This window comes from Lemur catta, chromosome 16 (genome assembly GCF_020740605.2).
Source record: "Lemur catta isolate mLemCat1 chromosome 16, mLemCat1.pri, whole genome shotgun sequence".
In the NCBI taxonomy this organism is placed as follows: Eukaryota; Metazoa; Chordata; class Mammalia; order Primates; family Lemuridae; genus Lemur; species Lemur catta.
The window spans coordinates 1,564,599-1,708,048 of record NC_059143.1 but is presented as its reverse complement, the minus strand read 5'-3'; the positions used below and the strand labels follow the sequence as shown (position 1 = coordinate 1,708,048).

The window sequence follows — 143,450 nt, the reverse complement described above, 5'->3', positions numbered from 1 at the left end:
GAAGATGAAGGCCCATGGGGTTGCCTAGAGATTGCCCCAGTGTGGGAAATAGAGTGGTAATGCCCTTAGGGGCCACTCATAGCCTGTTCCCATCCCTTCTCCCATGCCTGACCTACTCTAGAGGGTGGAGGAGGTAAAAATTCAATTTTCCTATATGAGTGTTACTGCCCAACTGTGTTCTTATGCCCACTGCACAGAAGGAAGCTAATACACTGAGATAGCAGGGATTCAGTGGAGAAAGAGTTTAACATTGCAGAGCACTGAGCAAGGAAATGGGAGAGATTTCTCAAATCTGTCTCCCAAGAATGTGGAGGCTATGTTTTTAAAGGATGGTTTGGCAGGCAGGGGGTTAGGGAATCAGTACTGCTGATTGGTTGGGTTGTGGGTGAATTCGCGGGCATGTAGAAATTGTCTTCTTGTGCTGAATCAGTTCCCAGGTCTCAAGACCAGGTGAGTTGGTTCCTTGGGCCACTGGTCTGGTTGGGTCAGCTGGTCCACCGGAATGCAGGGTCTGGAAGGTATCTCAAAGACCAGCCTTACGATTCACAAGGGTAATGTTATTATGTATGGGAGCAATGAAGAAAGCTACAAATCTTATGACCACCAGCTGTGTGACTCCTGAGTAGTAAGCAATTATAGGAAAGCAAGCTAGGGGACAATGGCTGGTTATTATTATTTTTAACTATGCCTATACCTTTGCAGAGTTCAAGGCTCTACCACAGTTCCCACCTTGTGGCCTTTTATTCATTTTATAAAGGGCAGTTTCATGGACATCCATCCATTCATCCACCCACTCACTCATTCAGCACATTTTTCTGGAGCAGCAGTTCTGGGTACTTAGAATACATTAGCAAACAGCCAAAGACCTCCACCTTCAAGATACATTCCAGCAGTGAGAGATTCTGGCTGAGGCACTGCCTTCCATCTCCCCTTCCCCTCACCCACGTGGGGTCGTGAGGACAGAAGCCCTGCAATAAGGACAGTGGAGAAGCCAGGGCAAAGGAGCCTGGGTCCCTGAGGTCATTCCTGAGAGCTGAGCAGAGAGCACTCTTTTGCATGTCTTTGTTCAAACCAATGTGTGAAAGATTTCCTGTTATTTGCATCTAAATGCAGACCTGAGTGAGGTAAGTAGAGACAAAGGCAAGGAGGCACAGAAACACTCCTAGGCTGGGCGTGGTGGCTCACGTCTGTAATCCTAGCACTCTGCGAGGCCAAGGTGGGTGGATCGTTTGAGCTCAGGAGTTCGAGACCAGCCTGAGCAAGAGTGAGATCCCATCTCTACTAAAAAAATAGAAAGAAATTATCTGGACAACTAAAAAAAAAAAAAAAATATATATATATATATATATAAAATTAGCCAGGCATCTTGGCACACGCCTGTACTCCCAGCTACTTGGGAGGCTGAGGCAGGAGGACTGCTTGAGCCCAGGAGTTTGAGGTTGCTGTGAGCTAGGCTGACGCCACGGCACTCTGCCACAGTGAGACTCTGTCTCAAAAAAAAAAAAAAAAAGAAAGAAAGAAAGACTCCCAAATTAGGCCTAGCCTAGGGAAAGGGGCCCAGCTCTGGAAATGAAGAAGAACTGGGACTTTAAGCTAAGAGTGAAGAAGGGCAGTGCAGAGGGCCCCAGAGCAGTCCGAATGGCCCACAAGCTCAGGGTGCCACACACTGATAGGGCCATTTTAGTCTGAAATATCAGAAACCCAATTCATTCAGGAGAATTTACTGGGTCATGTATGAAAAATCTAGGGGTTTATCTAACCTCAGGCACAATCGAATCCAGGAGGTCAAAAGATATCCTTGTCATGTTTCGGGTTCTGAAATGTTCATTATTGGAGCACCCATGGACGAAGAATGACCAGATGTGCCAAAGTAAGGCAAGCACGAAAATGAGTTTTATTGAGGAGAGAAAGATAGGAGTATAGAGCAAAAGCAAGATATAGGTTTACAGAGTGTGATACACATGCCACAGATGACAACCAGGCCCACTGTTGTAGCAAAAGAGGGAGAGCAAAAGGAAGGGCTTGGTCATGGTCTCCATATTGCTTTACAGCATCCGCATAGGGACCTCCCTCATGGCTCAGAGGTCACCATGGAACCACTTTGATCGGACAGTTGGGAGTTGCATGATCTGAGTCTTACTATGCATGCAGGGTGTTCTAAGTCACTTCCCAGACTCTATGGTACCTATGCTGCTTGGCCCATGGGCTAGAGAGTCCTCTGCATTCTTTTGGAGTTGGTGTGCTAAGTTCTGATTGGCAAATTTGTAGGGTGTTCCCTCCTCCCCCAGGTATGGCAGTTGCTCCAGGCAGTATCAAAGTGGGGCAGAACCAAGATGGGGGCCTGGGGCCCACCGTTGTCCTTCTTCCCAGGTGGGGCAATTGCACCAAGGCAAAGGCCCCACTTTTTTCCCTAGGAGACCTGGAATCCCTCGCTGTCTACCTAACATCCTTAGAGTTTGGCTTCCTCTGTCCCTCCCTCAGCCTTGCTCCTTGCTAGGTTGCCTTCATTCTTTCTCAGGTGGGCTCTCCCCATGTGGGTGTGTTAACTAAAAAAATACATAATGAGGTTTATAATTTGGAAAAATGAGAGTTTTATTTCTCATAGCCTGCAGTGACCACAAGCCAGGAATATGTGCTTCAAGGGAGAAACAAAGGAAACAGGATTTTATACTGGGGGGGGGGATGGCTAAATATACATATTTAACAAGCTATAGGAGGAGTCATGAATATTTATGAAAAGAGAAAACATGTGCATGTATAATTGTGCTTTACATCTCCCATCCTGTCACGGCTGGAAACTCAGTTTTAAGGTTTTTTCTGGCATCCCCTTGGCCAAGATGGGATCTGTTCATCTCAGGGGGCTTAGGATTTTTTTTTTTTTGAGACAGGGTCTTGTTCTGTCACCCCAGCTAGAGTGCAGTGACGTCATCAGAGATCACTGCAACCTCGAATCCCTGGGCTCAAGCAATCCTCCTGCCTCAGCCTCCTGAGTAGCTGGGATTACAGGTGCATGCTACCACGCCTGGTTAATTTTTAAATTTTTTGAAGAGATAGGGGCTCACTTTGGTGCCTAGGTTGGTTTTGAATTCCTGACCTCAAACAATCCTCTTGCCTCAGCCTCCCAAGGTGCTAGTCTGGCCAGGATTTTATTTTTATTTCACAGGTGCAAGATGACCCTCAGCAAGTCCAGGAGGAACATTCTGTTCTCTCAGTATCCCAGAAGGGCACAATAGGAGAGAAATCCCTTCTCTTTTTAAATGGAATTTCCATTCCGTATTTTGAGTCTCATTGATTTATCATGAGTCCACCATTGAGCCAATCACTGTGGCCAAGTGGATAAAACGCTCTGATTGGCCAGAACTTTCCTACATGCTTACTACTGGAGGAGGAGGTGGAGACCTCTTGACTCAACCCCATGGACTGAGAGTGGAGAGATTTTGTCTTGGTCCCTGGTTGGTGGAACACAGCTCTTAAAACCCTCGGAATCTCTGATTATAGTGTCTTTTGTATGCTAATGAGATGACCTGTAGCTGGTGGCCCCTAGATAGTTTTAGGATGGGGGCTAATTACCAGAGGAACCAACCTTGTGATTAGAGGGTTGGAACTTTGAGTCCTATCTCCAACCTCCAGAGTGGGGAGAGGCTGGAGACTGAATTAGTCAACAATGTCCAATGATCCAATCAATCATGCTTATGTAATAGAACCTCCATGAAAACCTCTATATGACAGGGTGCAGACAGCTTCTGGCTTGGTGGACACATGGAGGTTTGGGGATGTCCCAGAGATGGCGCGGGAGTTCAGGCCCCTCTCGACCCCTGCCCTGTGCGTCTCTTCCATTCGGCTGCTCCTGAGTTGCATCCTCTTAACAAATCAGTAATAGTAAGTGACAACCCAAAGTAAGTGACTGAGATAAAGATCTCAATCAATGGAGGTTCAGTAAGCCAACATTTGGGGATATGCCCAGGAAAAACACACACCACAGACAAATCTGTGACTATTTTTCCACAGGGGAATTTGGGAGCTTCAGCATTTAAGGGAAGGCTTGCAGGAAAAAAGGAGTGGGGGTGAGGCACATGGTTATACCCTTGAGAGGTCCAGGAAACCTTCATTTTACAGAAGATAAGGTGAATGTTTGAGGAGAAAAAGGGAGTAAATAAAGAATCAATTGTGTAAATGTCTTTGGGTGGGTGGAGGAATGTTTCATCCTGTCTTGTCTCTGTTCTGCAACTGGGAAGATAAGCTTGGAATCAACATTATTAGTGTGGAATCCAACAGCCTTCAGTTTTAGAAGTTAGGCTTAGATTACAGACCTAAAGCTACAATTGGCATGTCCTTGTTTATAGGAGGCCAGCAAATAATTTCCTTATGAATGATCAGGTAGGAGCAGCCCTTGTAGACGTCTGAGGCCTTTTACCTTTCCCTGGGGATCTGGCTAATGCCTAATATTGGTAACAGGTACTCATTTGGTAGGGAGTGCTGTGCAACTCAGCCTCTGGGCTTGACCTTTCCTTTTGCATAAGGAGTTGGGGGTGGTGGTCCTGAGATTTTTATTTTCTTTTGCATAAGTAAAGTGTTTTCCCGAGTGTTATAAGTCATTCTAGCAAATTATAGAACCTGAAGTGGGGGAGATTATGGGAAACCCCAACTTTGTAGTCAAGTCAGACAGGAGTGTGGGTAATGCATCTAAGTGTGGGCAGTCTTATGGGACTGAGCCCTTAAACCTGTTGAGTGTGATGCTGACTGTGGGCAGTTAGTGTCAGCATTGGATTGAATTGTGGGACACCCAGCTGGTGTCAGAATTGGTTGGTGTCTGCAGAGTCAGGGAATCGGTGTTGGTGTGAAGGAAGAAAACATAACAGGGGTTTCCTAAGGAAAGCGAGAGCATGCTTACAAGCATAAGGGACGTGCATCTGGGCAGGGACAACAGGCTGTTAGTCCATACTGCCTTGCTATAAAGGAAATACCTGAGACTGAGTAATTTATAAGGGAAAGAGGTTTATTTGGCTCACGGTTCTGCAGGCTGTACAAGAAGCATGGTGCCCGCATCTGCTTCTGGGGAGGGCTTCAGGGAGCTTCCAGTCCAAGCAGAAGGCGAAGGGGGCAGGCATGTCTCACGGGAGAGAGGAGGAGGAGTGGGAGGAGGTGGTGCCAGGCTCCTTTGAACAGCCTGCACTCAGGCATCAGGTGGAGGCCACCAAGCCGCTCAGGAAGGATGCGCCCCCATGACCCAAACCCCTCTCACCAGGCCCCTCCTCCAACACTGGGGATCAAATTTCAACCCGAGGGTAGGAGGGGCCAAACGCCCAAACTACAGCGCACACACCTGGAGCCCACCTGTGGCCAGAGGCGGGCTTGCTCTGATCCTGAGCTGGGTCTGGAGTCTCTGCACGGGGCTGGGGACAGGGCTCCTGGAACATGCTGGGAGGAGCCCACTGAGGGCTGCCAGTGTCAGAAGTCCTGACTTACACTGGCTCCCTTGACCTTGAGAAGGAGATCCAGAGGCAGCACAGGTTTCAGACAGGCCACCCAGCCACCCACAGGCTTTGTCCCCGGGACCCCTGTCCTCACCCTCGCGGGAGCAGCAAGTTTCCCTTCTTCCTGTTGGGGTGGGGGGGAGAAAACGTTCCCTCAGTGATAGAATAAAAATCCTCATCTCCAGCCAATTTGGATACCTGCTCATCTGCCCTGGGCAAACAGCGTCAGCAGGAGATGCAAAGGCTGATTAGTCAAGGCCTGGGCCCCAGCTGGGAAGCGGCTGAGACCGCGTCACTGGCTGGTGGCTCACACCAACCTCCCGGACAAGGGGGCGTGTCAGGGGCTGCAGTGCCCAGTGCAGAGCTGCTGTCACCTGGTGCCATCCTGACCCACTGGGAAGGAGGCCTCCCTGCCCCCTGTGTTCTCTCCTTTCCCACCTCTTCCCTTCCTTTTCCCTCCCATTTCACCCTTCTCCTCCCTCCCGGGCTGCTCCATCTCCCGCTGCCTTGTCGCCCTCCCCTCTCCACACACCTGTTCCCTGGCTAAGTTTAAACACAAACCTTAGCATTGGCTGTACAGAGTGGGGCAGGTGACTATACCTCATTAAGCCTCAGGTTATCTTTAAAATAAGAGAATCTATACTGGTCTTGCAAGGCAATTGGGGAGGAAAAGTTACCCTTACAGGTTCCGCAGGTGGTCAAGGTGGGGTCGGACCACTGCCATCGACCTGTCTCTCTCATCACAGCAGGGTCTCCCGACAAAATAAGCAGGTGGCCAGCCGAGGGCTCTGGAATGGTGGCAGTAGCAGGTGGATTGGGGGGAAGAGCCAAAGCTTGAAGAATGACCCCTTCCAGTGTAAGTTTCCCAGTTTCTCTTTTTCTCTCTTGTCTCCCAGTTTTGAAGGGAGGTCGCCCCAGTACAGCGCGTCCAGCAGGTGTGGGCAGAGAGACACTGGGAGAACCTTCTGTGAGTGGAAAAACTCCAACTGTTTCCCCTCTGCTGTCGCCCTACAATCAACACAGAAGGCTTCTGTGACCAAACGTGGGGGGGGGCTTTCCCCACACAGCAGCAAGCAAGCCACTCTGCAACAGACACCGGCTGGGTGTCCTTTGTTTCAGTTCCGACACTATCTACCTGGAGACAGCACCGGATCCCAGAGGGCTGGGGCCCCAGGACTGCCCCTCACTCCGATGGCCACCGCAAGCTCTCACCGCCTGGCTACAAGTTGGGGTTCCCCCTTTGGGCTTGATTAATTTGCTGGAGTGGCTCACTGAACTTACAGAAACACTTACATTTCCTGGTTTATTATAAAGGTGATTAGGAAAGATACAGATGAAGGGATGCACAGGGAAGGGCGTGGAACTTCCAAGCCCTCCCTGGGTGCATCACTTTCCAGGAACAAGTTCAGTTAGCTGGAAGCTCCCGGAAACCAGTCCTTTTGGAGAGCTTCAGGGCATGGACACAATTGATTAAATCATTGGCCGTTGGTGATCAACTTGACCTTCAGCCCCTCTCCCCTCCCTGAGGTAATCCTGCCTTCTGGGGGAGCAGCCCCTCCTAAAGCTGCCTAGGGCTGCCAGCCCACAGTCAGCTCATTAGCGTAAAAAAGACAGCACTGTGGAGATTCCAAGGATCTTAGGAGTTGTATGTCCAGAAACCTGGTGGAAGACCAAATGTGTATTTTACAATATCACACCATTTCTCTAGCCAGAGGGCTGGGAAAGTGTTCATTTTGTTTTCCCTTTTCTCTCTCCTGCCCCTGGATAGGGCACCCAGGTGCAAAGCTGCACTAAGATTCCCTAAGCACGAGCACCTGAAACCCATGTGATTGATCACTGAGTGTGGGGTGAATCCTAGAGATTCCCAGAGGGCTGGAGAAGGGGGTCTCTAATTCTGTGGATGAGCTGATACAAATCCCACACTTTTCTCCAAGCTGTACAGAACAGACCCAAAACAGCATAGCAAAGTCTTTTTAAAAGCATTTTATTTTGAAATAATTACAAATTCATAGGAAGTTGCAAAAATAGTGCTGAAAATCCTTTGTACCCTTCACCCAGCTTTCCCCCAATGGGGATGTTGACCTAAAAGGAAGAGGCTGAAGCACAAGATATGATTTATAGAGAGTTTACTTGAGCCAAAGTGAGGACAGCTGACTGGTTGGACTCAGACCTGAGTAACCTTGGATATGAGCTCAATTAGGCCTTTGTTGTAAGCAGGTTTTTAAAGGCTAAAGTAGTGGACAGCAAGTGGGACGATACAAAGTTGTTTGCTGGGAATTCTCATTGGTTTACAGAAATAACACTGATTAGTGATTGGCTGTACACTGCTAAGCTATAGAGCATGGGTTATAGTGTCTGGTGTGGCATTGTTAGGTTAATGTATAGCTACCTGTGGCAATAGCAAGCAGTTTCAAGAGATAAGTACACAGCTCAAGGGGGCAGTGGGATGGGATCGCTGTCTCATTTTACTGCCTCTCTGGGCCTGTTAAATTAAAAAGACTTGCATTCCTCTGATAAAAGTTCTTTTTTTTCCTCAGAGACATTGTATATAATTATATAAGATATTGTAGTACAATAGCGAAACCAGGAAATTGACATTGGTACAATACTATTAACTAGACTGCAGGCCTTATTCAGGTTTCCCCAGTTTTTGCACACGTGTGTTTGTACAGTTCTATGCAATTTTGGTCCAGACTGGTGTAACCAGCACCACTGTCAAGACACTGAACCACTCTGTCACCGCAAACTCCCTTGTGCTGTGCTTTGCAGTTGTACCCACTTCATTCCCTTCTCTGTACTCTGGCAGGCACTGATCTGCTCTCCATCTCTGTAGTTTTATCGTTTTGAGATACTATAGAAATGGAATTAGGCAGCATGCTACCTTCTAAGATGGGCTTTTCACAAAGCTTCATGTCTATGAGATCCACCCAACTTGTCACACGTATCAGTTTTTGTTATTGTTATTACTGAGTAATATTCCATTGTATGACTGTTTCAGAGTTCATTTCACCATTCACCCCATGAAGGACATTTGGTTTGTTTCTAATTTTCAGCTATTAAAAATAAGGCTACTATGAAAATTCGTTTCCATGGTTTTGTGTAAACATAAGTTTTCATTTCTCTGAGACAGATGCCCAAGAGTGCGATTGCTAGGTCACATGGGAAGTCAAGTCTAGTTTTATAAGAAACTGCCAAACTCTGTTCCACAGTAGCTTTATCACTTTACATTCCTACCAAACAAGGTCTTCGAAAACTAGGGGAACAGTGGACCTACCCCTCGCAGAAGGTGGGACAGAACGTGTGGTCTGAACCTAACCGGCATTGAGTGCTTGCTAAACCACCACGATAGAAAGTCACTCTTCAGAGGATTTTAACATATACCCACGGCTTCACATGTGATATTCAAAATGTCCAGGGCATAATCCAAGCTTACAATAATCAAGAAAATGTGACCAATCTCAAGGGAAAAGATAACCAACAAAAGATGCCGACTTCCAGATAACCCAGATTTTGAAGCAGCTTTTGCAGTTGTGCTCCAGGAGGTAAAAGAAAACATTCTTGAAAAAAAGAAAGTGAAAAGATAGATGTTTTCAGTAAAGAAAAAGAAACAACCAAATGGAAATTTTAGAACTGAAAAATCCAATATCTGAGATCAAAAGTCCATTGATGAGAGTGGAATGATAGCGAGCGAGTGGGCTGGATGGAGGAGCAGCGGAAATGATCCAATCTGAGTAATAGAAAGAAAGAGTGAGGCCGGGCGCAGTGGCTCGCACCTGTAATCCTAGCACTCTGGGAGGCCGAGGCGGGAGGATCGTTTGAGCTCAGGAGTTCGAGACCAGCCTGAGCAAGAGCTAGACCCCGTCTCTACTAAAAATAGAAAGAAATTATCCGGACAGCTAAAAATACATATAGAAAAATTAGCCGGGCATGGTGGCACATGCCTGTAGTCTCGGCTACTGGGGAGGCTGAGGCAGGAGGATTGCTTGAGCCCAGGATTTTGAGGTTGCTGTGAGCTAGGCTGACACCATGGCATTCTAGCCTGGGCAACAGAGTGAGACTCTGTCTCAAAAAAAAAAAAAAAGAAAGAAAGAGAGTGAAAAAAAGGAACAGCCTCAGGAACCGTGGGGCAATATCAAAAGGTTCATGATTCATGTTATTGGAGTCCTAGAAAGAGAGGACAAGGTGATTAGAGCAGAAAAAAATATGGAAGAAATGGAAGATTACCCAAATTTAACATCTACACAGATTCAGGAAGCTCAGCACATGTCAAACAGAATAAGCTCAAAGCAAACCACACTCCAACACATCACAATCAAGCTGATAAGAACTAAAGATAAGAATAAATCTCAAAAGCAGCCAGAGAAGAGCGACACACTGTGTACAGGAGAAGGACAATTCAGACAACTGTGGTTCGTTCCTGGGAAACCACGGAGGCCAGGGAACTGGGAGAAACATCTTTCCAGTGCGGAAAGGAAATGATCGTCAACCCAGTGTCTTAGTCCATTCAGGCTGTTATAACGGAATACTATAGACTGGGTGGCTTAAAACAGCACACAATTACAGAAGCTCACACTTCTGGAAGGTGGCAAGTCTAAAATCAAGGCACAAGCAGATTTGGCGGTGTCTAGTGAGTGCCCACTTTTCTGGTTCATAGACACACATGGTGGAAGCGCCAAGGTTGATCTCCAGGGTCCCTTTTATAAGGATGCTAGTCCCAGCCATGGGGCTCTGCTCTCATGACCTGATTGCCTCCCAAAGGCCCCACCTCCTGGTACCATCATTACCATGTAGCTTAGGTTTCAGGGGACACAAACATTTAGTCTATACCACCCGGAACCCCATAACCCATGACAGTCTCCTTCAGAAATGTTCTCAGATGCAAGAAAAGTAAGAGATTTATGGCCAGTCAACCTGCTACAAAAGAAATGCTGAAGGAAGCTCTTCAGGTTGAAGGGCAAGGATACCAGAGGAAAACTTGGGACTTCAGGAGTGAAAGAGGAACAACAGAAATGCTAAATATCTGGGTAAAAATACTATTTTTCTCCTCTTAAATTCTTTAAATATATGAATGACTGTTAAAAGAGAAAACTATAACATTGCTTGATGGAGTCTGCACCATATACAGATATCACAGTATGACCACTATTACTAATATACATAGGGGGAAGGGTGAAAGGACACTTAGAGCAGTAAAGGCAAGTAATTCCAAGTTGATGGAGACACTAAACATAGCACAGCACAGACTCTGTCCTCCCCTCTGGTGTCAGCACTGTGCAGGCCTTGTCTGTGCCTCCCATTGAGACCAAGGGTTTTAGCACTCTATAAAAATGGACTGACTAAAGGAAAGAATGAATGAATGAATGAATGAATGGAGTCAGCCCCAGGTCTGCTGTCCAACCATCAGTTTCGGAAAGGGCCTCTGGGTTTTGCTGTCAAACAGGTGATCTCAGCCCTGAGGCCAGAGCTCCATCTGCCTTTCCCCTGTATTGGCCCCGAAGCTCCCAGCTCCCTCTCCCGACCCAGGCTCAGATCCGGGCCTGGCCTAGGAAGTGTGGATACGAGGAGGGGCACCAGCCACAGAGGGCTGTGTCCTCAGCTGTGAAAGACCCTTGCTTTTTCTCTGTGGGCCCCTGGCTCTGTCCCTTGGTCCACGTGGTTTGGGTTGAAGAACGGGAATTGTTTAAAAAAAAAAAAAATGTGCTCTCTTTGATTCTAAGGGATGCTAATTGCTTCTGTAAATATGGTTTGCTGACCTAGCTTAAGTGGAGCCCAGACGGCCGTAACAGGCCCCGATGGTCGTAACAGGCCTTGCTGATAAAGGGCTGGAGAGTCCAGGGGCCCTCCAGCCAATTAACCAGATAAGAAGGGCAAGGCATAATCAGAAGCCTGTCCCGCAACTTAAAAAAAAACCCAACCAATCAGGAGCCAAGACAATCAGCCACTTTTGAAAGAGCAAATGAATTAAGGGAGGGAGGGGGGATCCATCGCCCCCTGCACATACTCTGCTAAAAAAAAGGTATAAAAGACATGCGCCCCGCTGTGCGGGGTCCCTGCCCATGGAAAGAGACCACTGCGTTGGTGCTCGGGGCTTGGACCCTAGCTCGAGCTAGTCAATAAAACTCCTTTGCCTTTTTGCAGCCTCAGTGACTCTGTCTTTCTGTTCCCGGGGCCGAGGGGAACCGGCTCTAAGAGGGTGAACTCACCTCCTTAGGTCCCAGGCGAGCACATGGCCCCAGCCTGGCCAATGAAGTCACCCCCAGCAGTGCCAACTTGTCTGGTGGCGCAGTAGGGCAGTGCCCAGGGCCCACAGTACTCGTTGGTGATCATGGAAATGTTTTAGTTTCTCTTAAAATTGAAAAAAAAAAGACCCTTTAGAGCCAAAGAAGACTTTTGACATGCCTTCCTCACTAAGGTCTATCATTTCTTGTTTTTAATTTAAAGTGAGAGACGGATGGGTGTAGTTTGTGGCTCCCTGAAAGAAGTACAATGATAATGTAACTGGCTTTATGAACAAATTTCAATAACCCCTATACGGTTTTTTTAATAGTCCTTTCCGTTAACTAACTCCTTTACCTTTTGAGTTGTTTCCCAGAAACGGTGGATTTTCTACAAGACAAGGAGCTGAGACTCTGAAGGCCCCTGGGCAGACTTCTGACGCCAAGACTGGCCACCTGCCCCAGTGCACTCAGGCTCTTGTTCGTTATACCATGACCTGCCCCAGGGCACGTGGCTCCTCCTTTCAAAGCCCAGGAGCTCGGTTAGCTTGTGGAGAGAGGGATTTGGGGGAGCTCCGCCCTTTCTCCCATCTACCGTATTAAAAATTCCTTTCCTCCTTGGCAATCCTTGTTGTCTCAATAATTGGATCTTTGTGCAATGAGCAACTGGACCTGGGCCAAATACCCCTTGTGGTTTTGACAACAGTAACATCAAAGATCACTGATCACAGGTCATCATAACAGATATGATAATTATGAAGATGTTTGACATACTGAGAGAATCACCAACATGTGCCACAGAGACACAAAGTGAGCACGTGCTGTCGGAAAAATGGCGCCCATGGACTTGCTGGACTCGGGGTTGCCGCAGACCTTTAATTTGCAGAAAAGGAAGTGTCTGTGAACACAATATAATGAGATGTGCCTGTACTCTGTGGTTTCTCTCTCCCAACTGGATTCAGACTGATATATGTGTTTGCATTTTTTATTCAACTTTTGTTTTATTTTTAAAAATAAGTAACCGTGTCAGGGTTCAGTTGTGCTGTGGTAACAAACAAAGCCAAAGTCTGCCTGGCTGTCAACCTCACTCATGCTCCACGTCCATCCCCGGTATTGGCAGCTTTGTCCCATGTAATTCTCCCGCCAGGACCCTGCCAACAGCACCTCCGGTGCTTGGACATTGCTGATCCACAGGGCAAGAGGAAGAACCTGGCATCTGTCACTTGCACTCTCATGTCATTGACCAAACAAGTCACATGACTGCATCTGACTTCCAGAGGATACAGAACCGCAATCTGACCATGGGCCTAGGAGGAGGAAAACCAAAACTTTCAGTGAGCATCAGTGGCTCGCAGATAACATTCCGGTGGGCTACAGCCACACGGAAACGTTCACAGGGCACACAGCCCCACAGGGTGTGCTCCCCGGGGCACACTCACACAGACGAGTTTACAGAGGATGCGCTGCAGGGGATGCCGCCACACAAGCTATATTCATGTGGGACACAGGGCATGTCCCCCTGGAAGACTTTTGTGCAGGATGCATCCATGTGATTCAGAGACCAAGCTGATCCTCCCCACTAAACAGGTAAGCACTTTCATTGGTTTTTATGTAAACTTCCATTTTTAATATTTATTTATGCAAATACAAATTAATGTTCATGTATTCTTATTCCTTCTCTCTCTCTTTTTTTTTGGACAGAGTCTCACTCTGTCACCCTGGCTAGAGTGCCGTGGCGTCAGCCTAGCTCACAGCAACCTCAAACTCCTGGGCTCAAGTGATTCTCCTGCCTCAGCCTCCCGAGTAGCTGGGACTACAGGCATGCGCCACTGTGCCCGGCTAATTTTTTCTATATATTTTTAGTTGTCTGGCTAATTTCTTTCTATTTTTAGTAGAGACGGGGTCTCGCTCTTGCTCAGGCTGGTCTCAAACTCCTGAGCTCAAACGATCCTCCCGCCTCGGCCTCCCAGAGTGCTAGGATTACAGGCATGAGCCACCACGCCCGGCCTCCTCTCTTTTAACATGGGTGAAAATACAGTACGCTATACATTCTGCTCTGCAGTTTGTTTTTTAAACTTATCATCACACTCTGGACACCTTGTGCAGGCCGCTTGGCCTTGAGTCGGCGCGAGTCGGTGCCCGGTGCCGGGCCCTCCCGCCCTTCCCTAGCGGGAGCCAGGCCCTTGGCTCGGAGGCCGGTCCCCGCCGATGTCACGCTGCAGCCTGATTCCCAGTGCTGGAGGTGGGGCTGGCAGGAGGAGCCCAGGAACGACTCCGTGGGAACGAGCCGGCCCCTGCCCCTTCTGTCCCCAGCTCCCTCTCTCCTCGCGTGACGCGCCTGCTCCCTGCGCTTCCCGCCGTCGCTGGAAGCTTCCCGAGCTGCTTACCGGAAGCAGATGCCTGCACTGCGCTTCCTGCACGGCCTGCAGAGCTGTGAGCCAAGCAAACCTCCTGCTCTGAGTAAATCGCGCAGCCCTATTCCGCTCCAGCGCGCAGGGACGAAGACAGCGCCGCAGTGAGCAGTTACTACGCGGGGGCTCCGCGCCTGTGCTACTCTACTGTTTCTCTGGGGATTTCATAGCAAATACTACAGATTGGGTAGCTCAAACAGCAGAAATTTCCTTTCTCTCAGTTCTGGAGGCATGAAGTCTCTGAGCTCAAGATGTCGGTGTAAGGTTTTTTGGAGTGGCCGACACCAGAGAAAGAAAGAGGAGCAGAGTTGAAAGGGATAAGTAAAGAGGCTTTATTGGGGCGCTCCTGGGTGGGGGTAACGGGTCCCAAGAGAGGGGCCTGGGCGAGATTCTCACATCCTGGAAGAGAGAGAGAGAGAGAGAGAGACCCGGGAAGTCACCTCGCCCAGAAGTCTGAGTGGGTTTATATATGTTTTCAGGGCTGGGGGTAGGGGTTTCTTTGGCAGGAAGATTTATGGTGGGGAGAGCAAGGAATTGTCCCTCGCAGTTTTAGGGTGGGTATTGAGAAATAGGAGGGGCTGGTGGTATGTGTGGACTCCAGGAACCGAGACTCTTATCAGGGTAGCCATCCAGGTGTGGTCATCCTTTAACTTAGCTGGGCCTTGCAGGCTTGTCCTCGGCAGGTCTCATGGGCTTCTTCTTTTTCCATTAGGGAGGGGAGGGGTGCCTGCCACCAGCCTTACAGTGGGCAGGTTGATTTCCTCCTGAGGCCGTTCTCCTTGGCTTGCAGAGGGCCGTCTTATCTCTGTGTCATTATGCAGTTGTCCTTCTGTGTGTGGCTGTGTCTCTATCTCCTCTTTTTATAAAGACACCAGTCAGATTGGATTAGGGCCCACCCCGATGATCTCATTTCACTTCAATTACCTCTCTAAAGACCCCATCTCCAAATATAGTCACATTCTGAGGTACTGGGGGCTAGGACTTTAAAATGTGAATTTTGGGCAGACACAGCTCAGCCCCTAACAACTGCTATAGCAGCAGGCAGTGAATGGCTGGGTCAAAACGTAAATGGAATGTGAATTTCAGTAGCTATAACCAAATTGCCCACCATGGGCTGCTGTTACAGACTGAATGTTTGTGCCCCACCCCCCCACAGTCGTGTGTTGAAGTCCTAGCCCCCAAAGTGATGGGTATTTGGAGATGGGGCTTTCACAACGGAACTAGGGTTCAGTGAGATCATGAGTGGGGGCTCTGGTCTGATGGGATTAGTGCCCTGTGACAAGAGGCGTGGAGAGCTGCTCTGCTTGCACATGTGTGACTAGGAAGGGCCATGTGAGCACACAGGAGAAGGGCAGCTGCCTGCGAATAGGAGGAAACCCCTCACCAAGTGGCACCTTGACCTTGGACTATCCAGCCTCAAGAACTGGGAGAAGATACATTTTCTCATTGAAACCATCCAGTCAGCCCAGCTGACTAATACAGGTGTCTGCTTTACCACAGATGTGACAACAGAGTAAGTTGCCAACATGCGGGTGAAAAATATATGTTGGTGTAATTTAATGAGCAATTCTCTTATTATGAGTGGAGATGTGCACTGTTTCATGTATTTAAGCATTTCATTTTTTGTGTATGTGAATTGTTTGTTCATTCTTTGCCCAGTTTTCTATTGGGTTGTTTGGTCTTCTTTCCTAATTATAGGGACTCTTTGCTAGCACCAGTGTGCGGTGGTGCAGATGCTGCACTCAGGAGCCAGGATTCATGGAGGCCTGCACTCTGAGGGTCACGTGCTGGGGGGCTGCCCGTACTTTCTTGTGTGGTTATATATGAATTTATCAAATATTGAAAGAAGTATGTTAAAGTCTTTCTCTATGACTATGGATTTCTCTTTTTGGTTGTCAAGTTTTGCTTTATATATTTTGAAGCTATGTTATGGGGTTCATACAAATTTAGAACTGTAATATCTTACTGTTGGATTGACTTCTTTATCATTATACAATGTCTTTTTTGATTTTTAGTAATGCTTCTTGCCTTCAATTCTCCTATGTTTGATACTCATATAGTTACACCAACTTTCTTTTGGTTAATATTTGCCTAACATATCTTTTCCCATCATTTAAATTCCAACCTTGGTGTTGGAATTTGGTGTTCTTATTTTTAAGGGCTATCTCTTTTAAGCAGTGTACATGTTTTAAAAAAATTTAGTCTGAAGATTGTGATCATTTACTTGGGATATTTAGCTCATTTATGTTTAATGTATAATTGTATTGATATCTACTGCCTTGTTAATTTTTTATTTTTGACCCATCTGTTTTATATTCCTTTTCTTCTTCTTTATTGACTTCTTTTGGTCTAACTAATCTTTTTGATTCTTCAATTTTATAGTTAAGCATCCTTTTTTTTTTTTTGAAACAGGGTCTTGCTCTGTTGCGTGGGCTGGAGTGCAGTGGTGTCAGCCTAGCTCACAGCAACCTCAAGCTCCTGGGATCAAGCAATCCTATTGCCTGAGCCTCCAAAAGTGCTAGGATTATAGGGGTGAGCCACCACTCCTGGCCTAAGTATACTTCTTTAACTATTCTTTTAGTGATTAACTTAGAGTTTGCAACAACAAGCATTCTTGTTACATGCAAATTGCTACTTTTTACTATTTTCCTATTAATGCTGAATGCTTAAGAGACTTTAATTTCATATACTTCTGGATTTTGCATTACTTTTGGTATGTGTTTTATTATAGAGCATTACTATTATTTTGTAAAGTCCCTACTCAGTCAATATTAATTTATTTTAGCCTAAATATTTATCCTTCCTGTGCTTTTCACTCCTTTCTTCAATTCTGTAATTATCTCTGGGATCACTTTTCTTCTGTATCAAGAACTTATTCGTAAGCATTATACAGGATATCCATGTAATAACAACACTTGTACCCCCTTAATTAATATTTTGAAATAAATAAAAAACAAAAACAAAAAAGGAAAACAAAACAAACAAAGAGAAAGTATTGGATGCCCTGGGGGTATACATAGAAGGGATATGTTGGTGGAGGGGTGGGGAGAGGAGCCGCTGGGACATTCCAAAGTCAGTGAGTGACCTGGACTGTCTGAAATTGAGTGTTAAGCTCCTTAGCCAAAGAAGAAAAGAAAACTGGAAGCAGCACTTCTTCTGCCAGAAAGCAACGAACTGTTGACCTCACCTGACCTGGTGCAGCCTGCTAGTCTGCGTCCCTCTTGGCATTTGTATGCTCAGGGCAAACTCTTAAAATTTGCATTATATTTTCCACGGCTTTTTGAAAAATGCTTTTTTGAAAAAAGTTATACACAAGTACTCTTCAACTAGATTATAAGCTTCTAGAGATTGGATCTTCTTTTTTTCATGCCATATACATAGTGTTCAATAAATAGTAAAATTAACCATCAGAAAAAAAGAACCTTTGGGGGTTTTAGCATTTAGTATAGGTTTGCTCACATTGAATTCTCTTGTTTTTTTGTATGTTTAACCTCCTTTTTTGAAAGACATTTTCTTTGGGTATTAAATTCTAGGTTGGAAGTTATTATAGTTCAGTATTCTTTTTTTTTTGAGAGACAGGGTCTCACTCTGTTGCCCAGGCTGAAGTGCAGTGACCTGATCATAGCTCATTGTAACCTCAAACTCCTGGGCTCAAGCCATCCTTCCACCTCAGCTTCCAAAGTAGGTGGGACTACAGGTAGCACCACCATGCCTGGCTAATTAAAAAAAATTTCTTTTAAGACATGGGGTCTCACTATGTTGCCCAGGCTGGTCTTAAACTCCTGGCCTCAAGCGATCCTCCCACTTTGGCCTCCCAAAGTGCTGGGCTTGTAGGTGCAAGCCACAGAGCTCAGCCCATGACATACTGTTAAATGAAAAATTAGCTAGTTTCAAAACAGCCTGTATGTTATGATGCTACTTAATGTGTGTGTGTCCCCAGTGAAATGTCTGGAAATTAAAAAGAACTAAATCTTCCCATGCTGTAAGGATATGCGGAACAGGTTATCCTCCGACGTGGCTGGTTGGAGGAAATCTGGCAACATCGGTTACAGTTTAAAAGACGTGCTCTTCAACCCAGCAATCTCACTCCTGGGAATTTATCTCATAGGAATAAAACCAGCAGTGTGTAATGATCGTGTATAAGAATGTTTATTAGAAAATTATTTTTGTGGCAAGAAGAAAACAACCAAAAGCTAAATGAATACTCACAAATAGCAGAATGGCTGAATTAATCACATGCATCTATACCGTGGAACATTATGCAGCCATTAAAGATAACGATTTAAAGCTTCTCTCTTGACTTGGAGGCATTGCCAGGATATATTGGTGGGTGAGAAAAACAAGATGCAGGAAAGCGTCTATCATAGGATCCTATTTTTGTAAGTGACTAAACCCTGTGTGTGTGCTGAAGATACGAAAGTATAGAGGAAAACACAGAAGGGCACATGTTAGGTTACCTTGGGGGTGGGGTTAGGGGTGTTAGGGGGAGTGGGGAAGAGAAGGGGAGAGGCCAGGTACAAAAGGAAAAGTCACATGAGAAAAATCATTAGCATTCTGCAAATGCATAGACATAACACTGTTCATGAGGAGGCAGGTAACTCAGGACAAATGTTAATAATTTCTGGAGAAATATTTGTTCAGAGTTTAACAGTGGTTATTTCTGGATAGTGGGTTTTGTTGATTTTTACTTTTCTTTTACACTTTTAAGTATTCTCAAAATTAATAATGATGTAATAATATATTACTAGTATGATTAGGGAAAACTATTTGATTTTGGAGGAAAGGAAGGAAGGAGGGAGAAGAGGAGGGACGGAATGGTTCCCCTCGAGCCAGGGCCCAGAGGGTGCAGGGCGAAGCAGTGAGGGTGCCTGGCATAAGCCCGGGGCCCAGGGCGCAGGGGTGGCTTCTCATTTTCCTTCAGTGGCCATGGATGTCCTGGCATCTGGTCCCTGAAACCAATGATGAAGCCCAGTGTGGCGCTGCCCTGCCGCTCCCATGGAAACCGGGGGGCAGGGGCTACCTTCCTGTCCCGGGAGCCAGTCGGTGGGCACGCAGCCCCAGGGCTGCCCTCCTGGAGGCCCAGGGCCAGATAGAGACTCTTCAGGGGGCCACGGTGCTGGTGGAGCATCTGGGGTACTATGGCCAGTGTGTGTCACAGAGGTCAGCAGCAGGTGGGTCATTTCCCGGGGGCCTTGGGCTATCTTTGCACTTCAGTTCCTGCCCAAGCCTGGCTCTCCCACCTTCCTCATGACCTGTGAGCTGCCCAGTGCCCTTCCAGTAAACCTCCTTTCTGCCTGAGTCACACCGAGCTCGCTTCTGTCCTTTGCAGGTGTGACCTTCCCTGGACGGCCGCCCTGAGAGCTGGAGAGCCAGGCCTGCCAGGTGAGGTGACCCCTGCTGTGCGCCGGCTCCCCTGTGCCTGCGAGCCCCACAACAGATGCCACCTCCTCCGCAGAAGCCCCTGACCCTCGTCCAGCCCAAGCGGTGTGAGACAAGGCCTCGAGCGAGCGTCCCGAGGTAGCGCAGGGCTGGGCGGACTGGAGATGTGACTAGCAGGGGCCCTTCGGGGCACCCCCAGGAGCCCAGTGATTGTTCTCTCTGCTTCCCTCCACTCCTGTCCTCCTCCGGCCCCTCTTTCCTCCCTCCCTGCCCCGTGCCTGCCCCTTCGCTGGGATGGGCTTGACTGACAGGGGCTTCCTCGGACGACACGGAGAGGGTGGGCTGTGCTTTTCTGCAAACAGGGCTGCTGGGACTCTCAGCTTCCGAGTCCAGCACCTGCACAGCTGTGGTCGTCTTTTCCCTCAGGGCCCCCAGAGTCAGACACGCTCACCCCCATGACTGTCGGCTTCTTTGGAGACACTCAGGCTGCGCCACACGTATGTGAGTCACTATGTGAGCTTCCCATGGCTGCCGTCACAAATTACCACAAGCTGTGGCTTAAGACAACACAAATTTATTCTCTTACAGTTCTGGAGGTCAGAATGTGTTTGCGGGGCTGAAATCAAGGTGTGGTGAGCCTGCACTGCTTCTGGAGGCTCTAAGGGAAATTTTTTTGCAGCTTCCAACTGCGTTGGTGTTCCTGGGCTCCGGGCCTCTTCCTCCAATCACTGTCCCGTCCTCACATCTCCTGCAGCCAGATCTCCCTCCGCCTCCCCTCATACGAACTCTGGCCATCACATTTAGGGCTCTCCTGGCTAATCCAGGACCATCCTCCCTTCCCCAGATCCTTAACTTAGTCACACCTGCAAAGACCCTTTTGCCAGGGCTCCGGTGCGGCTGTGCCAAGGTGGCCTCGCTGTGCCTGTGGTGCATCTGCCTCCCTCGGACCCGACGTTTTTCCCTGCAAAGGGTCCCTGTAGTAACTAAAAACACTTCTGAGGGTCCCATGCTCACATGGCGTCTCCAAGCCCCAAGTCACGCCCCAGTGGCCAGGGTGAAAAGTCCAGTTCACCCTGCACGCACACCTGCTCCAAGGCTCAGGCCAGAGGTTGCTCCTCACTGTCCTTGTCCCAGCACAACACCTGGTGTCTCGGCACAGGGCAGGAGTCCACATGCCTCTGCTAACTGCAGTGGAAGAGGCCTGTTCCCCTGTCCTGCAAGAACAGGATGGTTGAGCAGAAATTTGGGCCAGTCCCTCTCCCCACATTATGGCCTGGGCCCATGGCGCAGCCCTTCGCCCCCCTGGAGTAGCCCTCCCCCACCACCCAGCTGCTCCTCTGGAATGTGGGCAAGTGCAACCCGGGGCAGAGGGGACGTCTGCATGGCCTGGGAGCCCCCGACTTGCACCGTCCGGCTTGGCCAGCAGCAGCCCTGCCCCCGTCGCTCAGAGCCCCGCTGTCAGGAGGGCAGCCAGGCACACCTGACAGGCTCTTTTGGATGTAAAAGAAAAAGGAAAAACTTTTTAAGGAAAAAATTTTTAAGTGGATGGAAATTAAGCCCAGATAAGATCATACAGGGCTGAGGATAGATGTCATTTGAAACACGATGAACACCACCCTTGGGGCCCCCTCCAGGGCCCCAAATCCAACTGCTATAGATCGAATGTTGGTGTCCCTCCCTTCCATTCAGATCTATATTAATACCTTGAAACCTAATCCACAGTGGGATGGTATTAGGAAGTAGGCCTTTGGGAGGTCACTAGGTCATGAGGGTGGAGCCCTCTGAGTGGGATTAGTGCCCTTGCAAAAGGGATGCCACAGAGCTACCCCTGTCCCTTCCGCCACGTGAGGACATGGTGAGAAGGCGCTTTCTGTGAACCCAGGATCAGGCCCTCGCCAGACACTGACTCTGCCGGCGCCTTCATCTTGGACCTCCAGGCTCCAAAACTGTGAGAAGTAAACTGTGAGAAGCAATTGTTTCATAGGTCGCAAACCTGTGCTATTCTGTTACAGCAGCATGAACAGCTAAAGATGCCAAGGACAGAAGCCCTGGTGGCCACCGGAGTGTGTGCGCAGCCCCCTGGGGGTGGTGCCAACTGCCAGAGCCGGCAGATGACGCAGCTTTTCAAGAGCAGCCAGAAATCCACACTGTGATGTATAATCTCCCAATTTTAAATGTTTGCCATCGATTGACTAAATTGCAGCTACCATGTAGGCCAGGCTAAAGGGGTCTGGGCTGAGATCTGGGTCTACCACTTTGTGCTTTGGCATGGTCGGTGGCTTTACTACTGTGCTCTGCAAAGCCCAGGCTGCTGTTTCCTCAGTGCTAGGATGGTGGGCCACCTGCGTGAGCATCACCTGGGGACACATTACCAAGTGACTCCCAGGCCCACCCCGGATCCCTGAGCCTGAGTCCTAGGGGTGGGGCCCAGGACTCTGCCTCTGTCACAGTGCCACATCGATGGCTCCTTTGCCTGCTGGACTCCAGAACTCTGGCCAGGGTCCACCATGGGGCCCGGGAGCAGCCAGACATCCAGCGCTGTTTGGCCTCAGTGTGGCACCTGGGACGTGTGTGATGCAAGAGTTCCTTCTAAAAGCAACCCTAGCTGCTAAATACAGTTTGCTGTCTAGCTCTGCCAATCTGGGGGCTGGGGGCGTGGCCTTCACAGCAGCCAGAGAGAGCTTGGTGTTTTGAAAAGGAATCCAGCCACGCCTGGCTTGCCGGCCACGGCCTCAGGCCCTGGCCGGCCTGGCACCTCCACCTCTGCCGCAGACTGTCTTAGGCTTTCGCAGGCCCTTATGTAACACAGCCCCTCCCACGCTGCACCCTCTCCCCTCCCTGTTTCACTTTCCTTCCCGGCCCTTTGCCGCTTGCACACGCTGGCACTAGGGGACGTTTGCCCCCCGCTGTGTCCCCGTGAACAGTGCCCAGCACAGACGAGGTGTGGAATGGCTATCTGTGGGACGAGTGTGGCCACACAGAGGGGGTGTCTGCCTCAGGGCCTTTGCCCAGACTGTTCTCCCTCCCTGCTGAGCCCCAGCTGGCTCCTTCTTGTCACTCAAGTCACATCAAGCTTGTCTTCATCTTGGAGGGGTCTCATGGTCCCCCAGTCTTTCTTTGTCATTCTGCTTTACTTCTTTTTCTTTAAATGGGGCTATATTGCACAGAACATAAAATTGCACGTAACATAGAATTCATCATCTGGAAGTGTAGGATCGGCGGTTTTGAGTGCGTTCAGGAGGCTGTGCAGCCGTCGCCACTATCGAACTCCACCACCCCAAAGGGAAACCCCATCCCTGGTAATCATTAATCCTGTCTGTATGCAATCACCTGTTCTAGACATTTTACATAAATGGAATCACATGATATGTAACATTTTCTATCTGGCTCCTTTTGTTTAGCACAACGTCCTCAAGCTTCATCCACGCAGCTGCATGTGTCAGAACCCCATTCATTTTCATGGCTGAATAATATTCCACTGTGTGAATATGCCACTGAGTATGGAAAAACTCAGGCTGTTTGTTCTCTGCTTTCACACCACAACAATCAACAGAGAGGATTTCCGTGACCAAATGGGTGCGGGCTCTTCCCCCCACACCACCAAGCCGGCAGTCGATTCTGCAGCAGACGCCGCTGGGTGTGCTCTGGTTCGATTCCGACACGGCCCGGAGACAGCGTCAGATCCCACAGAGTGAGGCTCGGCCCCCAGGCCACCCTCACTTCAGACACCAGTCACAACGCTGGGCCTCTGGCACTTCTGACCAACTGGCTGCAAGCTGGGGTTCCCACAAGTCCCGCTTTGGGTTCAATGAATTTGCTGGAGCAGCTCACAGAACTCTGGGAAACACTTACTTAACGTTTACTGGTTTATTATAAAGGGCATTACAAAGGAGGCTGACGAAGAGACGCGTAGGGCGAGGTACGGGGAAGGGGCGCGGAGCTTCCATGCAGCCCTGCAGGCACCACCCTCAGGGGCCTCCTCGTGTCCAGCTGTCCGGAAGCTCTCCGAAGCCTGTCCTTTTGGGTTTTTATGGAGGCTTCGTGACATGGGCACAACTGATTAAACCATTGGCCATTGGCCATCAACCTAACCTTCGGCCCCTGCCCTCCCTGAGGTTGCGGGGTGGGGCTGGAGGTCCCAACCCTCTGAACCTGCCTTGGTCTTTCCTGTGACTGACACTCATCCTGAAGCTGCCCAGTGGTGCCAACCACCAGTCATCCCAGCGTACAAAGGACATCTCTGTGGAGAGTCTAGAGGTTTTAGGAGTTGTGTGCACCAGGAAACGGAGATGGAGACTAAGTAGGTATTTATTTTTACACTATCACAGCCACATTTGTTTAGCCGTTCATCCACCAATGCACACTTTGTTTTTTCCCACTCTTTGGCCATTGTAAATAATGCTGCTGCAAAGACCAGTTTTGTGTGAATGTGTGTTTTCATTTTCCTTGGGTTTATACCTAGGAGTGGAATTGCTGGATCACATGGTGATGTTTTTCTTTAGAGCTCTTATCACTGTCTGAAATTACTATGGTATTGCTTGTTTATTGACTGTCTCTCCTGGGGCTGGGACTGGGATGGGTGCCAAAAATTTCAGTCATTGACATAAATAATGCTTCAGTGCAATAAGAAAAATCAAAGACAAGGTCAAAGTCCCAGAGCCTGAGGCAAAACCAAAACCCTAATCCTGTCTTTTTGTGTGTGTGTATTTAATATATATTTTTTTAAATTTTGACTCATTTATTTATTTTTTAAATTTCAAAATATTATGGGGGTATAAACATTTTGGTTACATATATTGCCTTTGCCTCACCCAAGCCAGAGCTACATGCATGCCCTTCCCCCATACAGTGTGCTCCACACACATTAGTTGTGAGTTTACCCATCCCCTCCCCCACCCCCCGCCCGGCACCCAGTGAATATTACTTCCATGTGAGCACCTAAATGTTGATCAGTGAGTACCAATTTGATGGCGAGTACATGTGGTGCTTGTTTTTCCATCCTTGTGATACTTCACTTCGAAGAATGGGCTCCAGCTGCACCCAGGATAATTAATATAAGCAGTGATAGTTCAGCATTGTTTTTTATGGCTGAGGAGAACTCCATGGTGTACATATACCATATTTTATTAATCCACTCATGGATTAATGGGCACTTGGGTTGTTTCCATATCTTTCCTATAGTGAATTGTGCTGCTATAATCATTCGAGTGCAGATGTCTTTATTATAGAATGTCTTTTGTTCCTGTGGGTAGACGCCTAGTAGTGGAATTGCTGGATCAAATGGTATTTCTATTTTTAGTTCTTTGGGATAGCTCCAAATTACTTTCCACAAGGGTTGTACTAACTTGCAGTCCCACCAGTAGTGTAAGAGTGCTCCTATCTTCCCACATCCACACCAGGATTTGTTGTTTTGGGACTTTTTGATAAAGACCATTTTCACTGGAGTTAGGTGATATCTTATTGTGGTTTTGATTTGCATTTCCCTGATGATTAGAGATGTTGAGCACTTTTTAAATACGTTTGTTGGCCATTATTCTGTCCTCTCTTGAAAAGTTTCTGTCATGTCCTTTGCCCATTTTTTAATGAGGTTGTTTGACTTTTTTCTTGTTAATTTTCTTAAGTTCTATATAGATTCTTGTTATCAGCCCTTTATCAAATGTGTGGAAAGCAAATGTTTTCTCCCATTCTGTAGGTTGTCTGTTCGGTCTAATGATCATTACCTTGGCTATGCAGAAGCTTTTTAATTTGATCAGGTCCAATTTATGTATTTATTTTGCTGCTGTAACTGCTTTGGGGTCTTCAAGTGATATACAGAATTAATGCAATCCCTATCAAAATACCATGATCATTCTTTGCAGATCTAGAAAAAATAATTCTATGCTTTGTATGGAACCAGAGAAGACCTCGTATAGCCAAAGCAACCTTAAGCAAAAAAGAACAAATTGGGAGGCTTCAAGCTTTACTACAAGGCTATGGTAACCAAAACAGCATGGTACTGGCACAAGAACAGAGACATAGACCTTTGGAACAGGACTGAGAACCCAGATATAAAACCATCTTCATATTGTCATCTAATCTTTGACAAAGCAGACAAAAACATACACTGGGGAAAAGAATCTCTGTTCAATAAATGGTGCTGGGGAAATTGGATAACCACATGCAGAATATTGAAACTGGACTCCCACCTTTCCCCCTCACAAAAATCAACTCACGATAGATAACAGACTAAACCTAAGGTGCAAAACCTTGAGAATTCTAGAAGACAATGTTGGGAAAACTATTATAGACATCGGCCTAGGCAAAGAATTTATGAATAAGACCTCCTAATCCTGTCTTTATTTATATTTCATTCATGAACTTTTTGCATTCACTTTAATTTCTAAAAATACTGCATATTAAACAATTATTAATCTTGATGACTGAGCTTTTTGTTCCCTATGATATTTGGAGGGAGGTGAGGCACAATGAAGATTCTTTGTCCAGTACACACAGCAGGTCTCAGGAGGTTCAGGTGTGTGGCTGAAGAAAAGGCCTGTTTGTGAGCAGGGATTGTAAGGTCAGCTTTGATTTCAGGGCAGGCTTTTGTGCTGTGAGGCCTACCCTAAACTGGAAAGGTGAGAGCAGTCTTAGGAGGTGAGAGCAGCTGAGGCCAGACCTCAAGGAGAGCTGCAGGGTGGAACGAGGGAATAGATGTCAGTGCATCTTGGAGGAGAAATGGACACAGGCTGGTGAGCAACCAATGGAGGGGGGCTGAGGTGGGAGGAAGGTAGAGATGCCATCTGACACTGGCATTCGGGACACAGTAGGCACAGCATGGGCGCTCCTGGGTTGGCACCCCAGACATTTGCCTGGCTGAATGGGCAATGCACAGCCCCCGCAGTAAGTAACTTACCAGGGCTGTGACCCAGGCACCACATGTAATTGGCAAATATTTGCATGAAGCAAGCTACTGCCCACAGGCTGTCTGCATGTTTTAGGAAATAAAGTGTTATTGGAAACTGGGCAAATGTGCCATCCCATTACCTCTGGTCTCCACTGTCTCTGATGAGAAGTCAACTGTTAATCTTACTGGGATTCTCTTGTATGTGATGAGCCATTTTTCTTTTGCTGCTCTCAAACTGTTTTCTCTTTGGCTTTTAGCATTTTTACTATTATGTGTTTGTGTGCAGATATTTTTGAGTCTATCCTAGTTGGAGTTTGTTGAGTTTCTTAGATGTGTAGATTAATATTTTTCATCAAATTTGGGAAGTTTTCAACCATTATTTCTTAAAAATTTTTTTCTGCTTCTGTCCCTCCTCTCTTTCTACTATTTCCATTATGCTTGTGTTGGTGAGATTAATAGTGGCCCACATTTCTCTCAGGCTCTGTTCATTTTTCTTCATTCTTTTTTCTCTCTGTTCTTCAAGTTACATAAAGTACATTGTTCTATCTTCAAGTTGCTGATTCTTTCTTCTGCCAGTCCAAATCTGTTGAACCCCTGTACTTATATTTTTTTCATTTCAGTTATTGTACTTTTAACCCCAGACTTCCATTCAGTTTGTTTTTGTAATTTCTATCTCTCTACTGATATTTTCTATTTGATGAGACATGGTCACCATACCTTCCTTTATTTCTTTAAGCATGATTTCAATTAGTTTTTAAAACATATTTATAATGACTGCTTTGAAGTCTTTGTTAAATCTGACATCTGTGTCCTCTCACAGGTAGTTTCTTTTGCCTGCTTTCCCCCCATGCATGTTAAAATATTCCCATTTCTTTTCATGTCTTGTAATTTTTTGTTGGACATTGGACATTTTAGAAAATATATTGTAGCAACTCTGAGTACTGGTCCCACAGCCCACCTAGGCTAGCTGTTGTTATTACTTGCTTGCTTATTGTTCAGTGACTTAGCTGGGCTATTTCAGTGAAGTCTATTTCCCCAGCAACATGAAGCCTCTGATGTTGCTCCTCAGAGGGTGCAGCCGTAGGCATGCTCACCGCCATCCTGCAGGGACAGTGGCTTTAGCAGGGCTCTCTTTGCCTCCTTCCCTCACCTCTCTGTGGGATGTCTGCCTTTACTGGTGTCACACCCAGCCATTAGGCTCCACTAATTGCCGGGTGATTGTTCTACTGTTTGCAACAATGCCCTGGGACATAAATTGCTCCACAGTCTGATCCAATTAAATGCAGGGTCCTTTGCTGGGGTAGTTTTTCATGCCACTCTTTGTTTTTTCTGACTGCAGGAGGGCTCTCTGTGGCTCCTTTTCCCCATAGTTCTCTCTAGCAAACTAACTGGGTTATGGTTTACCTTATTGTTCTGTTGAAGCTACTAGTCTCCTGTCAATTGCTTACCACCCAGAACTCTAATGTTTTTGTGAGTGCCCTTAGGCTTGGACTTACCTACATTCTGTTTCAAATAAAGTCAGTTCCTTCGGGGAGAGCTTAGGAGCTGTCTGTCCTTCAGTCTTTCCTCTCTCCTTCTGAGCAAAATCTCTGAGTCACTGCTCTGTAGGGTGTGGTGGGGACAATCACCCAGTTTCCCCGAGTGACACCCTTGCTTTATGAACAGAGCACTAGGTGGGGACTGTAGTCGCTGATCCTCCTGGCTTGCCTCTCCCAGCATGGAACCTCCACCCCATGCATGAGCTGGAGTTGGGGTGATCAGGGCACCAGCTGTCCCAAACTGAAGCATCCAGGGAAGAGTCTCCATGCTATGAGTGGGGGCTGGCTGGAGGAAGGGGGTCCCCACTTCTCAGCTGCACTTGCTGACACATAGCTGGGGCGAGGGCCGAGACGTGCTGGCAGCCGGCCCTCCTGTGCAGATATTTGTCCTGGGCTGGGAGAGGGAGCTTTGTGTTCTGCTGCGCCCACCTGGAGTGGAGCTTCTTTCCCTCTGAGCTGAGGGTGAGCAGTGCGGAAGTGGTAATTGTTCCAATGCCATAATACTTACTGTTCTTACTGAGTTTTAGTAGATTTTCTTGAGTGAATTTTACTTCATTTGCTTTATGCTCTAAAGACAATTTACAGAGTTTTTTTTTCTTTTAATATTTTCACCACTTCACTTGTTTTGTTGGGGAATGGTTCCACAGAGCTCCTCCTGCCCCATTCCAGAAGCGGAACTCCTCCAGCCTGCTCTCTGAGGTTTCCACCCCTGACGCTGAGGGTGCCCTTCATCCTCACTGCCCTGTCCCCGAGCCCAGGGCATTTCCTCCTTTGGCAGTCCCGCCTGTTGGAGTCGTGTTGTGCCAGAGGGAGAAGATCGCAGCTGAGAGATAATCCGCCTTGCACTGTTTCCGCCGTCTCTCTGTTTCCCTACTTGTCACTCTGGGTGCAGAGTTCCCTGGCAAGGCCACAGGCCCTCTCGGGTTTGGGAGCTCTGCCCCACACCCACAGTGAGTTATTATGCTTTTTTTTTGTAAAATGCTTGAATATATTTTTATGATTTGGTTGAAAATTTTTTAAATTAATTTTTTCAAAATAGTACTTGATAATAATTTGTAGTGTTAAAGCGCTCACCACTCCGGCGGCAGCCCCTCGTTTCCCGTCTTTCCCGTTTTCCACTCCCAGAGGCACGCTCCGGTCCCCGTCAGGAGGCTCACGCCTGCCCGCTGGCTCCCAGTTCGGGCTTTCCTGGAGTCCTGTCCCCTACTTGTGCCCATCTGCCTGGGTGCTCTCTTGCCACCGCACAGCTGTCCCCCTGGGACTCCCTGTTCTCTCTGTGTTGGGTCCTGTGATTGCTGACGCTTGTCATCTTTCTTGGATTATTTCCTCATTTTGGTGGCACGTATCTTGCCACAGGAACATCGTTGTGTACTAAGTGTTGGCAAGCATTTGGTGGGGCCCCCTGAGCCAAGCTGGCTGGAGCATACACTGGTACAATCGTCGCGGGATGCCAGCACCTTCTCACATTGGTACACAAAGCATCCTCATGACAGCTGCAGAGTGTTCTAGGGGAGGGCCGTGCAGTGGTTTGTGTAACTGGTTTCCCAGTATGGACACTTGGGCTGTTCCTAATCCTGTGCTGCCAAACGGTGCTGTGATGCGAAGCTGCACACAGAGTTCATTTGAAGGTGTCTGAGTACGATGGTAAGATCAGTTGCTAGGGGCACAATTGCCACGTCCCAAATTCACACATTCGTAATTTTGATGGAAACGGCCAAATTCACTTCCATAGGAGTATATCAAGTTACACTTTCAACAGCAATGTCTGCTTTCCCAGCTTTGCCCTGAAAATGTTATTAATGCGATAATTTTTCTAAGAGGTAAAAACGGTACTTGAGCGTGGACTTCCTTCACGGCAGCTGAACGTTCTCATCACCCAGGAGCATCTTCCTGCACGTTGGGTCACATGCATTTCCTCGTCTGTGAGCTGTTTCTATCTCCCTCATTTTTCCATTGGATAGTTGATCTTTCCATTTTCTTTTGAATCATTTGCAGTCAGACTTTCACCCCCAGCACTTCACTCCAACTCCTTCCTTTGCATTGCCCAGCCCATGGTTGGCTCTTGTTCTCATACACAACCTTCTCAGCATCTGCCGCAGCTGATCGGGCCCTCCTTCCTGGATCTTTCTTCAACAGCTTCTGTGTCTTCCTTGGTTTTCTTCTTAACTTCTAGACACTCGTTCTCAACATCCATGATGGATTTTCCTTATTTCCTCTAAGCATCGGCATGTGCAGGGCTCAGCTCCTTCTCTGTGAACGCGGCTCTTAGATGCCTTAGCCAGGTCTCCAGCAGCCTCCGGGAGGGTCTCCCTGCTGAGGGCCTGGCTGTGCGAGATCAGATGATGAACCGTAAAGACATGCCCTGCACGGAGAGGTTGTCCACATCAGCATTAAGAGCTCTGAACTTCAACCAGCCTGTGCTGTGCCTTGATGCATTTCATTGATGTTTCAATCCAGAGAGGTAAATCGTTACTTGAATAAACAAGGTGTAACTGTCCACAAAAGCAATAGGAACGGGTAATTCATCGAGAAGCTTCTGTATCCCCACGGTAGGCCAATTTTCTTGTACTGGCTGCTGCCATCAGCCCGCCCTGCAGGCCTGCAGAGTCCCCCGTGCCCTGAGGCTGGAAGAAGGGGTGCAGGGCTGGCCCTGGGGAGGGCTTTGGCTCTCCAGGCGCTGGCTGGGCTGAGGAGCAACACCCACGCGTGGCACAGGAGTGGGAATAACAGCCACGAGTTACTTCTCCATTATGCAAATACTCTGCTAATCTCGGATTTTTTCCTTAGGCTAGATTGCAAAAGTTGAAGTATTGGGTCAAAAGGCATCAGAGAGATCTTTCTAAAACTGACCGTGTTACTGCCATCCCCAAAACTCTTCAGTGGCTCCCCCAGAACCTTTTGGGTAAACTCCAAGCTCCACGGTCTGTCCCGGGGGCCATTCGCTGTGTGGCCTCCGCTGCTCTTTCCTGCCACTGCTCTCTGCCTGACACGTGGGGTTTCGTCCCTGCCTTCGCCGAGCTGTTCTCCTGGCGTGCCCACCTGGGGAAGGTCTGTGGTGAGCAGTGGGGTTCTGGCTTATGCCTCAGATCTGTCCATCCCACCTGTCTGGTCCAGCCTGGAGGCCCAGTGGGAGGACTCAGGGAGACAGTGTCTGGCAAGGGCCTCTCGTGCATGCGTTCTGAGGTCTCCCGATGGGATGTGTCTCCTGGCCCAGGGCCCAGGACACCTACCTGAATCCTGGGGAGAGAAAGTGGAGCCATTTTCACTGAAGACCCTGTGCAGTCGGACATGGCCCACACAGCCGTGGGACAGAGGCTGGCATGATGGGGGCACCTGCTGCTTGCACGGGGCATGGCTTCGCCCAGCAGGGCCCCAGGGGCATGTGCAGGGGGGCACTGAGGGCCCTCCTGGAACACCAGGGGACACCAGGGGGCTCAGTGACCCACAAAAGAGGAGGGGTGGGAGCAGAGTACACATTTGTGTCTCTGTATCTGTGATTGCAGGAGGCCGGGCGCTGGCCGGAGCCCCCGGACTCTCACTGCCGTTAGGAGCAGCGCTTGGAGGCCAGTGGGTGCCGCAAGCCCAGGCTGGCTCGTCCCTGTGCGCTGGGTGCCCTTGGGCACTTGCTTCGCCTTTCTGAGCCTCTGTTTCGCCACTTGCCAAGGGGGACAGTGGCCACACCTAGCCCAGGGCGTCCGCGACCCCCAGGCTGCAGAGCTCTGCCCAACCCCCACCCTCATCCCCAGTCTGTGGAAAAATTGTCTTCCACGAAAATGGTCCCTGGTGCCAAAATGTTGGGGACTGCTGTGTCAGGCTGCACACAAAGCACCGGCCTGGGACCTAGTGCTTAAGGAGAGCATTCGATTTCAGTGGGAAACAGAGCAGCCCGGCTCCTCACTCTTCTACCTGTGATGGGGCGTGCCCGCCGCCGTCAGGAGCCACAGATTGGCGAGGGCACTGCATAGAGGCACCGTGGGCGGACGGGAGTGCCACCTTCCCTAGAGAACCTCCTACAAGCCCTGCTGAGGTCTGATGCCCGCCCGAGAGATCTGAAGGACCCAAGGGACTGTGCCAGCATCTGGCCATCATCCCTGAGTTGTGAGGGAAGGGGACTGTGACAGTCACCAGGATGGCCTTACCCTCACCTTTGAGAACTGCCCCGGCGTCAGCAGGGTCCTGCTCCGGAGGGCTGCGGTGGCATGGACAGGCTTCACAGAGGGCTAGATGCAGCCAGGTTCCCGGGCTAAGCTTCTGGCCACAACAGAGATGCCAGCTGTGGTGTGAACGTGGGTGTCCCCCCAAATCTACATGTTGAAATTTAATCCCCAATGTGGTAGCATTAAGAAGTGGGGCCTTTTGGGAAGCGGCTAAGTCAAGGGTTCTGCCCTCACGCGTGGGAGAGGTGTCCTCACGAAGAAGCCTGAGGGGCTCCTCACCCCTTCTGCCACGTGGGGACACACAGAAGGCACCATCTGTGAGGAAGCAGACATCAAATCTGCTGGTGCCTTGGTCTTGGACTTCCCAGCCCCCAGAACTGTGAGCAATAAATTTCTGTCATTTGTAAATTAGTCAGCCTGAGGTATTTTCAATAGCAGCCCAAATGGACTGAGACGGCCGGCTTCCAAGAACCTGCTTTGGACGGTGTGAATCCCCAGTGCAGTAGCAACGTGGGGGCAGGGCCTTTAGAGAGCCCCTGGATCCTCCCTGTGAGAATGAACCGATTCTGGACCCCAGCCAGGCCCAGGGCCTCTGAGGCAGACCCCAGTCAGGGCAGAATCTGGCAGTCTGCACGGCCACCCACCAGCTCCCTCCCTGGCAGGCTCTGAGAAACAGCGCCAGGCAACCAAGGTGAGCTGCAGCTGGGCCACCCAGGGGCCTCGACACGGCTGTGCTGTGCCAGGAGTCCGCATCACCTGGCGCCAGGCCGGGCCTCGCGGGCAGCAGTCTTGGGCACCACCTGTGCTGCTGACACCTGCTGGCAGGCACAGGCCTGGCCCGCAGAGCCCCGTGGCCCTCCCACCTGGCCAGCTGTGGGCGCTGGAGCCAGGACCACAGGAGGACAAAGGTGCCTCTGCAGGGAAGGGCCCTGGATGTGGCTGAGGAGCAGAAGATGTGGCCATGAGCAAGGCCCGCTCTGGGCTCCGAGGCTGCACCTGAAGAAGGGGCACTCCATGCCCACCTGGGGGCCTCCGGGCAGGTCTTCTGAGGGCCTGGCACCCAACAGCTGCTCAGAGAGGTGGTGAGCAGAGGGGAGGGCCCCTGGGTGACCCCCAGCCCGTGTTCTCCAGGGGATGGCTGCGGGCTGCCTCCTTCCCCCCCCCCCGTCTTGGGGAGCCCACGCTTCATCTTGCCATCCTCCCGGTGGCCTTCTGTGCCGGGCCACTGAGGCGCTGGCAGGCATGGAGAGCACGATGTCATGATGGCTCCCAGGCACCGGCGCCCTGCGCCTGAGGCTGCAGCTCTGATTGGATTGACGAGGTGGGGAACAGCATGCCAGGCAGCAGGAACAGCATGTGCAAGGCCTTGTGCAGGACACTGCACCATGTTCCTTTGTAGCGGGGCTGGGCCCTCCTCTTATCGACACGGACAGGGTTTGACCTGCCTCCTGGTCTTCTCGCTGCAAGTCCAGTCATGGGGGGGCGGGGTGGGGCTGCGCTGCTTTCTCCATCATCCTTTCCTCATGCTTCCCACGGCTGGGGAGGAGGCTGCTGACTGGCAGGACATAGCTGGGCCTCTGCTGTGGCTGCGGGGGTGACAGTGGTGACAAGGGCTGGCCCTGGAGAGAGCGAGGAGCCTGGGGCTGGGCAAGGGCTTGCATGCGGCAGGGACAGTCGCCCCAGGCCCCCCAGAACCCCACGGGTGTCTCCAGGCCCAGCCTCACTCCTGTGCTGCATGCCCCCGCCCCCGGGGGCAGATATAGGCCCTGCGGACCTACCTCCGCAGTGGGTCTTTCCTAACGTGGCCCGAGGGGTGCCAGGGACTGAGGGCGTGGGGTAGGGATGGGGTGGAGAGGGGGCTCCAGCCAGCTCCTGGACCCTCAGGACTCCTCAGGTTGGGCCCAGGGCCCTGCGCAGGCGCCCGTCGGAAGCAGGATGAGGTGTGAGGAGACGCAGGTCTCGCGCGGCAGGGCGCTGGCCTGGGTGCAGAGCAGATCCCGCCTGACCCGCGTGGGCAGCTCCCTGTGCCGCCGCCAGGCTGCTGGGCACTCCCGGGCCTTGCTGAGGTGCTGGCATCACCAGGCAGAATTCCCTGAGTCGGGTAAGGCACCTGGGGCCTGGGGCTGCTGGCTGCCCTGTCTCTGCCTGTCCCTGCTGGGACCCAAGTCCCTGGCTGGCTCAGCGCACCCCAATGCCCCCTCCCCACCCCATTCCCACCCAGCAGGCCCTGCCCAGGAGAGGGGTGCACAGCGCACTCCCTGCCCTCCTGGCTAGGTGATCTCGTCACGTGTCAGGCGGGGTCTCGCTGCTCCTCAGCTGGTTTGCTCCCTGGGTCAGTTCATGAGGGGCTGGGAACACAGGCGGGGTGGGGCCATGGCAAGGGCCTCCTGGTGGCCGAGGGACCCCAATTAGCTTCATCACCCACACTCTGCACAGGAGGTGCTTGGCGCGGGCAGGGCTGTCAGTATCTGTTCCCCAAGGTCAACTCAGCACCCACTCCGCGCAGGCTGTGTTAGCTCGGCCTGGGGGCTGGGGCAGGGCAAAGGCCACCCAAACCATGGCTGCAACGTTCCTGGGGCCGAGTTGAGAACGTGCCCAGCATTCCAGCCGAAGCTCATCTCAGGCCCTGGGGTCAGGGACATGGTGTGGACACGGACGCGCCAGATGTGCGAACGTGTGTTCATAGCGACTGACGTTTATGAGGGGATGGGCGACAGGACTGTAATGTACACACGTCGACCCTGAGTCCGGTTTGTCCTGGGGACCTGTTTCACAGCTATCACCAGAAAGCTATCCCCGATACCAGCAGGATCCACAAGGGGAGGGTGTGCGCCCCCCGGGAGGGGCGGGGTACGGGTCCACCGACAGAACTGTGGGGCCCTGGGCGGGCTCGGAGCTGGCACACACGCACCTCCCGTCACACTGTGATGCCTGCTGCACTTGCGGAGTTGCCAAGCCACCTGGTGACAGACTGTGGGCGCTGGCCAAAGAAGCACATGTCACTCAGTGAGAGCACAAGACTGCAGTTGCCTGACCCTTGGGGCAGTGCCGTGTCCTCACCGAGGACAGACAGACTGACCAGCAACATGACCCCATGGTCCTGAAGGCAGGGTGTCCCCGAGGTAGCTGGATGCCCTGGGCCCTGCCAGGGCACAGGTCCCACAAAAGGTCTCCTGTGCCCATGTGGCCACTGTGGCAGGTGTCAGGCCACGGAGCTGAGGTTTGCAAAGCAGTGAGGCGCTGCCTCTGCCTCTGCCTCTGCCCACGGGGCCAGCTGGGCAGGGCTGCAGCGGCTTCTGCTGCCTCCCCGTCTTCCTCTCCTTCAGCTCGCCGCCTCTCAGGTCTTCCCCAGCATGGCAGCTCTGCAGATGTACGCGTGCGGGAGAGCGTGAGAGCCCGGTGCTTGCTGCCTGCAGCCGCCGCTCTCCCCGACACGCCGCTGCCTGCTCTGCACGCTCAGTGCTCAGCGGGCAGCCTCCCGCCCCAGGGCTGCCACAAATCCCTGTAGCTCAGTCCTCAGAACCCACTGAGATGGAACATTCCAGCCTCCCCTTGGCCGTGTCAACATGCTGAACAAGCAGGAGGTGTGTGTGTTTCACTGCAGCATAAAAATTTGGACTGGGAGTCCCTGGCCCTGGGACGTGCATCTTGACTGCCCACAGAGGCCTCCAGCTGTGGGGTCTGGGGGGGCTCAGCCTCCTCTCCCCACCCCAGCACTTGAGTTCCGCCACCCACCCTCATGACCTTGGCTTGGTCCTGCCTCCTCCCCATGGGCTGGCCAGGCTCCCAGGAGGCTGATGACGCAGGTCTCTCTGAGACCCCTCGGCCCTGTCCTGGCCCCACGCAGCCCCCAGACCCTGTCCTGGCACGCAGACTCACCGTAAAGATTTCCACCTCTCTTTTTCTGTTTGATTCTCTGGGCTCTCACTTTCATAAGAAGCCAAATAAAGACCTAGACAAAAAACAAAGTGAAATTATGCAATCATGGTTGATGGTAATAACCTGTTCTACACCCAGAGCCTGACCTGCTCTCTGTATTTAGTTTAAACTTTTCATTTGGAGACAATTATAGATTCATGTGCAGTTGTAAGAACTAACACAGAGACCCTGTGTCCCTTCACCCAGTCTCCCCAGTGGTAGCCACCGGCAAAGCCACCGCGCGTACAGTCTAGCATGAACTGCAGCCAGGAGGTTCTCACTGCCACAGGCATGAAGCAGGGTATTTCCATCCTCGCCAAAGGACCCATCGCCAACCTCATCACCCTCTTGTCGCCCTTTTATAGACAAGCCCTGCTCCCCACCCCCCCTTTCTTAACCCCTGGCAACCACCAATCTGTTTTCCATTTCTATATTTTATAGTTTTAAGGAAGTTGTATAAATGCAACCTTTTGGGACTGGCTTTCTTCAGTCAGAGTAACTCTGGAGCTCCACCCACGTTGCGGCAGGATCGGCAGTTGAGCAGCACGTGGAATGGCCGTGCCATGGCTTGGTTAACCATTCACTCACTGAAGGACGGGGCTGTGTCTCGTCTTTGGCCATAACCAAAAAAGCTGCTATAAACATTGGTGTGCAGGTTCTGGCTTTTGTGTGAACATGAGTATTAATTTTTCTAGAATAAATAAATACGCGTGCAATTGTGGGGTCATACAATAGTTGCATATTTACTGTTATAAGAAACTCTCTGTCTAGCTCTATATCCTATAGATTTTCTCCTGTTTTTTCTGCCTCACAGTTGTACAGGTTGACATCTTACACTTAAGTCTGGGATCCATTTTGAGTTAGTCGTTTGCGTAAGGCGTGAGGCCCGGACGAGGCTTAGTTTCTGGTCTGTGGATGTCCACATGCTCCGGCACCGTTTGTGGAAAGGCCGTCTTTCCTCCATTAAATTGCTTATGCACTTTGGGCAAAAATCTCCTGGCATATTTGTGTGGGTCCCTTTCTGGGTCCTCTATTCTGTCCCAGTGAGCCACATGTCACCCTCCCTCAGTGCTGCCCAGTCTGGCATCTGGCTCGCGGTGGCTCGCAGCCTTACCGGCAGGTAGACTGGCTCCTCCCACTAACTCTCGTTTTCCAAATTGTTTCAGCTGTTCTAGTTCTTTGTCTTTCCATATAAATGTTAGGATCATCTTGTCTACATCTCACAAAACATCTTGCTGGGATTTTGATAGGAATTACATTCAGCCTGAACTTAGGCTCTGGGAGGAGAATGACATCCGCCGTGTTCCTCTTCCAGCGCATGAGCACCACGTCTTCGTTTAGATCTCCTTCGACTTCTTTCACTGGCATTGTGTAGTTTTTAGTGTACAGGTCCTGTACGTTCTATATATGTTTTATTTACACCTATGTATTGTATTTTCTTTCTTTTTTTTTTTTCCACAGTCTTTCATTTTAGTTTCAGGGCAAACTGGTGCTATAGTTTGAATGGTTTTGTCCTCTCCAAAATTCACGTTGAAACTTTGTTCCCAATGCAACAGTATTAAGAAGTGGGGCCTTTCGGGGGTGATTAGGTTATGAGGGTCCCACCCTCACAGATGGAATTAGTATCCTTATGAAAGGGCTGCAGGGAGCAAGTTTGGCCCTTTTTTTGCTTTTTCTGCCACATAAGGACATAGCACTTGTCCCTTCCCCCGTGGGAGGATACAGCTTGAAGGCTCCATTTTGGAAGCAGAAAGCAGCCCTCACCAGACACCAAAGCTGTTGATGCCTTGACCTCGGACTTCTGGCCACCAGAACTGTGAGAAACAAATTTCTGCTGTTTATAATTACCCAGTATAACCCAGTCTAAGGTATTTTGTTATAGTGGCTCAAACTGACTAAGACAACGGGCTTCATAAAATCAATTGAAAAGTTCCCTCCTCTTCTACTTTCTGGAAGAGATTGTAAAGAATTGGTGTTAATTCTTTAAATGTGGTAGAAATTTCCAGTGTAACCATCTGGGCCTGGAGTTTTCAAATTTCATCTTTGGGAGTTTTAAAATTACAAATTTAATTTCTTTAATAAGGTATAGGGCTATTCAAATTACCTATTTTATGGCAAATTGTAATGGTTTGTATTTTTTGAGGAATTGATTAGTTTCATCTAAATTGTCAAATTTATGTGTGTAGAGTTGTTTGTAGTATTCCCTTGTTATCTTTTTGATGTGTACAGAGTCTTTAATGATATCCCTCGTTTCATTTCTGACACAGAAGGTCCCTCTTTTCTGCAGGGGATACATTCCAAGACCCCCAGTGGATGCCTGAAACAGTGGAGAGTACCGAACACCATATACACTGGCTTTTTTTTTTTTTTTTTTTGAGACAGAGTCTCACTCTCTTGCCTGGGCTAGAGTGCCGTGGCATCAGCCTAGCTCACAGCAACCTCAAACTCCCGGGCTTAAGCGATCCTCCTGCCTCAGCCTCCCGAGTAGCTGGGACTACAGGCATGCACCACTATGCCTGGCTAATTTATATATATATATTTATATTTTTTTAGCTGTCCAGATCATTTCTTTCTATTTTTAGTAGAGATGGGGTCTGGCTCTTGCTCGGGCTGGTCACAAACTCCTGAGGTCAAACAATCCTCCCGCCTTGGCCTCCCGGAATGCTAGGATTACAGGCGTGAGCCACTGCACCCGGCCTACACTGGCTTTTAATGCCATTTCCATCTTAACTAAGAACTTATCTTTTGCAGTCTGAGGTGCAACAGCAAAACTAGCATGAATTTCTTTTTCCTTCTTCACAATTTCATGGATAGATTCATTCTTACCATTGATCTTAATAACCTCCACATACGATTTTTTTTTCTTTCCTTAAGTCGAGGACTTTCACCTTTCACTCAAAGGAAGGACTGTACAGCTTCTCTTTGGCAAATCTAAATTGCCAGCATCATGACTCTTGTGCTTTGGGGCCATTGTTAAGTAAAATAGGAGTTACTTGAATACAAGCACTGCAGTACTGCGACAGTTGATCTGATGACCAAGATAGCTGCTAAGTGACTAATGGGAGGGGTGTATCAGTGTGGAGGTGCTGGATAAAGGGACAATTCACGTCCTAGGTGGGACAGAGTAGAGTGATGTGAGATTTCATCATGCTATTCAGAATACTGTGCAATTTAAAACTTAGACTTGTAATTAGCTGGGCGTGGTGGCACGTGCCTGTAGACCCAGCTACTCAGGAGGCTGAGGCAGGAGGATTGCCTGTGCCCAGGACTTTGAAGTTGCAGTGAGCTATGGTGACGCCACGGCACTCTAGCCCAGACAACAGAGTGAAACATTGTCTCAAAAAACCACAACAAAACTTATGAGTCATTTCTGGAATTTTCCATTTAATATTTTTGGACCATGGTTGACCACAGGTAACTAAAATCATGGAACGTGAAACTGGTTAAGGGAGGACTATTGTATTAGTTGTGTCTTCTCTTTTTTGTCAAAAAGTTCTTTGCTAGAGGATGGCAATTTTATTGTTCTTTTCAAAGAAAAAACCCTTTGGTTAATTTTATTTTTTTCTGTTTACAGTTTCATTGATTTCTGCTCTTACCAGCTCTTATTTCCTTCCTTCTACTGGCTTTGGATTTAATTCGCTCCTTTTTCTAGATTCTTGAGGTGGGAACTTACATTATTGATTTGAAATTTTATTTTTTCTAATGTGTATATTTAGTGCTACAAATTCCCTCTCAGCCCTACTTTAGCTCTGACCTGCAAATTTTGATTGTATTTTTATTCAGTTCCATTATGTTTGATTTTCCTTGAGACTCTTTGACCTATGGATTATTTAGAAGTGTGTCATTTAGTTTCTAAGTGTTTGGAGATTTTCCTGTTGTCTTATATTACTGATTTCTAATTTGGTTCCCTTGTGGTCGGAGAACACACTCTATGTGATTTCAGTTACTTTACATTTGTTGCAGGTTGCTTTGTGGCTCAGAATATGGTATACCTTGGTATATATTTTATGGGAAATTGGGAAAAATGTGAGTTCTGCTGTAGTTGTATGGTGTGTCCTATAAATGTTGATTATATTCTGTTGTTTGATGGTATTGTTTGAAGTCTTTGTGTTTTCTGATTTTCTATCTAGTTCTATCAATTGTTGAGAGAGGGGTACCGAAGTCTCTGCCTATAATTGTGGATTTGTTATTTCCCCTTTCAATTTGACCAGCTTTTTCTTTGCCAATTTTGCAGTTCTGTTGTTTGGTGGGTACATATCATATGCTATGTCTTCTTGGGGAACTGAGCCTATTATATAATGTTCTTCTCTGCCTCTGGTAATTTTCTTTCTTCTAAAGTGGATTTTATCTATATTAATATCACCATTCCTGCTTTCATTTGATTAATCGTAGCATGATATATCTTTTTCCATCCCATCCCATGACAAATCTATATCATTATATTTGAGGTGAGTTTCTTGTAGATAGCATATAGTTGGGGCATTTTTGAAAATCCACTCTGTGAATTTGTCTTTTACTTGGTATATTTAGGCCATTTACATTTAATGTAATTATTAATATGGTAGGGCTTAAGCCTGCCATTCTATTTATTTATCTTTATTTTCTGTTTGTTCTGTTTTGTTTCTCTGTTTTACTTTTCTTGTCTTCCTGTGGGTTACCTCAACAGCTTTTAGAATTCCATTTTGATTTGTGTATAGTAAATTCCTGAAGCATGGTTTCACGGAACATAAGATTCTGGGTTGACAGTTTTTTTCTTTCAGCAATTAAAAAATATGCCACTGTCTTCTGGCTTCCATGGTTTCTGATGAGAAATATGACATCATTCTAATTGTTTTTCCCCTATTGGTAAAGCGTCATTTCTCTCCCAATGCTTTCAAGATTTGTTTCTTTTTCTTTAGTTTTCAAAAATTTGACTACAATATGTCTTGGTATGGGTTTCTTTGGGTTTTCCTGTTCAGGATCACTCAGCTTCTTAAATCTATAGGTTTATGTTTTTTCCAACTGTGGGAACTTTCCAGCCATTATTTCTTTGAGTACTTTTTCAACTCTGCCCTCTTTCTCCTCTCCTCCTCAGACTCTGATGACATGAGTGTGAGATCTTTCGTTATAATCCCACAGATGAGTCTCTATTCCAGTCTATTTTCTCTCTGTTGTTTAGATTGCATAATTTTTAACGTTCTAGCTTCCAACTCACTGATTATCTCCTCTGTCCGATCATTTTGCTGTTGATCCCAGTCACTCAGTTTTCTATTTCAATTATTGTACTTTTTAGTTCTAAAACTTCCATTGGCTCTTCCTTATGTCTTCTGTTTCTTTATTGAGACTTTCTATCTTTTCATTTGCTTCAAGGAGACTCAAGCTGACCGATCACCAGGGAGGCCCTGTCAGGGAAGGCCTGGAGCTGAGGTCAGGATCATGTTTCTGTCAGGAGCTGTAACCAACGCTGTTGGAACTCAATATGTCTTATGTCTCTTATCTTGCTTTCCTCCACTTTGCTAGGTGGGAGGAGGGACAGGAGGAAGAGAAGGTCAAAATGGGAGCTATTCTTCTCTAATGGAGCCCAGGAGGGCCAGGGTTTTGTCTGTACGCTCACTGCCAAGCTGCTGCCTGGCATGTAGCAGGCTCTCAGGAAACACCATTAACTGAAGGAGTGAATGAAATGTCCCCCTTTCCTCATTTCCCTGCCATAAGACTCCCCCTGTCCCTCTCCTCATGTGTCTTTGACACAAATTATTGCCCAATTTCCATGAAGAGCTCATTGGCTAATGACAACAGTCATCATAATAACTAGTATAGTAGGTTGAATGATGGCCCCCAGAGTACCCAGGTCCTCATCCCCAGGACCTTTGAATGTTACCTTCTGTGGCAAAAGGGACTCAGCAAATGTGATTAACTTAAGGATCTGGAGCTGGGGAGATTATCCTGGATTATCTGGGTGGCCCCTAAATGCAATCACAAGTGTCCTTATAAGAGGAATGCAGAGGGAGATTTGACTACAGCAGAGAGAAGGGGATGCAATGATGGAAGCAGAGATTGGAGTGATACACTCTGAAGATGGAGGAAGGGGCCACAAGCCCAGGAATACAAGTGGCCACAGGAAGTTCAGAAAGGCCAGGAAACAGATTCTCCCCTCATAGCCTGCAGAAGAAAGCAGCCCTGGTGACACTTTGATTTTAGCCCAGCAAAACTGACTTCTGACCTCTACTCTCCTGACCTATACAAGGATAAATTTGTGTTGTTTTGAGCTGTCAAATTTGTGTGATTTGTTGTAGCACCAAACTAATACACTAGTATGGATTGCGGGCTTCACCTCTGCCAACTTGAGTAATTCTCACCATGCCCTGAGAAGGAGATTCTCTCATTACCCACTTTACAGATGTGGCAGGGGAAGCCCAGAGGGGACGTGGCCTGCCTGGGGTCACACAACTGGCTGCGGTGGGAGCAGTTCAGGTGGGCTTATTCATCAGCAGCTAAGCTTCTTGGGGGGTACAGATATGGGTGAAACCTCCTCCAAAAAGTTCCTAGTTCCAAAATATAAAAAATAAAATGGCAAAGTTGAAATTATTCAAAAGCATAATCATTAAAAAATCCCTCTCCCTAATTTTTTTTTTTGGCAGCCTTTGGGTGTGGGTCACTGTGCAATATGCTTGCTGTGGTGAGGAGCCAGGCCTCCTGTGTGCTGAGGGGCCTCTCCCGGTGAGAGCAGCTGTCCATGGGCCACACTGCCCCGCAGGGACAGTCAGTTCAAGCCCAGCTGGCCACTTGCTTCCCTACCACTTCTGCTTCCTGAAAGACAGGGATCCTGGCATACACCCACTTAGCACATTTGCAAACAAATTTGTATGACAAATGATCATGTGGGAACGCTCATTCACTGGAGGAGACAGAAATTAATAGCACACTGGAGAAAAGAGGGCCCACCTCATGCCAGTGTACATTACGCACTTGCACATGCAGATTCAGCCCAGGGCAAGGCCATCCCCACGTGAGCCCTGGAGGGTGGTTCTTACCAACCCCCCCTCCTTTACAGACAGATGGCCCAGATTTGCAATGCCCAGCAGTGTCCAAACTGTGTCCAAGGAGGAACCTGGCCCCAGGCGTCCTTGAGGTCCCAGCCCAAAGCTCTTCAGGCCCATCCTGTGCTCCTGCGGTGGCAGTGGGCCAGCCGGGGGGAAGCAGCCTCCCCTGTCCCCTCCCAGAGCCAGCACAGGTGGGCATGGTGCATCCCTACTCAGAGCAGGAGGCCATGCATGGTGACTAGGGGGCCACCCAAGAGTCTCATGGCCCAGGGGGCAGAGAAGCTGTGGGGTCACCTTACCGTCCTCGCTGAAGATGGGGGCAGTGTACAAGTAGTGAGTGATGCTGGGGTCTTGCTTGAAGGGACACTCCACTTGTTTCCATGTGATAAACTCTCCAACCTGCTTGGCCAGCTCCAGAAATTTCTGCCAGGGTCACAGAGACACAGAATGGGAGGCACTCCAGTGCCTGGGGGTCCCTGTGAGGGTGAGTGGCCGGCCACGGCAAAGCCTCTCTCTCAACCAGGAAGGATTTCAGGGATTTGGTGAGGAAGGCGGGCAGCAAGTGAGGGAGGGAGCAGGCTTTGCCCACAGCCTTCTCTAGCAAAAGTGAATATTTTATTTTCACTGCATTTATTTTTGTGGTTATCCCCTATTTATGGCAAGTGATACGTGTTTATCTAGAGAATAATGCAAATACATTTAAATAAGATGCAAGTAAATTCTCTTACATATAATGTAAATACATTTGTTTAATTTTTAAGCAGTGTGCCAACTTTAAGAAGGATTTAAATAAATAGCGGCACAGTGGTGCTTGGTGGGAGCCCCGTTCCGTGGCATCCCTTGATCTGCCCTGGCAACTAGCTCTCACCCCTGCTGCCGCTCCCCGAGGCCAGGGCCCCATGAGCACCTTGCAACCGTACCCGCCCCTGGACTCTGCTCTGAGAAACAATTCAGGAAGGACAAAAGATGGGCTTTCCCACACCTGGCTGTGTGCTGGTGTCACTGGTGGAGGAAGCCCCCGGGCCCCACAGGCCCCTACAGTCTTGCCTAAGCCCAGTCTCCTCTGCGTCACCTCCAGCCTGGGCGGACCTGGGTGTGAGCCGCCTGGGACCGCCTGCTGGCTGGCCTTGCCCCGGCTCCGCTGGCCCTCGGGAGCAGCCAGGCCTGAGGGCAGCACGAGATGGTCCACTGGGGTGTCCATGCAGGGGGCCGCTCCAGGCCAAAGCGCCCAGGCCAGTGCGGTGGTCCCCATCCACAGAGCCCTTGGGGGGCCCCACTGCACATCTACTTTTCATAGCCCCTCTGTGTGGCTGGGGTTGGAGCCCCATTTTACAGAGAGAGAGAGACTGAGGCTCAGAGCAGCAAGCGACTGGCCCAGGACTTACTGCCCCTTGGAGTGGGGGCTGGGTGGGGCCTCACATCTACCTGTGACACTGCTGAGGGCAGTGTCCGTCCTTCCTGCAGACTGGGGGTGCTGCTGCTGCCTCGTGCACTCTGTCTGCCCAGTGCCTGCCTAGCCCATAGCCACGCGAGACATTTGTGCTGGGTGGGCCCACTTTGGGGACCAGGACACATTGGACCAGCTGAACTTGCTTCTGAGGAGCTCAGGGACTCGGGTGTGGTGACCGAGCAAGGGATGTCCAGCCCGCTTTCCTGTGGGAACCCTGACAGGTGGGCTCTCTCTGCCTGGGCAGTGGAGGGGCTTCCTGGAGGAGGGGACATTTGAGCTGACAGGAGTAAGTGTCTTTCTTTCCTTGTGCTCATTCCAGCCTCTGGCTGACAGCCTCTCCCTGCTGCTCAGGGCCCCTCGCTAGGGCCTGCCCTGAGCCCGTGCACTGGGCCCCGTGCAGCCTGTCACAGTTGCTACTGTGTACCCCACTGGCCTGGTGCTCTCCAAGGGATGAAATGATGCTGCTTCCTCTGCACTGGCCACAAGGCCTAGCCTGCAGTGGCCAGCCACATGTGCATGAGCCTTGGTCTCCCCAGCTGGCGGAGTGGGGGGTGCTGGTAATCCTGCCCTGAAGTCGGCTGTGAACTGCTGCACTCTGCCCAGAATCCCCTGTTAGGTGCCGGTGTTCCTGCTCTGGGAACTGCTACTGGCCTGTCTGATACGGTGGCAGTCCCACCGAGGTCCCAGGACCCTACCTCAAAGTTGACGTGTCCATTGGGGAGCCGGTTGGCACAGCCCTCGTTGAGGAAGTAGATGTCCTTGATGAGCAGGCTGAAGAAGGGAATGACCACCTGGAAGGGAGGGGCGCAGTCGGCCCCAGCCGGCCCCTGCAGCGCTGGCTCGAGGGCAGGGAGGCAGCCCCGCCAGCAGACGCCGGCCCCAGGGACCCGGCCCTGGGTGCTGCAGCCTAGGACGCCGCGGGCAGGGGAGACTCCAGGGCAAGCCGGAGCCTGGGGCCTCATGCGCCGTGCAGCTCACGAGCGCACTCTGTTGGGGGCGATGTGGAACCACAGAAGGGCGGGACAGGGCCGGTGACCCTGTCAGGCTGCCTCCTCCCTGCCGGGTCAGACGTCCTTCACGCTGGGGCTGGGTGAAGGACGCACAGTTGCGACAACCCGTGAATATCTCTCCCTTCGCAGTTCATGTGTGTGCTCACATCTGTGTGGGACAGGAGTGAATCATCTGTTCTGAAGTCCGGTGGCCAACTTTTTTATTTTTAACGTTTTTAACAATTTGTCACCCCGTGTCTTTCTTGATGCTAAAGAGCCAATCCTGATACACTCAGGGTGAGAAGAAAAGCAAAGCATTCTTGCTCTGCTGCCCGAAGGGAAAGGCTTGTGAAGCCAGCCTGTGAGGAATGGGGGTCACCTGTGTCCCCAGGCTCCTTGCGCCCCACTCTGTGCGCCTGCAGGCTGCCCCCCAGAACAGCGAGACCCACTGCAGACAGTGCAGACCACCCTGGGGAGCCTGGCTGGGCCTATGCTGCTGCTGCGGGTTACACTGCAGCCCTCGCACAGGTATGTTCAAGTCCTAACACCCAGTGCTTGCACAGGGGACATTATTTGGAGACAGAGTCTTTGCTGACGAGATTAAGTTGAGGTCACACTGGACAAGGGCTGTCCCTAATCTAGTGACTGGTGTCCTTATAGAAAGAGGGAAGTTTGGACACACAGGAGGCAGAGATGGGAGTGATGTGGCCACGGGCCAGGGAATATCTGGGGCCCCCAGAAGCTGGGGGAGGCGGGAAGGATCCCCCCTCGAGCCTTTGGAGGTAGCATGGCCCTGCTGACATCTTGACGTTGGCCTTCTGGCCTGCAGAACTGTGAACACTGTGAAGGAATACATTTCTGCTGTTCTAAGCCACTGCACACGAACACACGCTCTGTCCTCAGCCTCCAGAGCCGGGGCACGTGCTTTCAGTCCTGCCCATGGATCCCTGGGAACTGGGCCCCAGCCCCAGCATTTCTGGCTCAGAGAGTGCTAGGGTCATCCCCCACCCCTAAGTTAACAAGGTCTTTGAGGTGAGCGCCTGGGCTCTAACAACTCTGCAAAGCACAAAAGCACAGATGGCCCACCTGAGCAGGGCAGATAGGGAAACTGAGGCCCAGAGAGTAGCAGAGCCTGGCTGAAGGTCACCAAGTTAGTGACTGCCAGGGCCAAGACCAGACCCAGATTTGTCAGGGTGGCTGGCTGCCTGGTTTGCTCAGGACTGAGGGGTTTCCTGGGAAGCAGGACCTTCAGTGCTAAAACCGGGACAGTCCTGAGCAAACTGGGGCGAACTGGTCACTCCAGACTTACGTCAACCCCACAAACATTTGCACAGGTCTTTCCTGTGCCAGGTGCTGGGACTCCGGGGACACTGAGGGTGTGTGACACGCTCACTCCTGACCTCAGTGTAGTGGGAATAACAAAAAAAAACGAGGCAGCGTGGTCTGAGAGGTCTTTGCTTGTCCCCTCTCCCTGGCTGGGTTTAGTCCCCACCTGTGTGCTCAAGCGGCCTCTCCTCACACCCTTATCAAAGGGCCCCAGCGGCGGCCCAAGTGCTTCACTGCTAAGCTGCGTGTGCACAGGACCACACTTCATCTTCCACGCGGCCTCTGTCCCCTCCACTGCCATGGTGCTGAGTCCCCAGCCCCAGTGTTGGTGCCTGGCAGCTGGACCGTGTGGGACTGGGGAGACATGCGTGACAGGTAGGGCATTATGGGCAGTGGGACTCTGCACACAGAGACGGCTCCTCTGGGGCCTGGTCTGGGCTTCCTGGAGGCGGTGGCACTGGAGCTGGTCCTTGAGAGGCAGTGTGTTCCCTAGTGGGGACTTTTCATCCCTTCTACCATGTCCATGCTGGCCAGGCCACCCTCACATCCAGGCTGGTCTTCCTGCCCTCACGGCAGCCAGCTGGGCCCTTTGTATCCCACTGCCCTTGCTTTCCGGATCCGAGGAGCTCAATCAGGACCCAGCCCAGCTTTGAGGTCACCCACAGAAGTGGGCCCCATGACACAGACTGAGACAGAGGGGCAGACAGGAGCCGGCCACAGGCAGGAAGGAAGCATAAAGGGTGGTGACCACTGAGATCTCTGGGCCTCATCAACCCAGCTGGGGCGCCAGGGGGCTATGAGAACGTGTCCAAGCACCCTTCCTTTCTCCCTTCCCTCCTTCCTCCCTTCTCTCCTTCCTTTCTCCTTCCTTTCCATCCTCCTTCCCCCATCTCCTGGGGGCCTAGCCCAAGGCCCACAACTCTCTGGAAGTTAAGGAGAGTGCAGTTAAACTCAACACGCAGCTCTGTGAGTCACCCGCTGTGGCACCACGCCCAGCGTACGGCATCCCAGCACGCAGAGCTGGAAAGGGCTCAGACCACAGGCACGTGAAGTCCCAGTCTGTGCCCCGCCCCACAGCCCCTGCCCCAGCGGTGCCGTGGCTGGCGCCTCCCAGCAGAGGCTGTAGCCAGCCCAGCATCCAGCCCCGGCCCCCTGCTGCAGGCCGGAAGCCCGTGCCCCTGAGACTGCCACACGCACCTGTGCCCGGAACAGGAGGCACCTGCGGGTGCGCAGACCGCACTACCCAGAGCCAGGTGGGCAGGAGATCAGCCCCGGGCTCTGCCACCTACTCGCAGTGGAGCTGGACTAGCGATGTCTCCTCCCTGACACTCAGCCTTCTAACCTGGGAAACGGCAACGCTGAAGCCCATCCCACAGGGTAGTCATCAGAGTTAAGTCTGTGTGTGGGTCAAACGGCCAGAATGAGGTAGGTGCTCAGTGAAGTGAGGTTCCTGCCCTGCTGCCCAGCTCCACTCCCAGGGGCGGGGGAGGAGCCCACCTGCCCTGGGCTTTGAGGTCTTGCCGCGCAAGATGGTTCTCCCAGAGCAGCAGCCCTCCCGGGACCCAGAGTCACTAAAGCACTCATAGCCTGAACAAGAAAGGCCACCTGGACAGGACAGAGCCATCAGTGTGACCTGCATCTACCTGTTGGGTGGGGGGCCAGGAAGGCCTGGGGGGCACATGCGTGCATGTCTCAGCTCACTTCCCAAACCCGACCGCTGGGATGCGTCCGCTACAACTCCAGAGTGACTGACGGTTTCAAGAACAGCAGTTTGTCCTGTTATCCCTCAGGCCGGAGACAGACCTCCACAAGCCACAGCAGGGACCTGTTCCACAGATGCTCCTGCAGGAGCCCATCTTTAAAGGTACAGCAAGCCTTGGGGTTTCCTGTCTGTGGACAGGCACAACTCTGATCAGCAGGCTGGTGACCAGGTTTAAGCCAGAGGATCACTGCAGTCCCAGGGCCTGTGCATGATTCCCTGTATCAGGGGCCATGAGGAGAATTGGAGGAGAAATAAACTGGATCAGGATGAGCAAAGGCCCCCAAATGCAAGCGTATAAAAACATGACCTGCGAACAGGCCGTTTGGTGAGGAAGGAGCTTGGTTCAGTTGCTGCCAAAAATGTAAATGTGATCTGAGGCCACATAAATGCAGGTATTGTGTTTAGAATGAGGGAAGTGAAAGATCCTATGTACTAGGAACCACAATTTGAACTGAAACAGAAGGGACTCTGACAAACAGAGCTGTTCAGGGACCAAAGGGACCCACACAGGGAGGGGACTGGAAACTGTGGCATGGCAGGAAAGTGTAGCCCTGGGGCCACTGACTCGGGGGAAAAGAGGAAGGGGGCGTGGGGGCTCTGGAGGACTGGTGAGCAGAAGAGGAAGTGGCTTCACTCTCGTGGTTCCCCAGAGAGGACGGCGCCAGGCAGCTGGCTTCAGCCTCTCAAGGAGTAACTTCCTATTAGTACAGCTGCCTGAGGGGGAGCTGACCTGTTTAGGAGGTGGTGAGTTCTCCGCACTGGAGGCATGCAAGCAAGGTGATGTGGCTATAGATGCTGCAGAAGGGCAGGCCTGGACCAGGTGGTCTCTGAGCCAGTAGCCAGGTTGCCTGGTAAAGCCCACCTGGGCCAAGGTGGTCTGGAGCAGGGAAGAGCTCTGCAGGCGGCAGGCCTGTGACCTACCTTCTCCCTGCTGCTGTGGGCGGTCAGGGAGCGGTGAGCTGCCCCTCGCAGGGCCGTCCTGTAGTTGCAGAAGTTCCCCGTTGGGTCCATCTGGTGCTGGAAGGAGACAGGGAGGCATTGGGGCAGCCCTGTGCAGGGGATGGCCGGTGGCACCAGGCAACCCAGCTACCTCGCTTACCTCGAGGATGAAAAACTTGGCCGTCTTCACTTTGGCCCAGGTCTTCCTCAGCCTGGAGACAGGGCTCATGTTCATGCCGGCTACAAGAGGGAGGGCTGGGCTGGGGGCTGCTCCCAGGGCAGGAGGCCTCTGTGTAGCTGCAGCTGGCCCCTGAGACTGCGACCTGGCCAGGGCAGGTCTGCAGCGGCCCCGCCCATCAGACAGGGGGTGGGTGCTGGTGGGCACTGTGTCGAGGTGGGCCCAGCCTGGGTATGCAGAGCCTGCCCCCATCCTGTGGCCAGTGCCTGCTTTGGGCCCTGTTCTCTGGATCTGGGGACACACTGCCAAGCCCTCTCCAAGCACCCGGAAGGTGTGCCTCAAACAGGGTGCCCTCAAGACCTCCGAGGTGGGAACACGGGGGTGATGGCTGCCTGAGGCCTGTGGACAGCCCAGCCCACACCCTCCTGCTGTGTAGAGGAGGGCCCTGACTTGCACCCACTCCAACCTGTCTGGGGTCTTCACGCTGGGGGGTGCCAGGCCTGGCCGGCCCACTCACAGATGATGGCCATCAGAGAGTTGAAGTTGCCGATGTTGAAGCACTCTCGGGCCACGTCGATGAAGAACTCGATCACCTGGGCCCTCTGCTTCTTCTTGGCTGGCTGAGGACAGGGCACCAGAGCCTCAGCAGTGCTGCGCTCCCGTCCGGCCCGGCCGTTCCACTTCTCTGAACCCGTCTCCCAGCCGAGACACTCGAGGCCCAGGGAAATGTCCCAGGGCTCAGGGTCTCTGCGCTCTCCATGTGCAGAGCCAGCAGATAGCCCACAGCCATGGAGGGCTCGGGTGGGCCCCGCGGCAGAAGGCACCACCTGCCCCTCCTCCCAGTCCCAGGCGTGCTCTCCCCTCCCTGAGGGCTACACGCCGACCCTGAGGCCTGTCCCCTGAGCATCCTCTCCAGCACTTTCTATGGGAAAACTGCAAAGCCCCCTCTGGTGCTCAGGACCACACTGCGTCCTTGCGCTGGGCTGCTGGGCTGAGCTGACTCCCTGGTGGGCTCGGTGCAGGCCTCACTCAGGGAACCCACCTCAGCCCCGGACCGGTGACTCGAGGGTAGGAAGTGGGCTGGGCCAGCCACGCCCTGGGTTGTATTCCTTCCACACAGACGGGTTTTTCTTGCCTCCTAAACACACAGCGATTGTCATTGCTGCCACTGTGGTGCCCATGGAGACGAGCCGTGGACCTCTTTCCCAGGGCAGCCTCGGCTGCAGAGAGCTGCCCAGCCAAGGCCTCAGCCTGCGCTTGCCAGGAAGGCCTGGGTTGCACCTGTGACAGTGACCGAGCTGGGTGTGGGATAGAGGCCAACCATTTTGGCCCAACATGGCCATCGCAGACCAGCTGCCCCCCAGCACAGTCCTGCCTCTTCCCTGTTCTCCTTTGCAGGCACTGGCCCCAAATGGACATCTGTCCCCACACTGTCTCACCACCTGCCCGGGCTTCCCCTTTTGGTGAGAGAGTGGGCTCAGAGGAGGGTCCCTCTGCTGTAAGGAAGAGAAGGGGCTGGGTGGGTATGGCCAGGCGGGACTCAGTGAGCAGCACGTCCAGCCCCGGCAGCAGCTGGAGACCTGATTTTTCTGTACAACCCCCCACCGCTTACAGGCTGGGTCCCTCTGCCTCTACATCCCCAGCGAGCCGCACACAAGCAGCTACAGGCCAGGCTGCCAAGGCAGGCACGGGGTGGGGAGCAGACCCCTCACTCCTTCAGCAGACAACCCTGACCCTGTCTGTGACCGGCCAGCTCTACCCAGAGGAGAAGTCTCCCTGTAGGAAAGTCGGTGACACCTGGTGTCCTGGAGAGTGCCCAGGCTGGCCCTGGGCTTGGAGACAGGCAGGGCCCAAGATGGCCTTCTGCTTCCCTCCCCAGTGGGCTCCTGTCAACCCCTGGGCCGCCCTGGGTCGTGCCCGCCGCCAGGTCACGCCCACCTGGCTCTCCACTCACCATGCAGATCTCAGTTGCCACGAGGTAGCACAATCTGTTAAACCATTTCACGTAAGCCTCCAGGTTGTTAGTCTTGTCACTGAAACATGGCTAGAAAGACACACAGGACCACACTCTTGAGTAGTTTTGTCAATAACTTCTTAGAACATGAAGTCAGTTCATGATCCTTGCAGACAATCTGGTGTCAAAACCTCAAAACCATCCAGAAATAGCAACGATTTGGTGTGCGTCCCCTTCTAGTCTTTCTCTTATACACTGAATGATGAACTTTAAAATTACACACACACACAATCCTCATGATTCATGAACTCTGTATTTGCGAATCTGCCTGCTTCCTGAGAGCTCTGTGTAACCCTCAACTTGTGCTGATTGTGCAGCCATTTGCGCACAAACAACGGCAAAAAAACCTGAGTCACTCAGTGTGTGTGCACACCCCCAGCTGAGGCTGAACCAGTGACATTCTTGCTGTTTCAGCCCTCATACTACAAACAAGTGTTCCTTTTTTTGGCCTGATAGTGTCATGTTTTCTGTATTTCTGTGCCTTTTTGGATAATTTCACTGTTTAGAAAGGCCCCTAAGTGTAGCGAGGAAGTGCTGTCTCGCGCTGTGCCCTGCGGAGAAGGCGCGTAGCGTGAGCTTCATTCAGGCACCAGCGACAGTGCTGTCAGCTGGGAATTCAATGTCAATCAACAACATATGTTAAACATTGGCTTTAATGTGGCTTTAAACAGAAACAGACACAAAACAAGGTTACATTGATCAGCTGACAGAAGTGCTGCGAGGAGAGCACTGGAACCTCACCCTGCATTTGCCCCGGAGCAATGGTTTGGTGTTTGCTGATTTAGTGTTTGCGCCTCACAGAATCGGGAATAACAAGAATCAACTGTATGTATGTATCTATCTATCTATGTCCATCCATAACTAAATATATATTTGCCACATGAACCTTTTCCTAGGCCATAAAATATGCTTTGGAAACATAAATTTATTTTTTGAGGCAGTCTCACTGTGTTGCCCAGACTGGTCTTGAACACCTGGGCTCAAACGATCCTCCCACCTCAGCCTGTATAGCAGCTGGGATTACAGGCACAGCCACGGTGCCCAGCTTGGAAACAATTTTTAAATTGAGGTAGAACATTCCACTGTATATATGCAACACAGTTTAAAAGATTAAACTTAAGTTTACTTAAATGTAGAAGTTAAAACTGCCTTGGCAATTTTCAATAAATAAATAAATGGGAAAGATGGGATGGGGGACCTATTAATCCAAAAGAAAGGAGGAAAACAAAAAAAGTAAAGAAGAAAGCTAAATATTGCAACAGAGCAAATCTTTATATATCAGTAATTACAATCATTGAAATTAAAAAAGATGCAGCTGCTTGCATTTTCAAGAGACACATTCCAAACCCAAGGATATAAGTAAAAAATGGAAAAGCATACATGTGATAAATATCACATGAATATTGAACATGATAGACTTTAAGTCATAAAAAGACTCTAAGGCAAAAAGCATTAGGGGAGACTAAAGGCTGACTGCACAAAGACAAAAGGTTCAGTTCACCAGGAACACACCACGCACTGAAACTTGTCTGCACCTAGTAGCATAGCCTCAGAATACGGAGGCAAAAATCCTCAGAAAGGTGAAGTTGTGCATAAGGAGAAATTGAGTCCTACCGTCACAGTGGATGATTTTAACATATATGCCAGCAATTAATAGGTCAGGGAGATTTAAAAAAGGAAAAGCAAACCAAACCCAGGATGAATATTAATTCAACACAATCCAACACAATTTACATAGTTGAGGTAATAAATAAATATGGAAGCCTGAACTCAATTATTTGAGACTATATATTCTTTTCAAACATTTGGAAATTTAAAAATACATTTAAAAATAATCTACGGATGAAAAATGAAATAATAATGGAATTAGAATGATAATGAAAATGCTGAAAAACATAACTTGGAGGCTGTAAATAAAAATGTATTTTAAGAGAAATGAATAATCATTTATGCTTTTATTAGAAAATAAGAAAGGATAAATACAAGTTGAACATCCAACGTAAGAAATTAGAAAAAGAATAACAGAATAGATCCAAAGAAAATAGATGGAAGGAAGGCCAGGCGCGGTGGCTCACACCTGTAATCCTAGCACTCTGGGAGGCCAAGGTGGGTGGATCGCTTGAGGTTAGGAGTTCGAGACCAGCCTGAGCAAGAGCGAGACCCCATCTATACTAAAAATAGAAAGAAGTTATATGGACATCTAAAAATATATATAGAAAAAAATTATCCAGGCATGGTGGCACATGCCTGTAGTCCCAGCTACTTGGGAGGCTGAGGCAGAAGGATTGCTTGAGCCCAGGAGTTGGAGGTTGCTGTGAGCTAGGCTGACGCCATGGCACTCTGGCCAGGGTGACAGAGCGAGACTCTGTCTCAAAAAAAAAAAAAAAAAAAAAAAAAGAAAAGAAAATAGATGGAAGGAAATAATAAAGATTACAGAAATAGTAAAGAAAACTATGATATATACACTCAACAAAGCCAAAAGATCTTTATTTGAAAAAATTAATGAAATTGATGAACTTTTGGCAAGACAAAGAAACAGACAGAAGTAAATAATAAAGAATATTGGCAAAGAATCAATATGGATGTGAAGAGATTAAAAAGACAACTACATTACTGTGAATAATTTTACATCTATAAATGTAAAATCTTAGGGGAAATGGTCAAATTTCTGAAAAATATAAATTACAAACAGACTAGAAAAGAAGTAGAAAATGTAAATAGTCCTATAACCACTAAAGCAACAAGAAGAATAAGCAAACAAATAAGAAAACCTTGAATCAGTACATGAAAGTCATCCCTCAAAGAAAATATCAGGCCTATGTGGTCTCACTGGCTAGTTCTACCAAATGCTCCAAGAATAGGTAATTCCAATCTTTCACACAGAATAGAGAATAGGGAAAGAGAAACAAAGCCCACACAAAAACAGTGTCAGAAAGGAAAATACCAGATCAGTCTCACTCAGGATTATACTTGCCAAAATCTAAAACAAAATATTAGCAAACCGAATCCAGGGATGTCTAAAAAAGATAATGATTTTGTTTATCCCAGTTTCATTTATCCCAGAAGTGCAAGGTTGACTCAACATTGATTTTAAAAAACTATATAAATAATCACATAACAGGCTAAAGAAGAAGAGAACATGTGAGTAATAGATCCAGAAAAAGAATTCAATAAAATTCAACAATCATTGATGATAAGAACTCCCAGAAAACTAGGTAGCAATAGGGTACTTTCTAAAGCTGATGATGGGCACCTAAAAATACCCTGCAGCAAACATTATGCTCCATTGTGACACATTAAAACATTCTCTTTAAAATCAGGACAAAAGAAGGATGCCAGCTGTCAACACTTCTATTTGACTAGAGGTGCAAATTGGCACGATGAACAAGAAAAGGAAAGTGTCAGATTGGGCAGGGTTATCTGCAATGACCAACAAGCTCAACATTTCAGAGGTTTAAAATGATAAATCCTGTCATTTTTGTCCACCTCATATCAGTGACTGACACAGAACAAAAAGAATGATGATTCGACAGGAAGGAACAAAACTATCATTATCCTCAGATGATGGGACTGTCTACATAAAAAAACCCCAAAATACAGGGAAATTATTGGAATCAATAAGAGCTTACAAAATTGTCAGATAAAAAATTGATATACAAAAGCAAATTACATTCCTTAAAGCAGCAACAAGCAGATAGAAAATACAATAAGTACACAGTTGAAATAATGCACAAATATGGAAGCTATGCTCATTTATTTGAGAACATGCATTTGTTTCAAACATGCAGAAATCTAAAAACACATTTAAAAATAAGCTATGCAAATAGATTGTTTTGTATACAATAACAAAAATATGCATAAAGTACCTAGGGAAAAATCTAACAAAACCTGTATAAGACAGGAGAAAATGATAAGACGTTAGAAAGACATTATAGAGCAGACCTAAGGAAGTGGAGAGACAAGCCACTGTTATGCATTGGAAGGCTCAATATGATGAACATGTAAATTCTTCCCAAACTGAGCCATATTTAATATATTCTAACAAAATCTCCATAGGACTTTAAATAGAATTTGACAAGTGATTCTAAAATTTAAAGAGAAAAGCAAACGGTGAAAAATAGCCCAGCCACTCCTGAAGAAGAACCTGGGGGATTTGCTTTAGCAGACACCGAGACTCATCACAAGATTGCAGTAATTAAGACACTGTGTCTTGACACAGGAACGGACCAGTAGAGCAGGGTAGTGTCCCGGAACAGGCCTGCATGTCTGTGGACAGAGCGGCAGGTCTGCCAGGGCACGCCTAAGGCTGCAGGAATACATGACAGCGCAAAAACAATTGGTTATTTGTCTGGAAAAAAAATGTGAATCCCCACCTAAAGCCATAGGCACAAAATGAATTTCAGATCAAAATATGAAGGGCAAAACTTTAAAACTTCCAGAGGAAACATAGATCATCTTTATAGCCTAAGTGGGGTGTAGGGAAGGATTTCTTACCCCCCCCTATAAAAAACCATAAAGGAAAAGTTTAGTGAATTTGACCAGGTTTAGCTTAAGAACACCTGTTTGTCAAAAGACATCATAATGAGAATGAAAAGCAAAGCAACAGCCTAGGAGAAGAAAATTTTCAGTACATCTAACTGCAAATGATTATTTAGTACATATTTAAAATACAGCAAGAACAAAAAATTCTTAAAAATCCTTAAGAAAAAGACAAACCACCAATAGAAAACTGGGCAAAAGTCAGGAGCAGGCACCTCACAGAGGAGAAACAAGAACGGCCCAAACTCATGAAAAGATGCTCCATTTAACAGTCTGACAGAAATTTAAGTCTGACGATTTCAACTGTCTATGAGGATGTGGAACAAGAATAACCCCCTGCTAGGCATGCAAACCGGGATATCCTCACCTGATGGCAGGTAATGCTGCCCACGTGCCTACCCCATGACACAGTAATTCCCCTTCCTAAGTACATCCTAGAGCAACAGTTCTCAGCGTGTTGTCCATGGACTCCTGGGGGAGCCCACAGGGAAAGCTGTTTTCACAATAATATGATGTATTTCCCTTTTCCACTGCGTTGAGATTTGCACCGATGGTGCAAAAGCAATGGCAGGTAAAGTTGCCCAGTAGAAGGAAAAAAACAGTGAGTGTGACTTAAGAATGTCAATGAGGCAAAACTTTTTAATTACATTAAATCTCAACCCTCGAGTACACATGCTTTTCATATTCTATGCGACACGAGGGCACACACACAAGGCCTCTGTTGCATGCAGAAGTAAGCCGGTTGTCTGCAAGGAGCACTTGATTGACTTGTGAGCGGAACTGGCCACTGTTGTGGAATATCATTTTTACTTGAAGGAAGGACTGCTGGACACACCATGGTAATTCAGACTTCAGTATTTGGTAGGTATTTTCTTGATAATGGGCAAACGAACCTGTCACTTCAAAAATCTACATAAACAAAAGTTTCTTGGGGTCCTCAATAATTTTTTTTTTTTTGGAGGCAGGGTCTCGCTCTGTCACCTAGGTAAGAGAGCGGTGGCACGATCATAACTCACTGCAACCTTCAACTTCTGAGCTGAAGCAATCCTCCTGCCTCAGCCTGCCAAGTGGCTCAGATTACAGGTGAGTGCCACCTCACCCAGCTATTCAATAATTTTTAAGAGTGTAAAAGGGGCCCTGAGACCAAAATATTTGAGAATTGATGCCCTAGAGAAAATGTGCACTCACGTATACCAGGAAACACCTGTAAGAGTGCCCACAGCAGCACTACTTATCCTAGCAAAAAGCTAGAACCACAAATGTTTCATCTACAGTAGGGTAGGCAAGTGAATGCTACATGCAGTCTTGATGTATTTCACAATAAAAGAAGTAATACTTGGAAATGGCCAAATAGCACAGACAAAAAACCCCACCCTCTAAGAGCAGCAAAATCTTCCTCCTGGTCCTGCCTCCCAGCTGTCCAGAACTCCCGGCGCAATCAGAACTCCTGGAGATTGCTCACGGACGCGTGCCAGCACGTGTGTTTTTTTTGGTTACACAGGTGGTCACGCTCTCCACTCTTTTCGCTACTCTTCACTCTATCTTTTTCTTTCCGTGATTGAGTGATCTTGGTGATTGTTCCACACTTACAGTCAGCCTTATCCCTTTCTAACAGTTGCAAGTGTTCTATTTATAGAAGTATTACAATTTGTAATCCAGTCCCCATGGATGATAAAGCAATCTGCTTCCAGTGTTTGGTCATAATAGACTCTGTGTATCCCAAATATCTTTGCACGTTCGTCTTTGTGTACACGGCTGTGAGTATCTGCAGGATAAATTCTCAGGTGTGGGAAGCTGGGGTCAAGGATGTACTTAAAAGTGTGGGTGCTACTGGCAAGCTGCCCTCCAAAGTGGCTGTGCCGACTGCACCGTCCCCGATCGGGCGTGTACAGCGTGCTTTCCCTACACACCCAAGATGCGTCCCTCTTTGCTTATCTGAGAGGTGACATGCAATCGCATAGTTTGTACTTCTTTCATTAGGAGTGAGGGCAGAAGACACAATGCTTCACTTCTGGCTCAGATTTACCCCGTTGGAAAGCACCGGGCACCCGCTCTCTGGGCTCCCAGAAGGGAGGGCGGGATCGAAATCCCGGTGTGGGGGGCCACGTCGGGAGCGCGGGGCCCGGGTCCCCTTGCCTCCGGCCGGCAGCGCGCATGGCCCGCGCTCCCCCGCTTGGCCGCTGGAGGGCCCCGGCGCCCACCGAACCCGCCGGGAGCGCGCCCGCCCCGGCGGAGCCTGGCGGCACCTCCGCCCCTCCGATCCCGCCAACAGGCCGCTCCCGGCCTCCCCTCCGCCCTCTCTGGGTGGGGACCCGCGGGGCACGTCCCGCCTCCCAGGCTCCCCCGGGGTTCCGGGACCGCGCGGCTGCTGCAGGGGCGCGGGCCGCGTGGGGGGGCCCCGCCAAGCCGCCGTCCCACTCTGGGCCGCCCCACGGCCCGCCCAGCCGATGCTCTCGGGATCCCCCCAGAGTGGACAGTCACAGGGGCGAGGGGGTCACTACGGGTACAGCCTGTTACCTTAGCGCCAGCCAGACGGTCCTTGTTCACAAAAGCCTGGACAAACTCCTCGGGCCCGATGTGTCGCAGCCGCTCCTGCGCGGGAAGGGAGAAGAGTGGAAGAAAAGGGACGGTCTGGGCAGGGCGTGCCTGCTGGGGGCCCGCATGGTGTTCCTGCCAGGCGCCCTGGTCCCCCAGGCCCCCCCACAAAGGTCTCTGCACCTGCCCTTGACGCTGGGGCGTGGAGACCCTGTTGTGGGTTGTCACAGAGCTCAGTGCCATCCCTGAAGGAGGCAGCCCTCCTTTCCCAGCGCAGGGGGTCAGGGAGCAATGCCTGCGGGGGAGATACCCAGGGAGCGCAGGCTCGCCGCTGGGTAACCAAAATGACCTGCTCCCCTGGGGGTGGCCTGGTGGCCAAGGGCATGGGATTGGGGTCAGAATCGAATCCTGGGTCTGTCCCTTCAGCAAATCACTTAACCTTCTGTGGCCTTAGTTTCCTCATCTGTGCAAGGGGAATGATAATGGCCCCTCCCCGGCAGGGAGATGGGAAAGCAAGTGAGCCAGTGCGTGCAAGAGCGTGGAGTGCGTAGAGTGCGCCGCCTGGACAGCAGCAAAGACGCCGTCCGCCGTGAAGGTTTCACGGGGAAGAAACCTGCTCCCAGCCCCCTCTCTGGGTCAGGCCCATGGCCTCTGCATTCACAAGGAGCCCAGCGTGCTGAGGGCTAGGCCGCAGCATCCCCTTCACAAGCAAGAGGGGCTTGTGCAGCTGCTCTGGAGAGCTGGGGAGGGCAGTGTGTCTGTGAGTTCTGGGTGGGGAAACTGAGGCCCAGGTGGGGAAGGCACTAGTCCTGGGAGGATCACACAGCAGGTGGCATCAGAACTGAACCCAGTTCCTCCCTCTCACACCTGGACCCTCAGGCAGACCAGGGACAGGCACCTCCAGCCCTCCTGTTCCTTGTGCCAGTGCTGGGAGATTGCTCCAGGGCCCAGAGTCCTCCGGAGATGCCAGCTGGCCCAGCGTGACAGGCCCAGGCCCCAGGTTATGCTGGGACCAGGCAGCAGGCAGCGGGTAGCGAGATGGAAGGGGAGGTGGCTGCTGTTCCCAGTTGCTCCCTGCTCTGGGTCTGGGAGGAAGGGGGTGTGGGCCTGCTCACCAGCTCCACGTGGGTCAGCTGCTGGGCCAGCATGTAGGGGTCACTGCAGACACCGAGGAGCTCCCTGTGGATGGAGGCTGGCGGCTTGCTCCTGTAGGAGATGGGCTTGTCGGTGCCCACCAGACCTTCCGGCCCCTGGCCCAGTGCCTCGAGCCTCTGGTGCAGAGCCTGCAGGAGCTGATGCATTCTCTTCCTGTATGCCTGGGGGCGGGGGCAGGGTGGGAAGAGGGCGCTCGGGCCTGCACACCCAGCTCCAAATCTCCAAAGTAGGAGGAGGGCAGGCTCCTAGGCTCCAAATGGATGGGACCTGCCCCACCCTGAAACAGGACCACAAGTTCAGGCCAGGTGGGGAGAAGGCTGCAGGGATATGGGGGGAGCTGAGAAGAGCACACATTAGGGAGGGTGACAAAGTGTTGGGGGGCAGCTCTCCAGGCAGCAGGGCAGAGTGGGGTGGGTGCTGCCAGGACACCAGAGGAAGGGACAGAGGAGGGAGACGGAACAGGCCCTGCCCTGGATGACTGGCCTTTTGTTTGGCTTTGATGGGCCCATCTCCCAGGCCCAGTTCAGAGAGGCCTTCCCTGACCAGCCCTGCTGACCCGCCCTCTGCTCCCAGCAGTTCTCATCCGGGTCATCCCATGTGACTTCTTTTATGGGACCACTGTGAAGACAATCACGTTTGTTTACTCCCTCACTAGAATGACAGCTGCACAGGGGCTGGGAGGTTTGTGTTGCGACCTCTATGTGAGCTGAGCCCAGCCCAGCTCTGGGCACGTAGTGGGTGCTCCACAAAAAGTTATTACAGCACCTCGGTCCCCTCCCAGCCAGCCCAGAAGGACAAATTCCTGCTGTGGGCCATGCCCTGGGCTGGGTACAGGGATGGAAGGGCATGGACCCCTTCAAGGGGCACCTACCCTTCTACCTCCAAAGAGCAACTGGTTATTTCCCCTTGGAGACCTCTGTTTCATGGAAATGCCATCATACCGGCTGGGTTATTAAGACATGCCGCCCAAGGGGTTTGGTCCAACCCACAGAACAGGCCCCTGAGCTCATCAGCTCGTAGCAAATGTCACCCCCAGAGGTGGATTCAACCCCCCAGGAGCCAAGGAGTTGGCCTGAGTGCTGGCAGAGGCAGCGTGGGCGGCTGGAAGCCAGGCCTCTGGCAACCAGTGCGCCATCAGCTAGACAGCTCGTGCCCAGAAGCCTCAGAAAATAACCGGTGGTGAATAGTCAGAACTGTCAGGTAATTAAGGTAGGGTGCGTTTTCCTTCATGCTCTTTTGAAACACACAAACCTGCAGCATTCTGCAGGTGTGGCCTCTGGCATGCTGGCTGTGAGGGACTGGGGGCCTCGACCATTTCTTGGGGCCTCTGAGAGGCCCAAGGGGCCCTGCTGCTGTCGGAGAACTGCGGTGCCCAGCACTCTTGTGATGGAGGTGGCTCCTGCCCAGCCCTTACAGCAATGCATCTTTGAGAAGCAGCCACAGGCAGCTGTGGTAGAGCCCTCAGGACAAGAGGAAGGGGACAAGAGGCTGCTTAACCCTAAGCCCATGTCGTGGGGTCAGACCAGAAGGGCCTGCGGGCTAGCTGGGCATCGAGTGGGTAACCTGACCTCTGGCTCTTCTGCCTGTTGCCCATCAAAGGAATGGCCCCTCTCAGCAAGGCTGCACGCCAAGATGTGGTGAGCATGCTGTCTCCCAGGTTGTCATCTGACTTCTGGGAAGATGGGGAATGGGGTCCAGCCATGCCAGCCCTGAGGGCACGGTCAGCCGCCTGTGAGGCCCACCCCTGCATCACCCTCCAGTCTTTCTCCCCCACACAGCCAGGGTCCCACAAGCAGCTACACTGGCCACGTGTCCTCGCCTCCCACTCACTCCTTGGCCACCCCATCTGGGTGTCACTCGCATAAGACCCTATTGTCACCATAGCCAATGGCCATTTCTCAGTCTGCATCTTCTTTGGCCACCTCCACCCCAGCCTCTTGGTTGCTCCTGCCTGTCTTCCTATCCTGGTCCTCCTGTCTCAGTCTAGACCTCTCTTCTCGCTCTTTCCTTTGTTCTTGGGTGTTCTGGTTCATGTCCACAGTGTCATTTGATGTGCATGTGTGGACAGTGCCCACATTTATACATGCAGCATCCCTTCTGATCTCCAGAGCCACAGGACATGGCCTACCTGGACCCCTTGCTGCACACAGATGTCCTGCTCTCCCCGCCCAGGGCCAGCCTCCATGCACACAGGCTCGGAGCCCCCTCCTCCCCACTCTCTGCCTCACACTCCGCCAGGCCTCACCTGCCCTCTCCATTTCATTTTCTTCTATTTTCACGGGTCTCCACCACTGTCCCTGTGGTCCAGGTCACTGTTGTCTCCCTGGTGGCTGCAGTGGCCTCCCCAGTGGCCCCATTGCATCCATAACAGCTTCTCTCCACTCTGGCTACAGAGTGGTCTATTCGAGGTGCAAATCTGATCACTGCCTCCCTCTTCCTTAGCTACCTCCATGGCTTTTGCAAAGACAAAAGCCCCAGTGTGGCTCTAAGGCCTGAGGTCAGCTCTGGCCACGCTCAATGGCTCAACGTAGCCCTTGCTCCCTGACTGTGCTCTGGACACAGGTCACTCTTCCACCCCTTTGACCCCTTCTCCCCCCACACCCCCCATGTCCTGGGAGGGCCTGGGCATTGTTTTCCCTTCTGGCATGTGCCCCTTGACCCCTGGACCAAAGCTCAGGCACCGTTTCCCCAGACAGGCCACTGGTGCTCAGAGCACCACGCCCTTCTGTCGCACCACCTGTCCACTTCATGGCTTTAGAGCCTGCAGGGAGATTATTCTATTCACGTGTGTCTCCTCTCCGCAGACCACACGCTGCACTCAGACAACAGCGGGCTGCTCTTTGCTCCTCCCAGCATGAAGCGCAGGCCTGGCCCGCGGGAGGTGCCCACGCACAGCTGCTGGGTGGGTGACCAGCACGGCCTCACTGCCGACAGTCAGACATTCTCCCCACAAGGGTGTCAGGGCAGACTGCAGGGGCCGTGCCACAACCCAGGGTGCCGTGCATCTGTGTCTGTCCCTGCAGAATCATGCGATCGCCCTTTTTTAATGCAGGTAATTTAGCAGGACTTGTCTTATTGAACCAATATTCATTCCTAATAATTATTTCCTGTTTGCTAATTCAATCGGAATATTTTCAGTGGTGTTAACTTAAGCTTCTCTGTTTGTTCTTTCCCGAACCTTCCGCTCCCCCTCTGATGTGGGGATGGCATTTGCCCTTCTCTTCGACTTCCTCTCGTTTCCTGATTTCTACACTCTGTGGGTAGACGCTTGGAGACCTAAACCACTGAGAATGTCAGGGCACTGCCTGTTGCTTCGTGAACCCACGTCTGCAGAGCGCCAGGATGTGCCCCGGCGGCACAGCACCTCGCCCTCCTGCCTCGCTGGAGCCCTCTCTCCGAGGACCGTAGCTGGGGAGGGGTCCGGCAGGCTGCGGGGTCTGGAGCTGTCTTTCCATCTATTTCCACTGTGCCATCTGCTGCATGCACAGAGCTGGGTGTGAGGGCAGAAGTTGTCCAAGTGTGGCCTGGGTGGTGGCCACGGCTCTCCAGGTGTCTCCAAATTCTCTTGGAGTGGGCGTTTCACAGCTAGAACCACCTGTCCCTGGCTACACAAGTGCTGGCCCCTGTTCTCTGAAGTTCTTGAAAACTCCCTCCTGAGCAGCCAGGGCTGGCATCCTCCTGGGCTCAGCACATCCTGAGCAGGCAGGAGCTCATGAGGCGCCTGGGGCTCTGCTCCTTCTGCCAGCTTGTCCTCTGCATCAGTGTTCTGCCACTTCTGCCCTCGGAGGGAGCCTTGGAGCGTGGCGTCAGTCTAGCAGACAGTCCACGAGAGCAAGGGGAGAGAGGACCAGTCCACAGGGAGGGGCTGTCGAGTCAGCCGTGTCCCAGAGCTGGCCCAGTGCGGCTGGAGCACTGCTGTCCTCCTGTCCTTTCTCCCATACCCGGGGCTGCCACTCTCTGGGTCTTCCCCGGGCTCCCCCAGCCTCTCTCAGCCTTGGCACTGGCCCCCCTGAGCTGTAACTACTGAGTCCAACCCAGTGGGAGGCCCCTCAAGGGCAGGGCTGGCCATGGCACAGCCCTGGGTCTCCTGCCAGCTCAGGGTGGCCCAGAGCGAGCGTCTCAATGCAGCGTCAGATGCTGGGAAGGCTTCCATGGGAGTCCCCAGAACCCACAGTCACGGAGAGTGGCTTCCTCAGCTCTTCTCCCAGTTTTGCTCCCAGCTGCTGAGAGGTGGTGGGGAGCAGGGGGAGGACACGGCAGCGGGGCGGTGGGAAAGAGGTTCTGATGGAGGAGCCCCTCAGCCCTGGCCCTGTGCGTCTCCTCCATGTCCCTGAGCTCTGCTGTTCTCACAGCCCTGTGAGGGAGGAATTATCACCTCCCTTTTACAGAAGGAAATTTAAGGCTCAGAGAAGTTAAGTAACTTGCCCAAAGACACATAGCTCTGAAAACACCTGTGCTCATCTCATTACCTTGTGCCCAGAACTTTATATCCTTTGATCCCATCTCTGTGTGAGAAATCTTTTGAAAGATAATGCTGAAGTATTTTTGAATCAAAAGATATAATGTCTATGGTTTGCTTGCAACAAATTTGTGGGGAGGGGAAAATGAGTGAGGGGATAGAAGAAACAAGTTTAGTAAAAAGTTGGTAATTGTTGGAGCTCAGTGATGAGTACAAAGGAGTTCCTAATTAGTATTCCTTACATTTGTGTATGTTTGAAATGTTTCATAATAAAAGTTCCATAAAAGTTAAAAAGTATGCCCATATGCCTGAATTCTGGGAATAATTCGTTTCTCATTATAGCTCACATTTGTCTAGTGCTGAAATGAGAGCACACATGGTTTCAGGGACCCCTTAATGTAAAGCTGTGCAGTGGGGACAGTCATTATCCCCGTTTACCTGATAAGGAATCTGAAGCTCAGAGCAGCAAAGCCCTTTGCCCAGGGTCATGGCGCTGTGGTTTCCGAGTCTTGACCTGGGCAGGCTCAGGTGCTCTAAGTCCTGTGGACCCGACCTCATCAATCTGGTTCTGTGCTCCTCCGTGCTGTGTGGGAGGGCAGCAACCTGCAGTCTACCTGCCACCATGCCATGTAAAGGGCCAGTGCCCGGAGGACTTCCTTTTCTGGTGGGTGCTTTTTTGTGGCAGGGCAACTTGGGGATACCGAAGACATCAGGAAGCACCCCTGGCCGGGGCCGGGGTGGGGTAGGGGGTCTCCTATTCTAGTCCACGCCACACAGCCCTGGTGACAGGCCTGACAGGTTCTCAGGGTTGGTGAGGAGCCACTGGCTTCCCAAGGGGAACCAGCTCCAGACTTACACCAATCCCCCACCACCCAGACATGGTTCTGCCAACGCCAGGCAGATCAAATAAGGGAGGATAATCCTGTATTGTCATATGACTTAGACCTCACTGCTGTTGAAGACCTGGGGTGTCCCCCTGCGGGAAGGGGGAAGGATAAAGCAGGAGACTGGGCTCTCAACCCTTTGCATACCCTCTATCCCACCCGCCCACCTGCCGTCCCCACACCCATCTCTCCTCCACTCACGTGCTATCACACACCTCCGCTTTATACAGTGACCCACCCACAGATCCAGCAATTCACTCATCTATCCTTTCTTCCTTCTAACATCCACCCACTCACCCATCTACCCACCCATCCATCCACCCACCTTCCCACCCACCCAGCCACCCACCAAACACCTTTCACCTGTGCTCATCTCTGCCCACATGCTATCTCCCCTCTATACAGTTAACCTACCCATGGTCCCAGCAATTCACTCATCTGTCCTTCCTCCTTCCTTTCTAACACCCACCCACTCACCTTCCCATCCATCTAGTCATCCATCCACCCATGTACCCATCCACCTTTCCTACTTTTCTGCCTCCTTTCTTTCCATTAATCTTTCCACATCTGCTCACCCCATACATCCACCTGCCTGTGCAGTTACCCAAACACCTGTTCCTTCTACACCATCCATAAAAGGAGCCAGCTGTCCACCCAGCCAGTCAGCTGGCACCCACTCTCCCCAATCCCCATCTATCCAATCATCAACTCTTCGCTGACCCTGTTCTGTGCTGTATCCTAAGCCAAATGTCACGATCCTGAGATGGCTTTATGGCTTCCTATTGCCCAGCCTGCCTTAGCAGTTTTCCTTTGCCTTACATGCAGCTGGTTCTGCCATGTCCAGACCCACTTTGGGGCACATCAGTAGGTACCAGCTTGCCATGTTCAGTTTCTTCCTAGGGCAACTGACATGTCCCCCACCCATGTTCTCTCCTTCCAGATAATGCAACACCAATGTTGCCCACAGCGTTATTTGGGGATGCTGATAAACCTGCCCCTTCTAAATATTCCAGAAGACATCTGTCGCCATAACCTTGGGGGCTGAAGATTTTTGTCGTCCTTTCACCCATAAGGGAAGTGGGGCTTGGAGACCCTTAAGTACTCTCCCCATAGCAGGACAGCCAGGAGACAGAGGGGGTGCCAGTTGCCGAGGCACCTCATGCCCAGTACACCTGCTGCTTCCCAGCCACTGGGGTGTCCCAGCACTAGGGCCACATTTACCTGTCGTGTGGTTTTAGCTGCAGGGGCACCTCTCCTCGTCTCTTCCCCTAGCCTGCAGGATTTACAGCTTACCCCTGGGGGCCGAGAGGGTCCCGGAGAATCTGCCCCGTCAGTGAGTGGTCCTTATCCACACCACTCTTGTTCTTTGGTTCATCCTGCAGAGCTCTTTTCCTGCCCCTGATTTGCAGGTCCTTGCTCAGGTCAGAGCACTGACCACCAGCCCAGCCCTGGACATGGCGCTGGGCAGGAGGAGGGAGATCTCTGTGACAAAAGGCCCAGGATGAAGGCCGAGCCATACCAAGAGCCCACCAGTGGGGCTCCCCTCCCCCACCATCGGATGCCTCCGTGAGAGCAGTCAGGAGAGAGGTCAAGGGCCAGGCCTGCACCCGGAGGCCTGGACCCCTCCCCGCTCTGCAGTGCCTGATCCCTCAGGGGTCGGAAAGGGGCTGATTCTGGAGGGCTGCAGTGTGCAGTGTGGGGGACAAAGGCTCTGAGAGGCGGCCCCAGGAACAGGCTTGGCCCGGGTGAGCGTGCAGAGAGCGAGCGGCCCCGCCCGGGATCGCCCACCTCGTCACAGGGAGCGATGCGGCCCGCCACGTCCTTCAGGTGCCCGATGGCCGACTCCTCCTGGAAGTCCCGCGGGAAGGTCTCGGTCCACTCGGCCACCAGCTGCAGCAGTTTGGGGCCAAACTTCCGCACGCGGGCCTGCAAGGCAAGGCTGCGAGGGGCGGGCCACTGCGTGCGGGAGCCCGGGGCGGCGCCTTGGCCCTCGCTGCAGCCATTGCCCGGGCAGGCCTCGTGCCTGCTCTGCGCCTGGCCGGATGGGCACCGGGTGGCAGTGCCGACCCTGCTGGTTCCCACATGGAGTAGAGGGGCACAGACGCTCATTTGGGGTGGGGCCATCTGCGTCTGCCTGCCCAGCTTCGTTCTCCCCTTCTGCGTCTCCATTTCCCCCGGGACTCCCTCTCCCTCACTCCCGCCCCAGGGGCGGGCCCAGATTAGTGCTGGCCAATCAGAGCACCGCACGCTTCCATCCTGCACAGTGACTGGCTCACAGGTGGCATGTGACCTAGGCTTGGCCAACGAGGTTGAGACTCTCCCCGGGCCTGTGGCGACTTGCTCTTCCGCGTGGTGGGAGCGGGTAGAAGGCGAGCCTGGCGCCGCAGGCCGCTGTCCCCGCAGGAGCCCAGCGCTGAGCCGGCAACAGGGCGTGGGAGGGAGAAGGACCACGGTTCAATGCTGTCTGTTGAGCTCGTGGAGCCTGCGGTACCTGAGACCTGAATGTTACCTGAGCCAGACGTCCCTTTGCTTTAGGCCAGTGGAAGTCGGGTTTCCCTCACTGTAACAGCAGGGCCGACTGCCAAGCCAACAAATAGACAGTGGCAGCCCACAGGGTCCGCCAGGAATGGAGGAAATGTCATGGGGACCATGGGAAGGCTGGGCCCTTCAGCGGGCCCCACGGGGAAGGGAAGGTGGAACAGGGGTGCTGGTGGAAGGAAGCCCAGCGGAGGCTGCGGGGGCCTCCCAGGCCACAGACGCAGGGTCCTACTGGCCGGGCTCCCGGTACCGGGTCTGGGCTAGATGTGAGCTCAAGGGCTCCCATAGGGCATCAGAAAACTGGAGGGGAGTTAAAGGCCCCTGCTGGGTCCCTTCTGGCTCTGGATCTCAGCAAGTCAGAACCCCCCTATGTAGCCACCCTGTCAGAAAAACAGGGACAATCACTGCCTTCATGAGTGCATGGCAGGGGGGTGCTGGTATAGTCAGAAGCCCCTCGGCCTACCCTGCCTCTCACCTTGTCCAGCACCGGCTTGTCCAACTCTTGCTGCTCGATGCACAGGTGGCAGACCCGGGCGAGGAGCTCCTGGGGCTCGATGAAGAGGCGAGAGCTCAACAGGAAGGTGAAGATGTAGGCTTTCTGAGGGACACATGAGAAAGAGGGCACACTCTCAGGAGGGCATAGGGAGGGGCATGTCTCCCAGCCTGCCCCTCCCCATAGGCTCAAGGCCACTCCCAGCCGTGTGTCTCACTGTGCCCACCTCGGGGTAGTAGTCGGCTGTGGGTACCAGGTGCTGGATGAGGGTTTCCAGGGAGGCTGAGGATGGAGCTCCGTCCAGGAGGGGCTGCCTGGCCTGCTCGCCATCTGTGGGCTCGGCAGGGAGTGGGCTGAGGTTGCCTGGAGTGACCATGCTGGAGGCGCTCAGTGTCTGGGGCATGCCTACCTGTAATGGCAAGGAGTGGCGGGGGCACACCTGAGCTGGGGCCTGCTCAGACTGGGTGGGCTCTGCCTCCCACAGTAGCTTCTGTGCCCGCTTGAGTCCAGGGATCATTTCCTGGGAGGGTTTCCAGGGACCTTGCAGCACAGCCTCCATTCTCCTCCTTCTTACAGCCCCTCAACTCTCTCTCACCTCTTCTCTCTTCTCAGCTTCCCATTTAGGGGCAGGCCCCTTCTGGAGTCTGCCTCCTCCCCACCCCCCTGCCTCCACAAAGGTTGACTTGACACACCTGAATGATCAGGATATTCCCCGCTGCTGCTGCCGCCGTAAAGACTGGTTCAGGGATCGGCCTGATCCAAACTGGGGGGCCTCAGGTACACTCCTAGAACTTCTGTGGCACTTGGAAGATCTCTTCCCCCTGGGGTCTCTGAGCTGGTACAATGTAAGCCCAACACTGATGGGGCCATCTTGGCACCATGAGGGGTCAGGAAAGTGGGCACGCTCCTGAGGACAGCATTGGAGACTTTGGATCCTGCTGTGCCTGAAGCTGATCTATGGACTTCTGGCATTCTGGGCAACCTGTCCAGCCTAACCTCCTAACATTCCCGGTTGTACACTTCTTTTTAAGAGATGGGGGTCTCACTATGTTGTCCAGGCTGGGGTGCAGTGACAATTCACAGGCGCCATCATAGCACACTATAGCCTTGAACTCCTGGGCTCAAGTGATCCTCCTGCCTCAGCCTCCCAAGTAGCTGGGACTGCAGGTGAGCGCCACTGTGTCCAGCTATCATGATGTGTTCTTGGTGCCAGCCATGCACTCTCCTCCAAACACCTTCTCCAACTCTGAGCCACTGCATATATTGTTCCCTCCCACAAGAAGTCTCTCCCACCATCTTCACTCCCACCTCCCTCCAGACATAGGTGAAATGCCTCCTCCTTGGTGGCACCTTCCCTGCTTCCCTGCAGCATTGCCCCCAGGCCACACTTGACCTCTGGTGAACGCCAGCAGATTCCCCTTGTCAGCTTTCTTGGTGCCTGGGGGCACTGCTGTCAGTGCCTGGCGCTGCTGTCAGTGCCTGGCGCAGAGAAAGGCCAGCTGCAGCTGTTTTGGTGTCTTCTCCACCCAAACCTCCTTCAGGACATGCCAGAGCATGTCCTCTGTGAGCTGGCACTGAGTACACACATGTGCAGGGAGCCCACACCTGCTCCCTGAGGCTCTTCCCCTTATCCCTGTGGGCCAGTCTTCCTTGAAAAGGTGAGGCCTTCACATCACTGTGTCTTGCCCACGTTCTCAATCACAGTGTCCTGGGCGCACCACAGGGTCTTCCAGGGACTCTTGAGTCTCCCCTGCTCATACCACTCCTGCTGCCCTGTGGCAGGGCAGGGCCAGGCTGCCCCCTGGCCCCGAGTGACCCTGCCCTGGGAGTAGAGACAGACAGATGTTGGGGTCAGAAGGAGCCCCTCAGAGGGCGGTCCTGTGGGCGTGTAGGTGTGGGAGGTGCCGGGACTGGGTTACAGCCTGGGGAGGGCTCAGGCGTCAGTGTGGACAGTAGCCTGGATAGTCCTGGCCCTGGGGCAGCCACAGCTTTATTTTCACCTCTGTGGCACTCCCTAAGTGGTCAGTTTTCAGCCGATGAAGCTGTAAAATTTCACAGAACCGCCTCCTGTCCGCCCGTTCAGGGCTGCAGATGCTTAGCGGAAGGGCAGCCAGCTGTGGGGTGGGTGCGGCCGGGCCTGACACCCAGGGCCGGTGCTGGAGCCCGATTCCAAAGGACAGAAAACTTGCAGCCTGGTAAGTTCTGCTCTCTCCTGCTGGACACCTGGCACCTGTCCACCCTGCAGCGTTGGGCCTGCCCCAGATCCCAGTTTAGTTTTCTCGAAGACAAGACAATGGCAGGAGAGGGGTGAGTCTGGGAACCTCTCTGCAGGGCAGGGTGGTCTGCCAGACAGTGGGAGGGGCCACAGAGGGCCTTTCTGAGGGAGGCCAGGGTGTTGCCACTTCTAGAGACAGAGGGAAGCTCCCGAAGCACCTCAGGGCCTAGTCTGGAACTGGGTGCTGGGTGTGGGGTGCTGGGCACATAGGGGCGGGGACAGTGTTCAGATCCAGTTCTGCTCTGGAGTGACTAGCTCACATGGGGGCTGGGGCGGTGGTGGTTGCAGAACCATTGTGACCCTCAGGGATGCTCAGAGAGAGGCTGGGCTGCTGGTGGCCCTCTGACCTCCAACCACCCGCGGTGTCACCAGCTGGACCGAGGCCTGGGTCTCAATGAACGGGCTTGGCCTTATGCTGCAGTGTCTGGTTTCCTCCTGCTGTTGCCAAGGGGCATCAATTCATGCATGTATGCACGGAGCAGCTCCTGGCACTGTTCCAGGCACTGGGGACAAAGCACAACTTTAAGGAGCCACTGCAGGGAGGAAAAGCTGTGTAGAGACTGTCCCACTGGAGGATGTGCCAGTGAGGAGAAAGGATGTGCCAATGACAACTCCTGTAGCTGGATGTTCCTGGGAGACCCCCCAAGAGAGGGTGGGGGCTGCCACCAGGGGGCTGCCCGCACCAATCCTCTTGCCCCTCCTTACAGGCAGGCCGGTGCAGACAGCACCAGGTGGGTGTCTACCCTTGGCCTCTGCATGAGGACAGCTGGGGGCGCAGAGGACCCTGCTGCCCCTCCACCCACCTTGGACAACCCAGCCTCCTCCTCCCACCAGCGGGGGCTCCAGCCTGCCTGGAATACAGGGAGGGGCTGGGGGCGTGAGGGTCTGCACTGAGGACTGAGGGCAGGAAGGAGTCTGCACAGAGACACGCCAGGCAGAGGGACCCCACGTGCAGAGGCTCAGTGGAGCTGGGGGCCGATGTGGTGTTGTTACAGGCACGGGTGCTTAGGTGGCAGGAGCCAGGGAGTAGCTCCTGGAAGGATAGCAGGGAGCAACCAAGTTGGGGATGCGGGAATGTGCAAGGGTGGTGGGCACATCACATTCCTGTGTGCGCACAAACAGCCATGTGACTTGCCCCCAACCTCACCCCTGTGTGGCCCTTCCCGTAAGTAAGTGCTTGCGTTAGTTTCTGGCCTATCTTTCTACAGCTTCTTCATGCAAGGACAGGAAATATAAATATATATTCCCCCTTTTCTGTTTTTATGTCAAAAAAAGTAGCATATTGTCCACACTTTCCCCTGCTGGGCACTTTTCACTAATGATGCATTTGGGGATCTTTCTATGGCAGGGCAGAGCACTTTTTTGGAAACCACCTCACAATATTTCATTGTTTGGATGTGCAGGAGTGATTTTTATTTTTATTTTTTTCCTGGAAGAGCAAAGTTGTGAAGAGGAGTAATTTTTAAAAGCCAATGATGAAGCAACCCAAGTGCCCATCAATGGCAGAATGGATAAACAGAATGCGGCCTGTCCATACAGTGGGGTACTATTTGGCCTTAAAAAGGAAGGAAGTTCTGACACACAGCACCTGTGGATGGACCTTGACCACCTTATGCTGAGTGAAACAAGCTAGTCACAAAAGGATAAATACTGTAACTCCACTTGTGTGAGGGACCTAAAGCAGTCAACTCAGAGACAGAAAGCAGAGCGGTGGTTGCCAGGGGCTGGGAGGGTAGGAGCTTGGGGAGTTGGTGTTCAGTGGGTACAGAGGTTTAGTTTTGCAAGATGAAAAAACTTCTGGAGATGGATGGTGGTGATGGTCGCACAATAATGTGAATGTACTTAATGCCACTAAATTGCACACTTTAAAAATAGTTAAGACGGTAAATTTTATGTTATGTGTATTTTAATAAAATTTTTAAAAAGCAAGTGATGCTGGGAAAATCATTTATTGTTACAATTTCCCCTGAAAGTCCTTTAAATGATCAGTGAGTTTCCCAGTCTGTGTTTTTGAGAACACAGCCCGAGTGATGCCCCTGGCCTGGGGGCTGGCGCAGCGGGGACAGCACAGATGGGTTCTCAGCCCGCCGAGCCGTGTCTCCAGAGCCTGGCTGGGCGCATGTGGCCCAGCGTGTGAGAAGGGGACGTGTGCACGGTCTGGTCCCGGTGGGTTTCTGCTTTACACCCGTGAACGAGCAGGACTTAGTGCAGCGAGCAGCGCTGCCAGGCGCGCTTCGGTGGCCCCTTACGCACCACTGGGCGGGGGGCGCACTGTCACAGTCCCTCTAATTGTACCAGGATTTCGCTCAATGGGCCAAGAGCTTTATGTTTGCTAGTGTCTGTTTAGCCTAATCCAAGCCTCGGAACTTTGCCCCAAGAAAATAATCTCAGTGGGGAAAGCTGTGGAAAGAAAGGCATTTGCTTCGGTCTCAATTCCCGGCAGCGAACACGGCCGGGAGTTGCGGAGAACAGAGGGGACGGCGGGACGATCGCGCACCCGCTGGCGGGGCCGCCGCTGCCGAGAGGGTGGCTGCGAGCGCTCGGCCGCACAGGACGCGGGCGATGTCACTCACGCGGGTGGAGACTACGCGGGGCTGAGAACGCATCAGTGATGGCCGCATTGTCTCAGTGTCCCTCCTTCCAGCTGAGGGGAGAGCTCGGTCATCGGGCGGAGACGTGGGATGGCAGACCCCGGGAGCTCCTGAACAAGGCTGTGGTGTTGCCGCCCCGGGACGAGGTCACCGATGAGACACTGGAAATGCCTTGCTCGGGCATGAAACCGGAAGTGGCTGAGCCAATGCCCGCCGTTGCCCTGGGCACGAGCTGCTGGCGGGGTTTCCCCTCCCACGGCTCCTAGTCCTGCTGCCCAGCCCCCACCCGCCGGCATATCTGGGTCCCCGCGGGTTTGTGTCTGCAGGCCCCAAGTCTGGAGGTCCTGTGGCTCCTGCAACACCGGAGACAGCCGCACAGGCTGTGAGGGATTGGTCTCCAGAGAGACAGGCTGGCACAGGCGAGGGACCCCGGCGAGCCACCCTGCAGCGGGGCTGCACTGATGCCCGCGAGCGCCTGACTGGGCATCCTTCCTCTCTCCGCCGCCCTGCAGGCCCAGAGCTCACCCTGCTTGGGCCTCTGGCACAGGCAAAGTTTCTAGGGCAGAGTGGCTTAAGCCTAACTCCTCTCTGGGGCACCGGGAAACGCGTCTGCAAGGACAAGTCATGATGGTGGTTGGCTTATACGGAAGGTGCAGCCCTAGAGGACAGACTGGTTTGCGTTCCCCTAATTTTGACAGAGATGTGGGTACTGGAAACAGCTAACTTTCATCTGCCCCTGACCGTGCAAAACGTACTCAAGAGGCTGCCAGGGCCCTGCTGCTCCTCCCCGGCGAGGGCTGGGAGAGGGTGGCCGGGCCTCGGTGATGAAAGCCAGCTCTGCTGGGCTCTGCGGGGCTGCCCCCATGCTCAGACCTTCCAGGGTAAGAACCCCTGGACCCCTGACTTTTAAGTTTCTGATTTTAAGGGTAGCAATTAATTCTATTTTTAAAAAAAGCCACCATGGGGGCCACACAGTGGGCCAAAAGCACATTTAGATATGACATCTCTAGCTCCCAGGTGGCAGTTCACAGCCCCCATTCCGCTGGGGTCCCCATAGCCCCCAGCATCAGTGGCTGGTGTAAAAAAATCTGCAAAAATGGAAATCCATTGAACCTACAGAAGAAAAGCGTGTGGCTGCTCAGTGCAGCATCTTGCGGTCTGGACAGAGATAGCCAAGGGGACAGAGGCAAAAGGTGTTCCTGGAGGACCCCATGAGCTCTGACAAATGGCCTCACGTGCTGAGAAGAGGGAAACAAGCCCCCTCTTCAGCTTACAGAGAGGAACCAATAAGACTGAGTATGCGAAGCACCCAGCACAGTGCCCACCATGGAGAAGAAAGGCCACCAAGGCCAGCGCTCCCCATAGGAGCCCACCACCTGCCAGGGCTGGAGCCACAGCACAGGCGGCCACTGGTCCAGCTGCTAACCATGGCTCTGCACCCAAAAGACTCACTAACTGGACTCCCCGGCTCACTAGGGTTTCCATGCTGCCGCATCCTGGACAACCCTCTGCCCTCCTCCACCCCTGCAGCTGGAGCTTCTGAAAGCAGCTATCGACCGCTGCTGGAAGTTATTCCCACCAAGCTACCCTCAAAGGCTGCAGGAGGCCCATAACACCAAATCGGAGCCACTTTTGCCCTTGCCTTAATAAGTAGCAGAATTTTACATGTTTACACATTCTTGTCCTTTCATTTGTTTACCCTCTCCTGTTATATCTTTTAAAAAATTGTGGTAAAATATACTGAACATAAATTTACAATTTTAACCATTTTAAGTGTACAGTTCAGTGGCATTAAATACATTCACATTGTTGTGCAGCTGTCACCACCATCCATCCACAGAACTTTTCATCTTCTCTCCTGAAACCCTGTATCCATGAAACAGTAACTCCCCATCCTCTCCTTCCCCAGCCCCTGGCAACCACCATTCTACATTCTGTTTCTACACATTTTAACTATTCTAGGTAGCTTATATAAGTGTAATCATAAAATATTTGGTGTTTTGTGTGTGTCTGGCTTATTTCACTTAGCATGTGAAGGTTCATCCATGTTGTGCAGCATGTGTTGGAATTCCCTTCCTTTTTGAGGCTGAATAGTAACCCCCGTACATGTAGACCACATTCTATTCATCCATTCATCCGTCAATGACATTTCTGTTGTTTCCATGGTTGCCACACTGTTTTGCACAGCAGTTGCTCCATTTTACATTACCACCAGCAACGTAAAAGGGCTCCAATTTCTCCACATCCTTGCCAACACTTGTTGTTTTCTGTTTTTTTTTTCTTTTTTTGATAACAGTCATCTTAATGGGAGGGAAGTGGTATCTCATTGTGGTTTGGATTTGCCTTTCCCTAAAATTTAGTGAGGTTGAGCATCTGTTTATGTGCCATTTGTATATATTCCTTGGAGAAATGCCTGTTCAAGTCTTTTGCCCATTTTTTTTCAAGCAAAGAAAATTTAAGTCAAAGAATTGATTACACAACGGAATGTAACTACTGGCCCTTCTAGGGCTTAAGGAACAAAAGAGAAGGGGTGGTCTTCTCAGAGCTAGAAGATCAGAGTGTCCCAGTTCTTCTGGGACTTCTAGTGTGGCTGCTGCTAGTACCTCTGAGGGAACACGAGGCAACCAGTTCTGAGAGTCCTCTTTTGCCCATTTTTGAATGGAGTTGTTCGGCATTTGTTACTGAGTTTTAGGAGTTCTTCATATGTTCTGCATTTTAATCCTTCATTAGCTATGTGATGTGCAAATATTTTCTCCCACTCTGTAGGTTATCTTTTTACTTTGTTGATCATAGCCTTTGAGGCACAAAAGTTTTTCATTTTCATGACATCCAATTTTGTTTATTTTTTTCTTTTGTTGCCTATGCCTTTAGTGTCATATCTAAGAAATCACTGCCAAATCCAATATCATGAAGCTTTCCCTCAAAATTTTCCTCTAAGCATTCTACAGTTTTAGTTCTTACATTTATGTCTTTGATCCATTTTGAGTTAATTTTTGTATATTGTATTAAGTAAGGCTCTATCTTCTTTTTTTACCATGTAATATGCAATTTGCCCAGGAGCATTTGTTGTGAAAGCGTGTCCCCATTCAATGATCTTGTCACCCTTGTAAAAATCATTGGCAATACATGTGAAGGTTTGTTTTTGGGCTCTCTATTCTATTCCATTGGTCTATGTGTCTGTCTTTATGCCATTATCACACTGTTTTGATTACTGTAGCTTTGTAGTAAATTTTGAAGTCAGGACGTTTGAGTCCTCCAACTTTGTTCTCTTTTAAGATTGTTTTGGCCATTTGAGATCCTTTGAAATTCCATATGAATTCTAGAATAGAATTTTCTGTTCTGCAAAAAAACAATTTGGATTTTATTGGGATTGTATTAAATCTATAGATAGCTTTGGGTAGTACTGACATCTTAACAATACTAAGTCTTTCAGTCTGTGGACATGGGACGGCTTTTTTCCACTTATTTGTCTATTCCCTAATTTCTTTTAGCAACATTTTGTAGTTTTCAGCATACAAGTCTCTCATCTCCTTGGTCAAGTTTATTCCTAAGTATGAGTTCGTAAGTTTGTTCTTTTTGATGTTTTTGTAAATTGAATTATTTTCTTTTTTTTTTCTTTTTTATTTCAGCTCTTCATGGGGGTACAAAAGCTCAGGTTATATACATTGTCCGTGTCCCGCCCATCCCCCTGAGTCAGAGCCTCAGGCGTGTCCATTCTCCAGACAGTGCGCCTGGCATTCACCATGTAGTCATACCTCCATCCCCTCCCCCCCTACCTCCCCGAGTCAGCACATTCAAGCATGACCATTCCCCAGACGGTGCACAATGCATTCATCATGTAGGCATGCATCCATCCCCTCCCCCTACCCCCGTCTCAGTCTGATATCCAATTGGTATCCTTCCCCAGTGTGCATTTAGGTGATGATCAGGGAAACCAGTTTTCTGGTGAGTACATGTGATGCTTGTTTTTCCATTCTTTGGATACTTCGCTTAATATAATGGGTTCCAACTTTCTCCAGGAGAACCAAAGAGATGTCGTATCATCGTTATTTCTTATAGCTGAGTAATACCCATGGTATACATATACCACAGTTTACTAATACATTCATGGATTGACGGGCACTTGGGTTGTTTCCACATCTTTGCAATTGTGAATTGTGCTGCTATAAACATTTGGTACAGGTGTCTTTGTTATAGAATGACTTTTGTTCTTCTGGGTATATGCCCAATAATGGGATTGCTGGATCGAATGGTAGGTCTACTTGAATCTGTTTAAGGTATCTCCATAATGCTTTCCACAGGGGTTGCAGTAGTTTGCATTCCCACCAGCAGTGTATGAGTGTTCCTGTCTCTCCGCATCCACGCCAACATGTGTTGTTTTGGGATTTTTTGATAAAGGCCATTCTCACCGGAGTTAAGTGATATCTCATTGTGGTTTTGATTTGCATTTCCCTGATGATTAGGGATGTTGAGCATTTTTTCATACGTTTTTTAGCCATTCTTATATCTTCTTTTGAAAAATTTCTATTCATGTCATTTGCCCACTTTTTGATAGGATTGTTTGATTTTTTCTTGCTGATTTTCCTGAGTTCTAAATAGATTCTTGTTATCAGTCTTTTATGTGATGTGTAGTATGCAAAAATTTTTTCCCATTCTGTAGGCTGTCTGTTTATTTTCATGACTGTTTCTTTGGCTGTGCAGAAGCTTTTTAATTTAATCAGGTCCCATTCATTTATTTTTGTTGTTGCTGTGATTGCCTTAGGGGTTTTCTTCACAAATTCTTTGCCTAGACCAATGTCTGTAAGAGTCTTTCCTACATTTTCTTCTAGAATTCTAATCGTTTCCCATTTAAGGTTTAAATCTGTTATCCACCGTGATTTGATTTTTGTGAGAGGTGAAATCTGTGGGTCCTGTTTCAGTCTTCTACATGTGGCTATCCAGTTTTCCCAGCACCATTTATTGAATAGGGATTCTTGTCCCCAGAGTATGTTTTTGTCTATTTTGTCAAAGATTAGATGGTTATATGAGGATGGTTTTATATTTGAGTTTTCTGTTCTGTTCCACTGGTCTGTGTCCCTGCCCTTCTGCCAATACCAGGCAGTTTTAAGAACCACAGCTTTGTAGTATAGTTTGAAGTCTGGCAAATCAATACCTTCCATTTTGTTTTTATTGCTTAAAATTGCTTTTGCTATACGGGTCTTCTCTGATTCCACACAAAGTGTATAATTATTTTTTCTAAATCTGTGAAAAATGATGTTGGTAATTTAATAGGAATTATATTGAATCTATAGATTACTATGGGTAGTATAGACATTTTAACAATGTTGATTCTTCCAATCCACGAGCATGGCATGGATTTCCACCTATTTATGTGTTCTGCAATTTCCTTCCTTAGTGTTTCATCGTTCTCTCTATAGAGGTCCTTTACCTCTTTAGTTAAATATATTCCTAGATATTTTATTTTCTTTGTTGCTGTTTTGAAGGGTATTGAGTCCTTTATTTGGTTCTCCGATTGAATGTTATTGGCATATATGAATGCCTCTGATTTGTGTGTATTGATTTTGTAACCTGAGACTTTACTGAATTCATTAATTAATTCCAGGAGTCTCTTGGTTGAGTCCTTGGGGTTTTCCAGATACAACATCATATCATCAGCGAAGAGTGAGAGTTTGATCTCTTCTGTCCCTATTTGTACACCCTTGATTCTGCTCTCTTGCCTGATAGCTCTCGCAAGGACTTCCAATACTATGTTGAAAAGTAATGGGGACAGTGGGCAGCCTTGTCTGGTTCCAGTTCTGAGTGGGAATGCTTTCAGTTTTTCCCCATTCAGTATGATGTTGGCTGTGGGTTTGTCATATATGGCTTGTATCATTTTTAGGTAGGTCCCGTTTATGACTATTTTGTTAAGCGTTCTTATCATAAAAGGGTGTTGAATTTTGTCAAATGCTTTTTCTGCATCTATTGAGAGGATCATATGGTCTTTATTTTTGCTTCTATTTATGTGGTGAATTACATTTATAGATTTACATATGTTGAACCACCCCTGCATCTCTGGGATGAAGCCCACTTGGTCGTGATGAACTATTTTTTTAATAAGCACTTGGATACAATTTGCTAGGATTTTATTGAGAATTTTTGCATCTATGTTCATGAGAGAAATTGGTCTGTAGTTTTCTTTTTTTGTTGCATCCTTTCCTGGTTTTGGTATCAATGTTATATTGGCTTGGTAAAATGTGTTGGGGAGAATTCCATCCTTCTCGATATTGGAGAATAGTTTATGTAGGATGGCCACCAGTTCATCTTTGTATGTGTGGTAAAATTCAGGTGTGAACCTATCTGGACCAGGGCTTTTCTTTTTGGGAAGGTTTTTTATTGCTGTTTCGATTTCAGTTCTTGATATTGGTCTATTCAAGAATTCTATTTCTTCCTGATTGAGCTTGGGAAGGCTGTGTGTTTCTAAAAATTTGTCCATTTCCTCCTCATTTTCCAATTTGTGTGCATAAAGATTTTGGTAAAATTCATAGATGATGTCATGTATCTCTGTGGCATCGGTTGTGATTTCTCCTTTCATGTTCCTGATGGAAGTTATTAGAGATTTTTCTTTTCTGCTCTTGGTTAGTCTAGCCAGTGGTGTGTCTATTTTGTTTATCTTTTCAAAGAACCAACTTTTTGTTTTATTAATTTCCCTTATAGTATTTTTGTTGTCCTTTTCATTTAATTCTGATTTGATCTAAATAATTTCTCGCCTTCTGCTGGGTTTGGGGTCAGTCTGTTCTTCTTTCTCCAGCTCTTTGACTCTATTCATTAAGTTGTCTATTTGTAGGTTTTCTGTCTTTTTGAAATAGGCATTTATGGAAATGAATTTTCCTCTCAGGACTGCTTTAGCTGCATCCCATAGATTGTGATAAGTTTTGTCTCCTTTGTCATTTAATTCAAAGAATGTTTTGATTTCTGACTGGATTTCTTCCTTTACAAAATAGTTATTCAGGAGAAGGTTGTTTAGCTTCCATGACTTTGAGTAGGAATGAGAGTTCCTGTTAGGGTTCATTATTACTTTTATTCCACCGTGATCTGAGAAGATGCATGGTACGATTTCTATTTTTTTAAATTTTTTAAGACATGCTTCATGTCCTAGGATATGGTCAATCTTAGAGAATGTCCCATGAGCTGATGAGAAGAATGTATATTCAGTGGATTTCGGGTAGAATGTCCTGTAGATGTCAGTCAGGCCCATTTGTTCTAGCATTCTGTTTAAGTCTACTATTTCTTTGCTTATTTTCTGCTTGGAGGATCTGTCCTGTGCTGTCAGTGCAGTGTTAAAGTCTCCAGCTATTAAAGTATTGTTGTCTATCATTTGGTTCAGATCAAGTAGGGTTTGCTTTATGAATCTGGGTGCGCCTAGGTTGGGTGCATATATATTAAGTATGGTTATGTCTTCTTGTTGAATTGTACCTTTCACCAGTATGTAGTAACCGTCTTTGTCTTTTATTACTTTTGTTGGTTTAAAGACTAAGTTATTGGAAATTAAAACTGCCACACCAGCTTTCTTTTGGGTACTGTTTGCTTGAAATATCAATTTCCTTCCTTTTATTTTCAGTCTAAATGCATCTTTGCAGGTTAAGTGAGTTTCCTGAAGACAGCAGATACTTGGTTTGTGTTTTTGTCTCTTGAGTGGGGAATTCAGGCCACTGACATTTAGTGAGAGAACTGATAAGTGGGACAGATTTCTGTTCATCCTATTGGGTAGAACTTCATTGCTATGTTTTCTCTCTTGAGCCATTGTGGTGGCTGGAATTTGATCTTTAGCTCTTGGGTGGTTTTACATTCGTGGGTCTTTGTTGTGACGATCTGTGTGTAACTCTCTTTTGAGTACTTCTTGGAGGGTCTTGGTGAATTCCCTCAGTCCTTGTTTATCTGAGAATGTCTTAATTTCTCCTTCACATAGAAAGCTTAGCTTAGCTGGGTACAAGATTCTAGGCTGGGCATTATTCTGTTTCAGAAGAGTGAGAATGGGGCCCCAACTTCTTCTTGCTTGTAAAGTTTCAGTTGAGAAATCTGGCGTAATTCTAATGGGCCTCCCTTTGTATGTTACTTGTTTCTCCTTACAGCTTGAAGAAGGGTCTCTTTAGTGGATACTTTGGTTAGTCTGATGACTACATGGCGTGGTGTTTTCCTATTTGCTATGAATCTCCCAGGGGTTCTTTGAGCTTCTTGAACCTGTATATCTAGAGTTTTAGCAAGGCCTGGGAAATTTTCTTCTATTATGTCTTCAAATAGTTTATCCAGCCCTTGCTTATTATCTTCTTCACCCTCAGGGATGCTGATAACTCTCATGGTAGGCTTCTTCACATAATCCCACATTTCTTGAAGACTCTGATCTTTTTTCTTATTTCTTTGCTCTATCTCTGTGACTGACTTATTTAATTGGAAAGAGTTATCTTCAATCTCTGAGATTCTTTCTTCTGTTTGATCTACCCTGTTCTTGAGACTTTCCACTGTGTTTTGTAGCTCCCTGAATAAATTCTGCATTTCTAGGAGTTCAGTTTGGTTTTTCTTCAATACATCTATTTCCTTAGTGAATTTTTCTTCCAAATCCTGGATTTTTTTTGTGGTTTCTTTGTGTTGGTTATCTATTTTTTCTTGTATATTATTCAGCTTATTTATAATCCAAAACTGAAATTCTTTCTGTAACACGTTGGTATTCTGAATCTGGTTTGTGCCAATTGGAGGAGAGCTGGTATTTCTCTTTGGGGGCGAGGTTTCCGTTTGGTTTTTTGTGCTCCCCATATTTTTCCGCTGAGCCCTTCCCATCTGGCTCTATCGTTAGATCTTTTCTCACAGCTTTAGTCTGGCTAACAGCACGCCTTGTACTCTGTTCTTAGGCTGTGAAACAATCTAGGTATGTTGCTTCCTTTGTCTAGAGGGGGAGACTGTTGTGTGTTGTTTAGAGTTTTTTCTATCTCAGTTGAGGAACTGCTTCTGATGGGTCCACCCCCAAAGGATTGGCTTTACCTAAGACCAGTTTGGCAAGTTAAGTCACTGTGTTGTGGACTTTCAGTTAGCAGGCAGGATTAGTTATTTTCTTAATTTCCTTTTTGATTGTTCATTGTTAGCATACATAAACACAATTGATTTTTGTGTGTGTGTGTTGATTTTGTATCCTGCTACTTTGCTTAATTTGTTAATTAGTTTTAACAAGTTTTCTTGTGGAATATTTAGAGTTTTCTACATATAAGATCACATCATCTTCGTTTCCAATTTGGATGCCTTCTATTTCTTTCTCTTACCTAAGTGCTCTGGCTAGAAGTTGCAGTACTACATGGAAGAGAAATGGTGAGAGTAGGCATCCTTGCCTTATTCCTAATCTTAGAGGAAAAGCTTTCAGTCTTTCATTATTGAATATAATGTTAGTTCTGTGCTTTTCATATATAACCTTTATTATGTTGAGACAGTTTCCTTCTAGTCTAGTTTTTTTGGTTAGTGTTTTTGTCATGAAAGGGTGTTAAATTTTGTTTAATGTTTTCTCTGCATCAATCAAGATAATCATGTATTTTTTCTTTATTCTGTTAACCTAGCATATTACATTGATGGATTTTCATATTTTGAACCATCCTTGCACTTCCAGGAACAAATCCCACTGGTATATAATCCTTTTAATATGCTGTTGAATTTGGTTTGCTAGCATTTGTTGAGGACTTTTGCATCAATGTTCATGAGTTCATAAGGGTTATTAGTCTGTAGTTTTCTTTTCTTATAGTGTCGCTGTCTGGCTTTGGTATCAGGGTAATACTGGCCTCATAGAATGAGTTATGAAGTGTTCCCTCCTCTTCAATACTTGGGAAAAGTTTGAGAAGGATTGGTGTTAATTCTTTAAATGGTAGAATTCACCATTGAAGCAATCAGGTCTAGGACTTTTTTTTTGGTTGGGAGGCTTTTGATTATTAATTCAATCTGTTTACCAGTTATAGATCTATTTAGATTTCCTGTTTGTTCATGATTCAGTCTTGGTAGGTTTTGTGTTTTTAGGAATTTGTCCATTTCATCTAGGTTATTGAATCTGTTGGCATACAACTATAGACAGTATTCTTATAATCCTTTCAATTTCTGTAGAATTGTTAGTAATGTTCCCACTCTGATTTCTACTTTTAATATTTTGAGTCTTCTCTGTTTTTCTCTGGCAATCTAGCTAAAGGTTTGTCAGTTTTGTTAATCTTTTTGAAGACCCTTTAGGTTTTATTTATTTTCTCTGTTTTTATATTCTCTATTTTATTTATCTCTTCTCTAAGCTTTATAATTTCCTTCCTTCTGCTAACATTGGGTTTAGTTTGTTCCTATTTTTCTAGGTCCTTAAATTGTAAAGTTAGATTGTTGACTTGAGATCTTTTTTCTTTTAAAATGTGTTTATAGCTATAAATTTCCCTTCAAGCATAGCTTGTGCTATATACCATAAGTTTTAGTATGTTGTGTTTTTGTTTTCATTAATCTGTAAGTATTTTCTAATTCCCTTGTGATTTCTTCTCTAATTCATTCATTGTTTAAGAATGTGTTGTTTGGTTTCCACAAATTTGTGAATTTTCCAGTTTTCCTTCTGTTATTGGTTTCTAATTTCATCCTGGAATTGTTGGAGCATTTACTTTGTATGATATCTATCTTTTTAAATCTATTAAGACTTGATTGGCTGAACATATGGTATATCCTGGAGAATGTCCCATGTGTACTCCAGAAGAATGTGTATGCTGTGGTCACTGAATAGAGTGCTCTCTACATGTCTGTTAGATCTAGTTGGTTTATTGTGTTAAGTCCTTTATTCCCTTACTTATCTTCTGTCTGGTTGTTATATCCATTAATGAGAGTGAGGTATTGAAGTCCCCAACTATTATTGTAGAGCTTTTTATTTCTCCTTTCAATTTTGTTGTTTTTTGCTTCATATATTTTGATGGTCTGTTATCAGGTACATAAATGATTATAACTGTTACATCTTCTTGCTGTATTAAATCTTTGATTGATATATGACATTCTTTCTTGTCTCTGGTAACCCTTTCTTAAATTAAACTCTCTTTTCTGTTATTAGTATAGCTACCCCCACTCTCTTTTGGTTACTGTTTACATGGAATATCTTTTTCAATGCTTTCATGTTTAACCTATTTATGTCTTTGCCTCTAAAGTGAGTCTTTTGTAGACAGTATATAATTGGATCTTTTTTTTAAAAAATCCATTGTGCCAGTCTTTGTCTTTGGACCAGAGATTTTAATCCATTTACATTTTAAATAATAACTGTTAAGGAGTGATTTACTTTTGCCATTTTGCTATTGTTCTCTCTATGCCTTATATCTTTTTGTCCCTCATTTCCTACAGGACTGTCTTCTTTTTTGTTTAGTTAATGTTTTGTAGTGAAACATCCTAATTAAGTTCTCATTTCACTTTGTGTATATCCTATAGCTATTTTCTTTGTGGTTATGATGGGGATTACATTTAAAATCCTAAAGTTATAACACTCTAATTTGAATTTACCAGCTTAACTTCAGTAGTATACAAAAACTCTGCTCCTGTACAGCTCTGTTCTCATCCTGTTTCAGTTATTGATGTCACAAAATCACATCTTTATGCATTGTGTGTTCAAAAGCATAGATTAATAATTGTTTCCTTATTGCATTAGTCTTATAAATCATGTAAAAAACAGAAAGTGGAGTTACAAATTGTTACCATAATACTAGCTTTTATAATTGCCCATGTTTTTACCAGAAAACTTTATTTGTTCATACAGCTTTGAGCTCTATTTAGTGTTCTTTCATTTCAACCTGAAGGATTTCCTTTAGCATTTCTTTTGGGCAGGTCTTGCAGTAATGAACTTCTTCAGCTTTTATTTATCTGGGAATGTCTTAATTTCTCCCTCATTTTTGAAGAACAGTTTTGCCGTGTATAGGATTCTTGATTGACAGGTTTTCTTTGCTCTTTTTTCTTTTTTTTTTACTTGCAGCACTTTGAATATATCAACCCACTGCTTTCTGGCCTCTTAAGGTTTCTGATGAGAAATCTGTTGATAACTTTATTGAGCATCCCTTGTATGTGATGGCTTGCTTCTCTCTCGCTGCTGTCAAGATTCTCTATTTGTCTTTATCTTTTTTTTTATTTGGAGACTGAGTCTCACTTTGTTGCCCCAGCTAGAGTGCAATGGTATCATCATAGTTCACAGCAACCTCAAACTCATGGGCTCAAGGGATCCTCCTACCTCAGCCACCCAAGTAGCTGGGACTACAGGCACTCACCACTGTGCCTGTCTAATTTTTCTATTTTTGGTAGAGACGGGGTCTTGCTCTTGTTCAGGCTGATCTTGAACTTAATCTACTTACATTTTAAATAATTACCGTTAAGGAGGAATTTACTTCTGTCATTTTGCTATTTTTTCTATATGCCTTATACTTTTTGTCTCTCATTTTTTGTTTGTTAACTAAACAAAAAAGAAGACAGTACTTGATGGTGATGATGTCCCACAGGTTCCGTAGGCTCTGTTCACTTTTCTGCAATCTTTTTTCTTTCTGTTTCTTGGATTACCCTATCTTCAAGTTTGCTGATTCTTTCTTTTGCCTGCTCAAATCTGCTTTTGAATACCTCTAATGAATTTTTCATTCCAGTTATTATATTTTTAGCTCTAATATTTATTTTTGGTTCCTTTAAATGCTTTTTAGAAGAAGAAGAGAGACAGAAAGGGGAAGAGGAATTATTGAAGAAATAATGGCTGAAAACTTCCCAAATTTGATGAGAAACATGAATATAAACATCCAGAAAGCACAACAAACTTCAAGTAGGATAAACTCAAGGAGACACACAATGAGACACATTATAATCAAACTGTCAAAAGATAGACAGGCTGGGTGCAGTGGCTCATGCCTATAATCCTAGCACTGTGGACAGCCAAGGTGGGAGGATTGCTTGAGCCCAGGAGTTTGAGACCAGCCTGAGCAAGAGTGAGACCCCATTTCTACTAAAAATAGAAAAACTTAGCCGGGCATGGTGGTGTGTGCCTGTAGTCCCAGCTACTCAGGAGGCTGAGGCAGGAGGATCGCTTGAGCCCAGGAGTTTAAGGTTGCTGTGAGCTAGGCTGACGCCACAGCACTGTAGTCTGGGCAACAGAGTGAGACCCTCTCTCAAAAAAAAAAAAAAAAAAAAAAAAAAAAAAAGACAATAAGCAGCAGAATACAGCTACCTGGTATCTGGAGGACAAGGTGCTTATTATTCACCCTGGCTACCGCAGGCTGCTCCAGGATCACATGCACAGCTGCTTGCCACAGGGCTGGGGGCTGGGGGTAGGAGATGGGTAGCTGCTACTGTGTTAAGAGTGGAAATTGAACAGAATTAACCGTGATTTACTGTCCAAGATTTCCTCTGGACCTGCCAGCTTTCGAATAGACTCCAGAATTCCAAAATTGTTACACCACACAGATTCTGCCAGTTCAATTGTTATCTGGGGGGAGAGATGGAATCCTGATGCTTCCGACTCCACCATCTTCCCGAACATCCTTCCAATCTATCAGCAAGTGGCTACTGCTATTGGGTTTTGTATATGGATTTTTATATCTTATTAGTTCTAATAGTCTTGGGGTTTGCAGAAGCCAATCATGTCTACAATTAATGGTAATTTCATCTCTTCCTTTCTGGTGGCTAAACTTCTCTCCCATTTCTTGTCACAATGTATTGGATAGAACTTTCTAGCTGAAACAATCCTGGTGAGAATAAGTATCTTAAATTGTTCCATCTCTCCATTAGGGTCAGGTATGCTCTGGGGACAGAGCTGAGAGCCCTTCTAGGATGATGTTCCTAGTCGCCCTGCCACAAACACAGAAGTTGCAGCTTTTTGAGAGGAGCTGGGGCCACACTGCCCCTCATCTACATGTGCCATGGAAGCTCCGGGACTTTTACAGTCCCTTCCTTCCCTGCCATGAGAATTGCTGACAGCCCAGCCCAGCTGGGCCTCATCAGAGCCCGTGTTTCAGTCTCTGTCAGTTTTACTTCTCTCTGTGCGGGGCCCCCAGAAGCTCCGAGAAGAGGCCTGCATTCCAAGCTTTTCTCACAGGGGCCAGGCCAGGCCTTTCCCTGGGAATGTGTCTGGAGCCTTGGCTGGCCCAGGGTGTTGCTGAGAGGGCCTAGTGGGCACCTTTGCTGGGAGCTACTTTGGCTGCTCCTTCAGGAACATGGACAGTCCCTGTCTGTGCCTTAGGGGACAGGGATCTGGAACTCAGGGCTATTTCCAAGAGTCCTGGATAAAGTACCTGCTCCACCTCACCCAGAAAGGTTCTGACCTCTAGGGATTTCAGTTTGTAGAAGAAACAGACTCTGTATCACGCCTCATATGTCATTTGTTCTCATATGTCAATGTCACTTAATCCTTAAAATGGCCATATGGGAATGACTGCCCACTTCACAGAGGAGTGTACCTGGGCCTTAGGGGTAAAGTTGGGTGGACAAGGATACCAGACGTGACCAGTGGACTTACCCTGGATCCCTGGGGTCCTGATTCCAGACCCAGCTCCCGGCCCTGGCCCTGTGAGAGCGGATTGGTAAAGGCTGAGTGGAAGACAGACATAGCCTGAAAGTTTAGCAGGGCAGCTGGGCTCAGTGGCTGGGAACTGAGAGAGGACAATCTGAATACTGGAAGCCCCAACATGTCTGGCCTCCAGGAGGCAGGAAGCCCCCTTAGCAGCCGCTGATGGACTTGGCTGAAGGAGAAGCCTCAGCCCACAGCCCAGCCCTTCCCCACCTTGCATAGGAACTTTGGGGGAGGAACTCCCCAGCCCCGTATGGGCGTGGACTATGTCAGTTCATGCCTGGCTGCTCTGAGCAGTGACAGCATCTTTTCCAGGCCCCCAAAATCTCTGTGGTCCTCCTCTTCTCTCTCTCTGGAAGAGCCCAGAGCTGAGACACTCATCATTCCAGTTTGGGTCCCATGAACGGTTGCTCCCTATCCCCTGGTGTCTGAAGGGCTGCTGTGGGGGCATCAGGGCCTCCCCAGACCTGAGCCCTGAAGCTCTGCCTGTCTAGGCTGGGAATGTACCTGGCCTTGCCCTTGGGGGCAGCAGACTTAGCTGTGAGGGAAGGGCCTGCCTGAGTTATTTCGGGGCTCCATATGGCTTTCAACTCCTGCTGACAGATCCTGCTGTTTCGGCGTCTCAGGAAGCTCTTATTTCTGAGAACTCAGGGCCCAGCTTGGAGATAGTCTGTCGGGTGCAAGTCGATGTACCAAGACCCATAGCAGATTGGTACCTAAAAATAGAGTTCTCCAGAGAGGGAAGAGGCAGCCTCTTTTCTGCTCTATGATGCATCCAGTCCCTTCTCTTGGTCCATGTTCTCGATTATTTCCTGAGGACACGCGTCTGAAGGAGAGGCACTGCCCAATTGCTTCCCAAGACCACAGTGAAGGGGTCTTGTTTCAGCCTCCCAACTGCCATGCTTTGTTGCTTACAGGAACTGCTTCGCACTGGCTGGACCCTGGGCAAACAGTCCTGGCCAATAAGAGTGCAGCATTCCCTCCCCTCATCCCTGAGCCACTGTCCGGGGTTATCCAGAGAGAGTAGAACATGAGCCCTGATGGGAGACTGCCACCAAGAGATGTTCTCTTGATAGTTTTTCCTCTCATTAATTTTTTAAAAATTAAATACAAAAGAGTCTATAAGCATACCTACAACTTAATAATAACTATGCAAACATCTGTGAACTACTGTCCAGGCTAATGAAAAGAGCATTACTAGTACCTTAGAATACCCTATGCACCTTCCCCAGTCAGCCCCATTCCTCACCCCCCAACCTTTAGGCCATGACCACCCGCCCTTTGTGCTCACTGTGCCCTTGCTTTTCTTTATGGTTCTACCTGTGTCTATCCCCAAACAATGTCCTGCCTTTTCTTTTTATTCAGAACAAGTCATGACATGTAAGATCCTGCCTAGTTTTGAAAGCAGAGGGCAAGCCCGCACTAGCCGTAGGGAGAGGGTGGCACTGCCCCTGCAGGACGAAGGCTCTGGGAGGAGGTGAGTGGGTCAGTCTCCAGGTCGTGGTCTGACTTCCGCTTCTCTGGGTGTTGACAAGGCCCCTCTGGGAAGAGTATGAGCAGGGTCACGAGGGAGTCGTGTGGCCGGCGGGGCTGAGGTGTGGGCCAGGTACTCGACACGCAGCAGAAACACGGTCAGGGCAGGGTTGTCCTGTACCTTCTGCTCCTAAGCTCACATGGCCTCCCTCCAGCTCTTGGGGAAAAGCTGGAGACTTCTGTGGGTGATGTGCGTGCCCTCAGCAGAGCAGGAAGGGAGAGACCCTCACCAGCGTGTGGTCAGGACGAGCCAAGTCCTGCTGAGAACCTGGGCCAAGCTCTCCTGGGCATTCTGTCCTCAGTTAAAAAGATGGCCTGATGGAGAACAAAGTTGGAGAACTGACACTACCCAGCTTCAAGACTTACTATAAAACTATACTTGGACTATAAAACAGCGATCAACAGTGTGGTACTTGTGAAAGAATAGACAGATAGACAATGGAACACAATAGAGATCCCAGACCCACGTGCATGCAGCAAACTTATGTTTGACGAAGTAGCAAAGGTAGTCCAGTGGAGCAAAGATAGTCTTTGCAACAAACGGCCCTGGAACAACTGGGCATTCACATGCAAAAAAATGAATCCAGACACAGACTTTTCTACCCTTCACAAAAATTAACTCAAAGTGGATTACAGACCTAATTGTAAAATGCAAAACTATAAAACTCCTAGAAGATAACATTGGAGAAAATCTAGATGACTTAGGGTTTGGCAATGGCGTTTTAGATATAACACCAAAGGTATGATCCATTAAAGAAAGAATTAATAAGCTGGACTTCATTAAAATTAAAAATTTCTGCTTCTGCAAAAGATATTGTCTAGAGAATAAAAAGAGAAGCCATAGACTTAGAGAAAATATTTGCAAAATACATATCTGACCGAGGACTATTATCTAAAATATACAAAGAACTCTTACAATTCAACAAATAAGTGGATTTAACAATTGGCCAAAGACTTTAATAGACACCTTACTAAAGAAGATATAAGATGGCAAATAAGCATTTTAAAAGATGCTCCACATCACATGTCATCAGGGAAATACAAATTAAAACAACAGGATACCACTATACACCTACTAGGATAGCCAAGATGCAGAACACTGACAACACCAAATGCCGACAAGGGTGTGGAACAGCAGGACCACTCATCACTGTTGGTGAGAATGCAAAATTGTATAGTCACTTTGTAAGACAGTTCGGCAATTTTTTGCAAAACAAACATACTCTTACTACATGATCTAGCAATCTCACTTCTTGGCATTTATCTGAAGTTGAAAACTTATGTCCACACAAAAACCTCCACACAGATGTTTCTAACAGCTTTATTCATAATTGCCAAAACCCAGAAACAAGCAAGATATCCTTCAGTAGGTAAATGGGTAAATGAACTTTGGTACATCCAGACAATAGAACAGTATTTACTATTAAAAAGAAATGAGCTATCAAGCCATGAAAACACACAGAGGAAATGTAAATGCATATTAGTAAGTGAAAGAAGCCAACATGAAAAGACTACATATGGTATGATTCCAACTATATGATATTCTGGAAAAGGCAAATCTATGGAGAACTTAAAAAGATCAATGGTCTCCTAGGGTTAAGGGAAGGGAAGGATGAAAAGGCGGATCACAGAACATTTTTAGGGCAGTGAAACTACTCTATATGATACTATAATGGTGGGTACATGACATTATACATTTTCCAAGACCCATGGAATGTACAACATCATGTGTGAACCCCTACAGTAAACTATTGACTTTGGATGATAATGATGTAGCAATGTAGGTTTATCAACTGTAGAAAAATGTACCACTCTGGTGGGCAATGTTGATAATAGGGGAGCCTATGCTTGTGTGGGGACAGGGGATATATGGGAACTCTCTACTTTCTCCTCAATTTTTCTGTGAACCTAAAAATGCTCTAAAATAATAAAGTCTACTAAAAAAACATATGGCCTGAAGGAAGTGAAGGTCTTGGTGATGCCTGGGTCACACTGTTGCAGTATGGCTCAGTTGCCCTCCACATGTGGTGCAAAGTTGTCGTGATGAAATCGCCTTTCACCATTATCCAAGTAATTCCTTCTCCCTTATGTGTTGGTGCCCTGTTTCCTGTATTTTATGTCTTCTTTCTTGGTTTAGTTTTTCATTCTGATGGAGCACATCCTCCAGTACCTTCTTGAGAAGAGGTGCTTAGGAAGTAAATTTTTAAGATCTTACGTGCCTGGGCTGGGCGTGGTGGCTCACGCCTGTAATCCTAGCACTCTGGGAGGCCGAGGCGGGCGGATTGTTTGAGCTCAGGAGTTCGAGACCAGCCTGAGCAAGAGCAAGACCCCGTCTCTACTAAAAATAGGAAGAAATTATATGACAGCTAAAAATATATACAGAAAAATTAGCCGGGCATGGTGGCGCATGCCTGTAGTCCCAGCTACTCGGGAGACTGAGCCAGGAGGAACACTTGAGCCCAGGAGTTTGAGGTTGCTGTGAGCTAGGCTGACGCCACAGCACTCTAGCCTGGGCAACAGAGTGAGACTCTCTCCAAAAAAGATCTTATGTGCCTGGAAATGTTCTCATTTTACCATCCTATTTGCTGTTAATAGTATGATTGATAGTTCAGCAGGGTACAGAATTCTAGGTTAGAAGTCATTTTTCTTCATAATTTTGAAGGCCCTGTTTTCTGGCTCCTCTCTGAAGTCTGTAGAATTTTCTTCATTCCAGTATGGTGACCAAACATTCTGGTTTGCCTAGGATTATCCTGGTTTAAGTACTGAAAATCTCACGTTCCAAGAAACTCCTTAGTCCCAGGCAAACCAAGACAGTTGGTCATGCCAATCCCACATCATCTGAAATTTCACAGTGATGCACCTTGATGTGGATCTTTCTATGGCCCCTGTGTGGAGCCCTTTCCGGGCTCACAAGCCGGAAGCTCATGCCCTTCAGTACTGGAAAATTTTCTTCACTGATGATTTTCTCTCCTCCGTTTTCTCTTTCTAGAATTCTTGGTGTTCAATGTTGGACCTCCTGGACTTGTCCTCCAATTTCTAATCTTTCCTTTCCTGTTTTCCATTAAAAAAATCTTAGCACTCTACTTTCTGAAAGATTTTTCAGTTTTTTTTTTTTTTTTTGAGACAGAGTCTCACTCTGTTGCCTGGGCTAGAGTGTGGTGGCGTCAGCCTGGCTCACAGCAACCTCAAACTCCTGGGCTCAAGCGATCCTCCTGCCTCAGCCTCCCGAGTAGCTGGGACTACAGGCATGTGCCACCATGCCCGGCTAATTTTTTATATATATATATATATATATATATATATGTTTTTAGCTGTCCGTATAATTTCTTTTCTATTTTTAGTAGAGACGGGGTCTCGCTCTTGCTCAGGCTGGTCTCGAACTCCTGAGCTCAAACAATCTGCCCGCCTCGGCCTCCCAAGTGCTAGGATTACAGGCGTGAGCCACCGCGCCCGGCCAGATTTTCAGTTTTATCTTCCAAATCTTCTATTGTTTATTTCTATTGACATGTTAATGTCTATGAGGTCTTTTTTTTTTTTTTTGGTCTTGAATGTTACTTCTTAAATGCATAACATTGTTCTTTTTTTCGTAGATGTAATATCTTCTCCTACCTCTCTGAGAATATTAGTGATGCTTTATTTGAAGTCTTCTTCTTCCTGCATTGCCTTTCTTTCCTCCAATTTGCCCTTGTCTTCCTTGCCTTGGTTTCCACCAGCCAGCTGGGAGCATTCCCTTGGATGCCTGAGAATCCGTGGCCATCAGATACAGACTAAGATGCTGGCTGGACACTCTGAGGGAGAGGGCAAGGTTTGTTGGACAAGCTCAGTGAGGAGATCCGGGTGGGCCAGTTTTGGGGGGAGCTCTGGTGCTGAAGTTGGGAAGAGGAGTGGTGGGTCTAACTCCTAATTGTTGCATCCCCTTAATTGATCCAAAGGCTGGGGATTTGACTTTCTAGGGTCTTCTCTGTCATTGGTAACTTACCCATCTACTTTCTCTCTTCCTGAATTTCTTGCCATTTTTGCTACATCTGTTCTCTGTCCTTGTGGGGTTTGTGTTTTTGTTAGTTTTGACTCTTCAGCGAGGTTTCAGGAGGTTTCAGCCTGCCCTCCTGATGCTCTCTTTCCAGTGGCACTGGAGCTTGAGCAGACAAAGGCCTGAGCTGCTGGTGGCCATGCAGCCAACAGGGGAGGCAAGCAGGCCTAGAAGGGGCAGGAGGACAAGCTCTGAGCACATTATTTGGGTCCTGAATCTAGCTACACCCCAAGTTAGCCCTGCTGGTAGAATTTTTATTTATGTGAAACAGTAAATTTCCATTTTGTTTTGTTTTGGCCAGTTTGAGCTGGGCCTTTGTTACTAAAAGTAGAAAGAATCTTGATACCAAAAATTTGCTCCCAGTGATACTCCTGCCTGTAGGGCTCACGGCTGCCCACCCATGGCCTCATTTATCCCATGGAAGGTGGACAAGGATGTACCAGTGCAACAGTCTCTCTGGATGCCACTTCCTTGTTAATTTGGAGGTGTTTCCTGCAAATCTCCTCTGTGCTTGGTGGTGACTCAGTGGAGCACCCTTCCTAGATCCCTCCTGCAGGAAGCCATTTGGGTCCATCTGGGCCTAAGGAGCAGACAGGTGTCAGTGTGGCCCCTGGGTCTTGTCAAGGCACCAACTTGCCCTCCAAGTGTAGTCGGCCTCTGGGGCCTCCAGACTGGACACCTCCTGCCCCCAGGCACCTGATCACATTGCTTTGTGAGCCTGGAGACCCAGGCTGTATGCAAGGGCTGGGCTCCATGCTGGGAGGGCGTCCCGTCTGTCGGTGACATACTGACCATCACTTCACACCTTGGGTCATTCCACCTGGCTCCCTGAGGCAGGGACAGGCCCCTGAGTGGCCTACACCCAGATTTCTGCCCTAATACAATTTTAGCATCTTCCCTATCACGCTGTCAGCTTTGCCTCTGGGAAGAAAAATCTGGCTCCTTATTTCAGGTCAGCATATACAATACACCTGTCACCCATGATACAGTGTTAGGAAATATTTTAAAAATGCTTTTAAAGCTGAAATACACAAAATGAAAGTCTAGATAGGAGCACAGTGGGGGGAAGCAAGTAGAGGAATGTCCGCTCCGCTAAGGATCTCACACCACAACGGCCCGAGCGCTGCTTAAGAGCGTCCCTGTAAAAACCAGGCAGATCTCTAGTATAGATCCACAAACTTTTCCTACAAGTGCTTTAAGGCATTTTCCTTAATTGCATATATCTTCATAGCATCTGTCTTCATAGCATAACACGGCGTGGCAATATTAGGGAAATGTGTCAACAAGACATGACAGAAAACTGAGGACGGGACACACGCCTGCATTTGGCACAGCCCTGGAAGGCTGCGGGTGCTGAAGAGAGGAGGGGTGGAGGCCTGTCACTCAAAATAGGGACCAATTTCCCCACCCTTTCCCCACTCACACCCCAGCCAGCCTGTGTCAGAGCCCTGGGGAGGAAGTGGCCACAGGAGCAGAGACAAACAGGACTCTTCTGGGTTCTTGACTTTGATACCCCTGGGAGAAACATCATAAAGAGAGGCAAAGTTCCTCCACAGCCCCCAGAACAGAACGGTTTCCCTGCCTCAGGGAGGAGGAAGAAGGCGCAGGGAGGCCCTGGGGACACAGGGGCTGGTGGTGGCAGCAGAAGGCCTCCCTCTGCCCTGCTCCTGGACCGTCCTTTGGGAGAGTGGGATCTGGGGCAGAGGAGGCTGAGCCTGTTTCTAAGGGAGGTGCCCCAGAGAGGTGGCAAGAAATGGCCCTGGGGAGGGCCTGCCTTCACCAAACCCCGGAGAGAAGCCCTGGTGGCATGAGAGGACCAGCAGGAGGAAACTGCCTCAGAATGCGGCTCACCCGCGCCGGCCGGATGGGGCCACGCACCGAGGGCGCCTGGAGGCTCTCCGGCATTGTGTGCCTGAGCCTCGCTCCACAGTCTCGGATGCCTCCCGGGGGAGGGTAAGTGTCTATACTGACCCGGATCCGTACCCCAGGAGGGTGGGGACTGCGAGGGCGGCGCCAGAGGGCGCCAGCCTGAGCCAAAGCTCGGGCAGTGTCACGTCCTCTGCGGCACGTGGCTCACGCCCCGCCACGCAGGCTGGCAGGACGCGACCTCCCCGGGACCTCTCAGGTCACGTCGTGCAGCCCTGCCTTTGGGGTCCCTTCACATGACACCACCGGGCTTACTGTCCCATAGCCCTTGCCACCTACTGAGACTCTCGTGTCTTTCTTCTCTGTCTCCCAAGACTAGGAGCCTTGGGACAGGGTCTCTCCTATCGGTGGCAGCACCCCCAGTGCCTGGAACGTGGTGGGCACACGGTGGGTACCCCAAAAGCGTGTTTGAGCCGAATAAATGAGCGGGTGGAAGGGTGACTGTTCGACGTGGTCCTGTCTGGCCGCTGACCCGCGACCTGGCCTCCCTGAGCCTCACGTGCCCCCTGAGCCGGAGGCCTGGCACGGGAGGCCCGGGGCGCTGCCCACCGCTGGCCCGCAGAGGGCTGGGAGCGCACGGGCCCCGCCTCCCTCTTTCTGAAAGTCGGACCCTGTTTGCTTGCCTCGGGGCCCCTGGCCCCCTGGCCCCTGGCATCCCCCGGGGCGGGCATGGCATTCGCCCCTGAGTTCTCATAGCACCAGCGCGAGGACGCGGCTGGGCCGGGCGCGGGGAAAGCCAGGCCCCCGGGAGGGGACGTTTGCACCAGCGCACGCGCACTCCAGACCCCGGCTCGGAGGTGCCCCCAGCTGCGGCCCTCGGATTTCCAGAGGCGGAAAATGGAATCCGCCTGCTGCTTAGACCCTTTTCCGTGGAGCCCCAAGCAACTCGAAGCAGAACAGCCTTTCGTTAGTGGCCTTTGACAGCAGCTCCCCTTGTCTCATTAAGGGACTTATTTTTACAGGTCCTTCATTACTCATACTTTGGTGTTCTTGTAAGGCTGGTGGCAGGTACCCCTCCCTTCCCTAATGAAAAAGAAGAAGCCCCTCCTATCCCTCAATACCCGCCCCAAAGCTGAAACAAATTCCTCACTCCTGGCACCGACATCTCCTGACCGAAGAAGCTCCCATCCCCCAGCCCTAAGAACCTATATAAACCCACTCAGACTTCTGGGCGGGGTGGCCTCTCCGGTACCACTCCGTGGGTCCCCTGAGGCTCGCCCGGGTCCCTCTCTCGGGACTCGTTACCCCCACCTGGGAGCGCTCCGATAAAGCCTCTTTACTTATCCCTTTCAGCTCTGCTCCTCTTTCTTTCTCTGGCGCTGGCTGCTTCAAAGAAACCTTACATTTGGTGCCGAAACCCGAGAGGGGCCTTTGGCTGCGCCGGCCCCTTCCGAGAACTCTCACTTTCCGGACCGGGACCTCCGCTGACTGCCTTCGAGTCCCTGATTGACGACTTCGGCCTGGGTGAGTCACCCCGTGTTCTCCCAACCCGGATCCCCCAGGAGCCTCCGTTCCTTCCGGGAAGCTGTTCCCTGTCCGTTAAACCGTGGGCCCACGTCGGAGGCTCCCCCGTTCCAGGGGCTGAGGGTATTCGGGGATGCCTGAATTCCTCTCACCCCTTTCCGTGCGGCGGAGACGTCCCCCCAGACTTTTGCTGCCCTTGTAGCCAGGAAACTGTTCCTGGCTGTTTCCCCATTCGGGTTGTGGTGACATGGGTGACCAAAATTTCCCGCGAGACGCCCCTGGGGTGTCTGCTGGCCAATCTGAAGGCCCTGGATTTAGACATCCGGCCTAAGCGCCTCATTCTTTACTGCAACTCTGCCTGGCCAATGTATAAATTGGACAATGGCTCCCAATGGCCTAAAAATGGGACTTTCGATTTCAATATTCTGCAAGACCTTGATAACTTTTGTCGCAGGAATGGCAATTGGTCGGAGATCCCATATGTCCAAGCCTTTTTCTGTTTGTGCTCCCGTCCTTCTCTCTGTGTGACCTGCCACCCTGCACAAGTCCTCCTTGAGCGGGGTCCCCCACTGCCCTCTGCCTCTTCTCCCTCTAACTCTCCACCGGACGTCTCTTCAGAGGCCCCTTCTGCTTTCTCTTATCCACCCGACTCCCTCAGCCCTGCCCCCACCCGACCCCCACCACACCCACAGGCGCCCGCCCATCCTCCCACACCGCCCAGCTGCTTGCCACAGTCTCCAGTCAGCCAGCACACCCGCTCCCACCAAACCCCTCGGACCAGCCCCTCCTCTGTCTGTTACGGGGGGTAGCAGGCGCCGAGGGGCTTATAGGTGTACATGCTCCCTTCTCCCTTTCTGACCTTTCTCAGATTGAAAAGTGCCTAGGTTCGTTTTCTAATAACCCTACAGCCTACACCAAAGAGTCCCGTTACCTGACACAGGCATATGACCTTACCTGGCACGATATTTTTGTTATACTATCCTCTGCCCTTACTACTGATAAAAAAGGAGCGCGTCTGGGCAGCAGAGGGACCACCTGTTGCAGTGTGTCCTTGCCGGCCTCCAGGCCCCTGCCCACCGTGCTGTAAATTATGACAAACTCGGGGAAATCACTCAACAAGCAGATAAAAACCCTACAGCCTTTCTCAGCCGCCTTACAGACGCCCTTATCCAATATACCTGCCTAGATCATACCTCCCCCGTGGGGACTACTGTCCTTGCAACTCACTTTATTACCCAGTCCTCCCCTGACATCAGAAAGAAACTCAAAAAGGCAGAGGAGGGCCCTCAGACTCCCATCCGAGACCTGGTGAACATGGCATTAAAGTCTTCAATTCCCGAGATGAGCAGGCAGAGGCCCAAGAGGAGGCCCGTGTCCGCCAAAAGGCACACCTGCAGGCCCGAGCCTTGGTTGCAGCCCTGAGGCCGGGGGGACCCACGAAACCATCGACCTCGTCTAAGGCAATCAGCCACGCTCCACCAGGCACCTGCTTCAAGTGTGGTAAGAAAGGTCACCGGGCCAAGTAGTGCCCGCAGCCAGGTCCACCCACCATGCCTTGCTTGGCATGTGGTCAGGAGGGACACTGGAAAAGTGACTGCCCCTTGGGACAGAAGTCCAGAGGGCCTGTCCTTCCATCCCTAGACCTGCCGATGGCGGCTTTGAGTCTGGCTGCTGAAGACTGAAGAGGCCTCGACTCAGTGACCCCGATAACCCTCGCCGAGCCCAGGGCAACAGTCAAGGTAGCAGGTAAGGCAGTGTCCTTTATGGTTGACACGGAGGCTACCTACTCTGTCCTGCCTTCCTTTTCAGGCCCTACTTATCCTTCTCAGGTGTCGGTCGTGGGTATTGATGGCAATCCCTCTCGACCCTGCCACTCTGCTCCCCATTCCCTGCCTAACCGTGTCCTCACACTCCTGCTCAGAAATGGTTAAAGCCTCCACTACCCCTAGACCTGATCTGTCAGACAAGCCAATCCCTACAGGGGACTTAACTTTCTTTGTTGTTGGCAGCTCTGTCACAGGTGAGGACGGCAAACGCAGGCCAGCCTATGCCATTGTCTCTGCCTCTCAGGCAACTTCTCTGGGCCCGCACAGGCAGATACCTGCCTCAGCCTCCAGAGACTGACTCAGATATCTCTCATACGAATATCCTCGACCCTTGAGACCAGCATTGGAAAATTAAAGTCACAGGCAAAGTATACTGAAAAATACACGACTATTACCCTTCAGCGACTATTCACGTCAGCCGTGAATACGTCCTGGGCCACCAGACACAGGTTCAAATATCTATCAATATTCTGGAAGCAGTACAAACTCTAGCAGGACAACTTTCCTCCCGCCCTAAACATCCCCCTCTTACCTCCTGGTTAAATTTTATTCAACATACCCTCGCCTTCCTAAACTCCTCTAAAATAATCTCTAATGTCTCCCACTGTTTCCTCTGTGCCTCCCTTCAACGACCGCCTACTGGCCGCTGTTCCCCTAAACTTTTCTAACCCCTAAAAGAATCCCTCATCGGGTCCCTCCTGCTCCACTCCGCTCACCCGAGTTCCGCTATGGGAACCTGAGCCCACAGGCCAACCTTATGCAGATCACGTATGCTTTCTCACCACCCTCACTGACCCCAACCTACAACTTCATGGACGCTGCCTCACCAACCGTACTGTGACCATGACCACCTCTTCTGCTCCAGGACAGCTCTCCTGGTACAATGGAACACTTACCCGCTACGTCAACACATCCACCCCGGGTCCTTGTTTCCCTGTCATGGTCGTCCCTCAGTTAACTCTATACGGTGAGTCTGAATTCAGGTGGCTTCTCCCGGGACCCCGCTCAAAACGAGCCATCTTCTTGCCAGTCATGGTGGGTCTCAGCGTGGTCTCCTCCATCGCAGCCTCAGGGCTTGCGGGAGGCGCCCTGGGCCACAGTGTCATTTCTGCCCAGGACTTTGCAGATCGCCTACAGCTATCCCTGGAAACCAGGTCCGCATCACTAGTTTCCCTGCAGAGACAACTGACTTCTCTGGCTCACATAGCTCTCCAAAACCGGAGGGCCCTGGACCTATTAACGGCTGGAAAAGGAGGAACCTGCATTTTCCTCCGCGAGGAATGTTACTACTACATCAATGAGTCAGGCCTTATGGAACAAAACATAAACAAACTTGACACCCTGAGCAAAGAGCTACACAACCGCCATGGGCAGAGTACTTCCTCCTTTGGATGGATACAGTCCCCACTAGCCGCCTGGCTGTTACCCTTAATAGGACCCATTGTAACTATTTGCCTAATCTTTCTCTTTGCCCCCTGTCTTTTACAGTTTCTCCAATGCCGCCTGCAGGAATTATCCAGAGTAGCAGTAAACCGGATACTGCTTCATCCCTACTCTCCTCTTCCAGTCACCCCTCCACCAGCCGACTCCGGCCCAAAGCCCACACTATGTCCCTCAAAAGCAGGAAGTAGCCAGAAAGACTGGGGCACCCTATTATCACTAAAAGGCCGGAATATAAGGCTGGTGGCAGGTATCCCTCCCTTCCCTAATGGAAAAAAGAAGAAGGCCCCTCCTATCCCTCAATACCTGCCCCAAAGCTGAAACAAAGAAATTCCTCACTCCTGGCACCGACATCTCCTGACCGAAGAAGCTCCCATCCCCCAGCCCTAAGAACCTATATAAACCCACGCAGACTGCTGGGTGGGGTGGCCTCTCTGGTACCACTCCGTGGGTCCCGTGAGGCTCGCCCGGGTCCCTCTCTCAGGACTCATTACCCCCACCCGGGAGCGCTCCAATAAAGCCTCTTTACTTATCCCTTTCAACTCTGCTCCTCTTTCTTTCTCTGGGGCTGGCCACTTCAAAGAAACCTTACAGTTCTTAGCTATTGTAGTTCTTTTGCCTTTGCATATTCATTTTAGAATCATTGTCTATCTCTACAAAAAATCCTGCTGGAATTTTGACTAAAACATATTAAGTGTGTAGGGGGGGGGGAACATTTTCATGCTGGAAGCCACAGTAATTTAGCTGTAATCAAATAAGGCTACATTCAAGAAAGTTCAATTAGACATACTTAAAAAAAATGTACATTATTTTGTAAAAATCTAATGACTATGTACTTACTAATTTCAACAAATGAAAACTATTTGTTAATTTTAAAGTTAACTAAACTTTGAATGACTTTGTTGTGTCTGCTTCTTGTTGGAAATCATTTGAATATTTGGTTGCAGCGTGGAGGTCTGCAGTTTCAGTTGACCCTCTAGATGGGTATTGGTCATTTGCGACCTTAAGGGCATCTTGATTTGGGTTAGGTAGGAGAATGTAGATTTGCAGCAATAAGTGGTTGACAAGCAAGAAGGCATTTTGGGGGCATGTTGCTGAAGGCATGGGTGTTCTACTGCATTTTTCCATATTTCAATTGGATCATTCTTAGCACCAAACAATGACTTTAAAATGTCATCTACTGGTAGCTCAATCAATTCCATCTGTAGTGCTTTAAGTGCCTTGATGACATCAACTAGGGGAGGCTGAAATGCTAATTTGAGTGTGATGGCATGATTCCCAAAGTCAGTGAACCTTTCATTGTATTCTCCAATTAATAGGTCTGTATCAGCTGTGTATCCTTCAAATGATTCGCATGTATCATCCTGCTCATCAATGACCTTTGTTACCTGGGGAAAATGTTCATCTGAAATTTCCTTTTGAAGAAGTGTTTAGAAAAAAGGTAGCTGTTTTTTTAAATGCTTGGATTTTTTTCCCACATATCACTTAGTTTTACTTTATTTTACCAAAATATTCAAGTCATTTTGATTTGACATACTACACAGAAATGCTGCATTCCTATAGAAATCTTTTAATAATTCACATTGCTGTGTCTGTTCTTCATAAAATTTAACTATCTGTTCTTACAGAGATAAAAATTTGGCTAACACCTGTCTCTGCAATAGCCAATGCACTTTAGAATGATACAGCAAATCCACACTGAATACCTCATCTTTCAACTTTAGCATGTTATGAAACTGACTCTGCCATGTTGCATTTGCACGGATATATTGCAGTTGACAATTTGTTGCAAAGTGTCACTTAAAATAGTAGCTTTAGCACAGAGATGTTGCTGATGCGAGATACAATGAAAAGAAATGAGAGCATCTGGATCTGTTAATAAGTTTTTTATCTGTGCAATAAACCCTTCATGTTTTCCTGTCATGGAATGTGCACTGTGTGTACATACACTCACTAAATTTACCAAATTCAGTCCAACTTCATGACATTTATCTTGAAAGTTGTTGAAGATATCTATTCCCCATGTTCATAAAAGTGCCCAAAGTGAGTAACTTTTTGTAGTAAAGAAAATCTTCTGTTATGACCCGAATGAAGTATGAAACCTGCACCGAGTTAGTAGCATCAGTTGATTCATCCAAAGCGATTGAATAATATATATTTCCATTTTGGAATATTGCATGAAGTTATTCTGTTAAGTTGAATGCTAATTCATGCTGCCAATCAGTTATGGTTCTCCTTGAAAGAGGCAGTTGTTTGTACTTTGAAATGTTATCAGAGTCGAAGCATCCTACAACTTCAACAATGCATTTTTTTCACAATTTCTACATCACTGAATGGCTTCCCTTTTTGCCCAAGTATGTAAGCTCCTTTATAAATTGCTTCAGTGGCATTATTTCCAGGTCTTACTGCCGCTTGACCTTTGCTTTTGCTTTTTATCTTTTAATTTCCGCAAAACAACCTTTTGTGCCTCTCCCTCTAATTTAAAATATTTGTGGTCCTTATGAGTGTTATAATGCTGATGACCATTGAATTTCTATAATGTTGTCACAAACCAAGCAAATCATCTTATCTTTAGCAGAAACAAGATAATGTTGCAATCCCTAACCTTCATTAAAAACATCTGTTTTCTTCCTTCAGCGTTCTCTTGGTCTTCTTTGACATGATGGGCTGTTAAGCAGACAAAATTAAAAAATACTGTCGAGCTGTGCAACTATTCGCAAATTCCACTTCAAACGTGAACACAGTGCACGTTGTCAAAAGCTGATAACAGAGTGTCCTATTGAGCCCCATAAACTCCCGCCCACCGGCCTCATGCGGCGGCCCCGTCAGTCAGGCGGGGGAGGTTAGAACTAAATCACGGGCACAGCGTCAGTTTAGCCCTTAGGGTTTACTAATGTTCTAGTTGTGCCGGTCAATCTGGGAGGATTATTTTGTGGAAACTTATTTTTATTCTTTGGTATTTTAAATATGTCCATTTTAAAAATAAAATATAAAAGATGAGCAAAAATGTATTAATAAAAATAAAAGGATTTGTTCTGTAAAATTTGGACTCAGTCAAAAGGCCACACTTAAGGACCTAGAAGGCCACATGTGACCTTAAGGCTGCAGGTTCCTCACTCTTGATGTAGATTAATTTAAGGAGAACTAATATTTTTACCATGTTGAATATCACCATCCATGAACACAGTATGTCTCTCTAATTCACTTAAGTCTTCCTGATTTCCTTCATCAGAATTGCATAGTTTTCAGCATGCAGATCCTGCACACAGTTTGCTAGATTTATACCTAAGTATTTAGGGGTAGCTATAGCAAATATCATTGTATTTTAAGTTTTGGTTAGTGATTATTCATTGCTGGTACAGAGAAATATGATTAATTGTTGACCTGGTATCCTGGGATCTTGGAAAACACATGTATTCATTCTAGTTTTTTTCCGCCTTGGGATTTTCTATATAAAAAATCATCCTGCTGTCTGCAAACAGGAGCAGTTTTATTTCTTGCTTTCCAATCTGTATCTCTCCTTTTGTTTTTCTTGCCTATTGTACTGGCTAGGACTTCCAGTAGGATACTGAATGGGAGGGGTGAGAGTGGGCATTGTGGACTTGTTCCTTATCTTAGGGAGAAGGTATTCAGTCTTTTACCATTAAGTGAGTATTAGTGGTAGGTTTTGTGGAAATACCCTTTATTATTAGATTGAGGAAGTTCTCTTCTATACTTAATTTGCTGAGTCACAAATAGTTGTTAAATTTTGTATGATGTTTTTTCTGCATCAATTGCTATGATTATGTTTTTGGACTGTTAGTATGATGGAGTATACTGATTGATTTACTAATATTGAAGTAGTCTTACACTCTCTCATATCTATACTTCTGGATTTTATTTGCTAATATTTCTCTGAGGACTTTTGTTCATAAGGGACATTGGTCTGTAGTTTCTTTGTGTTGCTTTGTCTAGTTTTGGTTTCAAAATAATTGTTCTCATAAAATGTGTTCCCTCTCTTCTATTTTTTGGAAGAGATTGTATAGAATTGATATTTCTAACTTAAATGATTGTTAGAATTTACCAATGAAATCATCTGGGCCTGGAAATTTCCTTTTCTAAGGTTTTAAATGATAAATTCAATTTCTTTAATGGTTATAGGACTGTTCAGGCTATCTATTTCATCTTAGGTGACTTTTGGAAGTTAGTTGCTTTCATGGAATTGGTCCATTTCATTTAAGTCACCAGATGCACGTGTACAGGGCTGTGATAGTGCTGTCTCTCATCCTCCCAGTGTACACACATCTCTGGTGATGACCCACTTTCATTTCCGATGTTTGTGTCTTCTCTCTTTTTTTCTTTGTCTTGCCAGATTTGTCAATTTTATTGAACTTTCCAAAGAACCAGCATTTGATTTAGTTCATCTTCTCTATCATTTTTCTCTTTCCACATCACTGATTTCTACACTTATCTTTATTATTTACTTCCTTATGTTGGTTTGCTTTGGGTCTACTTTGCTCTTCTTTTTCTAGTTTCTCAAGCTGAAATTTCATTGATTTATCTGAGATCTTTCTTCCTTTCTAATGTAATAATTTAATGCTATACATTTATTTTAAAAATAAAGCCATTTATTTTAATTTTTTTCTTCTTTATTTTTAATTATTATGGGTACCATAATATTTGTATACCTTTATAGAGCACAAGTGATGCATTGATACAGGCATACAATGTGGATTAATCAAATCAGGGTAATTGTGGTATCATCGCCTCAGGCATTTATCATTTCTTTGTTTTAGGAACATTCCAATTCTACTCTTTTAGTTATTGTAAAGTACACCCTAACTTATTGTTGATTATAATCACTTTGCTGTGGTATCAAATATTGTTCATTCTAACTAAGTTTTTGCACCTTTTAGCCATCCCCTCTCTATCCCCCCCACCCCTCCCAACCTCTGAGAACCATGATTCTACTCTCTATCTCCATGAGATCAATTGTTTTTAATATTTAGCTCCCACATATGAGTGAGAACACATGAGATTTGCCTTTCTGTGCTTGGCTTATTATACTTAACATGATGTTCTCCAGTTCCATCCATGTTGTTGCAAATGGCAGAATTTCGTTTCCTTTTGTGACTATATAATATTCCATTGTGTATATGTACCACAATTTCTTTATCCATTCATCCACTGATGGACACTTAGGTGGATTCCAAATCTTGGCTATTGTGAATAGTGCTGCAGTAAACATGGGCATGAAGATAGCTTTTCAATATGCTGAATTCCAAATACAAATTCCATATATATCCTTCTTTGGATATATACCCAGCAGTGGGAGTTCTATTTTTAGTTTTTTGAGGAATCTGCATATTGTTCTCCATAGTGATTGCACTAATTTACATTCCCATTAACAGTGTACAACCATTCCCCTTTCTCCACATCCTCATCAGCATTTGCTATTGCCTTTTTGATGAAAAGCATTTTAACTGGGGTGAGATGATATCTCATTGCAGTTTTGATTTGCATTTCTGTGATGCCTAATGATGTTGAACATTTTTTCATATACCTGTTAGCCATTTGTATGTCTTCTTTTGAGAAATGTCTATTCAAATCTTTTGCCCATTTTAAAATGGTATTATTTGATTTTTTCCTATTGAGTTGTTGGAGCTCCTTATATCAATATGTTCTAGTTATTAACCCCTTGTCAGATGGGTAGTTTGCAAGTATTTTCTCCCATTCTGTGAGTTGTCTCTTCACTTTGTTGATTGTTTCCTTTGCTGTGCAGAAGCTTTTTAGTTCGATTTGATCCCATTTGTCCAATTTTTCTTTGGTTGCCTGTGCTTTGGGGTATTACTCAAGAAGTCCTGGCCCAGACCCATGTCCTGAAGCATTTCCCTAATGTTTTCTTACAGTAGTTTCATAGTTTTAGGTCTTAAAGTTTTTAATCCATTTTGATTTGATTTTTGTATATGGCGAGAGATAAGGGTCTAGTTTCATTTTCTGCACATGGATATCCAGTTTTCTCAGCACCATTTATTGAAGACACTGTCCTACCCCCACTGTATGTTCTTGGAAGCTTTGTTGAAGATAAGTTCACTGTAGATGTGTGGATTTATTTCTGGGTTCTCTATTCTGTTCCATTGGTCTATGTGTCTGTTTTTATGCTAGTACCATGCTGTTTTGGTTACTACAGCTCTGTAGTATAATCTGAAGTCAGGTAATGTGATTCCTCCAGTTTTGTTCTTTTTGCTCAGGATGGCTTTGACTATTCTGGGTCTTTTGTGGTTCCATATAAATTTTAGGATTATTTTTTCTATTTCTGTGAAGAATTTCATTGATATTATTTAATATTATTTAAATAATAATTGTATATATTCATGGTGTACAATGTGATGTTTTGATATAAATTTCTTTTTTAAGTACTGTTTCAGTTATATTCTTACAAATTTTGATAAGCTGTATTTTCATTCAGTTAAAAATATTTTCTAATTGCTTTTAAGACTTCCTTTCTTACCTATAAAGTATTTAGAAATATGTTGTTTAATTTCTAAGTTTGTAGAGATTTTTCTATTATTGTTCTATATTTGATTTCTAATCTAATTCTCTTATGATCAGAGAACATATTTTCATTGAGTTCAATGCTTTTATAGTTGTTGTTAAGGTGTGTTTTATGTTCTAAGATATAGTTTATCTTGGTGAATATTCCATTTGCATTTCAAAAGAGTGCATATTCTGCTGTTGTTGTGTGGAATATTCTATGAATGTCAACTTGATCCAGTTGGTTGATGATGTTGTTCAGTTGTTCTATATCCTTGCTGATTTCTATCTACTAATTATAATGATTAATGAGAGAGGAGTGTTGAAGTTTCTAACTATACTTGTATATTTGTCTGTTTTGCCTTTCAGTTCTATCAGTTTTGCTTCGTATATTTATATTTTGAAGCTCTGTTGTTAGGTGCATGCACATTTAGCATTGTTGTGTTCTCTTTGTAAATGATGCTTTTTATCATTATGCAATGGTCCTCTTTATCTGTAATTTTCTTTGCTTTGAAGTCTACTCTGTCTTTTATTAATGTAGCCAGGTTTCTTTTGATTATTATTTTACTAATGTATCCATTTTTCATTCTGTTTCTTTGGATCAATCTATGGCATATTTGAAATGAGTTTCTTTTTTGCAGCTCAAAATTGGATCATTTAAAAAAATCCATTCTGAGAATATTTTTTAATTGGTGGTGTTAGACTATTTATAATTAATATATTTATTGATATGTTTAGATGAGGGCTACCATTTTATTTTACTAAATAGATGATTTTTAGAGTAGTTTTAGGTTCACAGTAATGATTTTATTTTTTCTTTTTGTTGCCTCTGTTTTAAATTCTTCTGTTTCCCCTTTTATGCCTTCTTTTGAATTATATGAATATTTCTTAGTATTTCACTTTTTCTATTTTTTTACTATCTCTTTGTATAGTTTTTTCATGGTTGCCCTAGAGATTACATGCTTAATAGACATACTTAAACTTTCATGGTCTATTTAGAATGTTTTATCACTCCAAGTGGAATATAAAAAATTACCACCCTGTAGATATCTCTACCCTCCCCCATTTATACTGTAGGTGTCTTATGTCTTATGTATTACACCCAAACACATTGAAATCACCATCTGACAATGTTATCTTTGTTTTCAGCCATCAAACATATTTTAAAATTTCAAGAGGAAAAGAATAGTCTATTTGCACAGATAGTTATCATTTCTGTTGTTCTTCCTTCATTCCTGATGTTGTCAAGTACCTTTCTAGTATCATCTCTTTTCCACCAGAAGGACTTCCTTTAGCCATACTTTGAGAGCAGGTCTATTAGGAATAAATTGTCTTAGTTTCCTTTCACCTGAGTATGTCCTATACACCTTCATTCCTGAAGGATACTTTTCTTGGATAGTTGATAGCTCTTCTCTGTCAGGACTTTAAAAATGTGGATCCACTTATTTCTGACCTCTATGGTTTCTAAAGAGAAATCCACAGTCATCTGAATCAGTCTTCCCTTGTAACCCAAACATCATTTTTCTCTGGCTGTTTACAAGATTTTTTCTTCTCCTTTAATTTTCAGCAGTTTGATTATGGTGTATCTGGGTGTGAATTTCTTTGTGTTTCATCCTGTTTTGGGGTTTGTGTACATGTGAGCTTATGTCCTTGATTAAATTGGGAAGTTTTCAGCTATGTTCTTCAAATATCTTTTCTATACTGTGCTCTTTCTTCTGTCCTCCTGAGAATTAGTATCATAAATGTCAGACCTTTTGCCGTTGTTCCACAGGTACCTGAGGCTCTGTTAATTTCTCTTTCAATTTCTCTCTGTTTTTCAGACTGGAGAAATTCTATGGAACTTTCTTCCATATCCCTGATCCTTTCCCCTGCCATCTCCATTCTGTTATTGACCCCATCCAGTGAGTTTTTAGATTTTGGTTATTCTATTCCACAGTTCCAAAATGCCCATTTGTTTCTTCTTCATATCTTTTATTTCTTTGTTGAGACTTTCTAGCTTTCCATGCATTTCAAGAGCATTTGCTCTTACTGGACGGTGCATTTTTATAACAGCTGCTTTAAAGTCTCTGTATGATAATTCCAACATCTACTTCTTCTTGGTGGTGGTGTCTGATCATTATCTTTCCCTGTGCAAATTGAAATTTTCCTACTTCTTTTTTTTTTTTTTTTTTTGAGACAGAGTCTCATTCTGTTGCCTGGGTTGGAGTGAGTGCCGTGGCATCAGCCTAGCTCACAGCAACCTCAAACTCCTGGGCTTAAGCAATCCTACTGCCTCAGCCTCCTGAGTAGCTGGGACTACAGGCATGCACTACCATGCCCGGCTAATTTTTTCTATATATATTTTTAGTTGGACAGATAATTTCTTTCTATTTTTAGTAGAGACGGGGTCTCGCTCTTGCTCAGGCTGGTCTCGAACTCCTGACCTCGAGCGATCCACCCGCCTCGGCCTCCCAGAGTGGTAGGATTACAGGTATGAGCCACCGCACCCGGCCTACTTCTTCACATGTTAACTAATTTTGAAAAGTGGTCTGCACATTTTGAATACTATATTATGGAGTTCTGGGTCTTGCTTAAATCCAATGGAGAATATTTACATTTTTGTTTTAGTAGGCAATTGACCCAGTAGAGCTCAGGCCAAAAGTTCTCAGATCAGGCTTCTATGGGCTATAGTTTCAATGTTAGTTCTGCTTTCAAAGCCATTCAGTTGGTATTCAAATTTGTATGCTACCTAGTGGCCAGTCTGAGACCTGGGCAATTGTTTATTTTGTACTTCAGTTATCAAAGCCTATAATGTGCTGCTTAGGGTTAGATTCATGCACCTGCAGCTGGAGGATAAGCCTAGGAGTTAATAAACAACTTTATGGGGTTGCTTTCCCAAGTTCCTCCCTTTTGTGCAATTTTTATGGTATTTTCCAGTTTCCTGGGGCTCCCCTTCTTGGTCTTCAGCCTAGCTTTCTGCTGGGGCTTTACTTAGCCGGTTCTGCTGTGCACTTCCCGTGGCTGTGCCTGCACCCAAGGCCAAGTGGTGGGAAGACAGAAGAGTAGCAGTGAATATACCCTACCCTCTTGGGGGCAACAGCTCCTCCACTCGGAGAGGAAAGTCTCTCCTCCCTGGGAGTTTTAGGCTCCTGCAGGGCCTGTGCAATGTGCCCATGAGATTACTTGTGGGCTGGGGTACGAGACAGCAAAGATTTTTTTAATGCATTTTCCCCACTCTCCTTGAGTATAAGGGACCCTTTTCTTGTTCCTCAAGCCACAGCAGAGGGTTTCTCCTGGAGCTTTTAGTCAGTGCTGATTCCCCTTCCTCGTGTCACACTGGCCCGAGTTCAGGCTGGACAACACCAGAGGAAAAATGGTAAACTCACTACCAGTTCGGTGGTTCTTCAAATTTTGTTTCTCTTTGCCAATCTGCCTATTGGCAAAATTGTTATTTAGTTGCTGCTCTATGCATTCTGTCACTTGTAAGCTACAGGGAGAGAGAGTAGAGTATGTTCATATGCTGTTCTTTATATTTATGCTATTTTTTTTTTTTTTTGAGACAGAGTCTCGCTCTGTTGCCCGGGCTGGAGTGCCGTGGCGTCAGCCTAGCTCACAGCAACCTCAAACTCCTGGGCTTAAGCGATCCTCCTGCCTCAGCCTCCTGAGTAGCTGGGACTACAGGCCTGTGCCACCATGCCCAGCTAATTTTTTCTATATATATTTTTAGTTGTCCATATAATTTCTTTCCATTTTTAGGAGAGATGGGGTCTGGCTCTTGCTCAGGCTGGTCTCGAACTCCTGACCTCGAGCGATCCACCCGCCTCGGCCTCCCAGAGTGCTAGGATTTACAGGTGTGAGCCACCATGCCCGGCCTATGCTATAATTTTATTGTTTTTAAAAATAAATAATGTTTGCTTTCATTATGTTAATTTTTATGATCACTTTATATTTATGGGATGTGATACTGGTGGTTTAGGTAGGAATGTAAAGTTTTATTACAAAATATATTTATTTTAACAAATGAGTTGATTTTACAAAAAGCCAGCAAGCACAGACCTCGCTCCCTGCTTGCTGTGTCCCCAGCAGGCACCCGCATTGCCCTCCGGAGCCAGGATTTCCAGTTTCCTCTGCTTTAGAGCACCCTTCTCCCCATTCCCATTGAAGCTCCAGCTCCAGTGTCTCCTCCTGAAAGAAGCTTTAAAAAGTGCAGTGGGCAGGGGCAGGGGCCAGTGCCTTTTGGAGGGGCGCTAGAGGAAGTGAGCAGAGGGGGTTAGAGAAGAAGAATGGGGCACGGATGGGTAGACGTGAGCAGTCGGGGGTGTGTGGGGGGCCCCTCCCTGAGCCTCAGTGTCCCCCCATGCACAACGGGGATAGTAAGCCTGTGCAGGCGTGTACAGGCTGTGAGCACATGTCCCCAATACAGCGCTGGGACTTGGTCAGCACCATCGTTGGCTACATCACACCGCACATGTGCTGGCCTTCTCCTGACCCCTGAGTTCCTCCTGAATGGGCACCAAGCCCACCCCTCTGGCTCAGCCCCTCAACTCTCCCCTTGCTGTCCTCTCGCACCCACTGCATTCCTCCCTGCCCCAGGGCTCTGTGCTTGCTGTTCTCCTTTGGGAACACCCTCACCCGGCTGCTTCCGAATCATCTTCCCTCAGGGATGGAGGGTGACACTTCCCAACCACTGCTCCACACGGCGCTTGCTGCTCAATCCCTCTCCTGAACCTTGTGGCATTTCTTCATGCACTGTGCGTCCCTCATGGGTGGGACTGGGAGCTCCTCTGGGCACCACCTTGCTGTTCCCACTCATGGCTACACCCCCAGCACCTAGTACAGGGCTTGGCAAACACCTGCTGGGTGGATGAATGACAGTCCCTGGGAGGTGGGCAGTGGGGGATGTGCCTGTAAGCTCAGGGCCCATGAGGCTGTCAGCGGTGACCCGGCTGCTCCACAGGGCCACCAGCCAGGCGGCAGCTGCAGGCGGGCACGTGGCCTGTTTTGGAAGGGGAACAAGCACCCTATTTACCACGAGAGTGAATATCAGACTGTATGAAAATCCCACTTGCCCCTCAGACATGCAAGGCAGGAGGAGCTGGGGATGAAAGTTATAGCTCAGCTCAGATTCTCTGTTAACTCCCTTCCCCCAGCTAAGGGGCATGGCCCCACTGTGGCCTGGTCCCTGCCAAGCCACAGCCCCTGGCCTGACCAGGCTCACGGCCCTCCTGCCACCTGCCAAAGCCAGTACCTGGGTTCCTCTCCCATCAGACCTTCTGAAGCTCCCTCAGTCCCCACAGCTGCAGCCGGGAGACTGTGCCACTCCTGGCGCCCCCACCCGCAAGCTGCCTCTCCATCCTGGCCCTGCCTGCGCCGGCACCTGCCTTGGCTGTCCCGAGCCCTCCTGCCCTGCACAGGCACCTGCGTCAGGGCACATCCCTCTCTTGCTCCGCTTGTCCTCAGTGCCAAGGTCAGAGCGTAGGGGCAGCTGTGGTCTGTGCCCCAGGCCGGGCCTTCTGCTCCTGGCCCACTGCCTTGCCTGAGGACGGCCTTTGGGCCTGGAGAGAAGGGACCCTTTCAGCACCGCCGAGCACCCCAAACTGGGGTCCCTGAATCTCAGAGAGCAGGCAGAGAGCCCAGGCCAGAAGGTGTGGTCCCCAGTTCCAGGACATGGGGCCATGTTCCCCCATTCCGGCCCCCCTGTGGCCTCCCCCAGCCCAGGAGTGGGACTCCTACTCACTTAACCCCTTCAGGGAGGGAGGACCCAGTGGAGCACGAGGGAGGGAAGCCATTCTCAGCTCAGGCTCTCAGGCGTCTGGGCTGGGAGAGCCTGGGACTTCAGCTTCCAGTGCAAGCAGGGAGAGCCCAGTGGAATCGCAGAGTGTGAGCCTGCGGGTGGCTTCGTGCTCAGACCCTGAAGACGGGTGGGAAGGGACACCAGCAAGGACCACAGTCCCCCTCCACAGCCCTGGGACCCAGCACACCCTGTGGGAGGCTCGGAGGCCCCCAGCGGACAAGCAGCCCTGCAACCTCAGAGCCCGCCTCTAGGCCCAGGCATTTGTTTGCAACAACACTCACCACAGGAGGAGGGGTGTCCCCCCCCCAGGACCCACTGCACTGGAACCCCTGCCTGGCGACCCGAGCACCCTGCAGCAGGCGCCCTGCAGGGACGTGGAGTCTGGGGCAAAAACAGCTGGTTCCATCTCCAAGTGTCTTCGTGAGTCACCCCCACCTCCTGACAAGCACCTCTCAGGCACTCCCAAGAATGGGGAACATTTGGCAAAAATAAACGCTTTGTTTTCCCATTGAGGCTTGCGGGAGCCATTTTAAAGAATGGCTTGGAGGTTAGCCGGTGAGGCTTGGGGACCTGCTTCATGGGCATGGGCAGTGTGTGGGGCCACCGGGGGTCTTCCCCACTGACTCACCTGTCTGAGCCTCAGTTTCCACATCTGTAAAGGGGGCTCCTGTGTCCCACCCTATAGGTGGGTCTACTGGGTGAGGAGCAGGGTGGGTGCTCCTTTGCCGTGGTCCTGCCCATGCCACCCATGGAGGTGGGGCCACCATCTCCATGGTGAGAGCACGGGGGCAAGAGCAGCCACTGGATGTCCCAAGCCTGCCCCAGGCACACAGGCCCCCGTCACGCCCAGATGGCACAACCTGCTGCCCTGTCCCTTAGGCGCCACCTCTGGGAAGCCTCCCCCGCCTCCTCCCAGGCAGGAATTGCCTCCTGGCCCTCACTGCTGCCTGTGTCTCTCTGGCCTTTGCCTGGCCCAGCATCGGGGCATGGCCGAGTGTGAACGGGGCCCAGGGGTGATGAGGTGGCTGAGGAGATGACGGTCACTCAGGACACTGAGTGTGTAGCACACCCGACTCTGAGCCACTGCCTGCCCACTGCCTCCACTCAGACCCTCCCCCAAAGTCCAGCCAGGTGCTGTCTGCTGGGGTCCCAGCCCCTGCCAGCAGCGAGCCGGGTCCACACTCTCCTTTCTCCAGAATCCGTGCCCACGGCTCTCCTGCCCGCCGGCTAAGTTACTGCAGTTGACGAGCAGTGACCTGGGTGTCGCTCGGGTTGCACAGTGCCCTTTTGAACGTGATTTGCTGACCTTACTTACACCTGGGGGCTCTCACAGGCATCAGTGAGTCTGCCTTCCCTCGAAGGACTGGAAGGGCCGGCCACCTGAGCCTGTGTTCCTGCCCGCCAGCCGGAGCTGAGCTGTGTCCCCCTACCCGGCGGTGCCACGAGTTCACCACCTCCATCACCTGCTCACGCCTGTCGTGCCAGAGCCAACTTTGTGGCTGCCTAGGATGTGGGGCATGAGCGGGACCCTGAGGTGGGGAGACCAGAGCCACACGCTGACCACAGCTCTTTAGGCAGAAGCAGCCACATGGACATCACTCCCTGGGGTCATTTTCTTCTAGCAAAAGATGTCTGCCAAGGGCTGGAAAATCTTAAATAACAGAAAAATAAATTTAAAAAAAAGAATTTCATTTCTCCCCTAAATTTGGGGGAATGAGTTGAAACCTGTGTAGTTTTTTCATTAACGGTGACCTGTGACTTGGAGACACAGGCGTGGGGAGCCCAGGCGCGTGGGCTGGGCTCGGAAGGCCAGGCAGGCGTGGCCCCGCTGCGGCTGCTGTGGGCCCGGAGGCTGCTTGCCCTGCGGACGGCGGGCACCGCAGACACGCTCGGCGGCCTGCGTGGACCTGGGCTGCGCGGTGTGAGCTGGACACCGAGCAGCACTGTTGGTCTGAAAACAGCTCCGAAAAGCTACTTCTCATTCTTGCTCTAACAGGAGGCTCACAGCTGAACTTTAACAAATTCGTCATCGTCTTTTCTGGGAAGATGAAGTCATCAGTGTTAATAAAACAAAGAAACATACTGTTTCCCCTGGCTTCCTTCAGAAACATGGAGCTGGCAGAGAAAAGGCCCTTGTCCCAAAAGCTGGGAAGACAAGCGTGCGTGTCTGGGGCGCCACCCGGCAGCTCCACCCAGAATTCTGGGTTCAGTCCCTCCCCGGGCTGCAGCCTCTGGGAAGGTGGGCCCGAGACCCACAGCTAGCACGGGGATGGCACAACGCACGTGCACGTGGGCATGAGTCTGGTCCCCTGTTGACTTGCTTCAAAGCAGTTGTGCTATTATCTGCATTTCACAGAAAGGGAAACTGAGGCTCGCAGAGAGGGCCTGACCTGCACTAGATCACCAAGCTGGGAGGTGAGGTGACGAGATGGCCCCCACCCACTCTTGTAGACTTGGACTGATAGCGGGCTCTTATCATCTTCTGAAGCTGCCTTAGGACGGCTCACTTCAGAGGGGGCCTCTGTCTCTGACTTGGAAGGGTCTGCACGCAGAGGGGCCCCACACAGCTCGGGGGGAGAGCAGCCACTCACACCACAGGCCCTGGAGGCCAGCCCCTGCTGCCCGGGACTCCGCACTGGGGACCCAGGAAAGCAGGGCCTCCCCAGCCACCGTCCTGAGACGTACAAAGGCCATCAGACCGGGAGCGGATGGTGCGAGAACTTGAGTCTTGGGTGAGAGGTCACTTGGCTATGACCGACTGCAGAAGCCAGTGGGGCCCTGCCTCTGAGGGCGGAGGCTCCCGACACTGGGAGAAGGGCCCTCCTGCACAGATGCAGACACTGGACATCTGTCCCCACCCTCAGCATTCTGGGGGGGCCAGCCAGATGCCAGAGCAAACGCGCATGCCTGGGCCCCGCCCCAGCTCCCTGTCAGCCCCGCCCATCCGGAGGCTCCGCCCCGCCAGATCCTTCAACCAGAGAAGGAGTCTCAGATTTGGGACCCTGGGCACACCTGCCACGTGCAGCGTCTGAGTCCCGCCAAGAGCCTGGCCTTGGGCTCAGGACCTTCAGGCTGTGAACTCCTCATCTAGTCGCTTGTTGAAGGAGCCGCTCCAGGGTCACACTTGGGACATTTCCCAGGCCTGAGTCCACCCTGTGTTGTCCACTTACTCACGTTCCTCACGCCAATTCACATTTTAAAATGAGCGTTTCCCCTTGCCAATAATATCTATGAACGCAGGGTGTAATGTGCTACCTGTATGCTTTTAAAAATGTATTAAGATAAACATAATGACTGAAGACAGTGCAAACACCGCATCGCTGTTTGCAGTCCTCAGCCCAGCCCAAAGAGGCAGCACTGCTGGCCGTGAGGAGAGCAGGACACACGACTGTCAGGTGGGGTGGATTTGGGGACCTCCTGGTTTGGAGCCTCTTAAGCAAATGTCCCTTGGCCTGGGCCTCGGCAGCCACCCCTTCCCAACAGCAGGTGGCCCCTGAAGCAGAAGCAGAGGCCCCAGCCCTCCTGGCTCTGTAGGCTTCTGGCAGACAGAGTGGCTCCCGGAGGGCCCTTGATCCAGCCACGCGACGTGCCCACCTTTAATCTTGCAAAAACTCAGCCTCACGGCGCCCATCAATCCTGTCATCACAATAATGACTTCCGGCCAAGTCTCGCTGCTCTGGGCTCTGCCCGGGGCAGGCTCAGCCACTATCCATCACGCCCTCTCAGCCCTGCCAGGACCAGGCAGGGAAGAAATGCTGCTTGTGCTGGTCCCGGCCCTGCCGCTTGGGTGACAGAGGGCCCTGGCTTTGCACAGCTAATACTTTTTCAAAAAACATTCAGGCACTGTGGAGGACATGAAAACATCACTGCTCTGTGATGTCAGCTGTCAGGGTCATGCAGGGGCCAGTCCTGCCCACGTCTCTTCCTGGCTTCTGTGCAGCCCCTGGGCTTGGCCTCCATCTCTGGTCTGACCTCGGTCAACCTCCTGGAGGAGGGGGCTTCAGACAGGAGGGGCTTCCTCCAAGGGACGGCAACCTTTGTCAGCATGTGGGGGAACCCGGCTGGGAGGTGAGTCCCTCAGCATGAGGAGGAGGGGCTGGGTGAGGGGCAGTGAGGGGGAGGCTGGCCAGGACGACTTCCAGAAACATCCACCGGGGAGAGGATGTGTTTAGGGCATCTGCACACCAGACCCCCTCTGGCCAAGCTCCCCACCCAGAGAAGGGGCCACCTGCCGTGCTCACCCAGCAGCCTCCCTGAGGATGCAGGCTGGGAACTGGCTCCCTTTCTGGCCTCCTCGTGGCCCCAGCGGCCCCAGCAAAGGCCCTCAGACAAGCGTCTGCACAGTCCCCCGGCCGGGCTGCAGCAGCCCACGGCAGAGCAAGGCCAGGGAGCTGCAGACGCCACCAGGCAGGAGAGAGCCCCCTGCCAAGGCTTGGCCCTGCTGCAGCTGCCCACAGGCATGGCCTCTGTGGCTTCTGCCTGCCCAGCATCTGTTCCTCCTTCTGGCAACAGAGCCCATTTGTCTTTTCCTCTCTTGCCTGTGGTAGGAGGACACACGCCCTGGTGCCACTTGGGGGAGGAACCGCCCTGGTCTGTGATGGTTTGGGGTGGGCATGGGATCCAGGCCTGGTTACTCAGTGCCTTTTATCCCCGCAGGCTTTGGGACAAATTCAAGGGCAGGCATGTCACCTGGGAGGGCCACCAGACTCAGTTCTTAGGATGTTTATTTGAACTGTCAGAGCAAAGCCTCTCTCTGTCTGCTCAGGAAGGACAGGAGGTGAGTGTGCAGCTGCTGGGGCTGCTGTGAAAGGAGCCCACGCAGAGAAAGGAGGGCCCAGTCAGAGAGACTGAGGCCATGTCCTAGATGTAGCCATGCCTGAAGTCCACCCGTGGGCTTTTAGTTTACAGAAGCAAATACAGTGCCCTTCTGTGCGTAAGTCTGTTTGAGTTGGGTTTCTGTACTTGCGATGGAAAGGACCCTAATACCCCGTGCTCCAGAGACCAGCTTGGTTCTGCGGGTGCACTGAGTGGGGCGGGCCGTGGGCGGCGCACTGGCTCTCCACGCAGGCTGACCGGACAGCAGGTGTGAGCAGTGTCCTTGGCTCTGAGACCTTGGGGAGGTCGCTTTCCTCTCACATCCTCCCCTGTAAAAGGGGGCTGAGGACCGCACGGCACAGGCTGACGCGTGGTGCCGTGTGGCCTGCAGCTCCACTGCCGGGAGGGCCCCATGGGACGAGCACCGAGAGTGGCCGGTCCACGCGGGGCGGTGCGGAGGCCTGGCCCAGGGGCCAGCAACGGGCGCCGTCGGACGGCCTGAGCGGGGTGCGGGCGCCGGGAGGCAGCGTGGGGAGCAGGCGGGTTTTGCCCCATGCCGGGGCAGGCCCGGAGGGTCTCCGCCTGCTGAGGGAGGTCCACTCGCTGGGGTGGGGGGGACGGAAGTGGTGGCATTCTGGGCAGAGCGGGCGGGTGGCACCCTCAGGCCGTGCTTCTGTCTGGATACGGGGAAACCGCTGACTAAAGGGGAGCACTCAGCTCTCAGTCAGTGTGTGACCCGCCTGGGTGACTGGGCCAGGACAGGGAGACTGCGGGGAGAAAGGAAGGGGGATGCCGGGGAGGCCCAGAGGGGACACCTGGGGAGGGAAGGGCTGGTCTCTGGCCAGGGTGTGGAGGGGCAGGAGGAGCACAGCCAGCCGGGCGGGACCAGAGCAGCCCTGGGGGGGCGTGAAGGCAGAAGCCAGCCTGCACCGACACCTTAGGCCTTAGACCCAGCAACGGCCCTGAGGCCCTCGCCCGGGAAGAAGGCAGCGATCGCTCCAGCACCTGCCCGGGGCGAGGGGGCGCCCCGCGCTGCGGAGAGGCCGGGAGACCCGCGCAGGGACAGGGCGCGGGGTGAGGCGACAGCGGCCGCTGCTGAGGAGCAGGAGCGGCCGTCCGAGGAACGCGACAGACCCCAGGAAAGGGTCTGAGCCGCTGCGGGAGAAAAGCCGAACCGCGCAAGCCACGCTGCCTAAGGCAAAGCGTGCATGTCCACACGCTCGCGGGACAGGCCGGCACGTTAATGACAGGGGCGTGTCATCTGGAAGTGGGACCTGAGAGGTTCTGGTTTCTCCGTTACCCTTTTCTACACTTGAGAAAGTGCAGAAAGCCCCTTCCACGAGCTCGCGTTACTTTTACCAACAGAAAAGCGTAAAGGAAAGGCGAGCGGGGCAAGAGGGCCGAGAGCGGCGGCGGTCACGCCGGTCCCGCCGGTCCCGCCGGCCTCCGAGAGCAGGGTCGCGCCAGAGGGTCTCGCCTTTAAGGCGCCACGCTCTCGCCCCTCCAGCCGCTGCTGGTCTGCTTGCAGTAACACGCAGGCACATTTAGGGCCCGCTCGAGCTTGGCAGAGAGCAGGATGATTGATTCCAAGTCATCTGTCAACACAGAGGCTGGCAGAAAGGGTGGCCTGGCCACCGCCTTCAGACTCGCGACAGCCACCAAGCCGCCCCTTTCCTAAAGCCAACGCCACCACTGCTGCTATATGAAATGAGCACCAAGACCCAAAAGCAGTCAGAAGATAAACTGGCATGCACACCACTTCAGTTTGCAGGGTCAGACTGACATGTTTACAGCACCTGACAGTTTGCAGAGTCCTTTCAGCTGTGTCACTGCTCCTGAGCCCCAGGTCCCTGCCCATAGCAAAGGGAGCTGATCCCCCACCCCAGACTGGCTGCCGGTGGGGGCAGCTCAGGGCTCAGCTCCCGCCCATGGGACAGCCATGCCCACAAGCAGGGCCCCTGGTGCCTCCAGTTTCTCTTTTCAGCCTTAGTTGTTATGGTTGTTGTTTTTTAACTTTTTACTGAAGAATAACCTACACCCTGAACCGCACACGTATGTGAAGCGTGCAGCGAGTTCTCCCAAAGGGAACACACCCGAGCCACCCGCACCCAGACTGAGAAAAGAACATTTCCAGGGCCCCGGAAGCCCACCTGTGCCCTTCCCACTCACTAACCCCTTAATTTCAATTGCAAGGAAACATTAAGAGGGGTCGCTGCATAGGACACACAAAACCTGAAGTGTGTCATACCCAGGGGTACATGCGCTAAAGGCAGGGGAAAGAAGATGGAGGGGGGTCCTTGGAGCCTGGTTCCACGTGGCCTCTGTGGGGCACACCCAGCTCGTGGCCCCCGCCATGGGCAGGCAGGAGGCAGCTCCCCCGGGTGCCAGGCCTGCCAGGCCGCAACCCCAGCCTGAAGCTGCACGAGAGAATCAGCAACTGGAAACGGGAGCTAAAGGAGTAAATAGAAAGACTTTTTTCCCCTTTCTATCGAAACATCTTTAAAATGTAATTGACTGTTTAAAGCACAAATAATGTAGTGTAGGGTTTATAAATATGTGGAGATAAAATGCATGACAACAATGGCCGTGTTATGGGTTGGACTGTGTCTTTCCCACAAAAGATATGCTGAGGTCCTAAGCCCCAATACCTCAAAATGGGACCTTATTTGGAAACGGGGTCACTGCAGATGTGATTAGTTAAGATGAGGCCGTGCTAGAGTGCAGTGGAGTGGGCCCTAATCCGTTAGGCCTGGTGTCCTCACAGGAAGACATGAGCACACGGGAGAACACCATGTGACAGTGGGGGCAGGGACTGGAGTGAGGCAGCTGCAAGCCAAGTCATGCACAGGGTTTCCGGCAAGCCACCACGAGCCAGCAGAGCAAGGAAGGGTTCCCCTCCTGGCTCCAGAGGAAGCTTGGCCCCGCCAACACCTTGGTTTGGATTTCTAGCCTCCAGAACCCTGAGAGAATAAATTTCTGTTGTTTTAAGCCACCCCAGTTTGGGCTACTTTGTTAGGGCAGTCCTAGGACATGGATCCCAGCACACAGGCTGAGAGGGGAGAAGGGACGTTGCCGGCAGACGGCCTCTGCACCGTGTGGGCAGTGACCTGGCACTGCCTGAAGTAGACGGCGAGGAGCTAAAGACGTGGTGGTGGGAAGAATACACAGATGCCCACCCCCTGGCGTACACGCCTGTGGAATCCCCTCCTCGAGTGTGGCAGGCCTGTGAATATGATGGCGTCACTCCTGAGACTAGGTTATGTTATATGGCAAAGACGGAGGGAGTCTGCAAATTTAAGTAAGGCCTGTAATCAGCTGACTTTGAGTTAATAAAGACAGAGATTATCCTGGGTGAGTGTGGCCCAACCTGGGGAGCTCTTTAAAAGGACGTCTGGAGGCCAGAGACTGGCATCAGAGACTCTCCCCGTGGTCTTGCAGAAGCGAGCCACCATGAAGTCTACAGCTGCAAGGAAATAAATTCTGCCACCAGCCACACGAGCTTGGAAGGAGACCCTAAGCCTCAGATGAGACCCCAGCCCCAGACTTGTGAGACCCTGAAGGGAGAACCCAGCTAAACTTTCCCTGGACACCTGACTCATGGAAACTCTAAAATAATAAATGTGTGTTTTATGTTGCCAAGATTGTTTCAATGTTTTAGGTAGCAACAGAAAAGTAATACAATGTATGGCGCCGAAACCAAGCACTAAAATAATATAACAAAGGGATATAGCTAATAAGTCAACAAAGGAGATAAATGGAATCATAAAAAATACCTAATTAATCCAAAAGAAGTCAGAAAAAGAAGATAAAAGGAACAAAGAAAATATGAAACAAATAACAGATAGCAAGATGGTCGATTTAAATCCGACATCAATAATCATGTTAAATGTAAATGGTAAACAATCCAATTAAAAGGTAGAAATTTTCAGATTGGATGAGAAAGCAAGAACCACATAAATGCTGTCTACAAGAACCCTACTTATATCTAGATTATAATTCTTATATCAATATTATTACACCAGAAAAGATTTCAGAGCGAAGAACATTACAATAGATAAAGAGGCCATTTCATAGTGACAGAGGGGTAAATTCATAAAGAGGACATAACCGTCCCTAACCTGTATTCCCCTAACCGCAGAGCTGCCGAACACACGCAGCGAGAACTGACAGCACGGTGAGGATGAGCAGATCCACCCCTGGAGCTGGGACTGTCCCACCCTTCCTCAGTAGCGGGCAGAACAAGCAGGCGGAACACCAGGAGGGACACGACACTGGAGCAACAGTACCACGTCACATAAACGGATTGATATTTATAAAACCCTTCACACGATAGCAGCAGAATCCATGATCATTTCCAATGCACATTTAACAAGAGAGACCATATTGTGGGCCATGACACAAGTCTCAGTAAATTTAAAAGAATTCAATCCATAGAAAATATGGTTTTTGGCCACAGAGAAATTATACATCACTAACAAATATATCTAGAGGATTTCTGAATACCTAGAAACTAAATAATAATATACTACTAAATAACTTATGGATGAAAGAAAAAAATTATAAAGCAAGTTAAAAAATATTTTGATATGAATAAAAATGAAAACACAACATATCAAAATATGTGGGATGTAGCTAAAGAAGCACTTACAGACAAATTTATAGCAGTAAATATTGTATGTGCCTATATTAGAAAAAAAGATCTCAAATCATATACCTCAAATCAATGCCCTCAGCTTCCACCTTAAGAGACTAAAACAAGAAAAGCAGATGGAACCCAAAATGAACAGAAGAGAGAAAATCTGAAAAGACAAAAAATTTAATAAGCCTCTAATCAGACTAATCAAGAAAAAAGAGAGAATACACAAATTACCAGTATCACAAATAAGAGAGGTAACATTACTACAAGTTCTAAAGACATCAACAGGATAATAAGAAAATATTATGGACGACTTTAGGACAATCAATCAACAACTTAGATGATATGCAAACATTTTTTTTCATCCACTTCTGAGTATGAAGAAGCAAACATGTTTTGAAAGATACAAACTAACAAATCTCACAAAAGAAAAAATAGATAATCTGAATGGCCTATATTTATCAAAGAAATTTAAATTGGAGTAAAAAACCTTCTCATAAGGAACAAGAGAAGGATGCCTGCTTTTACCACTGCTTTTCAGCATTGTACTACATGTTCTAACCAGAGCAGTTAGGCAAGAAAAAGAAATAAATGGCATCAACTTAAAGAGAAGTAGTAAAACTATCTCTATTCATGGGTGGCATGATTCCATATATATAACATCCTAAAGAATCCACAAATAAACTACTAGAGCTAATAAACAAACCAGCAAAGTTGTAGGGTACAAGATCAACACACAAAAATCAGTTGTGTTTATTATACACCAGCAATCAACTCTCTGAAAAATAAATTAGGAAAACAATACCATTCATGATAGCATCCAAAAGAATAAAATACCTAGGAATAAATATAACTAAAGAGGAGAAAGACTTGCACACTGAAAAACATGAAATATTGTTGAAGAAAAAGTAAAGAAAACCTAAATAAATGGAAAGACGTCCTGTGTTCATGGGTTCTAAGACTTAATATAGTAAAAACGACATTACTGATAAAAGTGATTTACAGATGCAACACAATCCTACCAAAATTCCAACAGCTTTCTTTAAAGAAACTGAAATACTATCCTAAAATTTCTGTGGAATTTCAAGGGGCCCTGAATGGCCAAAGCAATCTTGAAAAAGAAGAACAAAGTTAGAGGACTTGCACTTCACAACTGCAAAGCTGTAATAATCTAAACAATGTGGCACTTGTGTCAAGACAAACATGCAGAGTGATGGGACAAAACAAACCCTCACAACTATGGACAGTTGATTTTTGAGAAGGGACCCCAGAAAATTCAAAGGGGAATGAACAGTCTCTTTAACTGGTGCTGGAACACCTAGATATCCACATGCAAAATAATAAAATTGGACCCTCTCTCATACTGCATATAATGATTAACTCAGAATGAATCATACACCTATATATAAGAGCCAAAACTACGAAACTCTTGGAAGAAAACATGGGGAAAAACTTCATGACATTGGATTTGACAGTAGATTCTTAAAGATGACACCAAATATGTGAGCAACAAAAGAAAAATCAGATGTTAGACTTCATCAAAATTAAAAACCTGTGTGGATCAAAGTCCATTATAAAGAAAGTGAAAAGACAAACTACAGAATGGGAGAAAATATTTGCAAATCATATATCTGCAAGAGTCTAGTATCCTGAATAAGTAAATAACTCCTATAACTCAACAATGAAAAGACAAACAACCGAATTTTTTTTTTTTTTTGAGTCAGGGTCTTGCTCTGTTGCCCAGGCTAGAGTGCAATGGTGTGACCATAACTCACTGCCTCAGACTCATGGGCACAAGTGAGTAGCTGGGACTACAGGTGCAAACCACCATGCCCAGCTAATTTTTCTTACTTTTTGTAGAGATGGGGTTTCACCATGTTGCCTAGGCTGGTCTCAAACTCCTGGCCTTAAGCAATCCTCCTGCCTTGGCCTCCCAAAGTGCTGGGATTACATGCATGAGCAACAGCACCTGGCCAACTACCCAATTTTTAAAAAAACAGGCAAAGGACTTGAGTAGACATTTCTCCAAAGAAGATATACAAATGGCCAACAAGCACATGAAAAAATGTTCAACATTATTAGTCACTAGGAAAATGCAAATCGCAGGCTGGGCGCGGTGGCTCACGCCTGTAATCCTAGCACTCTGGGAGGCCGACTCAGGCGGATTGTTTGAGCTCAGGAGTTTGAGATCAGCCTGAGCAAGAGCGAGACCCCGTCTCCACTAAATATGGAAAGAAATTAGCTGGAAAACTAAAAATATATAGAAAAAATTAGCCAGGCATGGTGGCGCATGCCTGTAGTCCCAGCTACTCGGGAGGCTGAGACAGGAGGATTGCTTGAGCCCAGGAGTTTGAGGTTGCTGTGAGCTAGGCTGATGCCACCACACTCTAGCCTGGGCAACAGAGTGAGACACTGTCTCAAAAAAAAAAAAAAAAAAGAAAATGCAAATCACAACCACAATGAGATACCACTTCATACCCACTAGGAAGGCCATAATAACAAAACGGAGAGTAATAAGTGTTGACAAGGATGTGGAGCAATTGGAAACCTGGCGTGTTGCTGGTGGGGATGTTTGACAGTTCCTCACTAAATTAACCACAGAACTGCACCTGACCCAGTGATTGCACTCCTAGTTATATACCCAAAATAACCGAAACAGATGCTCAAAGAAATACTTGTACATGTATGTTCATAGCAGGAATATTTACTGTAGCCAAAAAGTGGAAACGACCCAAATGTCTATTAACAGATGAATGGATAAATAACTTGATGTATACATCACTTGATGTATACATACAGTAGAATGTTATTCAGCCATAAAAAGTAACAATACATGTCACCTCATGAATGAACCTTGAAAACACTATGTTAAGTGAAAGAAGCTTGACACAAAAGGTCACATGCCATATGATTCCATTTATATGAAATATCCAGAATAGGTAACTCCACAGAGAACACAGACTGGCGGCTATCAGGGTCTGTGGGGAGAGGAGAGCGGGGAGCAACTGCTCAATGAGTATGGGGTTTACTTGGGGGTGATGGAAATGTTTTGGAACCAGATAGAGGTGGTGGTTGCACAACCTTTATAACTTACCATATTAATAGACTAAAAGGAAAAACCATATGATCATCTTATAGATTCAAAAAAGCATCAACAAAATCCCAAATCCACTCCTGATAAAAAATCTCAGCCAACTAGGAACAGAAGGGAACAACCTGATAAAAGGCATCTGTGAGAAACCTACAGCTGACATCACACCGGATGATGGGAACCAGAATGCTTCCTCTCTGAGATCCGGAACAGACAACGTTGTCCACTCTCAATACTTCTCTTTTAACAGTGTACTGGAGGTTCTAGCTAGTATAATACGGCAAGGAAAAGAAACAAAAGGAATCCAGATTGAAAAGGAAGAAATAGACACTGTTTTTATTCACAAATGATGTGTCCATCTACATATTATAGAAAATGTCTATGGAATCTGTGACAAGAGCAACTGTAACTAAGAAGTGAGTTTGGCAAGATTGCAGAGTATAAAGTCAATATACAAATGTCAATTGTATTTCTACATATCAGCAACAAAATATTGGAAATTGAAATTTAAAAAATATTTATGGTAGATAAAAAAATGAAATTCTTAGGGCTAAATCTGAGAAAAGATGTGCAAGAGCTTTATATGGAACACGACGAAACATTGCTGAGGGAAATTAAATACCTAGATAAGTGTCTGTTCATGGGTCAGAAAACTCAATATGATTAAGATGTCAATTCTCCCAAACAGATCTATAGATTTTAGAAATTGATAAGTTGATTTGAAAATTTATTTCAAAATGCAAAGGAACTAGAATAGCCAAAACTGCTTTGAAAAAGTAGAACAAAGTTGGAGCACTTATACTACCTGCCTTCAAGACTCGTTTTAAAGCTATAGTAATCAAGGGAGTAGGGTACTGGCACCAAAATAGACAAAGATCAACTAAATACAGACAGTCTAGAAATACAGCCACAAATATACAGTCAGTTGATTTTTTAAGCATATGTGAATGCAATTCAGTAGAGAATGGCGGTCATTTCAACTGAGTGGAATGTACTGGAACAATCGGTTATCCAATGCAAAAAACCTATATTAATCCATTTTTCCCAACAAATGCAAAAATTAACTAAAAATTGATCACAGACATAACACTAAAATCTATAACTACAAGGTTTCTAGAAGAAAATGTAGGAGAAAAATCTTTGTAACTTTGGATTAGGTAAAAATTCCTTAAACACCAAAACATGGTCAAAAAGAAAACATTGATAAAGAGGGCTTAATGGAAATTGAGACCTTGTGCTCTCTCAAAGACACTGTAAAGAGAATAAAATGGCAGCCACGTAGTTGGGGGAAATTTTAGAAATCACTTTTTTGATGAAAGAACTTTCAGAAAACAGTAAGAAAACAAACCCAATTAAAAATGTGTAAAATGTTTGAACTGACAGTTCATCCAAGAAGTCTCACAGGTGGCAAACAGCACATGAAAAGATGCCCAGTGTGGGGAAATGACAACTGAAACCACAGAGGGGTGCCACACACCTATTAGAATAGCTGGGCCTGGAAGGACAAGCAATCCCGGACGCAGTGAGGATATAGAGTAACTGGAACTTTCACATATTGGTTCAACTACTTTGGAAAAGAATTTGGCAATTTCTTAAAACATAAAATGTAAACTTACCATCTGACCTAGCCATTCCACTGGTATTTATCCAAGAAAAGTGAAATTATATGTCCACACAAAGACTTGCACATACATGTTCATAGCAGCTTTATCTGTAATAGTCCCAAAGCATAAACAACCCAAATGTCCATCAACAGATGCCATGGATACGTGGATTAGTTTTATTATTGCTGTGTAACAAATTACCACAAACTTAGCCATTAAAAACCACATAAATTTATCATCTCTCAGTTACTGTGGGTCAGGATTCTGAAACATTCTAGCTGGGCCCTTTGCTCGGGAACCCTTAAGGCTGAGACCATGGTGTCACTGGGGGCCGCTGTCTCACCTGGGCCTTGGCGTCCTCTTCCAAGCTCCCCGGTGTCCGCAGAACCCACTCCCTGCGGTTGAGTCCCGGGCTCTCAGCCTGAGGAAGCACCTACCCCCCAACATGGCAGTTTGCTTCTTCAAGGCCAAGAGGAGACTCTCAGGCTTCAAATCCCTCTGACTTCAGGAAGGACCCTGTTCTTGTAAGGGTTTGCCCGAGTTAGTCATGTCCACCTCGGATAATCTCCCTTTTTGTTAATTCAAAGTCAACTGACTAGTGACCTTAATTACACAGGCAAAATCCCCTCTGCATATAAGAGATCTAATAGCCTAATTTCCTGTCATATTCAGAGGTCCCCGTCACACGCACGGGCAGGGTACATACCCAGGAGCAGGACCGTGTTGGAGTCCACGCTGTGGAAACACCGCTTGGCAACGAAAAGGAGGAAACTCAGTATGTACAACAGCATGGATATATTTTCAAGTAATTATGCTGAGCAAAAGCAGCCAGATGAATATGCTCATTATTTTCATTGTGGTAATGGTTTCATGAGTGTTTACATACATTTACATACATGATGTTTAGTGCACATCAATTACACAGCTGTTTAAAAAAGAAGTTTATAAAACCTGATATTGGATATTATTAGAAAACTTTTAAGTATGGTTTTCAACTGTAATTTTTATGAAATCTAAATACAGATCAATTATTTCTGATGAAAACAACACTGGAACTGAGATGTAAGCACAAAATACACATCTGATTTTGAAGACAGCATGAAAAGACAATGTAAAATAAGTGATTAATAACTTTTATATTGATTACACATTGGAATGATAATATATTGGATATATTGGGTTAAAGAAGATATATTGTTAATGTTCACTTCACCTTTTTTAACACGGCTACTAGAAAATTTCAAATTACTCAGGGGCATGCATAGTATTTTTACCGGACACTAATGCTACAGATCTAACTACCCTTTGGGAGAAAAGTGGGGGTTAGTTAAAGAAGTTAAATCATGTCATAAGGATACAAACAGCCAAGTCCAGAACATGGGACACTCTACAGAACAACTGTCCCCATTCCTCTAACAAGTCAATGGAATGAAGACCAAAAATCAATATAAAAAACCAAAACCAAACCAAAACAAAAAACCAGAGATGCAGGACTATTATAGAATAAAAGAGACTTAAGAGTCATAAAAATCAAATGTAACATGTGGAACTTGGATCTTTCCTGATTTGAACAAACCAACTGTAAAAAGATATTTTTGAAGTAATTGGGATATCTGATTATGGACTGGCCACTAGATGACATGAAGAAATTATTAATTTCACAAGATATGTCAATTGGCATGAAGGTCATACAAACCAAACCCCTATCAGTTTAGAGGTGCATATCAAAGCCATGACCGGGGCAGTGACAACAGGTTTTAGACTTGATGTGATAACCTCGCAGGCAAGATGGCCTGGGACTTCATAGCCCTGAGAGCTGGGAGGTGGGTCTGTAGTTGTTCATGTTCATCTTATACTGTATATGTTTTTGAAAATTTCCATAAGAAAGGATTGGGGGGAAAAAAGAGAAAATTTGTGACTTTCTCCCTGAAAGTCCCACCCAGTCTGGGTGCTGTGTGACCTTGGGCTATCCTCCCTGCTTTTGGAGGGCAGGCCCGCTGGGCCTTCCTTGCTGTCTGAGCTGGGGACAAGGGTGGCAGCAGAAGGGATGCTGGGCTTCGTGTTTCTCTCTCGCTCCTCATTAAGGTGAGTGGTGACACCACCGATCACATTTATTATATGACATGTGCATCTGTCAACAACTCTGCTTGTGAAAGCAGTTACGGCACAATAACCTAATTTGTTCCTCCTTCTTATACTTGATGTTTGCAAAATAGAAGTACATTTTCCCTGGCAAACATTTCAGAACTGTGACATGCAGACACTTAAAGTCCTTTTCACCATCCAAAGTGCTAACGCAATTTGGCTTCCCTCACGCAGAAACATCCGCTCAAACCGCAGCCGCTGGGGACCGGCACTCGCGTTCGGGAGCAGCTGTCACACTCTCTGGTGGCAGCCTCGTTAAACCCCTTCCACAATCCGCTCACACGCGTTCACAAAAACCACTGAGTATGCAATTTTTTATCCTTAAGGGGCTTGTCAGCCCGACTGTCAGCTGTGCTAAGCTGGGGAACCCCTGGTGTGGTCAGGAGAGGGCCAGTTCTCAGGTGACTGATGGGTGCTACCGTCACACGTTCAAGTACTTCAAAGTTAAGCCGTGTTGACAGGAACGTGTCGCAGGTGGATGGCATCTCCACACGGGGGCTGGGGGCCGAGACCACCTGCTCCGTGGATTCCGGGCCAGCCTACTCTCCCAGCCCGCTTGCCACTGGGCTGGGGACCTGCCCTCCTCCCGGCTCTCCCGCCAGCTCCTCTTGTGCTTCAGGTGGCTGAAGGTTGGCAGGGGAGCCGGGAGACAGCTGGTTATGGAGGCCCCGAGCCCCAGGCCTCGGCACCTGTCTGCGTGCAGGACGGCGGTGCTGGCAGGTTGGATCCACGGGGCCTCTCGCCGCGGCCACTGCCCCTTGCCCCTCCCTGCCTGCCTTCCCCAGCCGCGTTCGCTGCCTGACTCCTGTTGGACCTTCAGAAGCAGCCGGGGCCCAGCGCCTTCCCTGCCGCGGTGCTCACACCGATGGGAGCGCAGAGACGCCCTGGGCCCTTCCCAGGCCTCACGTGGCCTCACGGACTTAGCGGTCTCCACAGTGGGAAGGGGACCCAGGGTACAGACCAAGAGGAGGGGCATGGGAGGAAGACATGGGAACTCCTTTCAACATCTTATCATTCACTGAGAATGACTGCGTCATGTAATACCTCTTATGTAGAAAGACTACCTGTGGCCTCTATGTAAGGTATAAAGCATGACAACCAGTCAGACAGTGGAGCGTCATTAACGCCTCCCTACCCACAGATTCTCCCCCACCACCAGACCCCCATTATCTGGAATATCTTTGAAAATTTTTATTGTTTTATTATTAAGGTATAGTTGACAAATAGAAATTGTATATATTTATGGTGTACAACACGATGTCTTCACATATAGATACACTGTAGAATGGCTAAATCAAGCTCATCAGCATATCCATCACTTCCCATACTGACCCTTTTTCATTGTATAGAATTTTTAAAAATTCATTTAAAAACATTTTATCTCAGAAATATGTATCCCTAAACAATATACTGTATAGCTCGCTTGCTTCTAAGTTTCGTAAAAAATGACATCACCCTGTATACAGTTCTCTTTTACTCAACGCGATGGTTCTAAGTTCCACTTTCTGATGGTCCATGATGGGGATGCGCCACAATTTCTCTTTCCCTTTTCCTGGCAGCTGTGCCGGCGCTGGTGGTATAGTGGTGAGCACAGCTGCCTGCCTTTTCCTGCCAAGGGAGCTTCAGTTGGTTCTAGTCGCTGCTACCAAGAGCAGGGCTCCGAGAACAAATGCACACAAAGTTCTGTGGGACACCCCAGGAGTGGAACTGCTCCTTTGCAGGGTATGCAGCAAGTGTGAACTTTACTAGGTATTAATAATTCTAAGTTCTATTGCAAGCTGGTTGTACCAGTTGACATTCCCACACTAAGATTCTAGGGGTTTCTATGGATCCGCATCCTCTCCAGCATTTGTTATTGCCAGAAAGATTGATTTTTGCTAATTGAATGAGAGTGTAATGGTATTTCTTCCTTAAATATTTGATAGCATTGACTAGCAAAGCCTGACATTTTCTGTTTGGGAAGGCTATTAATTATAAATTCAATTTCTTTAGCAGAAACAGTACTGTTCAGGTTTTCTGTTTATTCTTATGTCAGTTTGGTAAGTTATGTCTTCCAGGGCATTTGTCTGTTTTATCTAAAGTATCAAATGTATTGTTATAAGATTCTTCATAAAAACCCCTTGTTATCCTTTCCAGGTGGGAAGAATTTGCAGTGATGTCCCTTGCTTCTTCCTGATACTGCTAACTTGTGTTTGTTCTCTCTCTCTCTCTCTCTCTTTATCTTGGTCAGTCTTGCTAGGAGGTGACCAACTTTATTCACCTTTTAAGAGAGGATTTTCCCTATTGTTTATTTTTTCTTTTACCTATCTCCTTTTTCATGAGGTAATGTTTATGAGGAACTTGGCACACCTTGCTTGACAGATAGCAAGCACTCAATAAATATTCTGTATTATAAAGCAACAATTAACTGCAACATGTCTGAGTCACACCAGGGTGGCAGTGCCCAAAGAGTCTGAGGCTTCCCAAGACCCGACTTCACCCCCAGATGTGCAGCCAGGTGTGCTGCCCGAGGCTGGGGTGGGCAGGCTCCCCGCAAACCTACAGTGCAGGTCGGGGCTGCTCTCACTGACGGGTGCCTGGGGCCAGCCCTGCCTCTGATGTCCTGCTCACTCTCTGTGGTCCTTCTAGAGCGTGACCCCTGTCCTGGTGAGTTTCCTCCCAATGCAGCTGGAAGCGGGCATGCACCAGGTCCAGGGGTGCTCACGCCGGCCCGTCCTCTGGGCTGTGCATGCGGTGGGTTACCTGCAGCAGCTGGGGCAAAGTGGGGCGGGAGTCGGGCAGCTGCGGCCTCTGACAGCAGGCCCAGGGGAGACGGAAAGGCGGCCCGAGCCCAGCTCAGGTGTGAAGCTGGGGCTGCTCAGCACGGGTCTGTTGGGTGGTCCGCGGGGTGGACAGGTGGGTGGCAAGCAGAGAGGAGGCCCCACAAAGACAGTCTGCTGCTCGAAACAGCCCAGTTTGTTCACAGCGCAAACCAGAGATGGCAGCCTGAGCACCAAGGCCCCCACGGGCTGGGTGACCATGGGAGGTCCCTTTTTGTCTCTGGGCCTCAGTTTCCCCACCTGTGAAATCAATGGCAGCTGCTGTGGGAACTACACGGGGCCACAGGAGGCCATAGGTACACAGCTAATGGCACTGCCCAGGTGTTTAAACCGTCAAAGGGAAGAATGGTCATTTTATTATTTATTATTTAGCCAGACTGGCCCTTTTGAAGGCTGTGTGGATTTTATAACAAGCAAACAAACAATTTTCTGACCAAATGAATCTAGTAAACATTTACTCTGCAGGGGCACTATTTAGCTTATTCCAAGAGTCTCCCTCCTCCCCAGCCTTTATCTGTCGCGTGTAAGGCAGGAATTCCCCAATTAGGATGATTCTTGGGGCAGGATGGAAAGGCTTTCCATGGCAATACTGGAGCCTGTGTTAGCTTTATTTAAAAATAATAAAACTGAAGTGCCCCCCAAATGCATGGACCTTCCTCAGATTAGTCCACAGGACTCTTCCTGGCCGAGTTTAGGGGCGTGGTGATTTGGGGCATCCTCAGCCGTGGTGTGCGGGGCACTAAGGCCCTAAAGAGCTCCGGGAACCGGCAGGACAGGCAGCCTCTCTGCGTAGTGTGAGGCTCCCTTTTGCGGGCCTGGCCCCAGGGAGCTCTGCCAGGCAGGGGAGGGCAGGATCCCCACCATTATTTCTGGTAGTGGGGGACCCATGTTGAGTCCCCAAAAGGGAAGAAAATGAACGCATGGTGGACACTTGCTTGTGCCAGCTACCGGCATTATTAGCCCCATTTCGTGTCTGAGGCTCAGAGTGATCTGGAAGCATAAGAGAGTTACCTAGAGAGGAAGTGGTGTGTCTTAGTCTGTTTCTGTTGTTATAAAAAACACCTTAGACTGGGTAATTTATAAATAACAGGAATTTATTTCTCACAGTTCTGGGGACGGGAAATCCAATATCAAGGTGCTGGCAGGTTTGGTGTCAGGTGAGGGCTGCTCTCTGCTCCACAGACGATGCCTGTGGCTACGTCCTCTTGTGGTGCAAAGGTACAACAGCTCCCGGGCACCTCTGTCCAAAGACCACTAATCCCATTCATGGGGGCCCCACCCTCAGGATCTAATCACCTCCCAGAGGCCCCCCCCTTAATACTAAAGTTTCAACATGTGAATTCTGGGGGGACACATTCAGACCACAGCGGGTGGGTTCAGACCTGGGCCTTCATGACCTAGGCACTTTCTGCTGCATTAGGTTGCCTGTGGGGTCCTTGGGGGGGCCCTGTGTGAAATGGGGATGGCAGGCACCTTTGCTGGGAGAGGGGACCCAGTGAGGCAGAGCTGGGCCTGCAGGGGCAGGCCTAGAGGCTGGGGGAGTAGGAGGCAGCCCTGGGAAGGACACAGTCATAGTAAGGGGACTTGGAAGGGAAACTGAGGCAGGAGCCCAACAATAGCACAGGACACCCTAGTGAAGCCTTCAGGCCACAGCCCCCCAGTGGTCTCAGCCGGAGGGACCACTCCTTTCCTCTCCCACCCCAGCAGACACGCAGCCCCCAGGAGGGAAGGTGGAAGGTGGGGTGGACTTCTCCTCCTACAGGAGCATCATATTCTATAATTTTAAAACAACTGTGACCCAAAACACTTAGACTGAATTGAGTTTCAAAGCAAGAGTCCAACAAATCCAGACTGGGAGAAAATTGATATGGAGCTTTCAAAACAGTCTATGTCAGGAAAGATGAAAAAAATGTGGAAGGACTGTTGTAGAGTAAAAGGATCTAAAAGACACAACAAACAAATGCAATGCTTGATCACTGATTGGGTCCTGGATTTTAAAATAAGGCCAGAAAGGACATTATTAGGGCAACTGAGGAAAGCTGAATATTGACTGTATATGAGAAAATATTTTTGTGTTAATGTTAAATTTCTTGAGTGTGCAATTCAGCTTGTGGCTTGGTAGAAGATTTCCTGGTTCTAAGGTGATGCTGATGTCATGATCCCATAACTTACTCTTCAATGGTTCGGCAAAAATAACAAGCAGTGAGATAAAGCAAATATCCCAAACCATGAAAAAAGGATGGATTTAAGTGACGACTACATCAATCTTCATGAAACTTTTCCAAGTAACAAGGTCAGGGGACATCTCCAGGTCCTCAGAGACAGCAGCAGCCACCTATACCCAATCCTCTCCTCGATAACAGCCAAGGCAGACCAAGCAGGGGAGCAGATGTAACACGCCCACTCCCTCAGCAGGGGGAGGACGCTGCATATCTCTGGTCGGCGGGAGTCAGGAAAGGAAACCCCAGCCTCAGAATTGGCTCCAGAGCCCACACCAGTATTGGTGGGGGCAGTGGGGGTCAGGCAGAGACAAGAGAAAGAGGAGAGGGGAGCTGGGGCCAAGAGCTAGGACAAAGCCCCACCCTGCATAGGGAGAGACTTAGAGCCAGTCTGAGACCAGGGATCTTGGCACTGGCTGCTGGGGAAATGAGATGGAAGTGTTTGGGGACAGAGGTGGTCGTCTCCGAAAGGCCCTGCTTCTAGGGGACAGGCATGTGGCTTGGAAGCAAAGGCAGCCCTTGGAGCATTGGTAGCAATGGATAGGAAGAAGCAAGCATGGAAATTCAAGGACCCATAGAAACAAAAGTGCACTGTAAGCTCAGAAACCACACAACTGCTGCCGCTTCCCCAGGGACGCCAAGTGAAGACACTGCATTTCACTATCTCAACGTGAGAGGCACTCTTGAACTAGGAAGCCTACCATGGTCCCCAAATCCCCAACTCCTGCTTATAGTCATCTACTATTATCAGTCTAGGCAAACAATGATATTTCTAAGTTAATAGGTAATATCCATATAGAGCCAATATAAGGAGCCAACACTAATTCTCCCCACAATTTACAAGGGGAAAAATGTAACACAACATCTTGACTTGATTTGCCTTATGCTATAGACTGAATATTTGTGTCCCTGAAAATTCTTATGTCAAAGAATACCCCAAAAGCAATCACAGCAACAACAAAAATAAACAAATGGGACCTGATAAAAATAAAAAGATTCTGTACAGCCAAGGAAACTATCATTAGAGTGAACAGACAACCTACAGAATGGGAGAAAATATTCACATGCTATATCCAATAAAGGACTGATAACTAGAATCTATACAGAACTCAGGAAAATCAGCAAGAAAACAAATCAAACAACCCCATTAAAAAGTGGGCAAAGGACATGAACAGAAACTTTTCAAAAGAAAATAGACTAATGGCCAACAAACACATGAAAAAATACTCAGCATCTCTAGTCATCAGGGAAATGCAAATCAAAACCACAATGAGATATCACTTAACTTCAGTGAGATTGGCTTTTATCAAGAAGTCCCAAAACAACAAATGTTGGCATGGATGCGGAGAGATAGGAACACTCATACACTGCTGGTGGGACTGCAAACTAGTGCAACCTCTGTGGAAAACAGTATGGAGATACCTCAAAGAACTAAAAGTAGAACTACCATTTGATCCAGCAATCCCACCACTGGTTATCTACCCAAAGGAAAAAAAGGCATTCTATAATAAAGACATCTGCACTTGAATGTTCATAGCAGCACAATTCATGATTGCAAAGATGTGGAAACAACCCAAGTGCCCATCAACACATGAGTGGATTAATAAAATGTAGTATATGTATACCATGGATTTCTACTCAGCCACAAAAAAAGTGGTGAGCTACCTACCACCTCTTGTATTAACCTGGATGGGGCTGGAGCCCATTCTTCTAAGTGAAGTATCACAAGAATGGAAAAACAAACACCACATGTGCTCGCCATCAAATTGGTACTAATCTATCAACACATATGCACATATGGAAGTAACATTCATCAGGTGTCAGGCAGATGTGGGGGGAGGCAGGGTGGGGTAAATTCATACCTAATGGGTTCGGTGTGCACTGTCTGGGGGATGGGCATGCTTGTAGTTGTGACTCTGGCAATGCAAAGGCAATTCATGTAACCAAAACATTTGTACCCCCGTAATATTCTGAAATTAAAAAAAGAATTTGTATGTCAAAGCCTAATTCCCAATGTGATGATATCTGGGATGGAGCCTTTGGCAGAGCCCTCATGAATGAGATAAAGTGCCCTTATAAAAGAGGCCCCAGAGAGATCTCTTCCTCCTTCTGCCATGTGAGGTTACACTGGGAAGAGCTGTCTATGACCCAGGAAGTGGGCCTTCATCAGACATCTAATCTGCTGTACTTCCAGCCTCCAGAACTGTGAGACATAAGTTTCTGTTGTTTATAAACCACCAGGTCACCAGGTTTATGGTATTTTGTTATAGCAGCCTGAACAGACTAAGATACCCTAAGAAAACATTCAGACACATTAAAAAAAAACCCTAAGCTATAAATTCAAAAACTCAACAGAATGGACAAAAAAATAGGTAAACATGAAATTAGAGTTGCCTGAACTCAGGGGAAAAAAGGAAGAAAAAGACAAAATCAGCCTAGAAATGAAAACTGAATTAGAAGTTCTCTTAGGGAGAATAGATTTAACTGAAAAATTAATAATGTTCATTAAGGAAATGAATGAAACCAATCACAAAACAAAAATGAAATAAAGTAGTAAAGATAATTATAGAGAAAATGATAGCTATAGAAGACAGAGGAAAAAAGATCTAACATACATACATATTATTGGAATCCCTGAAGAAGAAAAACAAAATAATAGTACATAATTAACATTTAACACCATAATCCAAGAAAAATTTCTAGAAATCAAAGAAGACTCAAATTTGCATAGTCAAAGGGACCCCCACATACCTGAGAAAACTGATCCCAAATGTGATTAATTCCAAGATAATATCTAATAAAATAATTAGACTTTGAAAGTAAAGAAAAAAAATCCTTTGGAGTTCCAGAAAAACAATCAAGCCACTTACAAAGGAAAAAAAGCATGTTTATATCAGACTTCTTGACAACAAAGTGCAAATGTTACAACCCATAACATTTTAACAAATTTAGGGAAAGAAAGTGTGAGCCAAGTGTCAAGGGTATAGAAAGAAATCAGGGAATACTGTGCTCATGAACCTTTCTTAAGGAACTGATCAGAAGCTTAGCTTTGTCCAACCAAAGGATGACCGAGGAAACTTTAGCAAAAATAAACATTAGCAATCAGAATCCAGCCCTAGTGTGGCAGAGTCTCCATAGCACTCATCTGCACGATCCCTTGTCTCTTGGTTTTCTACCCTTGGGAGTAGAGGGGTCTTTGACTTTCCTCTAACCAAGAGACCACGGCAAAAGTGACGGGATATCACTTGGGATTCAGTTATGTTGTTACATTATGTGTGTTTTATAATGCTATGTTATGTTTTGTCATGACTTTGTCTTCCTACTAGACTCTCTCTAGAGACTCTGCTGGCTGGGGTGTACTAAGCAGCCAGGCTAGGGAGGCCGCATGGCAAGGAACTGCAAAGGGTCCCTAGGAACTGTAGGTGACCTCTAGAAGTTTAGGGTGGCCTCCAGCCAACATTCAGTAAAAAAAATTAGGCTCTGAATCCTATAACTACAAAGAACTAAATGCTGCCAACAACCACAGGAGTGGAAAAGCAAATCCTTCTCTAGTTGAGTCTCTGGATGAGAACTCAGTCCTGACCAACACCAGCAGAAACCCCACTAAGCCGTGCCTGGACTCCTGATCCATAGAAACTATGAAATAATAAACATGTGTTGCCTTAAGCCACCAAGTCTATGGTAACTTTTTATACTCAGTAGATAACTAGTACAACTGTATTAAAACCTAATACATCATGCCAAGTGGAATTTATTTCAGGAATGCAAGGATGGCTTAGTATTCATATATATTCATATATTTTATGTCTTATTATTTGCCTCACCCTAGTTCCAGGCCTAATATTAGGAAATTCATTAAAATGATTTATCATGTTAGTAGTGCTAAGGAGAAATATTAATATCATATAATTATCTCCAAATATGACTTCACCAAAAGTCAACATCCATTCCTGATTTTAAAAAACCACCCAATAAAATAGGAATTAATGGATACTCCCTTAACATTCTTTCTTTCTTTTTTTTCTCTTTTCTTTTCTCTTCTCTCTTCTTCTGCCCCCTGCCCCACTCACTCTTTCTCTCTTGTATATCCCCATCCTAAAGTCAGCGTCTTTCTTAACAGGGGAAGTACCAGAGGCCTTTTCACTAGGATCAGGAACAAGGTAAGGATACCCACTTCAGCCAACATTTAAGATTGAATTGGGAGTATTCAGCCAATTTAATTAGATAAAAGAAAGCAATAGATACATAAAAATCAGTAAGGAAGTAAAATTATTTGAATTTGTAGATGACAGAATACCTGAACTATCTAAGGGAATCAAAGGTAAGACTAACAATAAAAGCATTTAGTAAGAGAGATATAAAATAACATATATAAACAATAACCGATCAGAAGAAAAAACATGTATAATAGCAATAAACAAGGCAAATACTCATGAATAAACTTAACAAGAAATGTGAAAAACCTAAATGGGGAAAACTTCAAAATACTCCTGAAAGTAGTCTTGAACAAACATAAAGATACCTTTTGTTTTCAGATAAGATGACTCAACTTCTTAAAGATGCCAATTATCTTGAAGTTAATATACAAACTTAATATGATCTCCCCTCCCAAAAAATACCAGCCTATGTAGGAATAGCTAGGAAATCCTTGAAATAAAAAGCAGTGAAAGGAAGTAGAGCCACCAGATAGTAAAACAGAACAAAGGAGAGTTGAGTTCAGTCTCTGCCCCCTATTGTAATGGTCTTGAATACAGTCTTCCTTGCTTTAAATGCTTTCTCTCTCCCTTCCCCCACCCCTCTTTCTCTCAACACTTTCATTAGTGTATCAGTATGTGAATAGACACACCTGTGAAACAGACGAGAAAGCCTAGAAATAGAGGCCTAGTGCTTGGATATTTAGTATATGATCAAGGTGCATTTCGGATCATTGGAGAAAAGATGGCCTTTTAAGTAAATGGTTGTCGGGAAGCAGGCTAAGAGACGTGAAAAGATTTCAGGGGTTTTGAGAGACGTGAAAAGATTTCAGGGGTTTTGCAGGGCTTTGTCTTGAAGGAATCTGTAGACATTATAGTTCACAGAATAGAAGCCGCTCCCAACAAGGGAGGCATTGTCAGCGGACGTTTGCAAAGCAATGTTTCTCCTTTGCTGCCGGCCATTGCCTTGATCTTTTTTGCAAGGCAGAAGCTCCGTTTGGGTCCTTGATGCAGAAGCTGATTAAAATGCCTGCCCAGCAGATAACGTGCAGCTGGAACTATCCTAAACTTCAAGGCTATTCCTGCTTCAGTCCTGACTACATGTTTCTGTGTTTAAAAGAAGTAAATTAGAGTAATACACAGATTCAGTGTTCTCATTTTATACATTTTATCTTTAATTTATATACTCAGCTAGGTCTGTTTTTAACCTAGGGCTTAACATACTTATCTTAAAAAAAATTGTGTAACGGTCTATTCTTTTTTTTTTTTTTCCTTTTGTTTTGAGACAGAGTCTCACTCTCTTGCCTGGGCTAGAGTGAGTGCTGTGGTGTCAGCCTAGCTCACAGCAACCTCCAACTCCTGGGCTCAAGCGATCCTCCTGCCTCAGCCTCCCGAGTAGCTGGGACTACAGGCATGCACCACCATGCCTGGCTAATTTTTCTATTTTTAGCAGAGACAGGGTCTCACCCTTTTTCAGGCTGGTCTCGAACTCCTGAGCTCAAGCAATCCTCCCGCCTCAGCCTCCCAGAGAGCTAGAATTACAGGCGTGAGCCACCGCGCCCGGCCTAATGGTCTATTCTTATAGACAAAATTAAGATTCCCCCAAAAACCTCAAAAAATGAGCTGTACATATAATTCTTTAATAAAAGACAACTATTTACTGTACCAATACACACTAATACGAGACTTCACTCTTGACCTCACAGCTCACAAAAATGCTAAAGATTCCCTAAATCCCCCATCATTTAAACTACACTTTGTCTCCATCTCAATCATTTCTCCGTTTATATTATTTCTTTATTTCCAAATCCCTTGTGACAATCCTGCCTTGGGGCATGTTTTGCTGGGAAAGTAACTAACTCCCAACAAATGGTATTGGGATAGACATTTAGAAAAAGATTAAATGAGATCTGTAGACTAAGTACAAAACCAAACAAGTGGCCGGGCACAGTGGCTCACGCCTGTAATCCCAGCACCCTGGGAGGCCGAGGAGGGAGGATCACTCAAGGTCAAGAGTTTGAGACCAGCCTGAGCAAGAGCGAGACCCCCGTCTCTACTAAAAATAGAAAGAAACTAGCTGGACAACTAAAAATATGTAGAAAAAGCAGCCAGGTGTGGTGGTATATACCTGTAGTCCCAGCTACTCGGGAGGCTGAGGCAGGAGGATTGCTTGAGCCCAGGACTTTGAGGTTGATATGAGCTAGGCTGATGTCACGGCACTCTAGCCTGGGCAACAGAGCAAGACTCCATCTCAAAAAAACCAAAACAAACAAACAAAAAAAAACAAGTATTAGAAAACACAGATGGTTGCTTTAGAATTGGGGTGGTGGGAAAATTCTAATTATGATTCAAAATCTAGATGAAAAGATGTCCAGTTTCATTCTTAATAATAGAAATGTAAATTTAAAATACACTGAAATACTCCTTCTCAGCTCTCAGACCAGCAAGGATGTGGGGGAAACAGAGAGTTATATGTTGGTGGTAGGAGTGCAAGAGGGTACAGCCCCTTGACAAGTACGTGGGGGATATCTAAGAAAATAAACCCATATCTACCCACTTTCAGGAAGTTGTTCTAAACATATACCTCCACAAATATGAACTGCACAGGCTCAAGGTTATCCATTATTTTTAATAACAAAAGCTGGAAAAAGTCCAAATATCTATCCACAGGGTACAAGTTAACTAAACTATAGTACAGCCACGTGATGCTATAAAAATGAATGAGGAACAGGTAAGAACAGGTGAAGAAGTGATTTTCAGGCTATATTTTTAATTGAAAAAAACAAGGAGAGGTTTATGCCAATTTTTGTGAGAATGCATAAATGGCTTATTTGAGAAAAGAAACTCAGGAAGGATAAACCAAGAAACTATGTTAAATGGTCACCTACAATGTAGGAATGGGGAGGAAGACATGGGCATGGATTGAGACTTCTCAGTATAGCCTTTTTTATAGTTTTGACCTTTGAATCATATAAATGTTTTATGTATTTAAATGACAAAATTATACCATAAAGTCTAAAGAAAAAAAAAACAAATTGAATCCAAACAAAAACACATGAAGGTAACAGTGTATCAGATTGATAACACAATCACATAGTACTTTGCACATCCAGAGAAATACTGAAGTTGACATAGTAGGTTTTGATGGATGGAGGTTTGGATGTAGTAATTCTGAAACTATTTTGGGGTGCAATCTAGGATTAAGCAAATTATTAAATATATTGATGCTTTGGAGGACAAGGTTCTCACTGTGGGAGAAAGGGAATGAAAATATTAATATTTAGTTTAAGAAAAAGATGCCTTGGCTCAGTTCACTGACAAAACCTAGAGGCAGCGAGCACATCCAAGCCCAGATGCTGGTTCTAACCGCTCCCCCCGCCTCACGCTTAAAGGACCCGAGGCTTCTTGGAGAAACGGCTGAATCCGGGTCCAGGCCCAGGCGGGCCCTGCGCTCACCTAGGGGCCGCGGACTGGGAGGCGGAGGCAGGCACCAGGCTACAGAGGGCCTGACGCGAGCGGAACCCAAACACCCAGCGCCCGATTTCATCTCCGCCAACTCCAGGCGGCGCCCCTGCCCCGCGAGCCGGGAGCCGCGCGGGGACCCCAGCCAGGCTCCCCCGCAGCTGACACCCCGCAGGAGACCCTGCTCCGTGTCTGGTCCTGCCAGCACCCAAGCCTGCCTGCAGCCCATCTGTCGGCTCCTCCCGCGAATCTCTCTCCGCCTCCTCGTCCCCGCACCCCAGGAGCCCCTGGACCGCCCCCCGCAACCAGACCCCACGGCCGCCCCAGGGGCGCCCCTCCGCCGCCCGTGCCTGCCTCGGGGCTCTCACACGCGCTGTTCCCTCGGAGCTTCTCCGTGGATCGGCCTTCCCTGCAGCCCGCAGAGCTCGCCCGCGGGGACGCCTGGGGACGCCTCGCCGGCGACGAAGGCTCCGCCCGCCCCACTCGCCGTCTCGGAGCACCTGCGCCCGGCCGGCCTGCCTCCCCGCCTCGCCCTTCAGCCCCCGCCACTCTGGCTCCCGCGCTCGCCGGCAGCCACGGCAGCTGCTCAACCCAACGACGCCCGCAGCCCGGCCGGCGGCTGAAGCGCCGCTCTCGGAGCCAGTCCCGGCGGAGCTGGGACCTCAGCTTTGCGGGTCCACTGAACGAGTCGTGCCACCTCTCTGAGCCTCAGTGGCTTCTCCCGCCTGGAGGTCCCAAGGCTAGCAGAACACCCGTCACCCCAACTTGCCAGGTCTGTCTTCCCCACACCGACAGCCCCCCGCTGAGCTCCCAGCGCCCCCGCAGCCTCCCCTTCCCCGCCTAATCACAGACAAGAGCGCACCAGGCGGCCCCTCCATCCTGTCCGCTGTCACTGCGTGAGGGCCGCAAGCAGAGCCCACCCGCAGACCTCACTGTTCCTGCAGGCCCTCTGATGGCAGCACCGGTCCCTTCCTGAGATCCCATCCCAGCCTCAGTGACGACATGGCCAAGGCCCTTTCCCTTCTTCTCAAGCACCCCGCCGCTCCGCCTTGCTGTGCCCGTTTCACAGACGGGGAAACTGAGGTCTACTGCGGGTAGAGGCTCTGGGTCCAGGCCGGCTTTTCTCGCCACTCGAGTGGCTGAAAGAAGCTTGCTTCTCACGCCGAATGGAGGGGCTGGGGACACGCAGCAGAGCCGGGTCCCCGAAAGGCTGCTGGGCTGTGCCCTCCGCCGGTCCCCTCCCCAGCACCGCAGGCGCCTCCAGTCTCCACCACTGCGCGGCCCCGGCCCCGCTGACCTGGCGCACGCCACGCGCCCTCCCGGCACGTTCACGCGCCGCGTAGGCCCGCAGCGCGGGCTGCACACTCACGTGCGCCGCGCTCGGGGCCCAGCCGGCCAGCCGGCCACGCGCACTGCCACCCGCGCGCGCACCTGTGACCCGGGTCAGGCCCGCGCGTCCCCACCAGGGGCCCGACGCCCGCCTTCCCCCGCGGCGAGCGGCGCCCGCACCTACGCTCCGGGCCTCACCCACAGCCCCGCGCCCCGCGCCGCCCGCAGCCGCTCTCCAGCGCCCGCGCCCCCCGCGCCCCGGCCCGCAGCCTGGTGTCCCAGCTGGCCTCGCCGCCACTCACCGGCTCCCGGCGCGCCCGACCCCCGGGCCCGGCCCGTGCACAGCGCCCGCTGCGACCCTCGGCGCCGCGGACCCGGGCCGCCGCCCGCCGCCGCCCGCCCTCTCCCGGCGCAGCCTGCCCGAGCGCCTGGCGGCCCGCCCGGAGCAGCGCGGCGCGGCGCCCCTCGTGGCCACTCGGGGCAGCGCGGAGCGGGAGGGCGCGGGTGGAGCTGCGAGAGCCCCGCCACGCAGCCTGCCTGCTCGCCTGCCCGCCGCCTCCCACGCCTCAGGGCCAAACGCCCAGCCCTGCGTCCGGGACCCTCCGCCGCGCCCCGCCTCCCACCCCTGTGGCCGGTCCCACAGGCCAGCCGTGCCCCGCCACCAGCGTGGTTCCTGCGGACTCTGCACCCGCTTGCCTCCACCACCCCTCACCTGGCGAGCCTCTGGCGCCCCGAGTCCCGGGTCACCCTCTTTCCTCAAGGCCGGACTCTGGGCGCTCCTCTGGGCTCCCCCTTCTACCATGGCCGGAACTTCGCGTTGTCTGTGTCCCTGAGTCCCACGGCACAGGGTGGCCTCTAGGGAGACTGCACGCACACTCCACCCCAGCCAGCGGCCCCCGACGGCGGAGGGAGGGAAAGCCCAGGAAACCGGCCCACGCGGAGGGTGGACCGGCACTCCGAAGACACAGA

General features: G+C 48.7%; 1 protein-coding gene across 2 annotated transcripts; it reads right to left on the bottom strand.

Annotated features, from left to right (window-relative positions):
- Positions 1 to 35,394: 35,394 nt before the first annotated feature.
- RASGEF1C (RasGEF domain family member 1C) lies at positions 35,395 to 142,849 on the bottom strand. Of its 2 annotated transcripts, XM_045527715.1 has the most exons (14): positions 142,780 to 142,849; positions 68,482 to 68,660; positions 68,238 to 68,360; positions 67,013 to 67,150; positions 59,842 to 60,042; positions 58,709 to 58,783; positions 51,593 to 51,682; positions 50,156 to 50,258; positions 49,621 to 49,700; positions 49,443 to 49,538; positions 45,140 to 45,235; positions 43,294 to 43,417; positions 35,937 to 36,009; positions 35,395 to 35,419 (listed from the first exon to the last, which is right to left on the bottom strand). In XM_045527715.1, exons 2-14 carry the CDS (start codon positions 68,656 to 68,658, stop codon positions 35,395 to 35,397), a joined length of 1,401 nt encoding a protein of 466 aa, XP_045383671.1. In that variant the 5' UTR covers positions 68,659 to 68,660; positions 142,780 to 142,849. The 2 variants fall into 2 exon arrangements, with proteins under 2 accessions (XP_045383671.1, XP_045383672.1); XM_045527716.1 differs by lacking the exons at positions 68,238 to 68,360; positions 142,780 to 142,849 and having other exon boundaries at positions 68,482 to 68,529.
- Between the last annotated feature and the right edge of the window lie 601 nt (positions 142,850 to 143,450).

What these genes read in the sequence shown, in the direction of transcription:
- RASGEF1C (XM_045527715.1), bottom strand. Translation starts at nt 68,658, where the DNA reads ATGCCCCAGACACTGAGCGCCTCCAGCATGGTCACTCCAGGCAACCTC. An exon ending in GCATCGCTCCCTGTGACGAG is followed by an intron (nt 60,043 to 67,012) that starts GTGGGCGATCCC and finishes CCCCGCCCCCAG; the next exon opens with GCATACAGGAAGAGAATGCA. An exon ending in CTCTCTGATGGCCATCATCT is followed by an intron (nt 49,701 to 50,155) that starts GTGAGTGGGCCG and finishes TCCCTCTTGTAG; the next exon opens with CCGGCATGAACATGAGCCCT.